The 119,390-nt window shown below is 55.6% G+C and overlaps 2 protein-coding genes across 3 annotated transcripts; both read right to left on the minus strand.

Moving 5' to 3' along the window:
- Positions 1 to 13,085: 13,085 nt before the first annotated feature.
- Positions 13,086 to 28,270, minus strand: MDFI (MyoD family inhibitor). The gene is made up of 4 exons (XM_071578564.1): positions 27,544 to 28,270; positions 18,448 to 18,630; positions 14,670 to 14,927; positions 13,086 to 14,278 (listed from the first exon to the last, which is right to left on the minus strand). Exons 1-4 carry the CDS (start codon positions 27,611 to 27,613, stop codon positions 14,022 to 14,024), a joined length of 768 nt encoding a protein of 255 aa, XP_071434665.1. The 5' UTR covers positions 27,614 to 28,270; the 3' UTR covers positions 13,086 to 14,021.
- A 7,587-nt stretch (positions 28,271 to 35,857) lies between these two features.
- FOXP4 (forkhead box P4) lies at positions 35,858 to 91,554 on the minus strand. Of its 2 annotated transcripts, none has more exons than XM_071578508.1 (17): positions 91,275 to 91,554; positions 70,811 to 71,027; positions 62,905 to 62,994; positions 55,092 to 55,214; positions 53,361 to 53,447; positions 49,093 to 49,240; positions 48,371 to 48,575; positions 47,967 to 48,071; positions 45,349 to 45,436; positions 43,384 to 43,467; positions 42,703 to 42,904; positions 42,525 to 42,601; positions 42,204 to 42,305; positions 38,673 to 38,794; positions 38,496 to 38,562; positions 37,952 to 38,118; positions 35,858 to 37,773 (listed from the first exon to the last, which is right to left on the minus strand). In XM_071578508.1, the coding sequence occupies exons 2-17, from the start codon at positions 71,009 to 71,011 to the stop codon at positions 37,629 to 37,631; spliced, it is 2,013 nt and encodes a 670-aa protein (XP_071434609.1). In that variant the 5' UTR covers positions 71,012 to 71,027; positions 91,275 to 91,554; the 3' UTR covers positions 35,858 to 37,628. The 2 variants fall into 2 exon arrangements, with proteins under 2 accessions (XP_071434609.1, XP_071434608.1); XM_071578507.1 differs by having other exon boundaries at positions 43,378 to 43,467.
- Between the last annotated feature and the right edge of the window lie 27,836 nt (positions 91,555 to 119,390).

The raw sequence follows: 119,390 nt of genomic DNA on the forward strand, positions 1-119,390 counted from the left end.
ACACTCTGTGCCCTGGCAGGATCCACACTGCCCGTTCCTGACTCCTGGGAAATGCTGATCCCTCAGCAGGCTCGCTCCTCCTCCTCCTCCATTGCCTCCAGTGAGACAGAGCACTTGCCAGGCCTTTGGGCACATTCTCTTCCCTCCTTCCCCATCTTTCCTGAAAACCCCACCATCTTTTATCAACCCAGCCCTTTCATTTCTCCTTCCTCCCCCTCCAACACCACCACCTCCCTCCCTCCCACCACCTCCACCTCCCTCAGCCAGCCAGCGACTGCCAGAGCCAGCTCTCTCCCATTGTGCTATCTTTGGGTCCTAAATTAAAATTTATGACATCTTGAAATGAGCAGTGAGGGTAATTTTGCTTCTGAGCGAAGATGCTAATGAGTCCCCTTAATGGCGTGAATAAGGAGTTGACGGGTCGTGTGTCACTTTGCGCAGCCCGTGCTGGTGGTGTAATGGCCGCAGTAAGTGTCTGTAATTATACCCTGTCTCGCTGTATTTTGGCAGCCGTTGTGGGAGAGCAGCGGCTCAGCCACGTACAAGGCAGGGGGAGGGAGAAGGGAAGGGGGGAAAAAAATCCTGGCACCTCCTGAGCATCCTCTGTGCTCCCTGAACTCCTCGTCCCTCTGTCCATGGGACTCTGGAGTGGGGATTGTGGGGCTCAGCTCCAGGTGGGGTGGCTGTGGCTGTGTGAGGATGAGCTGCTCCATCTCTCATCTCCTTCCTCCTCTTTAAAACCAGGTGATAACCCCCCTCGTCCTCCTCTGCCATGTTCCCTGGGTGGGACAACAGAGACCTGTGGGAGCTGAGCGAGTGGGACAGCCCTGCTCAAAGCCACACTTGGGGGTCTGTCCTCATCAGCCCCCAAAACACGAGTTCCCATCTCTGTTCATGGAGCAGATGTGGGTCCCCTCTCATGACTGGCACTGGGAGCTCTCCAGATATTCACTCTGATGCTGTCCTGATCTCTGCTTCCTACTCGCCTCATTTCCTTCATGGAGTTACTATGAGGGATTGTCCTCATCCTCTTTCAGGCCCTTGGAGGTTTCTCCACTATTCAACATCGTGCTGGAAGCTTCCCACTGAGAAACAACTAGTGTGGAGGCAAGAAACCCACCCCTGTTCCTCCCCGGGGTGTAGAACCCATTGCTGTCTCCTGGGCAGGAGCTGAACCCACTGGTGAGGCAGGAAAAAATCCATTGCCTGGGGATGCTCCATCACCAAGGGATGCTCCATCACCAAGGGATGCTCCATCACCTAGGGATGCTCTGCTGGGCTCCAGACTGGTCCCTTGGCCTGGCACAGAGCTGCTGCCTGGGGATAAAGCTCTGATTTGCTGCCATTGGCTTTGCAGGAGTGTGTGCTTGGGGCTGGATTTACACAGGGATAATTTCCTGGGGTGAGGGCAGGGCTGTGCTGGAGGAGACCACGACAAACAGCAGCTCCTGTGGCCACCACGGAGCAACTCCCAGGGCATGTGGAAGGGGGCTGTGGGCTCGGGAAGCTGTGCCCCCTCCCAGCTGCTCCCATGGCACATCCCAGCTCACTCCCTGTGATCAGCCCTGTGCCTTCCTGCTGAAAAATCGGGATGTCTGGCTCTGTTCCGCCGTCTCCGGGCGCGGGAGCCTCTGAGCCTCTCTCAGAGCAAGATTTACAAACTGCAGAGGGTTTCCTCGGCATGTTTGTGTAGGTGGGTTTTTGTTTATGTGTCTCTTGAAGCTTTGAGAGCCCTCAACATATTTCTTCCTTTCCTCCTCCAGCCTCAGCCCACGCCCTTCCTGACATGAGGAATTCCTGGACAACCCTGAGGACCACGGGCAGGAGCCGGAAGCACTGCTGGTGGCCATGGGATCCTCACCAGGCCAAACAGAGACCAGAAGAGGCTTCTCTCTGTGCTAATATGGGTGTTGGGATGGCTGTTACTCCCCCTGACTCTCCCCATCCTTCCTTCACGCCTCCTCCTTGCTCTCCCATCACTGCCTTTGGTTCCCAAGGCTTTTTGGGAAACTTTGCTGTCCCACCTTTGTGTCTGGAGCTTGGTGGAGCAGCTCTGGGCACATCCTCATGGAGCAGCACTGGTCCAAGGTGGCCCTTTGGGGGTGTGCAGTGGGTCCAGCTGCTCTGCTGGAAAGGCTCAGGTTTGTTGTTGTCATCTTTGGAGGAAGCAGGAATGACTATAAGGATCAGAGCACTTGGGCACACAAAATACCCACCCTCTGGGTGTTACATCTTGGCTTTATGAGCCTGGAAGCTCCAGGGAAGGGAGGAGGCTGCCAGTGGCCAATGCCAGCCCCGTCCTGGTGGGAAGCAAAGCTGTGCCATGCCAGCAGCTGCTGCAGAATCAATACAGGTGTCTGTTACAGGATCCACGTGGCAGGGTTGGAAAGGGCAGCATCAATAAAGGCGGGCTTGGCGTTCCCAGGCTCTGGTGAGGGCTGGCAGTGGGTGCTCCCTGCGCCGCCGAGATCGTGACCATTGAAACATTGAAGTACTTGCATATAAACTGCGCTTTCAAGTATTTTTGACAAGGGTACTAATTAAATCTTAATTGACACTGCACTAATTAGCTTCTTAATTACATGGAACCACATAATTAGCCGCACACTCTGTGCTAATTGTTAATTAGGAAAACCAGGCTTCCCCCTATGCCCCCCCATTCCTCCCCTCCTGTTGTCGCTTTTAACTAAAGAGCCTCTGGTGGGAAGAGGGGGAGGAAAATGAGGGGGGTGGTTTTGCTCCCAGCACATGGCACTGGGACTGTGTGTGGCTCCAGGTGGGATTTTGGACAGGGATGGGGTGCAGGAACACCTGTGGGGATGAGAGGGAACGTTCACTGGGGTTGTTAATGGTAATGTGTTGGTGATGAAGCACAAACCTCCTCTGGAGGTGTCCCCATGGAGCCCCACTCCAGACCCTTTCCTCCAGCTCCATCCAGAATGAGCCCCAAACCCCTCTGGGTTTCACTTGACAACTTGTTTGCACTGGTGACAGTCCATCCTTCTCAAAACTGGCACAGGGGGTGAGTGGGTGCTCTTACCTGTCTGGGGGCTCACAGGAACTACCATGGCTTTGCTCCCGGGGTGGATTTCACATCTCAGTGGGCACCACAAGACTCAGAATTCAGAGGGCAGCCTGGCACTCTGTTTAAACTCAGTACCTGGGTTTGGTAGAGGAATTGCTCTAGATCTGGCTGTGCCAGTGCCATGAGGGACCAGGGACATTACATCTCAGCCCCTGCTCCCCAAAACCTCTGATCCCACTGAAGATGGCAGCCCTGGGGTGATGCTCTGCACCACAGCACACCGTGCCCAGCATTCACCACCTATTTCAGATCTTCCACCCCAAAGGCTTCTCAAGCACCCACCTCATCACCACAGCCAGCCCAGGCTGCCCATTCTTGCAGGGGAGCAGTTTGGAAGGTCTCTCCCTCTCTTTCTCACTTATATACATTTTTATTAGTTTTTTAATAGTTCAGTTTTCCAGGAAATATAAAAAAGTGGCCCAACACCTGCTGCAGAGCTCATCTTTCCCAGGAGCCTGGAGGAGTGGGATGTGGAGTGAGGTGCAGCTGGGATTGCAGCCCTGTGTTTATGGGGAAAGAGGTGGAGGGGAAAAGAAAATATCTGTATTTTCACCAGGGGGAAAAGAAGAGGCAAAAAAAAGGGGGGGGGGGGGGGGGGAAATGAAGAGGTGAGAAAATTGTGCACATTTGACAAATCTTTCTAATTAGGGGCCAATTATGTCCTCAGATTCCTAATTGGGATTCCGGCAGGTTTTCAGGCTTGTAGGGTAATTACAGGCTCGTAATTCTATTAAGATGGAAATTTGGGAGAAATACCTTATCATAACATTTAGATTTTGCCATCTGTGTTGACGGGCTGCACTGGGGTGGGAAGGGGGAGCTTCACTCCCACACTGAGCTGATCCTCAGCCGGTGCCATTGGCATTGCCCCGCTCTGGAGGGGAAAGGAGGGCGGGGAGCTCTGAGCATTGTCTTGGTCCTTGGGGTGCTGGGAGGGTGGGTTTGGGTTGAGATCCCTGGGACTGTGCTGGGACAGGAGTGCTGGATGGCCTGAGGTCCATCCCTGTCCATTCCTTGCCATGTCTCTCATCCTGCTGCACCACCCTGATGTTTCCAACCAGAAATATCCATGGCAATCACTCATCATCTTCCTCCCAACTCGAAGGAAGAAAGAGCTCCCTCAGCTTCCAGAGAGCTTTGGATTTCTGCTGGCACCAACCTCCACCTGGCTGTGCTGGCTCTTGTCCCATCCCTGGGATGTCTGTTGGGACACTCCTGTCCCTGTCCCCCCACAGCCCCATCCCCACAGCAAAGGCCCCACGAGCAATGCTGTAATTTGGGGTTCCCCACATCACTAATGCTCCTATTTCTTTTCCTCTTGGCTAATGAAACCAGCTGTGGGTAATTATTTTAATCTGCATTACTGGGCGGGAATGCAGCTTCTTCTGGATCTGCAAATTTATAATAGTACCAAAAAAAAGAGAAAGAATAAAAAAAGCAGCAGCAAACCCTCCTCTCCATGAGAGTCTGGCTGCCTTTGATCTTTTGTGTGAGGCCTCTTATCGGGACCAGAGTAGGTTTACACGCTGGAAGATACGGGAATAATACCCCCGGAGATAAGCTGCAGCCCTGGCTCTCCTTTGTGTGGCAAATTCGATAGGACTGGGAAAATGTTTACTGGGAGACTTCGGGAGAGAATTAGTCCCCAGGACAGCTGAGAAAAATAATTGCTTTGCATGATAATTAAAGGCTGGTGGGCTCAGCCCCGGGATGGGGTGCGAGCAAAGGGTTGGTTTTCTGGGAAACCCCTTGGCTTTTCTGGACCAGACATGACTTGTTATTGCCATGATCACCCCAACCTCTCATGGGGACACGGAAAAATCCCTTCAGGAACATCCAGAGGTGTTAAATATCAAACCATTGGTTTATTTTACGGGGATGAGAAGGAAAAGGGCAACACTGGGGTTAAATTAATGTCCCTGGGAGGCTTTTGGTGTTTTGTGGTGGTCACAAAGTTGAGGTGTTGGGTGTTTCAGGAACCAGAGATCACAGTGGCTCAAAAGCATCATCCAGAGGGGAGGAAGGAGACCCAGATGCCATGGAAAAAAAACCTGCAGGATGTCTGCAGCCTCCTTCTGAAGGAGTTCCTGGACTCTTACAGGTGCCAGGAGGAATTTCCCAACTCTTTCAGCATCTCCAGACACTCCTCAGCTGCTGAGCAAGGACATTGTCCCCTCCTGGGGCCGTCAGGGCCTGGATGGCTCCAGGCCTGGGGGTCACCCAGGAACAGCCCCCGCCGCCGTGTAATCGCTTTCCTATTAATCTGGCTTTTTATTATTATTATTATTGTTATTATTATTAAACATCTCTCTTCTCCCAAATCATCTCAGAGCCGTGGCGAGGTCCCTGGTAATAGCTCCATAAATTTCAGCCATAAAAAGTAATGGAGGGAGACAAATGAGATAATTAGGAATAAATCTTGGCGAGGTCTCTATTCATCAACATCCCCCAGAACCGGCCAATATTCCAAATCATTAGCAAAGCCCGTAATTAACAAAGAGCCCAGGCTTCCAACGTTAATAAAGCTCACTCAACTCCAGATTATCAGGTAGCGGCTGACGAATCAGCCCTGTTAATATTATGGCCTTTGTTAAGGATCTTCTTTCTTTCTTTCTCTCTCTCTTTTTTAAAGCTAAAAACCCTGTGTAATTTTTTTCCCCTTCTTCTGCTAAATTTTAATTAGATTTTACATGTGCATCTGTAGAGGGCAAGTGAGGGGACAAAGGGACAGGGTTTTTTCTTTTATATTTGGAGGTAGTGGCAAAAGAAGAACTTGATAGATTTTTTCCCCCCATCTTTCTTACTACTTTGATTCATTCTCCCACACTCTTCTGCAGGGAGGAGGAGTCCTTGAGGCTGGTACCAACCAACACCCAACTTTTATTTATTCTTTCCCTAAAGTTTCAAGATTCCTGGAATTTGTGTGAGGACAGAAGGTGCCAGCTCAGCTCCACGATCCTGGCACTGCTTGGCTCATTTGGGCTAAAAGCAAAAGGAATTTGCTGAAGAGCAAGTGCAGTGATTGCCCATTTCCCTGCCATAGATTAGGAATTGCCTGTGGGGTTTTTTGAGTTTCTGAAGAGTTTTTCTGGTCCCTGTCCACCTGGGCAAGGTGGGGCACTCACCCAGCTGCCACCACAAGGTCAGCCATCACTGTCCTCTGTCCTGGCCCAGCAAGGGTGGCACGGGGTGTCCAGATAATGAAATTTTAACTTCAGTTAAAATAACTCAAAATAACTTCAAAATAACTTAAAAAACCTTCTCCAGATGGGACAACTCCAGAAGAGCTGCGTGTCTGCACAACCCACCCCAGAGCCCAGGGAACCCCCACTCTGGGGGCTCGGAGCCAACCAGCACCTTCTTGTGCCAGTGCTGCCTCTCTCGTTTCTTTAAACCTCTCTTACAATTATTCATATTTTTGTGTTTTAGAAAACTGCTTCAGATCGAGTCGTGTAAAATCTCTGCTCGTGCAATGGGGGTCTCTGCATGAGGTGCAGCCGCTGAGCATCAGTGCAATAAAAACACGATCCTTGTGCCTGGATTTTCCAGCCGAGGGCCAGAGCAGGGACTGGCAGTGCCTTCACTAGAGGGCACCATCCCCCAGCCCAGAAAATCGCCGTGAATCGCAGCAGCGATTCGGGCTGAGCCAGGTGGGAGCAGCCAAAGAACTTCCCACGCTGGGGAAGGAGGTGTTGAAGGGGCACGAGGAGGTGTGGAGGGACAAGGGCTGTGCTGCTGAGCCGGGCTGGGGGCGCGATGGGAACGCCTAAAGACACTTCATGGGTGTCCTCAGTGGTAAGGACTGAGAGGATTTATGGATTGAGGCACTTTAAAGAGCCCTGAATGAAAAAATCCTTCATTGCCCATTGCCAGGAACGGGCTCAGGCACTGCCGAGCTTGGAAACCAGCAGGGCTGGGGTGGGAGCGGAGCCGGGACCTGCTGGGAGCCACCGGGATAGCATATGGGTATAATAATATATAATATAAAAATTATATATATTAAACATCAGAATAGATATTGAATACATACAGTACACTGGGCCGAGTATAAAATAAAATATATTTGTGTGAAATACCATGCAATTGTTAGAATCACAGAATCATTAAGCAGAGCTGTAAGATTAAGTACAATCATACATATTTATATGCAAATCTAAATATAAGAAATACATATAAATACACACACATACACATAGATATATATACATATATATTGCCACAAGGACAAGTACCAAAACATAGATATTTGTACAATGTGTGTGTATATAGATTTAGATATAGACATGCAAATCTATGTGTATAAATATATATCCAGCACTGAAATACAGACAGCAGGACTGGCCAAGTACAAGCAAATCTCTGTATGCAAATCTATGTGTGTGTATTTATGTATGTGTGTATACATATATATGTGTAAATATATATATATGTAGGACCACTGGGGTGCATATAAAAATATATCTATAGTTGTGCAAAATATATATATATGAATAAATCTATATATAAATGTAAATATAGCACCACTTAGGCAAGTATTAAAAATATATATACAGAAGAATGAATGCACAAAAGTGCATGTATGTGTATATACGTGTATTTATATATTCACATGCATATATGGGTGTGTATTTTATATACATTTTAATATATATTATGTATATTTTGCACTTCATGTATAAAAATAAATATAACACATTGTATAGAATATATTAAATAATTTTATATATATCCGAACACAGAGAGTCAGTCAGACTATAGAGCAAAGTTGGGTCTGTCACACACACGGGAAATGGGAGTGCTCAGGTCACCTCCAGGGGTCACCTGCACGTGGCAGCTCAGGGAAATTGGGGTGACTGTGGTGAATCAGTGCCTGGGATGTGACTGTCCCCCTGCCCTGCCCCTCGTGTGCCCAGCGGGTGCCAACCCTCGCCCCTCAGCAGGGAAACTGGGCTTCGGGTCGTTCCTCGTGGAGAAATGGTGCCGCTTTTCTCACCCCATAACTCACTGGGGCTCTTGTGGGGGGGGTTAAAGGTAGGGCCCAGTTTTCCTCCCCAAACATCCCTGCTAATGGCTTGCAAATGTTGGCATCCCCCGCGGGTGTGTGTGTTGGCTGCGGGCGCGTCTCACACGCAGCAGCTCCCCAGCTCCCAGATACTTCAGCAAACTCCAACCCCTCTCCAGTTTCAGCTGCAGTTTTAAAGAAAACAACTCCCCCGACTGCAGCAGGAAATCACTATTTGGGTTTGGAGGCACCTCTTCCTGAGGAGCTGGGCAGAAAAGGCTCTGCTTGCTCTGCAGGCAGGTACTGCTGTGCCACGGAATGCTGTGCCAGCCCTTGGCACCTCGTGGCCAAGAGGGACACTCAAAAGCCACTCAAAAAGGCTGAAGGCTGTTCTAGCAGGAAAAAAGGAGATGCTTGAACTCTTGGGGTTCTTGTCAGCTCTACAGGTGAAATAGGGAGTGTGCAAGGCATAAGAAATGCCTTGATAAAACAATAAATGCTGTAATAAACAAAACAATTAAGTTAATCAATTTTATTAGTGATGGTTCTTGGTTCAGGGAGCTGCTCTGCAGGCACAGAGGGCCCAGCACCCTGCGTGGGGCTCATAATTAGGAGCCCAGGGGGTGTTGCTGGTCCTGGCCATGGTGACACACAGGAACATAGTGCTGCTTGGCCAGGACCTGGCACTGCTGTGCCCCAGCCCATGCCCATCCAAGCCTGGGGCTGCTGGACCTTGTCTGGGCAGCCAGACCACACACTGAGCCCACCACCAACCTCTCTATTGGGATTGTTTCTTCCTCCTGCTTTGCCAGCCTCTCTGATCCTGGAAAACTTGTCTGCTCCCTGACTGTTCCCTCTGGCCACTGGCTCTGCCCTGAGCCCCTTTGGCTGAGCCCAGGGTGGTGCTGAGCTCCAGGGTGGGCTCGGGTGAGGGAATTACCACTGGATCAGGATGGGCTCTGTGTGTCTGTCCAGCTCTCCTACACCTGAGATTCAACCTCCCTTTGGGCAGGGGACTGAAGGGGTGGCATTAAATGGAGTGGGGTCCCTGGATACCTGTGCCTATTCATATATTCGTGCCTATGGACATGGGTCCAGTTGTCCTGTGCATCCTGACTTTGTCCCCTGGGGCTGCCCTGGGGGCAAACCCCTCCCCTGCCCTCATTGCCCGGGTCTCTGGCAGTGTATGAGGGTGAAGGGCTTGCTGGGTTTGTCCCCACTCCCTCTCCAGGCACCAGGAGAGGGTTAACACAAGCTCTGCTGCTTTTCCCTCTCCGTCCTGGTAGCAAAGCAGAGTGTGGGGATCTCTGGGCTCTGTTGGGGTCCCAGCTCTAAGTTGGCTGCAGGAGCCGACACTTCCAGGCAAATTGCCCTTTGGAAGCCAAACCTGCCTCCATGTGCCAGCTCTGTGCTGCTCCAGCCGAGCCCAGGCTGCTCCTGCACCCCCTCCCCTCGAGACACCACAGCTCTGGGTAACCTCTGCTGGTGACAGCAGCCCAGAGCTGTCCCACCCACTGTCCCCACCACAAAGTGACAGCAAACGTGGGCCAATAAACCTTTTCCTGCCTCTTTGCTCCCCTGCCTCGGTATTTTCCCCTTCTCTGGTGGTGCTGCTCACATTCAGGAGCCCAAGAGGTGCCAGATGGCTCAAAGCCACCTTGCAGAGCTGTGGTGACACCACACCTTGGTCCCAGCCCTGCAGACACACGGGATCCAGACCAGGGGCTCGTGCCAGCAGAGGCGCTGGATTTTCATTCAGTGGATGCTCACGGTTCTGGCAGGTTCAGGATTAAAGAAATCAGCCCTGGCCAGAGACTGGGGGACACCAAGGAGTGGGAAAAAGTGATGCTGCTGGGCCTCTGGCCTCAAGCTGGTTTTTGGGGAAGGGTGAAAGCGAGGAGAGGAGCTGGTGGACCCGAAATGTTAATTCCTTCCAGCTGTTGTCAGTCTGGCAGGTTCTCAAAGGAAGTTTAATAGACTGCAGTCGTCTCCCTTCAGCCCGTCCCCCCTCCCAGCAGAACCTGGGATTACATGAGCTGCTCTGGCTTCCAAAGTCCTAGTTTCACTTTTTTCCCTTTGGCTCTGGAAGTGTTTTCTTTCGTGAGTGTGGCTGTGTGTGCACATGCACGTGTGTGATGCCTTCCCCTCATCTCCCAGCCAAACCTGCCCCTTGGACTGGGAGAATTAGAGGGGACTGTTGGGACTGCACAGGCTGGGGCAGGAGTGGGAGCAGAGGTGTGGGCTGCATTGGCAGGGAAGAGAAGGAGGAGGAGGAGGAGGAGGAGGAAGACGAGGAGGACGAGGAGAAGGAGGAGGAGGACGAGGAGGACGAGGAGAAGGAGGAGGAGGACGAGGAGGAAATGTCTTCGTGGGCCTCCTTGCTGGAGTGTACCCCAGCCTGCCGTGTGAACTGGGAGGAAACAGGATGGAGAAAGTATTTGGAGTGGAAAATAAAAATCCTCTCTTGCTTTATTGATTGTGATTGAGGACAGAAATAGCCCAGGCTGCTGAAAGTCGTCCCCACTGAAGGAGCAGCCAACTGCTGGATGTATGTGGGGCTCACCCCGTGCAGCACCTCCCAGCTCCTGCAGCACATGGAGAAATGCAGTGCCCAGAAACCTCCTGGCAGAGGGGAGAGCCAGCCCTGAAACCCAAGAGTCCCTCACCTGCCTGGCACAGCTCCTGCAGAGCTGCCAGGCCTCTTGTTGCACACCTTGCTCTGCACTGGCTGCACCTCCACACGCTCAGCACAGGAGCAGCCACACACCCCACTAGCAAAGGGACAATGAGCTGCCATCCTCAACACCCCCAGTGTGCCATCCACAATGAACCACCAGCAAGGGAACACAGGGAAAAGAAACAGTGATGGCCTGCTGGGACCAGGCTGTGCCCACCTGGGGGAGCAGCCCTGTGGCACCAGGGGGGATCCTGCACTGAGCACTTAAAACCAGAAAGGCTGATTGAGTGACTGGGTCTTTTAATGAATTTTAGCCCATTTCACTGAATTGTTTCACTTAAGACAGCAAAGATGGGGCTGGCTGAGCTGGGGAAGGCAGGCAAGGAACCCCAGGGTGCCCAGCAAAGCCCAAACTGCAGGGCCAGCATCCACATGGGCAGGGTGTTCCAGCAGAGAGAGCCATAAAAACCAAGTGCTGGCAGGAGAGTAATTAGTTAAAACCCAGCACATCTGTTGTTAATTAATTCCCAGGCAGGAGAGTTTAACTCTTGCCTTCCTGGTGGTTTGCAACCTGGATGGCCAATGTCAACCTGGATTCAAGGAAGGTTTCAATTTGGCTTTTCAAGCCCTTTCAAGGATTTGAGCTCCTCTGGTCCATCACTCCCTGCTCTGATTCATCATTCCCTGCTCTGATCCCTCCTTCCCACATCCCAGAAACATCTGTGTGATTGTCAGGAGCACCTGGAACATGAGCAGAGCACCCATCACTGTTCAGGGCAGTGAATGTGCCTCAGGCTTGGGGTCAGGGCTGAAATACATCTGTCTTTGCCCCTTCCAACATCCAGCCTGAGGAGCTGATGGAGAAGGTGGGACCCCTCAGGGGGTGGGTGTGCAGAGCAGCACTGCAGGGCTGAGCAGTGATTTTGGGTAGCCCTGCACTGGTTACTGCTCTTTTATTTGCATTTTTCAGAGGCAGCTCTCACTCAAGTACATTGGTAGGTGTGACCATCACATCCATTGAGCAGAACATCACTCTGAGGACCCCAGCTCTGCCCCCACCTCCTGCTTGGGACAGGGACCTGCTCCTTGGGAGCAGCATGAAAAGTGCTGGGGGAAGGGGGGGAGCAGGCGGGGGGCAGCTGAGCCCTTGGAGTACCTGGGGGGTGTGAGACCCCCACCCCATGCTGGACACAGGCACGCAGGGCACGGCCAATCCACAGGGCCCTCCTGCAAAGGGGAATCTGTTCCCCATTAGGAGGCTCCGGCAGTGCCATGCCTGGTGAGAGCAGCCCTGCCAGCTCCAACCTCCCTAATTACCAGCACAAGTGAGGCCAGGCTGGGGAGGGCCAGTGCCTCGTCCCTCCTTGCCAAGGATGCAAACAGTTTGGAGCAGAGCCTGTGGAAAAGCTCCCACCGACCCTGCGGAGTGCTGGATGGGGCCCCCATCCTGCCCAACCCGGGGTGGGCATCCCACACCCCAGGCCCCCACTCCTTTAGCGAGGGGTAAAGCCCCAATTCACCACCCCAAGCCCTCCCTGGAATGTGTGGGGTGGAGGAAGGCTGCCTTCACCATCCTCTTCCCCTCTGCACTTGTACCATGCCGGCTCTGACCGCCTTTGGCTCACCACTAAAAATAGGCTTCCCGGCTGAGCAGCAGCTCTGGAGGGCAGGAAGCCCAGATCCCAAACCAGCCCATGTCACCATGACCAACTGACCCATTTGGCCCCGCCTTTTAAGTAATTTTCCCTCCTCATTCAACTTCAGCCCAGGCAGCAGCTGGGCTGGGATGGCTGAGCCCCCTGAGGGGCAGTGAGACCCCAGTGTGGGGCTGTGGTCCCTGACCCACGTGGCCTGGCATGCCCTGGCATGGCATGGCATGGCATGGTTGGTGATCCCACACCGGGCTGGGAGGCAGTAGGTGGCAGCAGAAGTGGCCAACGCCTCCCAAATTCCAAAGGTTGCCATCTCCCACAGCCTCATGCCAACCCTGGGCAGCCTCAGTCCTTCCATCAGGAATTCACATTATTTATTTTCTCCTGTAGGGAATTTGTGCCCTGGGTCTGGAGAAGCAGCTCAGGAGCCTGAGAGGAGCAGGGAAGGAGCAGGAAACAGTGGGGCAACAGGGCCAGGGTTTGTCCCAGGGGAGCTGGGGCACTGCAGGACCTCAACCTGTTCCCTGGAGTCAATGAGGGAGAGTCCTCTCACATTTTCCCTCCAGGCACAAGAATCAAAGCAGGAACACGCCGGGGCTGTCACTGACCTGTCCCAAGTCCCCAAGGCCAAAGGTTTCCCTGCAGAGCACGAGGTGGGACAACAGTCGGTCAGAAATGAAGAAAGACCTTTATTTACAGTAACAAATGAAAAGGACAAAAATATAAAATACTGTGACAGTTCCTCCCTGTCTCCCCAGCCTTTCAGTGGGGTGTCTGCACCCCCACCCAGCCAAGATTCCCATCCCTGGGATGGTGGGATGGGGCCAACAACTGCTGGGGGTCATTGGACACCAACCAAGCCACCACCCCACATGGGAGTCAGGAACAGCCTGGCACAGCTCTGGGTCCCCCCAGCCCTGGCTCCTCTACCCCTGCAGGGACTGGTGAAGGAAAAGCTTCTTCCCAGGCAGGGGACAGGCTGTGTATTGCACTTGGCTGTGGTCTCAGCACTGAGGAGGGGGGACTGGCAGGATGTGTCCCCCAGCACGGGACTCCACAGCCTGGCTGGAGGCTCCAGCATCTCCCAGTGCCTGGGGGTGTGGGTGGGGAGCAGGGCTCTGTGCAGCACCCAGCCTTGCAGGTGTCCTGGGGGATGCCTGTGCCACCCCCATGTCAGCACCCCCTGCACTCAGAGCACTGTCCTGGGGCAGCCCTGGGTGGTGGCAGCAGGACAGGCTGTCCCCAGCTCCAGGCCCTGGGGTGGCACCTGCAGGCTCTGCAGGATGGGCACTCCTGCTCTCGGCTCAGGTGGCAGGAGGATCCCTCGATCCTCGGCAAACCAGCCCGGGGTGGGGGAGAGGTAGAGCGTGGCAGGATGTCACCACCCCTGGAGTCCCTGTGTCCCCACAGCTTCCCCCTTCCCCAGGCAGGGTGCAGGTCCAGCTCACCAGCTCCAGGGATGAGGTTTGCAAGGGGGAATGTGCTCTCCTCCTTCACCAGGCTCTGCCTCTCAGCATCCCCAGCAGCTCAGGGACCCGCTGGACCTTCGCCCGCTGCGGCACAGCCTGGGGGGCCCCACTGCAGGTGCCCCTGCTGAGCTGGCCCTCAGGAGGAGAAGCAGAGCCCGCAGCACTCCATGCAGATCTCCAGGCAGTCGGCAGACTCACAGCAGGCGTCGATGATGCCGCAGTCCATGTCGCAGGGCAGGTCGCAGTCTGCGCACTCGCCCGAGTTGCAGCAGCAGCAGCAGATGCAGGAATCCTCAGAGGTGCAGGAGCCGCAGGTGGCACAGTCCAGAACGATGTTGCAGAGGGTCAAGAACTCGCAGAAGAGGCAGGAGAGGATGCAGTGGACACAGCAATCTGGGGAGGAACAGCCCAGAGAGAGGATGAGGGGATGGGCATGGCTGGGAGAGACTGCACCTGGCATGGATGGATGCTTGGGGAGTACCATGAGGGTGGAAAACCTCCCTCAGGAATTAATGGAAGGGATGGGAAGTGGGTGTGGGGGCCAGACACTGCCCCAGGGTCCTCCCTCAACACCCAGGGATGTGACCAGAGACACCAATTTTGAAGGGCAGGAGATGGCCCTGCTCAGCACGCACCCTAGAGAGGCTGCCAGAAGGGGAGCTTGGCTGGTTGTCAACTTCAGGGGTCCCAGTGGGCTGGGAGAATGCTACATGAGAGACCCCAATGCATGTGGGGCTGGAAAACAGCTGGAAAGGGACCCCCACCCTCCCAGGAGAGCTGGTACCTTCTTGTGCCTCAATAGGGATGTGGGAAGAGGCCGACTTGGAGCTGCCCTTGCTCTTCTTGCTGCTCTGGCTGTTGATGGAGTGGTGGGGCTGCAGCTTTCGGTGAGGTTTCTGTGTGCTGGGCAGGGGCCGGAACACCCCATTGGCTGCAGCGTCCCCGTTGGCACCGCCCGGGTCCGGCCCCCGCCCGGCGCCGTTGGGCAGCAGGTGGGTGCAGGGCCCGGGGGGCTGCAGGGCTGGGCACACCTGGGGCTGGCCTGGAGGGGAGAGCAGCACGTTACCCACCCTGAGCTCTCCTGCAGTGCTCCAGGAAGGAGAAACACGTGCCTGGTCCCCCATCACTGCACAGGAATCTGGTCCCCGCTGGACACAGGGGGGCTGGGAAGTGATGCCAACAGGTGGATGGTCCAAGAGAATGGAGTTGGAAAAGGAGATGGAGAAGAAGAGATGGCTGGAGTGAAGGAGGCAAAGGCTCCAGAGAGAGGAAGGGATGAAAAAAGAGCAAGAAATAGAGGGTTTTTTTTGTGAAGGACATGCTGCAACTGCTGAAATTCAGCAGAGAACCCGGAGGAGGAGGAGAAGGTCCCCTGGGATCCCAGCACTGCCAGCACTGACAGGAGGGATGAAGCCACCGAGGCTGCCAGATGGAGCTCCTGGCTGTCCCCATCACCCTCTGCAAAGCCAGAGCAGATGAAGCACCACTGGAGAGACAGAGTGCTCATCTCTCTGGGGCTGCAGGACTGGCCACTTCATTAAAGGTCTCCCCAACCTCTGGCTGAACTTCTCAGCAGGAGGAGAAAAATAACTCCCTGCTCTGTCTGTGCCTCCCTCCAGTCTCACACGTGCAGCCCTGAGCAGCCAGCAGCCCTTTGCTCCTGTCCAGTGCCATGTCCTGTCCCCACAGGTCTGTGGGAGAGGACTGGGAACCAGCACAAGGGAGAGGGTTCCAGCATCCATCATCCCCCACAGCAATGCCAATGGAAGCCACAAATAAAGTTCTGTCTGATGCTACTTTGTCCAAACTTTGCTTTTCCTCTCCCGTGGCAGTAAACAAGGGATGATTCAGGCGAGAGGCTCGAGGGCAAAGGCACCTCTGGCACTGGGGAACAGGAGCTGCTTTCTGTGCAGGGCACAGGGGGATGCAGGGGTGGAGTGGGCACAGACGGTCCCTGTCCTGCACCCACAGAAATAAAACAGATGGAGGCAAAAAATACAAGGGGATGGTGCTGGTGCCTGGCTCTGGGAGGCTGAGCTGGACTTGGGCAGCAGAGAGAGGTTTAACCGGGGGCTTGGTCTTTGTCACACACTGGGAAAGGAACTTAAAATAACCAGGGCTGAGCGGGAAGAGTGGGCTGGAAGCAGGAGAGATGGAGAAGGGCAGACTGGGGAAATGGAAAACAGGACTTGGACAAAATGAGAATTGTGTCCTCTCCCTAAAAACCCTCAAGGAGTGTTGACTTCTCACACACCCTTCTCCAGTGCCCTCACCTGCCTGTGCCCTGGTGCATGCACTGAACTGGCACCAAGTGGCACCAAGGATGCCCACAGTGCCTGGGGCTGCCCAGAGCTGTGACAGGCAGGGTTCGAGCCAGCAGGGACCCAACAGCAGCAGCAGCAGCAGCCCAGCAGTGTCCCACAGCAGCTGAATTCCCTGGAATTGCAGCAGGATGCAGCGTGCCTGCCTTGGAGCTCCCCATTTCACTGCATTCCTCAGATTAAACTGTTTGTAAATGAAAATCACGCTCTGGCTCCGGAGAGTGGCAGCCAAAAGCAGCCAGGAATCCCCTCCTCTAAGTTAGGCAAAATAGCTTCCATTTCTTAGGAGAGCCTTCAACTCACAGGAGCCCAAAGCTCTTCTAAAAGAGGCCCTTTCAACCCCAGCTCAGCAGTGCAATGTTCCACAGTAACACGGGTGCCAGGGCAGGGGCTGGGGGGACCAGCCCACCTGGCAGTCCCCACTGCATCCACCCACCAGCACCAGGGTGGGAAACCAGGATTTGGAGGGAAAGAGCCTGCCTGCAGATCTTCAGTGACCAAACCCCTCCTGGATGCTCCTGGCTCAGCTCAGGCTCCCCCAGGGCAGCATCACGGGAGGGATGCCCAGCCCACAGTGGGTCATCCTGCTGGGACCCTCCCCAAGGCACTAACAGGGCTCAGACAAACTCAGAGTTGTGGCCACCTGGGTTTGCTGCTCCCACCTGAAACTCCAACACCCAGAGCTCCAAACCCACAATCCCACCATTCCCAACTGCCACAACAGGGGTGGATACAAGCACCAGTGCTGAGCCTTGGGGGGTCCAATCCTGGCACTGCTGGACAAGGACATGACCCCACTCCTGACAGCCCCTTCTGCCTTATCTCTCCTCACTGGCACAGAAATGCCACCATCACCTCCTTCACCTTCCCACGGAGGGGCCTGACTGTGCTCCTCAGGTACTGCCAGAGGGGGAATTGCCCACCCCCAGGTGAAGGTGCCCCATCCCCAGCAGCAGCACTGTGAGGAGTGGGCTGCAAAGTGAGGGATACCAGAGGGAATGCTCTGCAGGGAGCTGCACCTCATTTCCCAGGGAGGAGAGGGCAAGGAGGGGGGTCCCTGCTCCCAGCACCCAGGGTGAGTGTGGCCATGTCCCTCCCAGCCCATGGGGGTGTCGGGGGAGTGGGCTGGGGAGGGGGCTGTGTGGGCCTGCAGGGTGCAGTGGCTGTGGTGTGACTCAGACGTGCAGAATGTCTGTGGGCAGCCAGCCCAGCTCCCAGATGCTTCTCAAGGGCTCAAACTCTGCTGGAGAAAACGTGCGCTCTCCTCGCTCCACGTCGGGAGCGTCCAGATTCTGCTTCTGTCTGCCCTTCCCACCCCTCCTGCCCACCCTTTGGAGTGTGCAACCTCATTCCCAGCTTCCCTCATCCTGCTGGGAAGCATCCATCCACTTTACACACCTTGGAAGGGAAACCTTCACTCTTGCATCCAACAGAAGGGGGCTGGCTGTGTCCCCGGGGCACCCTGGCAGTGAAACCCTGGGATCCAGGCTGGGGGCCAGGGCAAGGATGGACAGTGGGACTCCAGAAGAGCCTGGCCCCCAGGCCCCCACTTCTGCCAGCTCTGCCCTCCCATTCCTGCAATGGGAAATGGCTCAAGGGCACGTCAGTGCCCACCTCTGGGTGGTGTTTCTCATGGCAGGGCTGTGGCAGCAGAGCTGGGGAGGTGCTTCACCAGCACCTCCAGCAAAACCAGCTCCTCTGCAGACAGCCCGGCTCAGCTGGGCCTTGCACCAGCCTCACCCTTGCCCTGGACTCGCCAAGGCAAGAGCCATCCCAGGGGAGGCATCTCCCTTTGCTCCAGCAAACGGCTGTGCCCTTGGAGCCGCTCTGTCCTGGGTCTGCTCCCTCCCTCTGTGGCTTTGGGGTATGGTGCATAGAGCAGTCAGCTCCTTCCTCTGGGCACTGATCTCTTTTCCCACCATCCAAAGGACCCTGAAATCACCGAGAGCTTCTCCAGCTGCCCACCCTCCTCCCCCTCTGCCTCCAGCTGGGCCCAAAGATGAGGAGATGCCAACGAGAGCCATCCTGGATGCCGCCCTTCACTTTCCCCACTCCAGGTGACTCAGGCTCAGTTTAAGCCTTTTGCTTTGATGTGGGGAAGAACAAAGTGAGGAGGAGACAGGTTCCCACCTCTGCCCTCGTTTTTAACGAGCCCTGCTCCTGATCAGGTGGCAGCAGCCCAAGGCTCGGGCACCCGGAGGTGGCCGGAGCTGCACGTGGAGCCACGGAGGGAACACTCACATGTCACAGCTTTGGGAGCACCTGTGGGCTTGGCCTGGGGGCCTTTTGTCAGGACTTTTGGGGACTCCTCAACTTGCAGGGGTTTCTCCTTCTTCGGCCCCACGGGGCGGGCGGGCGGACGGGGCTCTGCCGATGGAGTCGATGGAACCTGCCCCAGGGAGGGGCGTGGGGGCTCACCAGGCTCTGCAAGAGAAACAGGATGGAGCTGAGCCCCCCAGGCCACCCAAACCACAGTGACCCACAGCACGGCCCCACACACTGCAGGCAGCGCCACTCAGGGTGTTTGGGCTCTGATTCCCAAGCCAAATCCAACTGCCCCCATTGTACAGAGTGTGGGGGAAGAGCTGCAGAACCACAAGGGCAGCTCGGGATGGGCATCAGGGCTGCAGCACTGCACAGCTGCTCACCCCACTGCAGCGCCAGCAACTCGGCAGCACCGTCCCAAAAACCCTCCTGAGGTCCCACATTCCTTCTCCAAAAAGCCAAGGGATCTGGTTACACTCAGCGGTTCAAGCTGGATTTTTCATCCCCCTTCCCATGAAAGAGCCACTGTCTGCCCTGTGGGAGCCAGTTACCACCTCCCCTCACCCTCCTGCACTCTGGGACCGGAGCAGCCACCACAGGACGCCTCGATGGGGCGAGTGAAACACGAAAGGGGATGAGTTGTTCCCCATGGGATAAATTCTGATGCCACACACACCCTTGCAGAAACCCAGAAAGCACAACCACCCTCAGCTCCGCAGGCTGGGAGCTCAATGCACCCCCAGGGTGGGTTTCCATGGGGAATGTGGGGTGTCCACAGGGGCTCAGAGCAATCTTACACTCCCCCACCCAGCACTGCCCCAATCCCTGTCCCCATCCCCCAGAATAGCAACCACTTGCACAACAGGGGCTGGACCGCACTTTATATAAAACTAAATTATAGCCTGGGCAAAGGGAGGGAGAGAAGAGAGCCATAATTTCCCCGGCTATAACAAGAGGTCCCACACAGGCAGGCAAGGGCGGGGGGCAGGGGGAGAGAGATCTGGGACACTTCATTATCCTTGATATAACGAGGGTCCTGTGTGGGGAGGAAGGTGGGCAGAGCTCGCACGGGTAATGAGGAGTATAACAATGAAGGGGGGGCTTCCTCTGCACCCCGAGGTCAGCAGGACCCTGGACATGCTGCAGAGGGGCTGCAGCCGGTCTGGAGTGATGCTCCACAACACCCCACACACTCATCCAACTGCCTCAGTTTCCCCTGCTCACAGCTCTCATGGGTGAGGCAATTTTGGGGCTCAGTGAGGGAAATCCAGCAGCTCCAGCTGAATTTTGCACGGCACATGAATCCCAGACAGGAGGAAAAGTCATTCCCATGCCTCTGGAAAGCCCAGGGCAAAACAGAGAGCTGAAGAGGGAGCAGGCTCTCATCTACCCACAAGTGTATAGCACTGGCTCCTTCCTTCCCCTGCTGCCACCAGGAAAAAACCAGGTGTGATCTAAATCCATCAGGTTTAAAACCAACCCCAAGCCTGGGCACAGCCCTAAGGAGAGATGGCCCTTGGGATGGAACATCCATCCCTTTCCTCATCTGCACCCCCAAAGCAGCTGCACCCCCAGAACCTTCCTGGGTGTGGTAAATGCTCATCACAGCCCAGGATGAGAGTCTGGGCCTCCACTCCCCCATTCTGCACCACCTTTAGTACAAAACAAAGAGAGATGTGAAGGTTTCTTGTTCATGGGAACAGACGTAATAAAGCATTTAAAAATAATAAGCCCAGCTTCAATAAATCACAGCCCTGCCCTAAGGTGCAAAAGATTGGGAAAGTGATAGACATGGAACTGCTTTCTTTACCTCCTGGTTGCCAAGCCCAGGACACACACATGGATCTGGTTTTCTGAATATTCTCCCCATTTCCAAAGTCCAAATCCACCCACTGTGAAAGCCCCGAGACATCAGTGAGCTTCAAAGTCCATCAAGAGAGTGAGAAAAGAGGAGGGAGGAGAGGAAAGATGTAAAGGAAGATTTCATTGCTGTAACCCAGTGCCTTGGACCATTCCCGCAAAGTCCAAAGGACAAACCTCCCTCTGGGGGCCATGGCTGCAGGGGGGACCTGCTCCACATGACCACTGTTTGCAGGAGCTTCTGGGGCCACTCCTGTGGTTCTGAACAGGGGGAAAAGTGCTTTGTGCTTTGAGCAGGAAGCACACGGAATTCCTGATGAGCTTGCAGGACTGAGGTGACCATTCCCAAAGAGCTGGACAAACAAAAGACAAGAGCATTGTGTCAGCAGCTGGTGGGAGCCAGGATGGGGCAGAGCAAACAGGAGCCACACCACAGGCAGCACTGCCACAGCATCCTGCAGCTCCCAGAGACCTGTGGAGTCTGTGGATTCCCTTCTCCCAGCTGGTTGTGGGGCCCAGACCCCCAGCTGAGAAGGCTCAGAGGATGTGGGAAGACGCAAAGCCGGAGCTGCGGATTTGGGTCAAACCCACCCAGGTTGTCCCATGGCTCCTGACTGTGTTCCTGAGCTGTAGCTGATGGTTTTCCCACCTCCTCCAGTCTCATTTATCTGTCCCTCTTCCTCCCAAGTGCCTTTGGCTCCAAGGGAAGAAGTCTGGTGGCAGGAGATGGATGGGCACATCCCCAGGGTGGCACTTTCCCCATCCCCACTGGCCAGTGCCAGAGACACAGCACGGGAAGGAAAATGCCTCCAAAACACGGAGCTAAAAACAGGCTGGGGATCATGGATGCAAATCCCACCTCTTTGGCAAGGCAGATGTTTGTCTGGGGTGGTGTCAACCCAAAGGGAGGGAGAAGAGTCTCAGCACATCTGGATCCAGTGCCGTGGGATTCAACTCCTGCCAGCAGGAGATGCTCCGGAGAGCCTCCTGTCCCCCCTCTGTCCCCCTGTAATCCCTTGGGAATGGCTGGACAGGGACCAGGCAATGTTGGGCAGAGACACAGAGATGGTCTAGTGAGGCATTTGCCATGAACAACATGCAGCAGTATTTGGTTTGGGAGCTTTCTAATCTCTTTTATGCAGATAAAATGAGCGTGTAATCTCTCTTGGTTTTCCGGAGGCGCTGCCTGGCCCAATCAGGTGCCTGTCTGACCTATCCCAGGGATATTTTAGAGCCTGATTAAGTGGTTTCAAGTGCAGAAGAGACAGCACTGAAGCAAATCCTTCCAATCCCACGAGCCAGGCTGGAGGAGAGGAAAGCAAAATTCTGGTTTGAAAGTTTGCTCTGCTGGGAAAAATCCAAATGGCTTATTTACATTCAGTCTGAAATTAATGCACTGAAGCCTTCTCAGGTTCTGTGATATTCAGGGAAAGGAAAAGGAGGGTGGGAGGGGAAGGACAGAGATGCCCAGAGCCCTGGAGCACAGCCAGGGCAGACCCAGCACACCTTTGCTTCCTTCCCAGAAAGCCTTTGCCCCAGTGGTTCTCTGCTCACCTGGGCAATGCTGTGGATAAACAGTTCAGTTCTGGGACAATGAGGAATTTGGTCCAAAAAAAAAGTGGTTTCTATGAGAAGTTACTTCCTAAATGCAAAAAAGCAAAACAAAGCAGAAGAACCCACAAAACCCCAAATAGCTCAGCAGCCTGGCTGTTGTTGTTATTTGTTATTTATAGCCTTTGGGTGGGTAGGAAGGGAGGAATTTTGGGCCAGACAGGCCAAGACCAGTGTCCATCCAGTCCATCCATGCTCAGAGTTTGACCTCGGTGACAAAACCAAGTTTGGACCCAGACCCTGTGCCAAGATATCTCTACAAATTCCATCACCCAAAGGTCCTCATTGATCCAACCAGCTCCTGCCAATTAGGCTAAAACCAAATTCATGGAAGAATTGCTCCTACTCAAGAACTGGGTGGTGGGGATGACCCTCAAGAAGGGAATTCAGGGAAGATAAAAAGTAAAATCACAGCAAGGAGCACCTTTGTCACTGCAGGGATGGGGAGGAATATTCCTTATGCAGCAAGAATAGATTTAACATATATATTTTCTATCTATTAAGGCAGCATTTGGGACTGGAGCTGCAAGGGAAGAAGGAATCCCTGAGCCTGAACTGCAGAGCAGGGACAGCACAACTTCCCTGGACACAAACCAGACCAACAGGACCAGGTTTCTTTTTCCTTTTCCTCTCCCAGAATCAGGCCTGGGCTCTGCCTCATCCAAAGAGCAACACAAAACATCCCAAATTCACTGTGGGGTGAAGGAGTGATGGAAAATGATGGCAAAACAACTCCAACAGCCTGGGGCAGAGTCAACTTGTACTGAGTCTGAGGAGCTCTGTGCTGGCTCAGGGCTCCCTGGGGCAAGAGAACCCCTCAAAGGACGGGTACCCCCCATGCCATGGGAGCCTGGCATGGAGGAGGCAATCCTGCAAATTCCTGGGTGTCCTTAAGGAAAACCAATTATCCCTGAAGCCTGGAAAGCAGCTAAGGCAATGCCTGTCACATTCAAGGAGATTCTGGGAATTACAGAGCGAGGGAAAATTATGGAGAGAGTAATTAAGGACCAAGCCAGTCCAGTAATTGCATAACCTTACGGGGTTAAACCAGCTCAGGTCCTGCCAGGGAAAATTTGTGTCTTTCCAACCTGTTAAGGGTCCTTTAAAAAAGTTAATTGAGAAGCAGATCAATGGGAGCTGGTGGACATCATTATTAACAAGGATAATAATCTACATTTATGCAGCCCCTTTCATCCCTGGCTTTAATCCAGGACCCATCACACGTTACCTGAGCTCCAGGTATTTTCCAGGGGTGCAGCTGCAGCTGAGTGGCTGGGAAACAACCTTGGCACTGCCCAGCCTGGCAGGGAAACTGAGGCACATAAATGGGATTTGCCCAAAGAAGCATCCCATGGAGATGGAGCCCAAAACTTAACAGTCCTGGTGCTCAACTTCCCTCAGGTGTTCATTCTCCCTGTGCTGGGATTTCTCCAAGGCACAGACCCCAAAGCAGCTTCCAAAGATCAGGGTGAGGGGGAAACAAGCCCTTCTGCCAAGGTCAGGGCACAGTTTGGGGACAGCAGCAGCCCCGAGGATGGAGCCATCCGGGTGCAATTCCCCCTGGAATCCAACCAAGCAGCCAAAGGTGGCTGAAGATCAGAGGTGGGTGAAGGGGCACCTGCAGTGGGTTAAGCCTGAAGTCTGGGATTTTGGGGGAAAATCTCCCAACTACCCCATTGCTGCTGCGATGGAAGAGCTCATTGCCACTGGTACAATCCAGCACCCTGGACTTGAGAAGGGGCTGCCGGAGCCGGAGGGACGGGGGTGGCTCAGCCCAGGGCGCTGCTGGTGCCCATCCCACAGGAGGCTGTGCCGGGCACGGCCGGGCAAGGCCGAGTTCTGGGAAACATCCCCCGAACTCCAACAAACGCCCAGAGGAGAGTTTGGGTTTCTGCAACTCCTCGGCTTGAGCCGGCGCTTTCCAAGGAAATTCAATAAGGAGCTGGAGCAGGAGCAGGACACTGGGGCGGCACAGCCCGAGGCCCGGCTTTGTTTTGCTCCAACCCAGAAACACTGAAAAAAGCCAGGAATGTGCCTTTTTTGTTTGGTGTTTGGGGGTTTTGTTTGGTTGTATTTTGGGGTTTTTTTGCGGAGTTTCGCTGTTGTTGAATTAAAAACACAAACAAAACATTTCCATAAACTGACAAGAAACTTTGAAAGAAAAACAGAAACTGATCTTTGGGTGCAAAAGATCTGGGGTAAAAAAAAACCCACCAAAACCAAAACAATTTTGTTTGGGGGGGTTCTTTGCACCTTGAAGGTGTCTGTGCAACTCTGCAATCCTGCATTTAAATCAGTGCTAAGACAAGAAAAGATCCCTTTATTCCGATCTTGGAAGGGGTTCCCCTTACTCCTACCCCAGTCCCAGTGCAGGACAGTCCCAGTAACGGGCACCGGAGTGCTGGTGGCACCAGCTCCCACCCAGCACCCCCTGCTCGGGGCACCCGTGGGTGCTCAGCCCCCCGAGGCTGACACAGACCCTGTGCAGGCACCACACCCCGGTATTTTGGGTCTGAATGCAGCATTATTAGGGCTGAGCACTGAGCACGCAACAGCTTTCAGCCTCCTGTTACACCTCGGGGCAAAATCCTTGGGAACAGGCAGAAAGAATTAAAGGGAAAAAAGTGCGTGCGAGTGTCTCGTCCCTGCCTGGCTCTGAGCAAAGGCACAGAGAGCTGCCAACAGCCAAGCTGGGACACAGGCACGGACAGGGGACATGAAGGGGGGACATGGAGCGGGCAGGGGGTGGTCCCACACAGCAGATGTCCTGTTGGGAAGGGAAGGAAGGGAAGTGGGAATGGGCAGAGTCAAATCTATGGCACAGGTTTTGCTTCTGGAGATGAATTTGTCTTGACCATCTTTATATGGGTTTGCTCCCTATGAGAAAAGACCCTCTCCTGCTGTTCCTGCACTCCCTCCTCTTCCTCCTCATGAAGGAAGGATAAAGATGATCTCATAAGCCAAAAATCTTTCTGTTTTTCTCCTGTTTTCTGCTAATTCCTCTGAAAAATAGTTACCCTGCATCCCCTCCAGGCAGACAGTCGCCTCTTCTCTCACGGCTCCTCTGCAAACTACCTGTGGCTATTTTGAGGCTTTGGTTTGCCATGTCCCCATCCCTCCTGGGTGGGAGGAGGCTGGGATGGCACCCTGCCCATCTCCAGAGATGCCAAGGAACAAACTTCGGGAAATAAGTTTCTTCTCAGGCTGGGAAAGAGCACCAAGCCCAGCAAAACCAACCCGACCTGCCCATCAGGCACTAACCTGGGCCAAACTGCTCCAGGCACCTCAGGTTCCCTGTTTGCTCCAGAGCCCTGAGGTTGGGCTGGTCCAGTTTGCAAAGCTTCAGAAAACGAATGGAGAGAAAATTCCCAGGCCTGGTGGTGCATGACAGAGTTTCTGGCCACTGCCCAAGGGATCAGGGCTCTGCACCCAAATGTCACAGGGCTGAACAGCACAGGCAGCAAAAGTTGAGTGTCACGGGGCCACTCACCCTCCCAAAACAGAGAGAGAAAGAAAGGAGTGGCGTGAACAAGGATTCAGGATGTGCAACCACAGAGCTGCTCTCTGAGGCAGGACAGGGATGTTTTCTTGGGATGAAATTTAGCCCTTGGAGCCTGGGCAGATGGAAATCAAGGGCATCCTGGAGACCCCCTTTCCCTCCCCACTCTGCAAAAGCAGGATCTAAAAGAGGCAAAGTTGGTCCAACTCTGCTCAAGTTCACACACCATGTTCACACTCCCCTCCACAGGAGCTGAGGAAGAGGAGGGGAGGTTAAGGGCTGGCCTGGGATGAAGATGACATCCCTCCAACATGGGCACACCAAATCAGGCACTCAAGGATGCCCCAGGCACCTGATCTGGATTCCACTGCTCCTGCTCAGGACACCAATACACCTGGGAGCTGAACCACACTCTCCCTACACACACTCCTTGGCAGCCACAGGGAATGCAGAAAAGCTCCAAAGCCATTTTTCCAATACATTAAACAGATTCTTAAACCACTTTTTAAAATACCCCCAAGTTGATGGTATAGGAGGTGTGCACAGCACTCCTCCCTACCCAGGCTGAAGGCAAGTTCCCGTGCAAAGCCTTAACAGTTCACCATTTCCCACCTGGAAAGGAAAGTCAGTGAAAGGAAATCCAGGGAAATCAGTCCCACAGAGCCCCTGCAGCTGCCGGGGCCCGGGAGCTGCAGCTCAGAGCAGCAAAGAGCTCAGCCGGGAACGGAGCCTGCGGCATCCAGCTGGAAGAGCAGAGGGGAAGAGAACAAGAGGATGTATTCTCCAAAACTTGGGCCCAGCCACGCTCCGGGCCAAAGCCAACACGGGACCGATCCAGCTGTGCTGGATCCTGTGCATTGCCGTGGCCGGTGCTCCCTCGGCCCCGCTCAGCCCCGCAGCCGCAGCCGGAGCGCGACGGAGGCGCTCCCGGGACGGATTGGGCCCCTTTTGTGTCTGGCCGGACAGACACACCGCGGTGTGTCCCACCATCACCACCAGACTCCTGCTTTGGAGTTTTTCTGTCTCTCACTGGGACTTTTAATGCCGTTTCTGCACGTGAACCTTGGCAGGGACTGAGCAACGCTGGGCACTGACCCGGGCAGAGCCACCGCACCGCCCGGAGGGGCTCCGGGGCTCAGCTTTGCCCCATGGAAAAAGCGAGGAGGCTCCAAAATTTTCCATCCACTTCTCCACGGCCTGATCCTGCCTCCTGCATCCCACCGTGCAGAGCGGCCCCCGGCCCCTCCACCCATCCCTCGGGGGGGGTCTGACTCGCTCCGTGCGCTTGGCCCCGTTGCAGGAACTGCTGGAGAGTTTGCGCTGCGGTCCCCGCGGGGTCCCGGCAGCTGCTGCGCTCGCACAGACTCCACACGAGCGCATTGTGGGGGCACCAGCACAGGCTCAGCTGTGCACAGCCGTGCACACTCACACACACCCCCGACCATACCTTGTCCCGCCAGCAAACGCCCTTACACGCCCCCTCCCAGGCACGCACACACCCCCTCCCCTCTTCCATGCACACACCATCTCCAGCAATGCACCCACACCCCCAAACCTTGCACACCCCCATAAAGTCGCACACCTCCCCATACACCCAGCCCCACACCCCTGGTGCTGTGCAGACCCACCCCCAGCCCTGTACACAACACACACACAGACACACACGTATATATTTATACACTCCCCAGTCGTGCACCCTCGGAGCCCTGCACACCCCCACCCGCGCACACACCTCCACTCCGCGTGAACTCACCCCCCGCACTCGTGCACAATCACACACACACCCCGCGAACTCACACCCGCACTCGTGCACAATCACACACACACACTCCGCGTGAACTCACCCCCCGCACTCGTGCACAATCACACACACACCCCGTGAACTCACCCCCCGCACTCGTGCACAATCACACACACACCCCGTGAACTCACACCCGCACTCGTGCACAATCACACACACACACAGAGCCACTCTCCAGCCGCGCCCCCCACTTCCCCACCCGTGCCCCTCACGCCCCTCCCGTGTCCCCCCACGCGTGTCCCCCCAGCCCCGCATCCCCTCTCCCCGCTCCGTCCCTTCCCCCGGGCAGGACCGCCCGTACCTGGCTGCAGGAGCGGCTCGGCGCGGGGCGGCTCCGGGAGGCTCGGCCGGGGACTGCCGGGCCGGGACATCGGGGCGGGCGGCGCGGGCTCAGTTCGGGCTTGGTGTGGCCTCAGTTCGGGCTCGGTGCGGGCTCAGCACGGGGCTCGGAGCCGGCTCGGAGCGGGGCGGCCCCGCGCCCGTCCCGCCGCGCTCACCTGGGGCCCCGCGGGGCGCCGCGCCCGCCCCCGCCCCCGCCCCGCATCCCCCGGCCCCGGCGATGGGCTGGCCGGGGCGCGGGGCTGCCTCTGGGCTGGGCTTCTGCTCTTTTTTTCTTTCCCAATTCCTTAAAAAAATAAAATTAAACAAAAAAAGGAAAAATTATAAAGCTGGGAGCGCAAACACGCGGCCGCCCGCGCCCGCAGCGCTCCCGGGGCTTCTGCAGGAGGCTGGAGCGGAGCCGGGAGGGGAGAGGCGCGGGGCTGGCAGAGGTGGTGGCTCCCTGGGCCAGCCTTGGATTTGGGATTTCACAGCTGTGCTGCGTTCTCGGCTCGGGGCTGGCTCCCCCAAAGAAACTGCGGGGGCAGTAGTGGGGCTTAGCTGTGCTTGGGGCCCTCGGGTGGGTGCTCAGGTCTCTTGGATGTGCTCCAGCTCCTCCACTTTCCCCCAGACAGGGAAGCAAAGGGGGAGCTTTTGTCCCTGAGTCCACGTCGTGTCCAGGGAACGCCTCTGCCTCCCCCACCCCTCCCTGCCTCAGTTTCCCCAACTGGAAAATGAGGTTCAGCCCCTCGGGGCAATGCCTGGAGCTGCTGGGATTGGGGGTGACGGCATCGCTGCCCTGAGACTGGCGTGACACCCCGGTTCAAGCGGCAGCAGCACATCCCAGGAGGGCCAGCCCAGAGTTCACTGTTTGCTCCAGCACCGTGTCCCTGCAGGGCCCCACGAGGATTCGTCCCCGTGCTGAGCGTCATGTAGGACCCGGCGGGACGTTTGCAAAGTTGTTTTTTTATCCCACTGCTGTGTTTTCCTGTGTTTAACAGCCCAGCGTTACAAAGCACAACAGAGAGAGGCTGGATGGCCGCGGGTTGGGCTGGAGCCTGGAGCCTGGAGCGTGAGGGCTGGACCAGCCCACAGCACGGGGCGCTGCCCCCCTGCCCTCCCTGCAGGGGTCACTGCCAGCCCGGACACTCTGGAGTCTGGGCAGTAACTGGGTTTTGCAATGCAGAGCTTCGGCGCCGGTTCCCAGAGCAGGGCTGAACCCAGGGGACAGCCCTGGTGACATCCCTGTTCCCTCCTGCCCGGTGGTGCCACAACGCTGCTGCCATCGGAGCTGTCACCAGCGCTCTGGTGCAACATTTAGTGGGGTGAGGGACAAGGGGAAGGCGCTGAGACGTCACCGCTGCGGCCACAGGGAAAGGAAATGGGTCGGGAAGTGGGAATGAGGCAGCCTGGGGCACAAAGCAGGACTGCAGGGGATCCGACTCTCAGGACCTTTCCAAAAGTTCCATCCTGAAAGCAGAGAGCCTTCTCTGTGTGTTGTTGTCACTGAGGGTGAAGCATCCAGTGACACTGTGACTCCCCAGCCCTGGGAAAAACACCCCAGCACGGGCCATCCCACCGGAGCGGGAGCTGGGTCACTGCCCTCACCTGACACGGCTTTGCAGCAGGACCCTGCCAGCTTTCACAGCGTTCCTCAGAGCTGGGCATGCTGCGGGCGGGCAGGGCCCTGGGGTGTGCCCGCATCAGTGGCTGAGTCACGCCAGGCTCACACCGGCACCACACCAGCCCCACGCGCTGCCGCCGCACATTCCTCTCTGTTTACCTGCCCAGACACCCCGGGCCTGCCGGGCACACACGCCCTCGCTCCCCTGGGCAGCCCCGGGGGGCGCGGCCCCGCCGGACAAAGGAGTTCGGTGTGAGAAGGGCCCGGGGGCACTGGGGCTGCCGGAGCTTGGCGGGAGGTGGAGGATCCAGCCTGGGCAGGGGATGCTCTGCCTGGGGAAGGGTGGTGCTGGAAATGCAGCTGCCACGTGCTCAGCTCAGGCCGTGAGGCTGCACGGCTGGGTGGGAATTAGCATCCCTCTTCCTCTACGCTGACGGCTCGGCCTCATAACCCAGGAAAAAATCAGAGTAATTGGGAAACTGAGTCACAACTTTGGTGGTCCAGGAGCTCCCCCCTGTGCAGTGGGAGCTGTGCCATGCAGGAAAGTTATTTGTAGGGGTTTGGGGGGCAGAGAGCTGCAGGACTTTCCCCACAGCAACACAGGGGCCACGGTGCTGTGCTCCCCTTGGCCCTGCTGGTGCAGCACGACTTCCCCTCCCAGTGACAGGGATCACAGCGAAGCCAAGGGCAGGACCCAACCTTGCAAAACGAGTCTGCACCCTCCTTTCACTCACCACCCATCTGGCACAGCGTGATGGTGCCAGCAGCTTTCTGCTGCCATAACCCTGACGAGCATTTTCCTCAAAACCAAAAGTTTTTTGCCCCAAAGTATCACCCCCTGTAAAGACAATTCCCCTCGAGCAGCTTGAGCAGGGGGCTGGGATGGGTGGGAGAGGGGCTGGGGGCACCCTGTGGTGTCCACCTTAACCCCACAGTGATTACACCCAGACTGATCCTGTGCTGCACCCGGGCCGGCTGCGCTCTCAGGAACGCTGTGGGAGCTGGCTGGGTTTTGGAAAACAAGGCGATTTCTGTAGGTGTGTGACTGCACTGACCCACATTCACAAACTCTGGCGTCCAACTCCGCTCCCGGCGCTGCCGCTGCCAAAGTAAATCCACCCGAGCCCTCCCAGCTCTCGGCTGTGACTCGAGGTGGTGGTGGTGGGGGGGGGGGGGTAGAGACAGCACCCCATGGCCCCAGGTCTGCACCCATCACCCCCAGGTCTGCACCCATCACCCCCAGCTCTGCACCCCATGGCCCCAGCTCTGCACCCATCACCCCCAGCTCTGCACCCCATGGCCCCAGCTCTGCACCCCATGGCCCCTGGCTCCTCAGCACCCATCACCCCCAGGTTTGTGCCCCATCACCCCCAGGTTTGTGCCCCATCGCCCCCAGGTCTGTGCCCCATCGCCCCGGGCCTGAGGGTCCCCAGCACTCTGTACCTCCCCATCCCCCAGACTGGAGGGTGGTGGAGATTTGAACCTCTTTGACCTTCCCGTCTCCGGCGAGGATTTAGCACTAAAGCCTCGTAGTTCCAGTTCAAAGAGGGTTTTGCAACATTCCCGGCATCTATCCCTCGGCGAACCTTTGAAAATAAAATAAATAAATAAGAGAAAACGCGTGTGATGCGAACACAAGGAATGCAGCACCCCCGGAGCCGCAGCGAGCGCTGAACGCGCCGCGGCCGGGGCTGGTCCCGGCTCAGGGCTGGGCTGTGCAGCCCGGCCGTGTTTGCTCGGGGTCTGAGCCATCCCCCCGGTCTGTGCAGCAGAATTACCGTCCCTGTGCACACACAGAGTCTCTAAACAAAATAAGCTCCTCAAACCCTCGGGTGGGGGAGGAGGCTCTGCCTGCCTCGCTGGGTTCGCAGTGAATGACCCCACTGTTTTACAGTTACTGCTGAAAGATTTTGATGAGTCACGAGCTATTTCTGTAAATAATAAAAAAAGAAAAAAGAAAAAGAAGGAAATGGACATTTAATAAAAAAAAAGAGGGGCCCCATGAACATTCAGCTTTGGAAGATGGAAAAATTAAAGACTTCCTCCACTCCCTCTGTGCCACACTCTGTCCTAGGGGGCCGTGGGCAGGTGCTGGGACTGGGGGCAGAGGCACAGGGTGGATGATGTGCACTCTGGGGCAGCCCCTCACTGCCACTCACCCTGGGGACCACTGGGGACCACAGCTTGGGGTCTCAGTGTCCCAGGAGGTGTGGGGTGACAGGGCCACATCCCAGCCACGGACTGAGCATCGCTGTGGCCCTTTGCAGGGAAGGGGCTGAGGAGGGAAGAAGCGCCTTGAGGAGGGTTTGGTACAGCCAGGGATGGGGAGGTGCCCCTCAGGTGCCTGGGGACTCATGCTGAGTGTTCCTGGGCAGGGCCAGCAAAGCTCCCCTGGCTGGAGCTGCTCTGGGGCCCCCAACACCCCCAAGCACCGCAGGCTGCTGGATCTGCCTGTGGGCAGGACATGGTTCTCTCACACCCACTTCCCTCCTGTCCCCAATATTCGAATTACTTAATGCTCATTTAAAAACAAAATACCAGCAACCTGAAGCTCTCCCTCCTTTTTAATTTTTGGCTCTTTTGAGCTATTTGGAAGCTGTGATGGCTGTGTGAATTCAAGGCAGAGACTCCCTCCCAGTTGTGCTTCAGGGATGTGTGAAAATCCCATGGATTTGGAGCAAAGCATTGAGCTGGCTGGAGAGAAGGGTGGTATCCACGTGGATGCAGCTCTGGAGCACCAGGAGGGAAGAGGAGAAGGGTGGGTGCCTCCTGCCAGCATTTTCTGGGTGCAAGGAGTTACTCTGCACCAGGAGCTGAGGGGAGGGGTTGACTGGTCCCAGTTTCTCCCCCCCATCCACACACTGGTTTAGCAATCAAACCAGCAAAACTTTCACGTCAGGAAAAAAAAGGGAAAAAGTTTCTAGTTTAAAAGTTAAAAGCTCCAAGTGTTAAATCGATCAGAGCCAGATGCTCCCCCCAGAGATGCTCCCGTGCCCTCCCCAGGGAACTGCAGAGCTGGTGGGGACAAGGACCCTGTGGGGGGATAGGGACACCAGCCCCCTAATGCTGGGGCACCCATGGGCACTGGCACAGCCCCCCAGGTGGGTGGTGGGGCGCTGCAGAGGCATGTTCAGCACACCCCAGGAAGCCACCAGTGAGTTGGACCCAGCTCAGAGCCCTGGAAAAGGGCCACTGGAAAAAAGATTAAGTGAGTTTGGCGGGGAGGGAGCGGCGGAGGGAAAGGGGATGTAACAGTCTGTTAATATTGGCAGGGGCTGCACACAGATGGGAGCAGCCATTTCGGGGGGCTCTGAGCAGGCTGCAATCTGGAACCTCATTCCCATCCCCTCTTTGCTGCTGCAGCTCTGGCTGGGACTCAGACTGAGGGAAAAAATAAGGCAATGACCCGAAGTTCCTGATGGTGAAGCCTTGATGTCCTGGGAAGCTGATTCCCCAAGGGAAGTGCCAAAATGTCACTTTTTTTTGTTTGTTTTTAAGGGGCAGATATTGAGGCTGCAAACCTGGCCCTGCCTTTGGAGCCCCAACAAACACTGAGATTTCAAACGAACCTATCCCATCCCAACTGGGGGAGCCTGTCAGAGAAACGGGATTTCCACCAGTTCCCCCAGTTCATGTGGTGGTGCTCAAAGGAGCAAGTTGGGAGAGAGAGTTTAGGGATCCAAATACCCAGGGCTGTTGTAGCCACACGTTATCCAAGCACTGACAGAACAGAAGAGGTGACTTCTCTCCCCTCTGCCTCCCAGGCCATCACTCCCTCACTGCTGAAGAGCCTTCAGGGATTTGCAGGGAGAATTTCTACAGGCATTGGAAGGGGCTGGGCAGGAAGGTGGTGAAGTCACAATCCCTAGAGGTGTTAAGGGAATGACTGGACATGGCACCCAGTGCTCTGGTGATTGGTCACAGGTTGGACTCAATGATTTTGGGGGTCTTTTCCAACCTCAATGATCCTGTAAAAATGCCCATTTTTTAAACCAATAACCCCAAGAAAGCAGCCAGCACAGCAGCACGATAGGTAATTTATTTTATTGCATTTTATAATGCCATTGTCCATACAGATTACATGCAGCTAGACCTACTGTACAAGGGTTTACCGTCTGCCAACGCAGACACACCGAGCTCAGAGTACAAATACACAGCGAGGCGATTTCCTTTATACAGCGCGAGGAGGGAGGGAGGCAGCGAAGGGTCGCTTTGTACACACCCGCCCCCCGCCCACCCTCCGGCCCCTCGGACCTCGGCCCACCTCCCCAGCATCACCTTCCCACCCGGCGCCAGAGAGGATGGGAAAAATGGGGAAAAACAGGAAAAGGCTGTGGCAGGGCTGGCGCTTCCCGGAGCAGCCGGGGGTGGGATGTCCCCAAGCCACGCACTCCCCCGGGGCCACCACGGGCATTGCGAGGGGTGGAGGGTCCCCCAGCCCCTGGCTCTGGCCTGTCTCGACCTTCCCCAACACTTCCAGGACAAAAACCTAGACCCAGGGAGAGCCTCTGGGGCGTGAGGCTGGCCAGGGCTGTAAACAAAGCAAAGAAACCCTTTGGTTCAACGCAGGTTCAGCTGCTGCTCTCCCTCCGCCTCCACCAGCCTCCCCAGCAGCCCCCAGTGCCACCAGCACCCCCCCACTTTGAGCACTGGTTTCTGACCCCCTCCCCTGGGTACCTATTCGAGCTATTTGGGGAAGAAGTCATTGAAAAAAAAAAACACATGGAAAAATAAGTAATTCCTTCAGTGGGAGATACCAGAAAAATGCCTTTACATACAGAGAGGTGCCCACAGCCTCCCCTCATTGATGTGCCCTGGGCCGGGCAAAAACAGGAAATAAAACACAAAAATACAGAAAAATCCCAAAAGAGCCATTTCTGTTGGTAGGTTTAAACCCAGAATATATATATCTCAATATATACAGACATACAATTCTGCCACACGTTGTGTTTGGTCCTTGATCCTCCCTCCGGTTTGTGTTTGAGGTAAGACACACAGAAATCAGTAAAATTCAAACCAGCAAAAAATCAACCAGAGGGGTGAGAGGGGTGGGGGCAGCGAGGTGGGGGGGCACAGTACCTGGTTCAGGTGGGACCCTGCAGAGGAGGCCAGGCTGGGTGGGGGGTAAGAGGATGAATTAAATCTACCCCTGAGTATCAAACCGGGCACATCTCCCCTGAAATCACCCACCAGGATTCCCAGGAAAGAGGCATCAGCTGGAGCCACAGGACTGTCCAAATCTGTGCATGTGTTTAAAGAAAAAAACTCCTTTATATTTATATATTTATTTATATATATATAATATATAGAGGGAGTGCTCTTGGGAGCTGGGATGGCAGCTGAAAACCTCTGGGAATACTCAGCACAGAGGGGAAGGTGCCAGGTTTTCCTCACTGGGCCCGGGGGTGATGATGGCACACAGGGATTTTGGCTGAATCTGTGGGGATCTGGAGGCTCTGGGAGGCATCTCAGGGGTGTCTGTACCTCTGGAAAAGCTTAAAAAAATCCTCACGCTCCCAGGAAGCAGCCCAGGAGGGCTCAGCGATACCAGAGTGCCAGGGCCACCTTGGATTGATGCAGAATCCAGGGTGCAAAGCTGCCAAAAAACTAAAAAGCAGGAGGAAGGTGAGGGAAAAGGACCAGGAAGGGCAAAGAGGAGGATCAGCTCCTGCAACCTCCTTCAAACAGTGAGGGGGGGTCTGAACACTGAGTGCTGGCACAAGAACACCCACCAGGGAGATGCCAACCCCACATCCCCAACTCCTGGATGGAGGCAGGTCATTCCCTGCAGAGGGTGACCCTTGGCTGGGCAGCAGGGAGGGGGTCACTGCACCCCAATGTCCAGCCTGTCCATCCCTCCCGCTCCTTCGTACGACTAAAGCAGCAATGGGTGATGCCACCCCCAAAAACAACCCCCTGCCAGCTGTAAACTTGTTACTACAATAACTTAAAAGATATGGGGGGGGGGGAAAGGAAAAAATGGGGGGAAAAAATGGAGAGTCAAAAGAGGAAAAAGGAAAAAAGAGAAAAAATGGGGGAATAAAGAAAAAGGAAGGAAAAAATATAAAGGGGGAAGAAAAAAGAAAACAGGAAAAAAGAAAAACGAAAAGAAGGAGAAAAAAGGGGGAAAGAGGAAAAAAGGGAGTAAGAAAATAGAGGATGAAATAAAGTAGGTGGGGAGAATCCACGGTGCCTCCAGCCTCGCAGCTCCTTCGGCAGGAGGGGGGGCCAGGGCTCCGCACAGCAAGAGGGGGGGCGGGTGGTTCCCCCCGGCCCGGGCAGGGTCTTTGGTGTCCGGCGGAGCCCGGGGGGTGCCGGGGCCGGGAAGGGGCAGGGCAGGGAAGGGAAGCGACGGGGCCGTCCCGGCGCGGCCGCCGCGGAGCGGGAGAAGCAGCGCGGGTGACACCTACAGGGGTGTTGGGGACCCGCGGGACGAGAAGGGAAAACCCGGGATTTGGGAATGGGAAAGGGCCCCTCTGCACAGCCTCAGCCGGGGGGATTCGGTGACCACCATTAACAGCCCCACCGGGCTCTGTCACCTCCCCAGTGGCCGCTGCTCCCCGAGGGTGCCGGGGTGGCACAGGGGGTGGCACAGGGGGTGGCACAGGGATCCTCCTCTCTGCAGCCACCTGGGTACTGAGGATGTCACAGGCAGCAAAAAGGGTGAGTCGAGTATGGGCTCACCCTGGGGACATCCCACAGCACCAGGAGCCTCTCAGGGAGGTCACAGAGGTGACACGTGGGGACAGACACAGCTGTGTGTTGCATTTTCCACGCTGCTCCCAGGGTGCCAGCCCCATGTCCTGGTGCCACAGCCCCCCAGGAATGTCTCATCCCGGCATACCAAGGTCTAGGAGGGATGGAGCATCCCTTGGGATCACTTTGGGAGAGCCTGAAGCTGAGTTCAAACACGAAAGCAGCTTCACGACCATCACAGCAAGTCCCTCAAGATCCCACTGTGTGCCAGGACAGGCAGTGCCAGCCCGGCTGTGCCAGGGAAAGTGCTGCTCCCAAGGAAGGTGATGCTCCCCAAGGAAGGTGCTGCTCCTCAGGAGGGTGATGCTCCCTGAAGCCAGCACAGGGCACTGGGGATGCCACCCTGCCCGCCAGGAGGAGCCTGGCACTGGGTACCCCCATCACCACCCCAGAAAGAAAGAGCAGGGAAAAGAGGGGTGTTTGGTTGTGTTGTTCTCATTAATTTTTTTTTTTTGGCATTCATACCATCTGTTCACCTGAACTATGGACCTTCTGTCTCTAGAAATCTTTTGGTATCTTCCCATCTGGACACACACAAAAGGATAAGGAAAAGAAAAGAAAGCAGGAGCCTCCCTGCAACAGGCTCGGCTTGGGGGCCATGGCCAGGTGTGGCCACCACAGGGATCCACCAGGGGTGGCTTTGCTCCCAGCAGGATGCTGTGACCTCGGCTCCTCTGCAGGTGCCCCCAGGAGAAGGTGGCTCTCCTGCTCCACCGAGGCCCTGCTCCAGCTCTGGAGGTGGAATGGGGTGTGCAGGGGGCCGGGAGCCATTCTCTGAAGTCCAAGTCGGGCCACTGGCCATGCCGGTGTGGGCTGGGAGGTGTCACCGCTGCGGCTGATGCTGAGCAGGAAGGGGCGAGCCGTGTCCTCGCTGCTGGCGCTGGCAGTCGGCTGGGGATGGGCAGCACTGCTGGGGGCCAGGAGCCCCCCACCAGCCTGTGGGGCTGGGGGAGGGCAGGAACCTGGGGAGGCCGCTCTGCCAGCCAGGCAGTTTGGTAACTGGCCAGAGGTGACAAGGCAAAGGGAACACCGCCCCACCAATGGCTGATCCTTGTCCTTCCCCAGCTTCAAGACAACGGTGCAAGCCTGACATCCAGAGCACAGGCAGAGGACTCAGCCCTGTTTCTTCCCCCAAAGCTGGGTGGAGGCAGCACGTGGGCAGGGTCCACGGTCCCTCCTAGTGCAAAACCCACCGGGGGACGGAGAGACGACAGTGGGCTCCTGCCATCGACAGTGGGCTCCTGCCATTGCTCCCCCGGGGGCTCGAGCCTCGCCAGGCGGCCGAGCACCGCAGGGAAGAGGGGACGGAGGTGCCTTCCCTGTGCCCACCACTCGGGGAGGGAAGGAGGGACCATTTCGGACAGAAACAACCTACCATCCTCGTTCACCAGTCACTAACCAAGGGAGGAGGGGGGAAAAGTCCAGCTCTTGGGTTTCTGCTTCTCGTGCCGCGGGACATCCCTGCGGCGGGGTCGGTCAGTCACCGGCTGCAGCGCGGGCAGTGGGAGCGTGAGGGACACGCTGGCAGCAACAGGTTGGTGCCCCAAGAAAACCCTTTTGCTTTACGGAAGTGCCTTTAAAGAACAGGTTAACGCCGAAGGTCACCTTGGGGAGGTGGGAGCGTCGCTTGGTCTCCGGCCGGGAGGGTGGGAAGGGTTTGCCCCTCAGTGGGGAGGAGGAAGGAGTCCTTAGGACAAGTCTTCCACTGGCAGCTCCTCCTCCAGGTCCCTGTCATCGGGAATCGTCACATTCTGGTTGGTGGTGGCCATCAGCGACACAGGTCTGCTGTCATCCTCTGCCTCGGCTGGTTCCTCCTTCACGTGCACGGGGTGGCTGTGGGGGGGAAGCCTTCAGTCCCACCAGCCACAACCCTACAAAGATCTCAGTCCAAAACCCTCACCCAGGGCACAGGAGCCATGGGAGGCAATGAGCAACTAACTCCCAGTGCCCAAAATGTCACCGTCCAAACCCCCCAGCACCCCCTGCCAGCACCACCCTCCCCCAGGCTGACCTGTACTGCTGCGGGGACAGGCGTGGGCTGTTGCTGCCATTGCTGTTGACCTGCTCCACGGTGCTGCTGACGTCGTCGTGGCCCACGTGCAGCATGGCACTGGCTGAGCTGGTGTTGATCATGGTGGGGCTGTTGAGCAGGGGGAAGCTGCTCTCTGCCAGCGCAGCCTGCAACACAGAGCACGGAGGATCACAGAATCAGAATGGTTTGGGTTGGAAGGGACCTCAAAGATCATCTTGTTCCACTGTCTGCCATGGGCAGGGACAGCTCCCACTATGCCAGGTTGCTCCAAGCCCCGTCCAACCTGGCCTTGGACAATTTCAGGTATGGGGCAGACACAGCTTCTCTGGCCAACCTGTGCCAGAGCCTCACTGTCCTCACAGGGAAGGACTTCCTTATCTCTAACCTAAATTTCCCCTTTCAGATTGAAGCCATTCCCCTTGTCCATCACTACAATTCCTGATGAAATGTGAGACTGAAGAACGGGAGTGCAGAGGGGTTTGGTGCCCTTGTGACCCTGCCAGGGACAGGACGGGGTCCTTACCTGGTAACTTGCATTAAGTGCTCCATAACTGAGTCCTGAAATCATATTTTTGACTAAGGTCGGACTCCTGTAGAAAGAGAGAAAGCAGAAGGATGCAGGGCTGAGCTCTCCTGGCCTAGGGACAGGGCAGGTGTGAGCACAGCTCCTGGCTGTGTCCTGCAGCACAGGAGCACCCACCCTGTCATCTTTGGTGGCCTTCTCTTTTGGTACTCATGCTCATCCACAGTCCACACGGCTCCCTTGACGTTCTCCACACGCACAAAGCACTTGTGCAGGCTCAGGTTGTGGCGGACGGCGTTCTGTGGGCAGAGGGGGCAGCAGCTCAGCGGCATCAACCTTATCCCACTGCCCACACCCTCCTCTTCCCCACCATCCTCCTCTGTGCCCAGTTCCTGCAGGCCCACACTGGGCTGTCCTGGCCACCCTAACGCTCCCCAAAGCCACCCAAGGTTGCTGTGAGTGCTCCCTCACCCCATCAGCACCCAGGGTTGAGGTGTTGAGCCCCCAGACCACACATGGGACATGATCCCGTTTTGAGGACCTTGGCCAGATGCTGAGGAAGATGGGGACAGTATTGGACAAGTGGCAGAAGCAAGGACCATGAGCAGAGCCACCCTCTCTGCTGCAGCTCTCGTGATGCTTGGCAAAACCAGCTAATCTTTCCCTTTCTTTTGCTTTCTCCCACCCTCCCATTTTGGTCCTTTCCCTCCCTTTCTTCTTTACATCGACCATCTTTACATTTCTAAATGTAAAATAAAGAGACACACACGTAGGCAGACAGCACAGCCCCGAGAGATACCAGCTCCCTTTTCCCCTTCCAACTCCCTGCCATTTGCTACTGCCCCTATTTCATTACCAATTTTAATTTGCCTCTAATTAAATCCTGTGTATTTTTCCGACTCACTTGCTAATCCATGAGGGAGGCAGGAGGCTGGAGTGGAATCTCTCCGAGCTATAATTACAAAGGGCCTAATCACGCCGGGGCTCTGCCTTTGAATAAATTTCCTTGCATTAAGGTTCTCAGATTCTCTGCCTTGCAAATGAGAATGACCCCAATTTCAGGAAGTTGGCCTCGGAGGGTTTTTTTTTTCTCTCTTTTTTTTTTTATTTCGAGTCCTGATTCGTGATGAGAGACTAATTCGTTACGCTAAAACATTAACAGCAATTTAAAAGGTCGAACGGGGGCTGTATAAACAAAGGAGCTGGCCAGCACAACAAGGCAAAAGGAGACACAAGGACTGAGCCCCCCCGTGCTGGCAAGTGCCAGAGTGCCCAGAAACTCATCAGATGGCACCATCACCCCTTTTGCTTTTCATTTAAGAAGAAAAACAAACAAAGCTGGGCTCTTCCCTTGTCCTCCATCCACCCACCCACCCGTCCTCCAGCTGTGCCATGGTGCCTGGTGCTGGCACGATGGCTGGGTGACATGGTGACAGGCAGCAGGGACAGGCTCTGGCTCCTTGCACCCTTTGGCAGAGCCAGCCCAAAGGGGACACTTTATAAGCAGTTCCCAGGGTTCCTGGGGAAGGAGATTTGGGCTCAGTTGGTGCTGTTGATGTGATTTTTGGGGGAAAACTGCTGGCCCAGCCTCTCAACCAACACTTGGTGTGGCTGAAGTCAGGTCCTGGGGTCTCAGCTCAGTACCACTGTCACTGTCACCCAAAGGGACAAGCTCTGTTTGGGCCATGCCCTGCTGTGAGGCACCACTCAGCCTCAAACCTGTGCTGGCAGCATCCTGGGTTGGGCAGCACAGCACCACGCAGACATGAAGGAGGTGCCAGACAAGCCCCCACAACGTGGGATCCCCCTATGGTGCCTCAGTCCAATGTGGCTTTTGTATTTCAACAGAGTATTTGTTCAGAGCCAGACTCGGCTGCTTTGTTTGCTTCTCATCTCTCCTCTCTAATGATGTTTGCTTTACACCCTCCACCCAATCCCTCGGCTGTGCCAGGGTCTCCCTGTGGGTACCCCCCAGCTGTGGGGATGAGGCACCCACCTTGGTCCCCAGCACCCCTGTCCCATCCCCAGGGATGACGGAGAAGCCACAGCAGAAATGGTGGTTTTCAAAGAGAGGAATTACACATTTTTTTTCTGTGTATCCCACTCCAGAAGAAGCCTGATCTTGGACACTGAAGTTAGGAAGGGAAATATCCTCCACTCCAGTTCTTTCTAATCTCCTGCCATCCCTTTCGGTGATAGAACAGGAAAAAATGAAGGAAAAAAAAGGGAAGCAGAAGGGCTGGGGGATGCACTTCTCCAACTCTGCCCTTGGTAACATGGGGTATGGGGAAGCCGCAAATACCTCCCAAAATACTTATTCCTTTCAGCTAATAAAAAAAGGTGGGAAAAAGACATTTCACCTGCCATTATCTCCTTCCAGAGAGGGGGAAACTGAGGCTTGGGGCAGGTGAAGTGCTGCCCTGGGAATGGTGATGGCCACAGTGAGCTCTGCCCCAGTGCTTCCATTGCTGCCCACCCTGTCCCTGGTCCAGGGTTGTCCCCAAGCCAGGGTGGCAGCAGTGGTGGCAGTGGCCAGTGATGCTCATGGTGCACTTGCAGTGCTGTCCATGTGCAGCGAGGGGCACTCCAGACCGACACAGCCCATGGGCAGCCCCAGAGCTGCCCCAGCACCCAACAGCTCCTGCCCAGCTCCACAGCACTGCCCTCCTCCCAGCCAGAGTGCCAGGATGCTCTGGATGGGCTGTGCAGAACTCAGGGGCCACTCACAGTGTGGGGAGCCAAAATGCCTGTTATTCACCCTAAAGTCTCCTGCAGATCTCAGCTTGGATCTGCCACAGCGACACATCCCTGGGCTCCAGGAGAACCCATTCCTCCTCCTCAACCCTCCCAAAATGCTCCACCTTGCCTGCCCCTCGCTGATTCCAATTACTTTTATTTTAAACTAACACGTTTCCCTCTGCCACTTCACTCCTTGCTGCCCTGAGCAGGAGGGAGCTGAGCTGTCTCGGTAAGTCTATGCAGCAGGAAACAATAAATAAATCTTCCCTGGTCAAGGCAGTAACTGAATCACAGAATCATGAAACTGCTTGTTCCACAATCCCCTGCTCCTCTGAGATGTGTTTTCTCAGCTCTCAATTATCAAATAACCAAAGGGGAAGCAGCCTCAGCACCCATATGCTGCCCTAAAATTCACCTCCATTAGCCCAGGCTGGTGACAAAGGGCTCCTCAGTGACAGAAACTTTCAGTACCTGCCTGTACAACACCACGCACCAGCTGGGGGGACCTGATGGGCACAGGCACCTGCCTGGGGTCTGGCAGAGGAGTTCCCCTGCCACCCCCACTCTCTATCCATCTCTTTGGACCAGTACCTGCACTCCAGGCCACCACATCTCTCAGCCCAGCAGTGTCACCTGCCCCCAGGTTATCATTAACCTTATTTGCTGTTTCAAGTGTCTCTCTCATCTCTGCCTTTCTCCTCCACCCTCAGCTCACAGAAAAGCCCAGGATTTTACAGCACAGGGATGACGTGTCCCCACAGACCACGGAATGCATTTTGGGGAGGAAAAATGGGGATTTATCCACAAAATTGTTTCCTGCACCATCTCAGAGTTGGGCAATAAACTTGTCCTTTACCAGAAGTGCCCAAATAATCTGGAGCACCTTTTGCAGCGGGCAGTCCCAGGTGGGATGGGGAGAGCCTGGGTGGGATGGGGTGACTCCAGGGTGCCAGGCAGGGCTGCTCTCACCTTCCAGGTGGCCGTGTTCCTCCGGAAGTAGGCAAACATCCGCGTGAACCAGTTATAGATTTCATTCAACGTTAGCTGCCTGTCGGGGGTCTCCAGGATGGCCTGAGGGACCACAGGGAGGACAAGAGCATCACTCGCGATGCCCTGGTGGGGTTTGATGCCCATCCCACAGTGAGGCAGGAGGGGCACAACTGGGGGTTCAGCAGATGTGGGGGCTGCCCCAGGACTGAGAGAGTGGGGGAGAGCACAGTTCTGCCCGAGTGTCCCACAGGCAGGTCTCGGGGTGCAGGGCTGGACCCCTCAGCAGGCAGAGCCACTGACCTGCCGGATGAGCGACGCGTACGTGAAGGGCGGCCGCACGTCGGCGTTCTTGTAGAACTCGTGATTCTGTGCAAGTTCTGCAGGGCAACAAGAAAGGGGAGGGCAAGGGGTGAAGGGACCCACTTTGGGACCCAAGAACTGCAGGATGGAGGGGGCTGAGCCCCACTCCGGAGCTCACCTGAAGATATTGGGGTGCAGAACTTCTCCGAGTTCCTCCTGCGGATGGGCCCCACGTTGTGTAAAGTGGAAGAGCTGATGACGGAGGGGCCCTGCCGCAGGGGGGTGATGGGCGCCGTGGCAGAGGTGGGGGGATGAGGTAAACCATCGGGAAACGTGTCGGAAGTGCTCTTGGAGAGGGTGGCACTGGAGACCAGGTTCAGCTGCACGGACAGCGGGGAGGGAGGATGGGTGGTTGGGAAGGCAGGGGCTGGGAGAGCCACTGGCACACCAGGAGCTTGGGAGAGCTGAGCTGGCTCATGACACAAAGCAGGCAGGGAGGGGCTCTCAGGGGAACACTTGCTGGGCTTGGCAGGGATGGGATACAAGCAAGGGATGGGGATGCAACTGCAGGAGAGGATACAACAGGATGGGATGCACCTGAAGGACTGGGCGCATCCACTCCATGCCAGAGCTGGCAAAGCAGCACAACACACTGACACAGGCTGCATTTCCCTCCTGCTTGATGTGCACCAGCACAAGGGACCAGGCTGTGCATGATGGAGAATGTCCCTCCCAAAGAGCCCATGCAGTGGTGACCATGCTCAGGGCAGGGAGGGGACAACAGCCAGCGGTGAGGAGGAAAGGGAGGAGAGGGGGCAGCTGTGTGGAAATAGAGGGCAGGAAGGGGACTCACGCTTACAGGCTGGCTGAAAGGCTTTGGCTCTGAAGGTCTCATGTGCAGATGGGCCATCATTGCTTGGAGACGCTCGCTCTCCTTGGCCAGCTGTGGGAGGAAAGAAGCAGGAGGGAGATGGTGATGCAGTGCTGAACTCCCCATGGAGGTGCCCATAAATGGAGGAGCTGCCAATGAGCCCCCAGCCCTGGTCTGGGCATGTAGCCCTCTCTGTGTCTCCCATGTCCCACCTCCTGCCTCATGCTGGTTCCTGAGAGCCCCAGTGGGTCTGTGGCTCTGTGGGGGATGCAGCACCCACTGTGAGGCGCACGGAGGCCGTTCCAGCTCAGTGTGTGCAGTTAGATGGAAAATCTCTGGTGAAATGGAGCCACTTCCCATCCCTCCATGCTCCCACTCACCAGCACAGCCACTCACCATGGCCCCCATGGTCCCTCCCAGGCACTCTTGTCCCCATCCCCTTTGCCCTCCTCCTGCTCTCCAGCTGCCCCGTCCCCCCACCAACCCCTCCATCCATCCACCCGGACGCCCAACATCGCTTTAATTGCGCCCTCCCGCCTGTTTACTCCCCAGAGTGCGCAGAAGGGTGAAATATTCACTGTGGCACCAGGAGAGATTTTGAGCCCTGCGGAGGCGATGGGATCTGACACCTGCTCTCTTCCCGTCACCTTCCCTTTCCACCATGACCCCTCAAAGCTCGGGGCTCGGCCACTCCCCACGCACTGCCGGCTCCCACCAGCCAAGCCCTGTCCCCGGGCAGGCGCCGGGGCCGGGCGAGGAAGGAGTTAAAGGCAGGAGCCAGAGCGGAGTTTGCTGCAAGTTTGGAGCAGCTCAGATGCTTTCGTGCTGTCCTGGTGCTCATTAGAGCTGACAGGTCTCCCCTCGTGATGCAGACGCTCCGCGCCGGCACAGCGGGAGCTCCGCGCTCAAAACTTTATAATTGGTGGCTCCGTGGCAGGTTCCTCTCTGCACACACAGCTCTGCTCGCCCTTCAGCTTCCCCCCCCCCCTTCCTTTCCCTCTCCTCTTTAAGCCCCAGTAATTGCTTTCAACCTCTCGCTTTGGCAAGGGCTGGGCAGCAGGATGGATTGCAGGGATCACCCAGGGGGCTGCAGCCTCCCCACCCAGGAAGGTTTGGTTGTGTCCCCCTGTCCCTCAGCCCCCTGAGCTGCTGTAACTCAGGCTGGGGCCTCCAAAGGGAGCTCCACACCACATCCCACCATCCCCAGGGCCAGTATACCATGTGAAGTCACACATACACCACTCTGACCTCCTGCCAGCCCCTGCTGGGCACCCAGGCACTATCACACCATGAGGGTCTTGGTGACTGACCCCTTGACAGCCCCTACCCTGTCCTGCTTTCAAGTCCTGAGACAAAAACTCTCGATTTCCTCCCCTCTGCTCCCCTCCCTTCTCTATTAACCGAATTATGCACAACACATCGGGGAGCCAGAGTTGCTGTGAGAGGTTCTATTTAAAGAACTGCCTTTCCAAAAATAGCACCCCGAAGTTGGGCTCCACAGACCACTCTCAGCCACCAAAATAAGTGGCCTGATTTCCAAGGATCCCAGTGGCCCTGTGGCTCCCATGGAGGTGGCACAGCTCATGTCCCACCTGTGGGCATATGAACACTCCTGGCAGGATGTGCCTTCCTGATCTGTGGCATCTCCTTGTACCCACAGGGACACTTTGGGCAGGAGGGACGGCTTGTCCTTTCCTTCAGCCTCATCACAGTCATACAGGGATGCTGCTATGGGGGGAATCAGTTTGCAGTTTCCTGGGGGCTTGACTTGCACCCAAACATAGCCCAGGGCCAGCACTTCTGTTTGGGAAAGATGTTTAAAACAAGTCCCCAAGTGGTGGTTATGGTCCCCAACCTCACTACCCCCTCCTGAGCAGAGCAGCCAAGGCACAGAGTGGGAAGGAGATGGTTTTTGACACCTGTGTGCATGGAGGCAGCAGGGGCAGCACCCACCTGTATCTCCAGCTGCTGTACCACTTGCATCTGGACTCGACACTGGGCCGTGCTTCGGTCATCAAGTGCATGTTCTGTGTTGAGGTGTCTGGGGAAGAGAACATGGAAGGTTATGCCTGGACATGTCCAAAATGCTCCCCCTCCACTGGGGCCACACCTGGGATGAGCCCTGACTTGTAAACTGCTTAAGGATGCTCTGACACTGTTGTCCAAAGCGGGATGGGCAGAAAAGAAACTGAGGCACAAAGGTGGCCAAGCAAACCAGGTTGTGCCACCTCCCCAAACCTGGGCTGGAGGGCGGCCATACCCACCCAGCCCTGCCTGTGGCAGCACCACAGTGCTAAGGAGCAGCTGCTGGCTGATGGAAAGCCCACGGATTTTCCTGGAGAAGGCTGTTGGCAGGAGGTGGCAGGAGGACTTGAGGAGCAGGTTTCCAGGACAAAGGCGGCATTATGGAGTTTGACTTACACCCTCTAAGGAAACCCCCGAAGGCAGAGGGTGGCATTTCCAGGGTGTTCCCCATCCTACCACTTTTGTACCTCGTGTTTATGAGGTGCTTTATGTTTATGAAGCACAAGACCTTTGGTCCTCAACACTCTCCCTCCTCCTCGGGGAGGGGAAGGACTCCTGGCAGTAGATGATGGGGATGTCACTTGCTGTAGAGACAGGGACATCCCAGCCTCACCTCGTGGGGGTCCTCGCCCCCAAACCCAACAAAGAGCAGCCTGAGGATGGAACCAGCCCCAAGGTCGTCACATGGCCAGGCCATGTCCTTGCTGGGGTGAGTGCAGACCTGGGGGGTCCTCACTGGAGGGTGGGATGGGTTGGAGAGGGGATGCTGGGCAGATGCTACCCTTGGAACATGCTGAAAGGTGACATCTGATGCTGCAGTGTTCTGAGGGCCATGGGCCGAATGCTCTCCAGATCAAGACTGAGATACTTCTGCTGAGAGATCCCAGGGGACGGCGCCCCAGGAGCACCTCCCCACCCTCCGTCTGGATGCGGAAGAGGCGGGAGACTCACCCGACTGTTTGTGAGAGCCTTCCAGTCCCAACTTGCACAAACAAGTCAGATAACTGGGACCAGCTGCCAAGCCCCTACATGAGCAAACCCCCCCAGTGGCTCAGCCCAGGTCCTCTCCCTGCATGGCAGACCAAGGGCATGGCTGCTTCTCCAGGGCCTAGGCTGTGCCAAGCAGGAATGGAGACAACTCCCACTGACCCTCACCCTCACATCACTGCTCAAAGGCCAGGCTGCCCCTCTCCACTCCAATACTGAGGCTCTCTGAGCTGCTTCATGAACGTGATGCTCAGAGGAGCCTCAAAGCTGGTGCCCAGACTCAAGGCCACGTCCACTTCCAGCTGGGCTCAGCCTTGGGAGCTGGAGGTTTTCTATCTGCCTGTCTCAGACCCACACAGATCCCCATGTTGGTGGAGATGGGACAGAAACCCTTTACCAGTGTTTTTGGGAAGCTGCCCCTTGGCAAGTTTGTGTTCAGGGGACAGGCAGGTGGGATGCAGGGATCCCCCAGACTTGGCTGGCTCAGCACAGCTCTCCTGGCACTGTGACCCAGGCCTGGCCACCCCCTGCCAACTCCAGCTCCAGTTTCCAAACCGGAGCTTCCTCACCTACCCTGTGCCATTCAAACATGCCCTGCCAGGTGGGAGGAGATGCCTTATCTGGGTTCACCCTGTGAGTCAGAGGCAGAGGAAGGAGGACACAGGAGCCTCACTCACCACTCCAACCTCCCCTGGCTGCCTTTGCATCTCTTCATCCTCCCTTGTAAGGCCTCTGCCCAGCTCCTTCCATGGGAATGAGGAGGCTGGTGAGGTCGGAGGGGTGCTCCCACCAGAGCCAGCCCTGAGACCATGGCAGAGGGCAGGATCAGTGTGTGAAACCCCAAAATCTGGGTGAGGAGAGCGCGGCGCACACCGGGCGCCTCGGCTGAGCAGACAGCCGGGGAGGCGGGGGAAGGAGTGAGAAAGCCCGTCAGTTCCTTCTGATGTCTTTGCTAAAAATCCTGGCTACAAAGAGATCTAATTGCAAATGAACTAATTAAGTAAACCTCTGACGAAGCGTGAAAACAATTTGTTTGACCCTGACGCTGGCAGAGGGCTCTCCGACAGCAGAGTTAATCAGTCAGTGCCGGAGCCCACAAGCGCTGTCAGCGGGGCTGCCGCGCTGCCATCTGCTGCCCCTGTGCCCCCAGCAGGGAGCTGAGCCCCCCGCGCCGGCTGCCAGGGCCTGGCGCTCCTGCCTCCTGCATGGGGCCCTCCTGCTCTGCAATCATCCACTCAGCCAATGGTTTGCGTTGGAAGGGACCTCAGAGCTCACCCAGTTCCACCCCCTGCCATGGGAAGGGACATCTGACACTGCCCCAGGTTGCTCCAAGCCCTGTCCACCCTGGCCTTGGACACTTCCAGGGATGGGGCAATTCCAGCAGCAACGTCTGGTGTGTTTTCTTCTTCTGTGTGGAGTCTCCCAGCTTGGGGCAGACACTTTGGAGTGTCAGGACCTACTTCCAGGGTCTTCCCCTCTGGAGCTCCATTCCATCCCAGCCTCAGAATGTGAGCTGTCCCCTTCTTTAAAAAAAACCACCCCAAAAAGGGGACACTTACTTGACAAACTGTCCCAAGTCCTCACAGAGGGTTTCACAGCCAGGCCACTTGCACTCTCCATGGCCATAGAGTGGGTGGGAGCCGGGGGTCTCTTCGTGGGAAGAGCTGCAGAAGAGGGAAAGGGGCCATCAGACATGGCAGTCGTGATGCTCCAGAATTCCTGTGCATGGGGACAGCCCTCAGGCACCCACGGGAGATTCCAGTGATGGCTCACTGTCCTCCATGGACACATGGGCACAACAAAACAGCAACAAAACAGCACCAGGACTTGTTTATGGGGTGGGCAGAAATCCCTCCCACCCACCCCTCCCAGCCCTGCTGCCAACCCCACAGCCAACAGATCCCAGCTCCTTCCACCTCTCCAGGAATAAAAACACAAAGTGCCAGGCCCGACCCGGCTCTACCTGTCCCTTCTCGGCGTGTGCATGGTGCTCTGTCCATTGGGCAGAGGGTGATGGGAAATGGGAGGCGAGACCTTGGCGGCCGAAAACGAGGTAGAGTTGGAGGTGTTGGTGGTGAGGTCAAGACCTTCTTGCTTAATGCTGTCCTCGACAGGCTGGGCGGCCGTGACCTCCTTCCAGAGCTGCTGGAGGTCCGAGGGGCACACGGCTATGGGGTGGGAGAGAGCACCTGGTGTCAGAGGGGCAGAACCCATGGCACCCACAGGCTCCTTCCCTGCCCCCTGGTACAGCTCAGCTATCCAGACCCCAACCAGCACTGGGAAACCATTACCTAAAGCCGGGCACAGCCCATGACACTGGCAGTGGCAAGGGTTAGGGTTAGGGTGGCAGTGGCAAGGCAACACTGGCAGTGGCAAGGAGAGGCTGCACAGCTGCATCAGAGAGACCAAAACAGGGTGCTCTCAGCACCCAGGGAGCCACACAGAGCTGTTCCCAGAAGGGAGGAGATCCCTCTCCCCACCTCTTGGCACCCTATGTCAGTCATGCCAAAGGTACTCAGGAGCCCAACCCTGCACAGCTCTGGCCACTGATGCCATCAGACTGCAAACTTCAGGGGCATTAGGAAAAGCAACAGCACAGCCCCTCCCCAGCCCCTGTCACCACAGGAGGGGAATCTGCAGCCCTGGGCCCCACCCTGTGCTGGGCACCCCAGGCAGGGGTCTTACCTTGGGGCAGGGTCTGCAGGGGCACCGTGCCCTGCCCCGGTGGGAGGCTCACCAGCCCCTGGCGCTGCAGGTTTAACAGGTGCTGCTGCTGGAGCTGCTGCATCTGCAGGAGCTGCTGCTGGAAGGCCAGCTGCTTGTTCCCCAACGGCTGCCGAGACAAAAGGGACAAATCCAGGCTCCTTACAGCCAGCCTGGCGGGGCAGGCAGGGGCTGGAGGCCACGCTGGGGGGTGCTGGCAGCCAGGGGTGCCGCCTGTGCCCCCATCCTGCCGTGGGGCCTGCTCAGCTCGCGGCTGAGCCGGACGGAGGCTTTGATCTATCGGAAGAGGAGGGGAAGGAAAGGAAAAGGGGAAGGGAAAAATAAAGCACTGGAAAGAGAGGGAGTGAGCGGAGCTGGGAGCTGCTCAGAGCAAAGAAGCAGCTGTGCTGGGAGGGGGTGTGAAGCCCAGCCGTGGGGTTCCATGGGGGAGGCTCAGCTGCAACATCGCTGTAAAAAAGGGGGGTCCCAGCACCCAACAGGCAGTGTGGATGCACAGATCACTCTTTTAAGCCAGAAAATTATTCCTATTTGCCAAAAATGACCATTATGAGCCCCTTCTTGGTGAGGGGCTGAAACCAACTGACCGCAGGGGAGGGGGTGCCCAGCACCAGTACCGGTGCCCCCACTCCAGCCACAGGCAGCCCCCAGGCAGGGGACTCTTCCCTCCATCCCCAGCAGCCAGCCATGCCCTGACCAGCATCACTGGCCCTAAACTAGTTAGGCAGGACTGGTCCCTGGGGAGGCGCCGAGAAATCCATGAGAATTAAGTGAAGGGGAGAGAATTCAATTAGGGCTGGGGACAGGCAGCTGCTAATCCGAGCTGGGCAGGAGAGGGGAGCTGCCCCGGGGCTGCCCGGCCTCATTAGCAGGGCAGGCGGCTCCGTGACCCCCTGAACCCCCTGAGCTCCCCTGTTTGGGCAGACGGGGCTGGCAGGGAGTGGCACATCCCCTCATCTCTGCACTCGTGAGTGGGGGCACTTTGCAGCCCCCTAAAGAAGTATTTTCATGTCTATGTCCTTACTGATGAGCACAAGAGCTTTGCAATAGGAAATGTCCTTGTCTCTTCTGAGCGTTGTAGGAATTCATGCCCTGATGTACTGGGAATCCCAGGGACCTGGCACATCTCCCGATGATCCCCGAGGCTGCATCAACAAGGAACAGCAGACAGACTCTCCATGGCAATCCCAGTCCATGACTGAGTTTGGAAGCAGCACGTGCTGCTGTACCCACAGCAGCACTCCGGGCTCACGGGATCCAGGCGGATCCCTGTGGATGCTCAGCTGTGGCTCTGTGAATCAGAGGGAGAGGACAGGATCCAGACACTGCCCTGCAAACCCCTGCACTCTGCAAATTCACGCCCATCCATGGGTCCTGTTCAGGGCACAGAGACAGTTTAATTCCAGTTTCTCAGCCTCAGAGGGATGTGCAGACTCTCCCTGTCCTGTCCACCTCTTGGCCATGGCAGAATTGTCCTTCCAGAGTCACGTCTGGATCCTCCCTGACTCTGCCTCAACTCTGCACCTTGAAGGCTTAAAGATTAAGGCACAAATCAAAGCAATTTCTGCTCAGTGAAGAGAAATCCCTGCGCTGGCCCTCGCTCCTGAGCCAAGAGGGCTTCAGGCCATGGGATCAGCAAGATAGAGGAAAACAGGCAGGACCAGGCTGCAGCCAGAGGACTTTAACAGAGGCAGCTCTGTCCCCCACGGTGTACCCTCCCAGTGGAGGGGATGCTCTGCCACCACGTGGGATGGACACACATGTCCTCACCTTGGTTTGAAACAGCAGCTGGGATGGGATGGGACAGGATGGGATTCTCCTCCTCTTCCCAGTTCCTGCCACCTCCCTCCCCGGGGGCCTGGGGCAAGCCCGAGCTCTGCTCCAGCACAGCCTCATTCATGTCACTTCCAGGCTGTGCAGCAGGAGGAACTGGGAGTGGATGAAGTCATGAGGATCCCTGGACATGTTCCTGAGCCCCACAGGCTGGCTGGGCTCTCCCAGCCTGGCCTGACCAGAGCTGTGCCCAGTGGAGTTGGACCCTCCAAGCCCCAGGCAACTCTGATCCAAATGTGGTTCTGGCAGGTATGATGTTGTCCAAGCTGAACCTGGAACTTTACATGCTTCAAATCCATGTGTACATCCTTCCAGCTTCACCAGACCATGAACACAGGGACCAGCCCTGGGGATACGAATCCTGGTGCTGCTCTGAGCCAAACCAAGGACCACATCCACCTGAGGAAGCCAATCTGCCATCATCAGGGAATAACTGTGGCACCGCAGACCTCTAAATCCTCTGACAGGTGAAGAGGTGCACCCACCTGCAGAGCCATCCACCAGCCTGTGGCCTCCAAGCCAAGCCTTTGAAGAATGCAGGGTGGGGAGAGCCCCGATTACAGCGCCTGCCTTACAGAAAACCTGACGCCTCAATCATCACCCCACAAGCTCCACTCCCCCTGGAAAAGCCACCTGAACCCCTCCCAGAGGGGACTTTCAGCACCCAGCAGAGGAGCAGGCTCTGTGCAAGGGCCAAATCCTGCCCGTGGCCCCCCCAGCCGGGGGTCCTGAGCACCGCCCATGCTCGCTGTGCATTCTCCGCAGCCGAGCGGGTGCAGCCACCGGGGTAAGAGCCGCCGTCACTTTGATTTATGAGCACATCAGGAGGAGTTTCGCCGTGACACGCGGGACTGACAGGAGCAGTTCATTAAGCTGACACTGGGGTGAGGCGCCAGCAGCCACCCCCTCCCTGGCCCCGTCTGCCTCAGGAGAGGGACAACCCCCTGCCCCAGCAGCTTTGGGGGCACACAGAGACCCTCCAGGCTCACCCTCAGGGGATTTTGGGGTCTCTGCACCCCCTTGCAGCACTGGACTTGGAGAGGCCAAGTGTTCAGGGAAGAGCAGGATGGCTGACATGAGGGTGAGGGGCTGCCTGGAGTGTCCCAGCCCTGTGCTGCAGCTCCTTGTTCCCCCCACAGACAGGATGCTGGGGTTCACCATCACACCCTAGCACAGCAAAATGCTCCAGGACTGCTAAGTGCTGCAGCTCAGCCCCATCCTGCTGGGATGCACAGACTCATGGACCAGCTGCCTGGCTCATGCCCTTGCTCATGTCCCCACTGTGACACAGCTCCCCCACAGCCCACAGACACAGAGCACCCCCTGTACCCTCTGGGATGCTGCCGACAGCCACTTCCAACACATTTCCACCCTCTTTTCCTGTTCTCCCTTTCTCCTTCCCCGCTGGGGGACCCCCAGCTGTGCTGCTCCTGAGGAGCTCTGAGCTGCTCCTCCAGGAGATGCTGCTACCTGCTCCCAGCACTTTCCCAGTGCCATTCCCAGCTGCTGATCCTGCCACTGACTCACAGTTACACTGAGCCCCGGAATGAGGCAGAGGGGAAGCAGAAGGTGCTGGGTTTACAAACCTTGCAGCAGGGCTGTAACTAAACACGGCCCCAGGTTTCCATGAAGGAGCCATCGCTGGCCAAGAGCAGCTCTGGGTGGCATCCCAGACGTGCCAGATAGTCCCTGTGCCACTGGGGCAGCCATGGCAGAGCTGTTCCCAGCAGGCTTTATCAACAGCAGCTGCCCAAATTCTTGAGGTGAAACCAACCCCACAAAGCCCATCTGGGGGGGTTGGGGAGGGGAAACACTGACATCTGCTTGCTGGGACCCCCTCGGTGCTTTTCCCAGCCAGGAGCTGGACACACAACCCCCTTCCCTCCCATCAGCCCCTTTCTTAGTGGAGAAATTTCCCATTTCCTCTGCACCATTTAATTAAAAGTTAACACGCATTTTTCAAACCAGAGCCCGCTAAGCAAGTGCTTTGTTAGAGCTTAATTATATCCCTCCTCAGTGCTGCAACAGAACATTGCCACGGCCAAGAGGAAAGTCCTTGAGGAAGCTCAGATTTATGCCTCTCCTGTTCCTCGAGCACCAGCAGCTACTCCAGCTCCTGGAGATGGCTCTGATAAACCTGACCCTGTAAACACACCGACACCCCGCACTGACAGCCTGGGTCAGTCTGTCCAGACTGGAGTGGATGCCAACCTGTCCCTGAGCCACCACAGCCACCCCGGTCCCGATGCTTCTGCCACTGAGTCCCCTCTGTGCCTCACTAATGCATAGTCTGGGCTTAAAATCTTTCCTTCTCCCAAAAAAGCTGAATTTTAGTGGATGAGTGCTGGATTTATGGAGGGGTGATTGCCATCAACACCCAGCCCTCCACATGAGCTCACCTCTTTGGGTTGCTGCTTTCCAGCTTGCTGCTGTGTCAATAGCTGCAGGTGAAGCTGCTCCTGTTGCTTCTTGTAGTATTCCTGCAGCTGAGAGGGGAGAGAGCAACCAGATTAGCAGCAGAAACACCCCAAGCCCAGTACCAGGCTTTGCCACAGCCACGTCAGCTCCTGGCACTGTGTCATCAGGGCAGGCTCCTGGCTCCAGGGTGGGAGGGAAAGGACCCACCAGAGGAGTCAGGGCAGCAGCAAAACCCTGGGCACAGATTCCTAAAGGCTCTGGATCCCCACAGCAGGTGAAATCTCCAAACACTACCAGTGCCAAACCTGCTGCTTGTTTTAATGCCAACCAGCTGTCCCTTAGAAGCAGGCCTGGGTGCTCTGGCACATAACGGTGTTTCAGTAGTGGGGAAACCCCATTTTCAGCGTGGTGGGACCCCAAAACACCCTTGGCAAGTGCAGTGAGAGCCAGGGGGCTCCCAGCTGGGAAGGACCAAGGAGCAGCCACAGCCCCTGTGAGTGCTGGGGGCTCAGCCCTGCACCCCCTCCATGGGCACCCCAGCCCCTCACAGCCCTCTGGTCAAAGCAGAGGGGTTTGCTGTGCCAGTAGAACAGGGACAACCCCCTGGCCCCACGGTGAACCCCGGGAGAGGGTCCCAGTGTCCGCAGGCAGTGCTGGGACCCACCGGCATCGACAGCAGCTCCCCTGGCCCCTGAATAAACTGTGGTGATGGATCTGTGTGTGCAGGGGGAGGTCAGCGAGACCACGGAGCCCTCTCCCACCCGCGCGGGGGCTCAGGAATGTCCCTGTGGATGCCGAGAATCCTTTATCAGCCCGGGCTGACAGCAGCACCCTCTCCGTGCTGCCGGAGCGCAGGTTCGGAGGGGCTGCGTGTTCCCCGCAGAGCCGGCCGGGGCCGGGCAGGAGCGGGAACATTGGGTCAGGGGTGAGAGGTGTGATGTTTGGTTTTCTGCCGGTGGAGAATGCGAGCTATTCCGGCCTGGGTTGTTTAATTTGCAGTCAAACGTGTTTCTTTATCCGGCTCCAAAGAGGCTTGTGGAAGGACCCACCCAGGGTAGTGTTTACCCTTTGTTCTTTCCCTGGGGCCAACCTTGAATCCTTATCAGCCTGTTTGGAGTAAACAGGTACTGGAGGCAGGAGGAAGGGTGTGGAGGATGCTTGTGGGGTTTCTCCCTCTCTCCCTCCTGCTGGCAGGGAGGTGTTTACCCGAGCAGACCTGTTTTGTTTCGGAGTTGAGGTTTGTTATTTTTCTTCTCCTCCTTTTTCTTTCCTCCCTGTCCAACTGAACAGTCCGGAAAAGCCAAGCAGGCCATGGGAAACACACCCACGTGCTCAGGTCTGGAGCTGGACACAGGCACCTGCCCAAGAACCAGCAGTGGCCGCGGGGGCTCTGCTTGGGGTGTGTCAAGCCAAGAGCACCCAACCCAACCACAGCTGTCCCCGGGTGCTGGGCAGCCCCAAACCAGACCTTGTGCAAGAATTTTCCAGGCTTTGAGAGCCTGGCTCAGGGCAGCAACATCTGCCTTTGCCAGCACTGTCAGCACCTGCAGCTGTTTTCATCCCTGGGCATGCTGGGAATCCCCAAGGAAATACGTGGAGAACGCAGGAACCCAGGGAGAAAAGGACCCTTCTGGCCTGCCCACAACAAGCTCCAGCATTCCCAGAGCCCAGTGGGAACTGCTTGGCTGGATCCAGCCCAGGTGCAGCGTTACCTGTTGCAGCATTATCGCCTGCTGCTGCTGCAGGAGGGCCTGGAGCTGGGGCGGAGAGAGGATCTGCTGCATCTGCTGTGGCGTGATCATCTGTGGGGACATCATGGCCACGGACACTGGCACCTGGGAGAGGAAGGACATGTCACCACTCCCCATTCCAGCCCTGGAAAACGCTCCCCAGATGCCAACAGCCTGCAAGTGGCTTCCACCCTGCAGCCTCTCCTGGAACATCCTTCATGTCCCCCATCCCTGCGTCACCTTCAGGTGAAGCCCCTGGTCTGTCCTGGCACACTGAGGCCGCTGCTGGCACACAGCAATGGCAGGGAGATGTCCCGTGGTGGAGCTGGGAACTCCTGGGAGCGTGGGAAGGGTGCTGGGCACTGCTCCTTCCCTTGGGGTCCTCGAGAAAGCAGCGCAGAGGGAAACACAACGGAAGTGGGAAGATACTGATCACCCAAATAACTTTGCAAAGCAGAGCATAGAGGAAGAGGTTACCAGGTTCTCCACAGACACATCAAAGCTTTACCTGCAGCTGACACCAGTAACCCACGTAATTACCATGCCAAGAGGAGGGAGGGCCGAGAGAACCTGCCAGCCCCTGCCTTTGGTTATCAAAACACGGGTCCACACCCCTGACAAAGCTCTGAAGAAGGTGTCAGTGATGGATTCCAGCCCTGACAGATCCTGCCCAGGTGGAGCAATGCTGCCTTCCCAACCATGGCCACCATGGCCTTGTCCCAGTCCTCCACTGACCCCACCAGCCCAAAGCCCTTCCCAAGGCTCTGGACAAACTTATGGCTTCACTGTAATTTTATAACCCTTCCTGGGTGCCCCCTTTTCCCTGGAAAGCAGATGACAGCTGCTGGTCAGGAGCCACCAGCACCCTCCTGCCTGGTAGCCACGGGCTCCTCAAGAGGAACCCAGGAAAAGGCAACTCCTTGGCATGTGGGCTGCAGCAGAACCCAGGCCAGGTTCCTGCTGCAAGCCAAAGATCCAGTTTTGATCCAGACTAAACAACTCCTCATCCCCTCATTCCAAGGTCTCATGACCTCAAAGACCATGGGACAGAGAAACACATCAATTGGCTTCAGAACACCCAGCAAACTCCCACTGAAAGCCTGGATCCTGCCAGACCCTCCTGCCCAGCACTCCCAGTGATGCCCAGACTCCCAGTCTGGACCTGCTGCCTCCCCCTCCAGCCACCCCAGTGGGGATGTGACCACAGAGAGGCCCCATGCAGTCCCTCCCACCCCCAGTGATGGGTGTCTGGCCAGGCTGGAGCGCTCTGACCTTCAAGGGAGATTGCCAAGGCTTATCTATTTACTCAGGCATTCTGCTGGAGGGAGGTGTCAGACATGGATCGAGCTCCATTTGTGATCCCCCCTCCAGCCACCTTCGTGTCAGAGTTATTGATTAATTGCTGTGAGTTCCCACCCAAGGGCTGGGGCTCCTTCCACTGCTCTGGCCGTGGAGGGCTCAGGGGCTGGGGAGCATCCTCAGGAATGAGCCACAGTGCCCTTCGAGGGCTCTGGCACCCACCAGAGAGCCCCAAGCCACCCACAGCAGCAGCACCAGCACAGAGCTGCAGTTTGGGTGCTCAGGTGCTCCGAGCCAGCTGTGCAAAGCCCTTGGCGAACATCTGGGAAGGAGGGAACTGGCGAGGACGGCGAGACAAGCGCGAGCGGGTGCGTGCCCGCTGCCGGCAGCTAAGCATCCTGCTAATTTCCCTTTGCCAATTCATCAGCTGGCAACGTGCTAGGAATGAGAGCCCCTAATTAATTGCTCCTCCACATCCCCCAGCCCGGCGGCCTCCCCGCCCCCCGCGCACGGCCCCTCCAACACGTTTGCTGGCATTTTCAAATCGGAGGCATCCTAATTACCGGAGAGTTATAACACCTTCCATTTCTCGCCCAGCGGACTGACACCCTGTCAAGAGCAAAGAGAATTGCCAGAGGTTTTGACAACACTAATTGCCCCTATAATCTAAAAACACAAAGGAGAGGCGATTAGTCGAGAGGGCCCCAGCTCTCGATCCGACACGAGGTTTTCACAATGTTACAAGAAAACAAAAGTGATGCTTTTTAGAGTTTGATGGCTGCTAACAAAAGCAGAATTATATTTTCATACAACCTTTGTCTGCATTAAATGGCTTTTTCTTCCGCGCTCGGATGCGGAGCTGACACGGGGAAATGGTGGTGGCTTCATGTGGGGCTGAGGTGGGAATGGGGTGAACCAGCGCCCGGTGCTTGCGAGGGTCATCCATGCTCTGCTGCCTCCTCGAGCCCCAGGGGATGCCAAAGCCACATGAAGAATTTTGCCACAGCATGAAAAACATCCCTCTCCCAGTGAAGGTTTCCAGGGAGAGCAGGAACTTTCTTTAGTTAAAGGGGAAATTCCCACTTCCAGCCAGTTTTGCTCCCACTGCAGACACTCACCCCAGGCATCAGGGCTTGGAAGGTTCCGGTGCTGCCATCAGGTCTGGCTTGACCCCAGTGTGGGCCAGCAGAGCCCAGGGCTGGGTTCTCTGCCTCAGGGTCTGGTGACAGTCCCAGCTGCTTCTGTTGGGGACAGTGACAGCTGCTGCCCCAGCAAAACGAGAGTGGGATGGAAATGTCCACCCCAACCTGGCCAAAAGCCCCACAGGGGCACCCATTGGCCACTGATCTGCCAGTGGGGAGAGTGAGGGCACAGTGTGGCCTCTGGGACACTCCTTCACCTGCAGCCAGGGCACTCAGTGACCACTGGTGTGCAAGATACCCCATGGCAGGAAACGAGGCCAGTCTGGCATCCCTGGATAACAGGAGCTCTGGGCAACAATCACCTCAAAACCTGAAGCCAGGTGGACATGGCAGTCAACAAAGCCAGCAAGAGCCAAAGGGCACCAGAAGGGTGGCACGAGGGGTGAGTGTCACCCAGCTGCCTCCTCCACACCCCGTCCACCCCCAGGCGCTGGAGCAGCCGGGGAATGTCCTCACACCCACCCGGCACATCCCTCGGGAAGCAGGTCCCAGCAGTGCCTGGTCCTCGGCTGACGCGTCACGAGCTGGCATCTGCCAGACACCGAGTCAGGAAGGGTTTGACTCACGCCTTGGCCAGCTGCCACTCCACAGAACTGCTTACTAACAGCTCGGGCTGCTCCCAGAAACACCCGGCGCTGCTCGGGCTGCCCAGCGGCATCTCCAGGGGCTGATTTTCCAGGCAGAGCCGGCTGCAATCCCTGCGTGCCACAGGACGGGGCGGGCACGGAGCAGCAGGCAGTGGGTGGAAAACGAGGCAGGTATTCCAGGGAAGCTCGGTGTGAGTGCCAAAGCCGGCTGAGGGAACCAGGATTTGGTGGGTGGAATGCAGCAGGATGGGGAGCAAGGCTCTTAAGAGAAATTTTTCTTAGATTTTTTTCTTTTTTTATGGGAAGCAGATTGAACTGCCAGGCCTGAGGCAGAGCAGGGGAAGCCACGGCCCGACGGCTGCTCTTGGCTCTCAGCACTGTGGGGCTGCCAGAGGGACGGTGCCCTCCTGACCCCAGGGACAGCTGGCTTGGCACAGCCTGGGGACATCCTCTGTCAGCCCGTGGTTTGCTCAGCCTCAAAGCATCCCTGCTCCGACCGTCACCTCCCAGCTGTGCTGTCACCCACGCCAGGAGGTCACCACAAGAGCCACGATGTCCCCGGGGAGCGGGGGCAGCACGTCACCGCTGCTACGGGAAGGAGCATCTCTTGGTCCACACCTCAACCACACCTAAACCACATATCCCAGCTCCATCACCAGGGCAGGCACAGCCCAGGCCTTGTTCCCACCATCCCTGCTGACCAGGGGGGCTCTGGGACCACTGGGATGAACACACCTCTCCCTGTGCACAGCAGAAGTTTGGGATGATCGGAACTTCCCACAGATCCCAAGGCTGCACATCCTTGCTCTGATCTAATCTTGGAGTTCAATTCCCCATTAGAAACAATAGAAAAGATGTTTGCGTTGTTTTTTTCCTAATTTTAAACACCTTTTTCAAATCAAAACCCAACAGAAACAAATAGAGGAGGTCAGGAATAGAAGGGGGAAACAACGACCAGTAGCAGCTTCGAGTTCTGCTGGTTTAGGGGCAGGAGATGAGCAAATGCCCACCCCAGAGCATCCACTTCTCACAGAAGGGCAAACCAAATCCCTCAGGCACATCCAGGCGTCCTCTCCTCACTCAGCATCCCTGGGTGAGCACCAACACCCAGCTGGCTCCGACCGTCTGCAAGAGCTCTGAGTGCCTGGGGCCAGGCACTGATGCCACTGACACTGATGTGACCCCAGCCATGGTTTCTAAATCCTGAGGGTGGCACAGGGCCACCCAAACACTGCTCTGGCTTCCCTCCACTCACACCACGCTGCGTGTGAACCTCACCAAGATGGGACAGAGACCATGGACCAAAATCTACCCAGGGTCAGAGGACAAACTAAGCTCAACTCCATGTGGTTCTGAGGCTGTGGATTGTTCTACAAACCCTCTGAGCAGACTCAGCATCAAAGGACTGATTGCCCTGGGCGGGGGGGCTGGCAGGAGGAGGGCAAGGGGAGGCACAGGGCAAGCAGGCACCAAAGTGGAGGACACCAGGCTCTGATGTTCAGCTTCATGTAAAGAAAAGGAGGAATCAATCCCTAGAGTGTTCAGCCCAACGTGCATCCTCATTAGTGCATCCTTGTTAGCACGGTGTTCCCACCAGGGAGGCACTTATGGCACGTGGCTGGGCTCCAGGAAGCTGGAAGGAGTTGGCTGGGGACACTGGCAGCAGAGGTGACAGCACTGGAGTGCCCACAGCCCCCTCCTTGGTGAGCCCCTGACCCCGGCATCACCCAGGCAGGGTCCCTGGGGGACACGCCACCTCCATGGGGTGCTGGCCCAGCTCATCACACTGATCAGTCTACAGGGGCTGAAGTGACTCTGCTCCTCTGTTACTCCAAAATGCCAATCCCAGAGTGGGATGGCAGCAGTGGCTCTGGGCTGGCAGAGCCAGGGGCTCCAGGAAGCAGGAGTGGGAGTGAGGATGGACAGTGATGCTGCAAGTTCAAATGGAAAAATGTAGCGCGGCGCGAGCCGAGACGGACGGGCTGCTGCATTTGTTCCTGGAGAGGGAACGCAGAAGGGCTGGTATTGATCTGTCTTCATTACCCATTTCACTCAAGTTTCAAATCAACAAAATACACTTTTCCGCTCCGCTGCCCTCCCCGCGCAGCAGACAAAAGAAAAGCAATTTCCCGCAGTTTGCTCCAAACTCCTCTGCCTTCCCCTGGTGCCCTCCAGCCCCTCTCTCTCCCCTTTCAGCAAGTTGCTCCCACCGGGGCTGGGAGACCCCCAGCTCTGAGGGCTGAGCTGGGCAGGGACCACAAAGAAGGCACCCCATCATTCCATGGAGGCACCAAGCCAGACTGAGAGCACGGGGTGCCGCCTTTCCAAACATGCTCCAGCACCTCGTTCCATGGGGTTTATGAGATCCCAGCAGGAACCCCAGGGAGATCTGCTGCTCCCACCCCTCCCATGCAGGATGGGAACACCCTGCAGACCATCAGCACCAAAAGCCCCCAAATGCAATACTTTGTCAGCACCTGCCAAGTTTCCAAGAGTTTTAAAGTTGCAGAGAAATAAAACCATTTCTGTATGTTTTAAAACACCCAAAGGTGGGGGAGTTTGCCTTTTTTTAGCTGCAGCTGTAACTCCAAGTTCAGTGTGAGGCTCTCCACACACACCTCCAGGCATCTGGGGGGAGAGATGGTCCATACTGCAAACAAACCCAAACCCCAGGATGCTATGGAGCCCAGCAGCTCCCTGGTTGTTTTTAAGCACACGCTGTCAGGAATGTCATTAATATTCCTGCTGGCTTGGTGCCCTGAAAATGTCCTGTCCCCATCAGTGGAGTGACAGGGAGAGTGCACAGAGTGGGCCAAGCATGGGGGGTCTGTGGTGCTCCTGGGCATGGGGGCTCCTGCTCTCCCTGCCAGCACTGGGACCCTCCCACTCCCTCCCCCTGGGACCAGGGGCCAATTGCTGGCTGGCACAGAGATGAGGGGAGGCCATGGACACAACTTCTCCCCACTCCCCAAAATACCCAACCGGTGTGAAAATCCATTCCCCAATCTTGGGGGGCTGCTCATCCACAGGCAAAGTCTGCAGGACCCCAGGCTGGCACCCCAAGGACACTCCAGTTCTCAAACATTTCCATGGCCCTCCCATCCTGCTGCACTCCCTGCTCCCTCCCCAGCCAGGGGCTGCTGTGCTGGGACCCAGCCTTCCTCCTCCTGCTGTCCTGGCCAGTCTCATCCACACCACTCTCCCGTTAGATAAACTTCCTTTCAAAGGAGTCTGCTTAATCCTCTATCTCCCCTCGCTCGGATCCCGCTCCAGCGCCGGCAGCGGGGGGAGGAAGAGCCGCTCGCTGCTGAGTTATGAGCTATTTCTGACTCACGTCTACAACTTTCACAAGTCCTTTTGCAACACAGAAAGGGAGGAGGGGAGAGGAAGGATCCAGTTTGCTCCAGCAAAGCCGTTGGCCAGATGGGCAGGGAGGGGAGGCTGGAGAGCAGCAGGGGAGGGAGGACGGGATGTGCGGCGAGAGGCAGCGCGTGAATCCAGTCAGGAATACGGTGGGGAGAGGACAAGGGATGGGCAGAAGGAGTGCAGGGACACACACCCACGGAGGGGAGTGAGGCGCCGGTTACCGGAATCTGACTTCACCCTCGCTCGCCTTTGTCCTCTGCAGACATTTTCCATGCAGTGACTGCATTTCCTTCCTGCGAGCACCACTGGAAAAAGCCGCCTGTTTGTGCCGCAGGAGCCCTGACTAATTCCCACTGCTCGTACCCAGCTGCTGCTTCCCGACCTAGAGGGGCAGCCGAGGGGTCAGGGCTGCCCTGGCCCCCGTGAGCCCCAGCACTTGCTGCCCACTGGCTCAGACATTCCCTGGCTCCCCAAGCCAGGAGAGCAGCCCAGGATTGCCCAGGCCACCCCGGCTCTCGCTGCCTTCCCACTGCCACACATGGCTCAGCCTGGCACAGGCAGGACCTCCAGCTCCAAGAGCACTTGTGCTAATTACTTTCCTTTGTTAATTAAACCCACGTGGCTCTAATAAGGTAACCTGCTGTTCTTCGATAAATTTAATTAGCCTGAAGGGAGAACCCCTCCACACAGCTATTTAAATTGTCACTTTTCATCGCTTGGGCTTTGCTTCTTTCTGCCTCCCCTCTCTCCAGATTTCACCCCTCTTCTGCTCCGTCCCTTCCCATTTTCAGGCCCTTTCCTTTGGCAGAGCAGTGGAGGAAAGGGCTGGTCCGCCCACCCCCTCAGGAGCAGGATGCTGTGCCCACCCAAAGCCCTGTTTTCCTGGCAGTGCTACAAATCCCACCTCAACTGGGCCTCTGTCCATCCCCACAGCTGTCCCACGTGGGAGGACCTGCCCTGGCTCCTGCCCCTTATCCAGCCCCTGTGCCACACTTACAGCACCCAGCATTGATTCTGGGGCGCCCCAACCCTGGCAAACTCTGTGCCTCCCTGTCCAAAATGCTGTCCCAAGGTATGGTGACCTTCCCTCCCTGACCCTTTACCCTCTGGAGCCAGCCCAGCCCTTCCTTGGCATCGCCCTTTCCCAACACATCAGCACAAAATGGGGACCACACCTCCCAAAAGAAACCTCCCAAGAAATTTTGGAAGCTTTGCACAGGATTAACTCTGTGTGCTTCTGGAGTGCTCCAGCCACCCCAAGCACGGAGGTGACACATGGACTGTCCCACACCTGCAGCCCAGCCCTAAGAAGGGGTAACGGGGACACGTCTTGGGGCTCACCTGCACCGCTGGCTGCTTGCCCTCGTTGCTGCTGGGGGAGCTCAGCCCCGTGGCCTGCTGCAGCAGGAACTGGCGTGCCACCTGGAGAGCCTGCAAGAGAGACACAGCACAGTGGGCAGGAGGAAGGCTGCCCTCTTCCTCCTCCTCCTCTGGGCACACCCCGCCTCCAGCTCCCCGAGGGGCTGGACTGGTTCTCCATGGGTTTGGTTCATGGGGTGTGAGGATGCACGAGGAGGGCAGCGCTCCCTGACTCCCTCCTACCACACCAGTATGACCAGTACATCCCATTACAGGCCACCACTATTCCTGCCCCCAGAGCCATGGAAGGCCAGGGGAACCTGGGGGCAATTCCATCCTCCTGCAGAAATCCCCATCCCATCCTCAGCAGTCAGTGGGTCCAGGATCCCTGTGCCACTGGTGGATTGGTACAAGGGTCGTTTCCAGACTCCAGCCCTGGTACAGGCATCGTCTGGCCAGGCACAACCAGCACCTGACCAAAGCTCCAGCTCCTGACTGGTTTACTCCACCCCTGCATGGAGCCACCACCACAGTTCTGCTGCTGCTGATGTCCCTCAAGTCTAAAGCCATTGTGTGTATTTAATTTTACATCTGACTGTTACACTGGAGCAGCAGAAAGTTCCAGCCCCCACCCAGACTCAGGTGAGGCCAAGTGGAGGATCACACCCTGAATCAATCCCTGAACGTGTCTGCACAGAGTTGGTGACGAAGGAGTCCAGCAACTCACACAAGGAACCACCACAAACCCTGCTTATTTCTAGAGGTTTTTGCCTAGAAAAGCAACGGGTTTCCTTAAAGTGTTCACAGGGGTGAAGGCATTTCACTGGGAATCACATAACAGGCAAAAGAGGGAGAAACCAACATAAAACGCTAAAATATACTTGTGAAACACACACAGGCAAAAGCAAGCAGTGCACAACACTGTGGGCAGCTGGAGAAAGCAGGGGAAATGAAGGAAAATCCTGTGAAGAGACAGGGAGGAGAGAGGAGCAAGTGTGAGCTGAGAAAAGGAGCTGGGAGCCAGGGGAAGAAATAGAGCTCTAAGGAAAACAATCCACTGCTCCCAGACCCGCTTCCTCGTTCACTCCCTATTTCTGCTTTTAAAGAATTCTATTCCTTCCTTCTGGGTTTTTTGGGGGGGCACATTTATGAACAAGCAGGGTATTGTAGCCCTGCCTGCAGGGCAGGGCTGTGCCAGAGCCAGCACGGGGGCAGAGCCGGTGGGTCCCCACCTGTCACCCCCCATAAATCCCTGCCTGGCTTCCAGGAGGGGCTGCTTGGTAATTCCCTGTGTTTCCAGCTGTAAAGAAGAAAGCCCCAGCCTGTGCACTGCCTCTTCATCCCTCCCCAAATCCACCTGCACATGGAGCAGCACTGCCCGTGGCACCCGTGGATGCACTTCAATGTCCCAGTGACCTAAACCAAGGAGCACCCACAGCACGCCCAGACAGGGCCACTCCTCAAAGGGAGCACCCAAGAAAACTGATTCTCTGCCTTTTAGGTCCCATTTTAGGCCCCCTCCGTGCTCCTTTGCCCAGGGGCTTCTTGGGAAGAGCATATGAACAGTTCTAAAGCAAAGGATGCCCAAGTTGTACCATGTTATTTTTTGGTGGATAAATCCACCCAAACTGCTCTGAGCAGGTGGACAGGTACTGCAAGTGCACTTGCAAAAGGAGAGGGAATTTAAAGTTGCTGCTGAATCTTGAGGCTGAGCAAAGGGTTTAACAGATGCAGCTTTACTTCTGTCATTAAAAAATTATAATCTCACAGCAAGAGGCCCAAACCCAACAGCTGTGCCCCAAATGCAGCACTGGGCACCCTCTGTCCTGTCCAGCTGTGTTTGTCCCCTTTGTACAAACCAAACAGCCCCAAGAAAGTAAAAAAACCAAGGAGTTCAAAAGCAGCCAGATCCTAATCTTATATTCCTACAGCAAACTACCAGGGCTGAATCCCAGGATTGCTCCCAGGATTGCTCAGCACTGGCACATCCACAGCTGCCCCATGGCCACCAGAAGTCACTGAGGGGATACTCACTGACAGCCACTAACCTGCACACTCACTTTATCAAGACAATTAAAAACTAAAATCCCTGAGGACAACCATGGCAATTCACTGCTGGGAGTGGCTGCTGGAAGGAGCCCGTGGTGCAGACCCCGGAGCTGCCACAGCCCCAGCACAAGGAGTGTCTCTCCATGGGCATGTTATTTCCCTGTTATTACCAGGAATAGATGTGCATCAGTAATGCGAACACAAAAACCATGTGACAGTTATGACAGCTCAAGGTCTGATATTTTAATTACTTTTTGAAATGAAAACAGTAATTCCAGTTAAAAGCCACGGGTGGAGGAATTCAGTCGGCAGCTGCTCAGCGCCAGGTCCAAGGCACCCACCAGGATGGGTGCTGGACCATGGCTGCATCCTCTATCCATGCACCAACTGCCTGAGCTTTACCTGCCTTTCCATGTGTCCAGAGGTGTCCATGGATTTGTTTCTCCACGTGCACCATGTGAAACTCCTGAGCTGTTTGTAAGGACCTCACAGAGGTGACGCAGCGAGGCAGGTCCTGCCCCAGCCCAGCAAAAATCAGTGGACGAGGAATAGAAAATACAGCAAAGAGGGGAAAAACCAGAAGGGACATAATTCCAGCACAAAGTGCCACACGGGACTTCTCCCAGCATTTCTCTTTCCAAACCCAAACACTGGCTGGTGCCACCGAGCCCCCGACGCCCGCCCGGCTCGGCCCCACCGCGCCGCCTCTCAGGGGGGAATTTAATTCACTCCCCGCTGGCTCTCTCACTTTGTTGTGCTCTGAAGCACGAAATTACAAGATTTACAGGAAAAAAAATGACATGGCCTTACAATTGCACACAGGGGCCTCTCTGCCAGAGCCCTGGAGCTGCCCCCTCCTCCCCTCCCCACCGCCCGGCAGCGATTCCCACTCCAGCCCAAGCTGGGCTCAGCCTGCAAACGAGGGAGGAAAACCTGTTGCAGGGCTGCACAAAGCACGTGGAGCAGCAAGGATGGAATTTCGGGATGCAGAGCACTTGTTGCCCTCACAGGGCAGGAGGAGCAGCCCAGGGGCTGGGAGATAAAGTTTCCGTAGGGATGAGGAAGGAAAGTGTCACCCACAGGCCCTTCCTGGGGCTGAGATGGGAAAGCAGAAGGAAGAGCCTCCCCATGGGATGGGATTTCACCCCCTGGCCCTGTGAACCAGAGAAAAAATGATTTTTTAAAAAAAGCCCATCTCTTGCTGCATGGTGTTATTCAGGAGTCATTAGCGTGGTACCCGTAACTGGGAATGAATGGGTTGTGTCAGCTCCTGGATGGCTCACTTTGATCAGCAAATTATCCCATAAAAAGTTTGTCATGTCTCAGGCACATCCAGAGCTGATGTGGTTTGGCTTTGCCCTCCCCACGAGCAGCAGCACATTCCAGGGCTGAGGAAGAGGAAGGTGACCCAGGCTGGGGAAGGCCCTCGACTCCCTCCGGCTGTGTGGGGACAGAACACAGCACAGACTGCATGGAGAGATGGGAGATGCTGGAATGTGTGTGCTGGGATGCAGAGGGGCTCCATAAATAAACCATGCTGGGATTAACTCCAGGTGTGGGGAAGGTTCTGTCCCAGCACACACACCCTGCCAGGACCTGCTCAAAGCTGCTCTTGCAGCACCAGGATGCTCATCTCCCATCTCACCCTGCAAACACCAAATCCATCCAGTCCACTGGATCATCCCTGATGGGGAAGAAATAGGTCAAGAGGTTCAAAAAAGTTCGGAAAAGATGGAGACATCCACAGGTCTTCCTGAAAAGCATAAGCCTCAGCCTCCCAAAAAGAACCCCAAAACCAAGAGCAAGTAAACAAAAAAACCCCAAAACCCAAAAATCCCCCACCAAAAATGGAAAACCTTGCCCAGGGTACTTTAAACTCCTTTATTTACCAGTTATTTCACTTCAAGGGGACAGAGTTTTTAATTTCACCCAGCAGTGCTTGGACGCTCCAGCTGCTGGAGCCACGACCAGGGGCAGCACCACGGGAATTGCTGCCCAAAATTAGCTGAGGGATCTTCTACCTGGATCAGAGCTTTACATGGGATTTTAGCCTCCAATGAGTGAAAAACCACCTGAAAATGACATTAAATCAAGAATTTTCCAAGGAAAGCGAATCTGAGAGAGAGTTTGTATCTTCCCTTTTCCCTCCAATCCTTTTGGAGAGTGGAAAGAGGTTGGGAAGGGATGAAAAAGTGGCAAGAAAAGAAAAAGGAAGATTTTTTACACTAACCTCATAAAAATGACATCGTCACATTCCAGAATTAGAGCCATTAAAACAACACACACGGATATTTTTAGCTGGATATTAACAGTAAATGATGCCATATTGAGGAGCACTTCCACCAGCCCAGCCCCAGCCTCTCTTAACCAGAACCAAATGGCTCCAAGAGATCCAGATTAACGAAAATGACACAATTCTACACAAGGAAATAAAAAAAAGGAATAGTTTTTACACCCAGCTCCATGTCTGTGTCCCAGCCCCAGCTGTTCTCCCCTGCTCTAATGCTCCTGGACTTGATTTCTCTGCTCTTGCCTTCCCAATCCTCGCAGGCGAGGGGTTAAACCCACCCCACTAATGAGGAACACAAGAACACGCTCCTGACAATCCCACCCCAGGTGAAAAAAGGAGAAAAAACAGGAAAAAAAGGCTCCTGCATTTGTTCTCAGTAAAATATGAAATATGAATCATGGAAGCAAATAGAGAGATGAGTTTAAGTGCTCCAGCCTCGTTTTTATCTTAAATACCCTAATAATAGAGGATTACACAATATATTTGAGATGTGATCACATGTTTTATGGAATGGTATCTCTCTGAGGGCAGCAAAGTGCCTCCCCCATCCACACCCTTCCTCAACTCCCAAAAAAGTCCCATTTGGTTCTCCTCAAAAACAAGCCTTATTTTTGTTTATTATTCCCCATTTCTTTGACGTCTGTCTGCAATAAACTACAATTTTTATGTATTTTTGCATAATAAAATAACACCAAGCAATGCTAGAGCAGCTGGATTTTCCAGATGGCTCCTTTTCCGTGGATTGCAAGTTGGAAGAAGCCACTGTGCAGTGCTGGGCTGGGGGATTTTCCCCATGACCCCCCCAGGACATCCCTGCTCAAGCAACTCCCACTTTTCAGACCTGCACCCCAAAGCTGCAACAAGCCCCAAGCCCCAAGCCCCAGGCTCTCTGCAGCCCACGGACTTAAAACTCAGCCCCAGGAGAAGAGCTGGAAACCTGGGATTTATAGCAGGAGTTCAAGGAAACGTGGAGAAACCCAAATTAAGGGAGAGCAGCCCCCGCTGCCTGTGCAAAGCCCACCCGTGGGTCTCCCCTGTCCCTGTGCCACTCCTGCCACCCAAACCAGAGGATCCCACCACAGGGATGTGCCTCCCCCAGCACTCCCTGCCCCCGTTTCCTGCCCAGCCTTCCTCTGCCGGGAATGAGGTGTGGGCAGGAGGGGCCAGTGGGGCCGTTGGAGCCTGGCAGTGCCGGAGGTCCCAGCACGTTCCCACAGCAACGGCGGGGGGGTCCTGTGCCCTCCGTGCCCTCCGTGCCCCCGGCCGACCTCTCCCCTCCGCCAGCGCCGGCACAATGCGGGCGCCTATTCAGCCTTTGCAGCCCAATCCCACCATTGAAATCCAAGGATTTAACCCCATCCCAGCCCCTGTGCTGCGGGAGAGGGAGGCAGGGAGCGGGGTGCCCTTTCCCTACCCTGTCTCCTCCTCTCCTGCTCTCCCTTCAGGCACTCTGGACCACGGGATGCTCTGAAGTCACATGGATTGGGAAGGAAGGACGGATGAGGATGGTGGTGATGGAACACTGTGATCTGCAGTGGGGCAGAGCTGGCACTGAGCTGGCAGGCCCTGTCTCAGCAAAGCAGGCTGGTGCTGCCAAACATTCACGGCCTCTTGCTCTGGGGATGCCCCAGAGGTCACAAAACAGCCTTGGGGGAGGCCCTGAGCACTCAGTGACACCCTCACTATCCTCAGGCTCCCACCCAGGACACCCACCTCCAGCAGCACCCTCTGAGAGGAGTTTTGATCCAAAAAGTCCCTGCAAAGAACTGTCTGGGCTTACCCTTTCAAGGGGCTGCAGGCACTGGAGAAGGTCAAAACCAGCCAAAAATGGGGCAGAGCACAAGCCCTTGGAGCTGCATCGCCCAAACAAATCCCCACAGACACAGAGCTTGGTGGCCCTACAAGCCCAGGTGGAGTGGTGGCTTTCCACCCCTCCAGGCTCCTGAATGTTTCTTGGAGATTTCATAAAGTTCAATAAGAACAAGGATTGAGTACCAACATTTCAGGAGCTGGAATGGAGGAGTGATCAGTCAGGAATAGTCCAATGGTCTGAGAACCTGGGGCGAATGCTGGATGCTCCTGAGGATGGTGCAAAGCCTTCATAAGGCACCTAATTGCCCAAAACTCCTGATATGGGGACATTTATTCCTGACCCCAGCTGGTGCTCAGCCTGCTCCTTGAAGCAAGAAGATTTATGATCCTCAGGATTGGTCCTCCCCCTTCCCAAGGTGCTGTCACTACAGACACCATTTGGTTTTCGAAGTTCACCAAACCCTCTGCCTTAATAATTCCATGTGCCAACGAGTTTCTCAGGGTAATCACACCAGGAATTCCCCAGAAGTGCAAAAGGGTGAAATTAAACATCAGCCGTGCTTTGGGCAGGGCAGGATTCACTGGGTGAGCCCAGGGAGCATCCACAGGGACGAGCCAACAGCACAGCTCTCTGTGCATTGGAAAAGCCTTTTTTCCGCTGATTTTCTGGAGGAAATTCCCTGTTTCACACCCACCATTTGCATCATTTTGGCTGGGTGGGATCAGGGGGCTGCTGTTCCCCCCTGCCCGGCTCCCAGTGAGGTGAAATCGGGCTGGGGAGCGCGGCGGCTCCATGGCAGGAGCATTACACGCATGATTACCCCTCGGATCCGGGGAGCAGGGGCTTAACTGCGTGCGAAACGGCTGTTATCCAGGTAATGGATTTACAGCACTCACTACTAAAGTATCAGACACAGCAATTTTTTACAGCTTTCACGCTGGAATTTATGGCTCAGGGAGGCGATCTCCAAACGAGGCAGGGATCATTGCCTTATTTAGTAGCCGAGGAGGAAAATTTATGTTTTTGCCAAAGTTTGTTTTGAAAGGTAACCTGCAGGCAGGGCCCCCCTTCCCAAGGCTGCCTGAGGGGACACGTGTGCCAGGGGCTCCCCGAGGGGCACACGTGTGCCAGGGGCTCCCCGAGGGGCACACGTGTGCCAGGGGCTCCCCGAGGGGCACACGTGTGCCAGGGGCTCCCCGAGGGGCACACATGTCTGCTCAAGGACAGAGCTGCTGCACACACATGTCACAGTCACACGTGCTCTCAGCCAAGTGTGTGAGGTGAATTCTTCAGCTAAAGGCACCAGGAGCCCCAGGGAATGGCAGACCAGCTCTGCTCACTCACCTGGACAACCAAATACAGGCTCGGAGAACACCTGCTCTTATGTCTAGCCAAGGTCTTTGGTCTCACATTCCTCCTCTTCCTCAAACCAATGGGGCACAGAGCAGGCAGGACCATCCCCCTCAAAACAGAGCCATCTCTGGAGCACCAGGAACCAGCTCAGGAGCCACACAAATAAAAGGGCTCCATCTCCTGAGGGATGTGCACCCCAAGGGCAGGCAGCTGCTTCGTGGGGCGGCACCTGCACCCCGGCTGGAACGGGGATGACCAAGCCTGGTGGAACCCACCTGAGGGGATAAGGAGGGGTAAAACCAGGTGTTGCCCCCATGGCACATTCTTGAAAGACCCAGTTCTGTGTTGGATGGTGTATGAAGGAACAGGGGTGTTGGTCCTACCTGCTGCTGCTGGAAGTGCAGGAGCTCCACGGGGCTCATCTCGCCGTTGGCCTCCCCTGCGGCGGCTCCGTCGCGCCCACCGCCTGCGGTGCCACCGCCCCCGCCGCCCCCGCCGCCATCGGGCTGCTGGCTGAGGCTGCTCACCCCGTTCTGGGCGGAGGGAGTGGAACGTATCGTCTCCGAGGCAGATTCAACCATCATGACTCGCTAGCAGGACCTGAGGAGGAGGAGAAGGAGGAGAGAGCAGCGTCTGAGAGCAGAGTCCAGAATTCCCGGCTGGCACCGCCATTCTGCCTGCCCTGTCCCTGATCCCAGTGAAATCCTGCAGAGGTGGGATGTCAAATCCTGTCCAGTTTTAGCTGTGTTCAGTTTACCCCCCAAAAATAAACATGCAGCAGCATGAGCTGCCACGGACACGCTGCTGGCCCTGCACATCCCTGTGCAAGGCAAGTGTAACCTGCTCCTCAGGAAACCCCACAATTCCAGCTTTCTCTGAGCCTGATGCACGACATACAGCCTCAGGAATCCGGGTATTTTCACTGAATCCCAAAATATTTCACTTTATAATGCTGGAGACAGCACAGCTGGAGTCCCAGCAAGGCTGCACACGGAGCACGAGGAGCCTGAGCCACGGATCTCACTGTGAAAATCCCAACAAAGTTGAAACACTTCCTCAAAGTGCTTCAGCTCTCAGCAAACCAGCACTTCCCAGCAGGAGAAACCACCTGGCAGGAAAAACCACCTGGCAGGTTTGCAGGCAGGTTGAGGAAGGCCAAATGCTCGGCAGAGCTGGGATGTGCAACAAGAGCACGGCAGCAGATCAGCTGGAAAGTCCTCCCTTCCTCCCAGTCTCTGCTCAGTGGGTTTGGATTAGTGGGCAGGTTGTTGGCTGGGAACCTGAGGGTCCCCTTTTCTGGGAGAAACTCCTGGTTCTGGGCTGGCACTGGAGGAAACAGAACCACCACATCCAGCATCGGTTCCTGCCACTCCGGCAGCATCCGCCGAACTCCTGGGGCCACATCCAGCCCTGACACAGGCACGGACCAACCAGGGGCACAGGACCCCACCAGAGTGAGGGTCTCTCCCTCCTTCCAACACAGACTTTCCTCTGTGGAAAAGCAGAGGACAGAGTTTTATCTCATTCCATCCTTCTCCATCCCCACTGCAGGCGCCGGCACGAGATCGGTGCTCACCCAGCGCCGCTCACGGAGTTTGAAACAAGAGGGGAATAAAGACTGAGGATGAGGAGAAGAAATACTGTCTCTCCCTTTTCTTCCCCCTCTTTTTTTCCCCCATTTCCCCCCTCCCCACCCCAAAAGCCGAGAGACAAACCACGAACAACATAATTGCTGAAATGTGGCGTGTAATAATCGCTATTCAGGGCTGATCATTCATATTAAACAGGGTGCAGCGAGCTGCTCATTTGCATGTTTGAGATTATATGCATTTCAAAAGTCATTTCCGCAGGGTATATGACTGACATTAATTCCCATGGGGAGCTGCTGGTTCCCTCCCACTGTCCCAGTGCTCCCGGATCCACACAGGGTGACACACCAGTGGCTGTGGGACAGTTCAAGGTTAACAGCATTACTGGGATTTGGGTTTGGTTGGAGCACAGGAGAAGGGATGAGAGCCCGGCATGGTTGGAGCAGCTTCCCAAGGTTTGGGAAAGGATGAAATGCTCAGAGGATGCTGCGTTAGGAGCAAATATCTGGAAAAAATAAATCACTTTTTGCCTTTAACGCTATATTTGTTCCTTCCCCCTTTCAATTTCAAACAAATGCCTGCAGAAATATTACATTATTGCTGTTCCTATTCCCATCTTCCTTCTGAAATCCACTGCCTGCTCCGTGTTTTGACCAGGCACCACAGCAGTGCCGGGCTCTGCCCATGTCCAGCAGTCACACGGCCCAAAACTCCTCGGGATTCAAACAGGGATTTGACTTTTATACAGAGAACAAGAATATCCAGAGTTACAACAGGAAGTATTAAAAAAGGGGGGAAAAAAATGGTTTTGGAAAGGATGTAAAACTTTCCTGGCTTCGGGCATAAACTGAAGCTTAACTATTGGGAATTAGGAGGAAATCTCCTCTGGTGGAGGAGCTGTGGGCTCGCCCCGGCCCCTGCCAGGGGCGGGAGCTGGAGCAGATTCCCGCAGCCTGGGTGATTCCCGGAGCCGGGGACACAGGGCCAGTTGGGTTCCCTCTCCAAGTCTAGTAAAACTCGACTTCCCGTTCACAAACCCTACGGGATGCTGGAGTGTCTGGGATCCCAACGCTGCAAGGGAAGTCATAAAAGAAAGTCATAATAATAATAACGAAAATATTTCCATTCCTATAAAGTTTTACAAAACCTGAAAGAAAAAAAATTAAGCCAGTGTCTGCAATGTTATAAAGTGGATTTAAATTAGGAATGAGCACTTTTCCAGCCAGGACTGATCCCGGATGACTGAAGCTACACTGGGAAGAGCAAAGCTCGGCCGCGCGACCGGCAGTGATGCCGGAGCACACGTGCATCCCTGCACACAGCTGGGGGGATCCACGGCATCCCAGCTCCTGCCTCTCATCTGGTTTAGTTCAAACACAGACAGTATTCCAGGGATTCTCCATATGCTGGTATCCAGAGGGTCTAATCGGGATCAGACCTTCCCCCAGGCAGAAAGGCAGGGACCGTGTCCAGACAGTCAGTGCGAAGACCCAACACCCAGATAAAGTGGGAAAGGGTGGGTTTAGTTAAAAGGGGAGGGAAGGAGGAGCCCCCTCCAATGGCAACAGCAACAGAAGCTGCGCCAATGGATCATTAATTACCATTAATTACCATTTCAGACTCAAAATCTCCTCACTGAACCACCGCTCTGCCTTTTTTTTTTCCCTTTTACTCAACCACGCACCTTCTGTAGGACAAAGAAAAGGAAACGGAGAATTACAAACGGAGCAACGAATCCCCCTGCCTTTAGCAGGACCATATGGCTACGAGGGTGTATTAATTACCGTTGCTTTTAATTAACAATTGCTTCATCTGAGCAGGAGCATTTCCTTGACATCCCTCGACTTGCCGCTAACCTGCGTGGTGCACGTGCCACACCGAGTCATCAATCCCGGTTTATTGACATCCATCCCTCCCGCAAACAGGCACGATCCCAGGGTTTTCCAATTAACACCTCCGCACTCTCTAATTAGCGCGATTAACAGGCTGATGGATGCCCAGAGCTTCTCTGCAAGGGAAGAGCGGCTCAGCTGCCGGGATGTCGGACAAGGCTCCCACTTCATGCGATCGACACGCGTGTGCCACATGTCCCGTGGGAGCACCACATGTGTGCCACACCACGGAGCCCGGCACTGCCACGGAGTCCAGCATCGCCATGGAGCCTGGCATCGCCATGGAGCCCGGCATCGCCACGGAGCCCGGCATTGCCACGGAGCCCGGCATCGCCATGGAGCCTGGCACTGCCATGGAGCCTGGCATCGCCACAGAGCCTGGCATCGCCATGGAGCCTGACACTGCCACGGAGCCCGGCATCGCCACGGAGCCCGGCACTGCCACGGAGCCCGGCATTGCCATGGAGCCCGGCACTGCCACGGAGCCCGGCATCGCCACGGAGCCCGGCATCGCCACGGAGCCTGACACTGCCACGGAGCCCGGCATTGCCATGGAGCCTGGCATCGCCACGGAGCCCGGCATCGCCACGGAGCCTGACACTGCCACGGAGCCCGGCATTGCCATGGAGTCTGGCATCGCCACGGAGCCCGGCACTGCCACGGAGTCTGGCACTGCCACGAAGCCTGGCACTGCCACGAAGCCTGGCATCGCCACGGAGCCTGGCACTGCCACGGAGTCTGGCATTGCCACGGAGCCCGGCACTGCCACGGAGTCTGGCACTGCCACGAAGCCTGGCACTGCCACGAAGCCTGGCACTGCCACGAAGCCTGGCATCGCCACGAAGCCCGGCATCGCCACGGAGCCTTCTGGAGCACCAGGAGAACGGGAAGGATGGACACAGAGGCAAGAGGGACAACAGACTCAAAACAAGTATTTCCACCAAAGGATGTGGGACCTTTAGGAGCAGGAACAGCACATGAAGCATTTACAGCGATTCCTCTCAAAAGCTCCCAAGGAATTCTGGGGCATCCAGACCCACCCAAAACGATGCCACTTCTCCACCTGAATCTGCTCCACCCCATGAAAATTAAACAGCACTTCTTGGTCCCCGGAACCCGAAGGAACAGGTACAGCCCCACCACGAGTTCCTCAGAAACAATTGCCTGAACACCTATTTTAGCAGCATTCCCTATTTTTAATTATCCTCAATACCAAGATCCTCAGAGGCTCCATAACTTTGGGCTGCCCTTTACAGGTGGCCTGAGGGACCAGGGCCATGTGTGGTCCCAGTGTCACAGGCACTTCCTCCCCTCTGTCCCTCTCCACGACTGCTGTGGGTGCCCCTCAGCCTCAGTTTCCCCAGTTACAAACTCAAAGAGCTCAAAACCATCACCCAAGGAGGGATGGGGCAGAAGGGTGGGAAACACCACTGGGAAAATGCTCCCCCCACATCTCCATGACCTCAGCAAGGCCCTGGAAACAAACCAGCACAGGACAGCACAGGTGACACCACACACTGACACACAGCCTGGTACTGCAATGCTCCCAAGGGCACTTCTGCCCTTCCCACCACATCCCAGCAAAAGTGCATTTTCCAGACCCTTCCTCCCAGCTCCAGCCTGCCCAGGACACGAAGGGGAGGTGGGGGCTGCTCAGTGAGTGTTCTCCCTGCAGCTGCTCCCGCAGGTACCAGTGGATGCTGGAGGAGCCACAGCCCCAGGAAATCCCCCCAAAAGCTCTCGGAAGTCTGTGGGATGTTCCTCTGCACAGCTGGGAGAAGAGGACAGCGGGAGCTGGATCCCAGCACCGGATCTGCTCCGAGCTACGGGAAGCTGAGCAGCCTGCCCGTCCTGCTCCGGCAGCGCCGGCTTTGGGAAGCGGCTGATAATCTTAAAAGGCTTCGGCTGGAAGAGAAGCAGCAGCCGGGATTGCTCCGAGAGTGGCTTTTTACCCTTTAATTAACACATAAACACATGGAAATGTGGAAAGGGGATTAAAATAAAGTCTGGGGGAGCTGAAACGAATCTAGAGCATTACTGTAAATTAGAAGATATTTAAGGAACCAAGGACTGGCTAAGCCCAGACACTGCTTTAATGGGATCTCACCTCTGGGCACTTTCATCTCCCACTTTCATCTCCCTCCCAGCAACTTCTTTGGGAAGAGCCAACCTCGGGCACTCACCTTCACCCCCCAGCTCTCCTCACCTGCCTCGATGCCATCACACCCCGGCCACGCTCACAGGCACCAGCGACCATCAGGCAGCAGAGAGTGTTTGCTGCTCCACAGAAACCAAGCAAGAACAACCTCAGCGAGGTTCTCCTCAAAGGTTCTTCTCCCCAGAAAGAGGGGTAGGATCAGCACACTTGAAGGGCTGGAGCACACCTGAAAAGCACCTCCAATGGGGTAAGCCCCAGGTCTGTGTCTGTGAGTGGGGCATGGCACTGCCCCTCTGCCTCTCCAAAACACGTCACCTGTGGAGCATCCTCTGCTCTGCGGAGCTCACACCAGACACCTGAGCACAGCCAACCTCATGGGAGATCCTGGCACCCATCCCAGCAAGCCATCCCACGCAGGGCATTCCCAGGGACACCAGTGGCTAAGCAGGCACCTCTCCCAATCCCTGCCAAGCTTCGAGGAATGTAAAATCCCCTCCCAGAGCAGATGTGAGACTGGCTGGACACAGCTGGGCTGGTGTTGGGCACCAGAGCTGCTGCTCCATCCTGGCTCCCTGGGCACGTGCCAGGCACCGGGCGGCTGCTCCATCCTGCTCCATCCTGGGTTCTCTTGCTGTGCTCTTGAAAAGATTAAAAAAAAGAGCCCCACTCCATCTCATTAAGAAAGTAAACACAAGAGCCGTCTAAGTGTCTAATTAAGCTTCTAATTAGTCCCTGCTTGTTACTAATGCAAATTAGATTACTCCGCTTAACTACAGCATGTCCACAACACCCTTGTTAATTGCGGCCTTTTGAAATTAAATTACTCCCTAATTAGCATATCAAAGCCATTGATTCGGAGCCAGGAAAGATGAGGGCAGGAGGAAGCCGAACGCCAAGTTTTGTTAATCAGGGATGTCTAATTAAATAGTGACGTGGAGCACGGGGGGCTCCTGCCTCGCTGCTCTGGAGCCACACGTGGGGGCCCAGGGGATCCTGGGCGGGGCAGCCCCTCGGTGGGTGCCAGTGGTCTGCACCCACCATGGACCATGTCTGTGGCACTGGAGCATCCTGGTGGGTTGGGATGCAGGTCTGGCACCCGTGTCCCATCAGACTGGGATGCAGGTCTGGTACCCGTGTCCCATCAGACTGGGATGCAGGTCTGGTACCTGTGTCCCAGTGGATGCACACTGAGAGCAAGGCAAGGGGCAAGGCCCAAGCTCTGGGAAGTCCCCATGGAGCTACATCAGCCACCATAGTGCCAGGTCCAGCCTTGGAACGAGGGAAGGCACTTGAAGAAGCCTCCAAGTTCTCATCTACCATAAAACTTGCTTTGCTTCTGTCTAATGTGTTCCAAATGGGAATTCAAAGGCCAAACATCCTAAAATGCAGACGTGGCCCTCTGCACCCATGGAAGTAGGGTCACCCTGCTCCCAGCACTCATGGAGCACCTCCAAAATCCTTGGTGACCCTCACAGGAGCAGAAGAGGCACCTCAGTGAAGACAGAAGGGGCTGGAAGAGGCCACAGCATCTCTCACCTGTAGGATCGCAGATCCAGCTTGGCTCAAACCCCCTCATGGCACAGGGGAATGCTCACACAGGAGGGTCCTGACACCAAATCACCCCTTGCCCAGGGAACCAAACTGGGGGAACACATCTTCCTGCCAGTCATGAGGAGTCCATGGATGGGAGACCCCCACCCACATCCCCCATCCCAGCAGGAATCAACCAGTGTCTGGCTCAGGTCCGTCCTTCAGAGAACACCAAACCACCTCTTGGCTCTCACTCAAGTTATCCCCAAAATCCCCCAAAACCTTCAACCCCAAATTGCCAACGGGACATAAATAACGGAGCCACGAAGGAAGAGTCTGAATCCAAAGGTAACCAGGGATAATCACTCCAAGGAGAGTGAAAATGAACCAAATGCCTAATTTTTAAGTTACTTCAATAACTTCCTGAATGACCCAGTTCTTCACATGTTATAACTTTTCCTCTTTTTTTTTTTTTTTGTTTAAAGAGGTGGGAAGGGAAAAAAAATAAAGGGACGAAGATTGGAAAAGTTTAATAGAGGGAGAAAAAGTCTATTAAAAAAAAAAATAAGGCAGGCAGCTCGTCTCGGGGGAAGAGCTGAAATATTAAAGAAAGGAAAATCGCTTCTCCGGCTGCCGAGCCAGAGGAGGAGAATAGAGCAGCTGGAAGAGAAGGAGCCGGGCACTTTTAATTGAAAAAAAGGAGATTCAAATGAAATATCCAATATCCCCCGTTAAAGAAAGGAAGAAAGACGGACTCTGGCCGCTTTGCTTCGCTGAGAAATTGCTACAGCCCCAACTTTTCTTTTTCTCCCCCTTCCTCGAAGTTATAGGAAAGAGGGATGAGAGAAAAGAAGGGAAAAAAGGGTCTTTCATACGAGAGGAACTCAAGGGAAAGGGGGAGGAGGGCGGGGAGAGAGACCAAGTTTTATTCATTTATTTTATTTTATGAGATGAGTTAAAAATAATATGTTTAAAAAAAAAAAAGGCAGAGTTTTATAATGTCACAGTGTTTGGAAGCAGCAGAGGGAGCAGAGAGGGGGGAAAGCAACTAAGAACAGAAGGGCCAGCTCCAACCACCCGCCGCACGAGCCTCTCTCCCAACGAGATTCAATTAATTGATAACAAGAGGCATCAAATTAATTTTTCAAGGATGTTAGATTTTGATGAAGGAAAAAATCTCTCTGATTTTAATCGGGGCGGCGTTTAAAAGGCATAAATGAATATCCCTTTCTAATCATCTGAGGCGCCGAGGAAGCACCAAGCGGTTAACGTGAAAATTCAAATCGTTTAATTAGGGGGGGGCAAGGGGAGGTGGCCGTGGTGGGGGAAGGGGACCTGGGGTTTGCTTTTTAAAGAGCTTTATGAAGAAATTATTTTAAAAATTATTTCTTTCAAGCATCTTTGCTCTCCCCCTCTCCCACCCCGAAACGCAGACGCACTTGTAAAAACCCATCTCAGAGGTTTTTCTTTTGAATAGAGACCATTTCCCAGCACAATCTAATTAACAAAAATGATAATGAAGAGGGTGGGAAAAAAAAATCATAGGGAACAAAAAAAGCCCTCCAAACTCCCAGGGAAAAAGAACCCACGGGATGGAGAAGGTGATTCCCAACACGCAGAACTCACGGTCAAGAGCCGCTCTGCACTTCCACACGGGACGAGGTTTTAGGATATGGGACATGATTTTCAGCAAAATCTGCCACCAAATCCTATTAAAATAATGAACAGCAGCTCCCATCGCTGGTGTGGGATGGGATGCAGCTGCAATCAGTGCAGCCATCATCCCAAATCCATTTCCAAAGGTTTCCCTGGCATCTCCCCGTAAATCCCAACTCTTTTCAAGCCTCTTCCCACAAGCCCAGCTCACACTGGTTTTTACCCCGCTATCCACACTCACAGTGGGGACACACATCCCAGTGCACACCCCACCTGGCATTCCTGCTGCAGCATCCCACTGGCACCAGAGCCCTCAGCCCTCCCGAGCACACGGAACATCCACACGCCCAAAATCACCTCCTGTTTGCAGCCAGCCTGGATGGTCCCCACAGAGGCACCCGCCTGCCACAGCCTGGGGACCCCAAGGGACAGGAGGGACCTTCCCCTTGGAGAGAGGCACAAAGGACAGCGACCCGTGCGAGCTGAGGAAGAGGAGGGCCATGAGAAAACATCCCCATTTCCCTGCGAGAAAGGCTCCCAGCAAGGGGCAGTGATGGGGGAAGCTCTTAAATGAAAATAAACTCCAAACTGCAGGAGCTCCCCCAGTTCCATCCCCTTGGGAGAGGCTGCAAAGGGCAAGGATGGAGTCAGGGAGGAAGAAAGTCACCTGGAGCAGGTGAGGGACACATCGGAGCAGGACGAGGAGCGATGGCAGGGCCATCCCCAGGAGGGACCCGGCGCTGGGACTCGAGTTCCCGTGTCACACGCCAGCGAAACTTTCCAGCCGAGTGGTGTGAAGTCAGACTGGAGGTTGCTAAAAGTCTCTTCTGGCCTTTAAATAATCCAGGGGATGAAAAAACAGCCACGGTGCCTACGGAGCAGGAGGGAGGAACTCAGATGCCACAAGTTTTCCCAGACTCCGTCATGTTTGTGCAGAAATTCATCCAGAAAACGCTCTGGTTAATGCGCTCCCCGCTGCACGCCGATGCTTTCCACTGCAAATCCCATTTCTGTGCAGGAAGAGGCCTGGTTTCCATCCAGAAATTATGCTGCTCACGAGGAGGGAGAAGAAAAAGGCGGTGGGGGGGAGAACTATCCTTGGGCATTTTCAAACTCCTGGTCTGAAGTCCATTTTTTTTGCATCCCAATCGGCGGCATGACCCGGGGCCGGCTCCGTCTCGCAGCCCTGCCAGAGCCTGTCTCCACACTGCCAAACTTTCCTGATTTTATTTCCACACAGCTCGGCTCCTCCATGCACAGGCTCCACATGCCCTGTGTCTTTGGGCACCTGGCACCCTCCCAGAGCAAACCCAGCCCCGCAGACGAGCACAGCTCCCGACAGCTCCGCTCGGAGCTGCCACAGCAACATCACCAGAGATTTCTCCAGCCCTTTCTTAAAAGCTGGGAAGCAGCACACTCAGCAGAGGCTGTGCTGGGGTCCTGCACTGGGAATGGGGCCACACTGCCCACAGGGAGGGCTGGAAGGTGTGTTTAACATGTGGGGTGCTCGGGAACAGAGCAAGGCTCGGCGGACAGACACGGAGCATCCCTCCGGCTGCGGGAAGTGTTTCCCCACACAGACCTGTGCTGAAGCCAGAAGGTCTCAAGTCCCTTCTCTGTGTCACCTGGATGAGCCACATTCAGCTACAACATCCTCTTCCAAGGGAGAGCATTCCCCTTCATGACCCTTTGCTGGGCAGTCCAGGAGGCGACACTTCTCCCAGTGCACCCACAGCTGTGGCTCCATCCCAGAGGGATGGCAGCAACTCTCCATGGCTCCAGCATCCCTCTGGATCACTGCCAAGCTGACAACACAGGAAGGTGATCTGGCCCCATGGCATCACTCTGGTGTCACCCTGGCATTCCCAGCTCATGCCAATCCATCCAGACTCCTGAGCCCTGTGCATCCCCACAGCTCAGTCTGTACCACACAGCGCATCGGGACACAGCACCTTCCCAAATCCAGGCAGCAGATCCCTGCTTTGTGCACTGGGACAGAGCTGTGGATGAAATTAAGGCGCTGTGCACCTCCTGAATCCCTGCTCATCCCAGGCACTGGGTGACACTTCCCCAAGAACAGTGAGAATCCAAACAAGCTCAGCTTCAGGAACCAGCCATGGCCCCAGGAGCAGCATCCCGGTGGCTGCTGATGCTCCAGGCTCAGTAGCCACGGAAGCCGTGGGACAGACAGCACTGTGCAAATCCGGGGGTTATTACTATTAATTGTGCTCCCTCCACCCCTCCTAAAAATAACCCTCAGCCTTGAGAATGTTAGTTAATGATTCACCAACTGCTGTAACACCCTACACCTCATCCCAGCCTGCAGCTCCTGCCTGCCCAGTCCTGGGTCCTGTGAGCACCTCTGGATGCTGGAGCAGAAATGGGCTCGAGATACCCAGTGCCCACCTGGCTCCTAAAGTGTCCCCTGGCTGGGCAGGACTCAGCCCCAGACAATGGGAAGAACAGCAAGAAACAAACTGCTTTCTTTAGGGGGAAACCCAGAAATCCTCAGCCCAGGACTCTCACAGTCACAGGTGGGGGTGCCCACCCCGGGCTGGGTGCCCACGGGAAGCTTTGCCCCCTGGCAGCTGCACCACAGCTCCCAGCTCCCCACAGCCCTGCTCCTCCACAATCAGGTCACAACATCTTCCTGCATCTCCCACTGAGGACACACACAACCCTCTCCCTGTCCCCAGAGCACATGGCCCTGGGCAGGCAGTGAGCACTGGGAACACCCGCTGCAGGACACTGTGCCACAGGAGCTGTCACCACTCACCCTGGGCAGGGCACAAACCCAGGGGACATCCCTCATCCTCCCGAGACCAAAAATCATCACATCATGGTGAGGGAAGGCAACAACACTGGGAAACAGCATCAGGCAAGACATGAAGAGGCCACAGTTTGGATCACCAGGTCCCCCAGGGACACAACCCACCTCCCTGCCCACTCCAGCCTCAACACAACCCAGAGCTCCTGCCCACCGGCAGGAGCTTTAAAACACCAATTATTATTTAAAACCTCTGTCTAAAACCAGTGACTTTTGCTCGTTCCCAGAGTGATTCCCAGAGCATTTGTATCTCCAACAGGGAGGACCGGCAGAGACCTCCACTGCGGTCGGAAAACCAACTCTGCAATGGAAGGAGATGCACGTCCCCTCCGAGGGCAGGGGTCTGTCCTTCTGTCCCCCTCTCAGAGGAAGGGGCACAGTGTCCCCCTCTCAGAGGAAGGGGCACAGTGTCCCTCTGCAGCATCCCAAATCCACAGCTGGAAATTCAGCAGCACTGACACTCCCCACCGCGGCATCCACTGCTCCGGCACGGCAGGGACCAGATGGCACCAACCTTCCCCAAAGCCAGCACCGACCCCCCAACGACCCCCTCGGCTGTTAAACTCCATCCCATCACATTCCTAAGTGGAGCAGACACTTCATCAGGGAGTATTTTACACCCACCAGCTCCCTAAGCCGCGATGCCGCGTCGGCACCGCCGTAACTCCCACATGGAGCAGGAACGAGGTGGTGTTTGATCCGCGGACAGGGCTGCTCCAACAGCTCCAAAGTCTGACCCAGATTCAGAGCTGTGGCTTCACTCACAGAGGAAAAGACATTTGTTCAGGGCTTGAGCCCACCAGCATCAAGGGAAAGACTTCAAGGCATTTCGGAACAGGCCCTGCCACGCTGGGTAAAAATAAAACCTGGGTTAAAAGGAGAAGTGCGAATAACCCGAACAGAGCCGAGCTGACCCTGGTCTGGCAACACATCCAGAGGGTCCCGAGCATCCTTCAGGGCAGAGTCCAGTCCCAGGATCCATCCCATGGAAAGGAGCTGAGGTGGACCCTGCAGTCCCAGAGCAGCAGCCACTGAGCAGAGGAAATGGGAAACTCAGACTCAAATTTCAGCAAAAATCTTCCGCCTGTCACCACAGCAGAAGAGGGATGAAACGAACACCCTGTCACACCACGGGAGCACAGCTCGGCCAGGAATCCCTTCCCAGGGCTTCTCCAGCATGCTCACACCCCCATCCCTCACAGGATGGATTTTAGGACATTTTCCTTACCCTGTGTCTCTTGGGAGTGCAGTGACTGACATCTCCCCTCCCCAAAATGCACAACAAAGCCAAAACCAGGGACAGCTTCCCAAGACCGCACAGATCCCTCCATAGGCTTCATCCCCATCCATCAGGGTCTCCTGTGGAAACCAGGACAGCTCTGACCCAGTCAGGTTCAGGGCCCATGCAAAGCCTTTCCTTCACCTCTGCATGGGGCACAAGCAGCACCCCACAAACACGGCACCCCCAGCACTGGAGATGGAGTGCAGGGAGATGGGAACGGGACGGGCTGGAGGGGCAGGAAGAGGGACAAGTGCCCCAGACTGCAGGTGCTGAGAGGCTGAGACAAATTGGGAGCAATGGGATGTGCAGCAGAACCCTCCTCCTCCTTCCCCAGCCCCAGATTTACCCTCGCAGCAGGTGACAAGGGCCCTTTTTGCTTTCCAAAGGAGCAATCATGTCGATTTTGAGGGTTTAATTTATTAACAGTGAACACCTATGGCAGCCTGGATCCCCAAACCCTCCTCTGGCAGAGCTGGAGCAGAGCATGGGGCACAGCAGCAGGAGATGGGGACAGGGAGACCCTCCCCTGCCCACAAAACAAACCACAGCCCACCAGGACCCTGCTGCAGAAATGCAGAACAACAGCGGGGCTGCTCCATCCAGGGAGCGACTTCACAGCAGGGAAAGCAGGTTGGGGTGTAAAGGAGAAAGCATAAGATCTGGGGAAACAACCCCAGGGAGAGGCAAAGCTGGAGACAGTGCTTTGTAAATGCTCAGCTTCGCCCCCACCTGAATCCACCTTGGCAAAAACAAGGGGGTTTGCAGCTCTGTCTGGCACAGCACATTTCCAAAATCCACATTTCTTGCCACAAAAGTTACAGGACACTTCTCCCCACGCCTTGATTTTATCTTCTATTTCTTAATAGGCCTATATTTCTATTCCAGACATGAGTTACCCCACGCTCCAAGAACTTCCCTCCTGCTGTCAGGTCTGGCAGCATCCCAGAGGGATCAGCCAGGGCACCCTGGACTCTGGAGGAAGGACCAGCTCGCTGGGTGATGGCCACCCACTGGGAAACCCTCCTGGTGGCACAGAGCACCTCATCCTCCCTCTCTCACGGCTGGGACATGGTGGCTGCAGGGACACAGACTGAAAAGTGGCACCCAGAGGGGACACAGCACCCCAGGTCACAGGAAAACACTTCTCCCTGTCCAGCACAAAGTCTCTGCCCAATATCCCCACCCTGACCCTGGCTCAGTTCAGACAAAAACTCCCGATGCTCAGCAAGAAACTTCATCTCTGCCAGGTATTTCCTGCCACAAGTTGTCCCCTCACCCTGGGTGGCTCCTCCAATACACTCATGACATTCCAAGACATAGTGAGACATCCCCTGCTGTTCTCTGCCATCCCTGCCAGGCCTTTTCTTCCCCAGGAGCTGGAGGGGAAGCCATGCCAGAGCTGAGGGACCCCCAAAGCCCCATATCCCCGCAGGGTTTGGGGACAGTCCTGCACCAGGAGCATCCTCCCAGCAGACCCAGGACTGCATGGACAAAGCAGGATCCCTCATGCTGGCACTCCCCTCCCACAGTGAGCAAACCAATGGATGAGGGTGATCCAACTGAGCCCCAAACCCAGTGCCAGCTTCAGGACATGAGCGAGCTGTCCCTGGGCCACAGAGCACCAGCAGGAGGTCACTGGGCAAACACATCCCCACCAAGGGGCAGAGCAGACACCTGGGAAGCAGGAATCCAATTCCAAGGGGCCACCAGACGAAGCAGATGCTCCTGGAACACAAAATCTCAGTGCATTTTTGCTCACAAGTTCTGGCCTTGTATTCTGCATTAAGCCACCAACCTCGAGCGCTCCTCTGCTGTCCCTCTTTTCCAAGGATGGAGTCACCTTTTCCCAATCCATGACAGCTTCTCCCATGTGGTCCCAACCACATCTCACTACAGGCAAACAAATAAAGGTCAGTCCCCAGCTCACAGACTCACAACAAGCAGCAAAACGAAAATCACTCACCTAAAATCTACAGTTTGTGGAATAAACCCACACTTTGAAAAAGCAAGTGAAGAGTTCGGGATCAGAGCTGACAGATCCTGAGGAAGATGGGAGAGGGATGCTCTGCCAGCCCTGCCCAGGGAACTGCCTGCTGCCCCAGATGGCACCGTTGCTGCTTTATGCCTTTATCAGCCTCGGAGCAGTTAAATCCCGCTGGATAAACCCAGCTCTGCAGTAACCTGGCAAAGGTGTGTTGAAATAAGTTGTTTCATCACCACCTGCTGCAGGGGAGCGGCTCATCCCGGCCGATCCCAGCCACAGATCCATGTTTGTTTAAATGGGAGCAGCATCTCCCCGAGCCTCAGAGCTGCCGAGCACCCTGCACAGCACCAGAGCACAAACCCACCACAGTGGAGCTTCCCCCTCCTCCTCCTCCTCCTCCTCCTCCTCCTCCTCCTCCTGGGGGCTGCAGCTGCCCTGCTCCCACCAGGACCATCCTGGTGCTTCCCAGCCCTGTCCACCCAATTCCAGTTCCCACCAAAGCCGGTCACATGGAGAAGGTTTGCCAATGAGGCAGAATAAACAGCTTCCAAATCACCTCCATATCAGGGCCCCCCAAAGGAATTTTTTCCTTCTCTATCACCTTAATTTTTTTTTTATCTTTCCTGAAGAATCTTCCACAGAACAATTTTATTCCCCTAACTTTTGCTTCTGACAAACACAGCTGGGATCCCCCAGCAGAGCCAGGACCCGGTGAAATTTCCTCCACAGCCACCCTCCACTCCCTGTTTTACTACAAAAATCCTTGTTTTTGCTGCCAGCCTGGCTGCACGGGCCGGGAGGAGGGACAGCTTCCGCCGGAACACGCTGCCAAAGGCTGCTGCCAACTTGCCGGGGCACGAGAGCCAGAGGGAAGTGCCACCCCGGGCCGGGGAACGCCGGCACTCGCTCGCTCCACCCTGGGAACGCTCTGCAGAACACGCTGCAAACACACCACTGCTTTCCCCTTAAAAAAGAGAAAAACAGGAGAAAGGATCCCGACTCCCTGGGCCAAGCGCTCTGCTCGTGCCGGGCTCCTTCCCTGCGCATCCCAGACCGTTACAGGCAGCCCTGTGCCCACAGCACTGTAATCCCTTAATGACTTCCCTCCAGCTCAGTCCCAGATCTAATCTCTGCTCCAGCAGGATCTCTACCAAATAAACCGTGGGATGGACGGGTGCCTCTCCTCGCCTCTTCCTCACCGACCTCCGAAGGGAGCAGCTCTCCTCCTGCCTCTCCATTCTCCCTTCTCCCTGATGCCACTCCACTTGCAAACACATTTTTGTCACGGGCAGTCAGATCACCAGCAACGTTTTCTCGTGGAGACTCTGCGCGATGCCAAAAGCCGTTTAAATTAGGAAAAGTTTAAAAAAAACCCTCAAGCAGCGTCTTGGCTGGATTTTATACAACAAACACTCACAGAGAGGGGGGAGAAAAAAATTAGGAAGTTTTTCCAGCTGTGCCCAGCCCCATCTTGATCTACAAGTTCTATCTGACTTTAAAAGGTGCAGCACAGCGAGCAGGGGGAGGTTTTGCAAGGCAGTAAAATGGGTGCAAGTCCCAGAGCCAGCACTGGCCACGGCCCCACGGCGGCTCGAGGGGCCAGGGGCCACCCCAGGGTCACCAGCCAGCTGTGCAGGGACATGGCCCAGCTCCTGGGGTGATTTTTGAGCCCCCCAAGTTTCAATCAGGGGCACTGGCGGCTCCAGAAGTGGCTCACAGAGGATTTTTACACCTTCTGAGGCAAACACACAGAACTCCAAGCTCCCGTGCACTCCTGGTTTTATTCTCCTCCTTTTTCCTTCCCTCTCCCACGAGCTAAGCTCATCCTTCCCATGGCACATCCCTCTGGGGCAGCACTGAGTCCCCTGCCCCATGGAATCCCTGCATCTGTGCTGGAAGAGCTGGAAATCAAATAGGACGGGACAGGAAATTTCAAGTTTCCACTTGCAGAAGTGGCAGGTGACACCGAGGCGGCCACAGGGTCACTTCGGGAGCGGAGGATAAACCCAGGGTGGCCCCGAGGAGGAGATGGGAGACCCTCCTGCACCCAGGGAGAGCTGAGGTTCCAGGAGTGGGGAGCATCCCCTCGAGACCCCCACAAACCACCTGCCAGCCACAACCCAGGGCTCTCCCAGGCTTCAAACGCACCGTGAGGAACAGGGACCAAGAGGCAAACCCACCCCGGCTGTCCCTTCCAGAAATAGGAGCATTTTCCCAAGTCCTCCAGGCTCCCCAACACGCCCTGTGCAGTGGGAAAGGCAGCACAGAGAGCCATCGATGTGTGCTGGATCCAAAGCCGGGACCTCCGGGCTCTCCCGCCCTCCTGCGCTGGGAAGAATGAGCCGGTCCCCGCCGGGGGCACCGCTCGCCCCCCACCCCGCGGCCACAAAGGCACCTCTCCCCTCCGGCCCCGCTCCCCGCCGGACCCACAAGAAAGGAGAAAAGGGGGAAAAAATAAAATGAAAGGAGAGAAACCCCTGAAAGCCGGAGCCGCCCCCCCGCCCCTCCAGCCCCACAGCGAGACACAAACAGCAGCAGCCTCAAAGCATCCCCTCGCCAGCGGCGGCAAAGAAAAGCTCCTGAGCTCTCCGGGCTGCAACTTCACAACTGAGTGCACTCGCATTCCTGCCGGGTTATTAGGAGAGAAAGGCCGAGGGCCCGAGGAGATATTTTAGTGTCACTTGATTTTATACATTGCACAGATTTTTTTTTCCCCTTCTCTTCCACAAACCAACCCTACGGCCGCCCGGCTGGCAGGGAGGAGAGCGGGGCTGGGCACGGCATTTACAGATATTTGCAATATTATCTCTTTGCAGGGCTGGGAGCAGCCCCTTCCCTGCCTTCCCCAGCACCAACTTTAATCCGTTTTATTTCATTTCGCTGTGTTTGCTCAGCCGTCCCCCCTGCCCGCAGACCCCAGCCCTCCCCTCGCCTCCCCTGACCCTGCTGGGCGGCACAGCCCTGGCTCTCGGGCTAAGGGGGGCATTTTCCATGCTGATCCCCTTCTCCTGGACTTTTCCCCCCACCAAATCCAACTCCGTGCTGCGAGACGGGGCCGCCTTGGCTTTAATCAGCGGAGCGATGCAGGATCCGGCCGGGAGCGCGGCCACCCCAGCCCCTCGCCAGGCAACCCAGGAAAAGGCGCTTGGGACGGGGGACACACACAACAGAAAAACCCCACCGACTAATAAATTAAAATTAAAAATAAAAACGAACAGGAGCATATCTGATCAGGAGCTGCGGAGCGTCATTTGGGGCTGAGGCAGCGGGAAGGCTCCAGGCTGTTCCCCAGCCCCGGCCCCGCTCCACAAAGGGCAGGAACAGGAGCCTCGGGGGGCTCCACACCCTGACACAGCCCCAGGGCTTGGCACTGAGAACTCGGCCCCTTCTCCCCCACATTTCCCCTCTTCCCAGTTTGATTGAAATAAACTGAAGAGAAGAAAAAAAATAAATATAAAGGGGGAGAATGAGGTAATTTTTCCAACTCTGATTATTTTCCCCATCTCCGACTATTTTCTCCCTCCAACCACCCCCGGAGTTTGTTAATTTTTTTTTAATAGACTTTGAGGTGGGGTGGAAATTTAAAAAAAATTAATAATACTTTAAATTTAGAGTTAAATTCCACCAAACCCTGAGACTTTGCTATGTTTAATTGAGGATACAGGGAGGAGGCATGAAAGGGAACACGTCCCTGCCGACACCCGGACCGGGTCACGCCGCCCGCGCCAGACACATGTTGGGTTGATTTAACATCAAATCCCTGCTCTCCACAGAACGTATTTCTCGTGTAAATTTTTAACACACCAGAAGAAATTTGTAAAAGTAAATCCTCCTTCTGGTTTGGGTTAAAAACAACCCAACCTTTTAATACAGAAACTAATAACAATTTTATTGTCTGCCCCACAGCTTTACAATGCTCGCGGAAAAGTGAGGTCTCAATACGGTGGAAGTTGGTTTGGAGGGAAAGGCAAATCTTGGGGTATCAACCGATGGGGAGGGAAGAGCTGCCTGAAGCCAAGGAGCGACCCTGGGCAGGAATTCGGACACAAATTCCTCCAGGACTATATTAAGAGCAGCAGAAAAAAAAATAATCCCAGCACAAGTTTTCCAAGCGGGCACTTCCCGACCACGACTCCCAGCAAAGTGGAGTTTGCAGATGCCTTTGAAATATTCCTGCCTTCTCCACACATTTTTCATTTGTATTAAAAAGTGCACAGGAGGGAGAGAGGGAGAAACTCGGCCCTCGGCTTGTTTCTGTTTTAAAAGAGGAAAGAAAAGACCAGAATCACTCCCAAATGGAAAAAGAAAACCCAATTACGCTTCACTTATTCTCTCCCATCCACACCTCCGAACGCGCCTGCCAACTCAAACCAGATTTCCTACACCCAAAGAAATATCCAGAGTCATCCCCTGTGAGCACTGCACTTCCCCAAGTGCCTTTTCTCCTCGAGGGAGGGAGAGAGGAGAGGAGACAGAGGCGCGTTTGTTTATCCCGCGGAGCAGGGAGAGGGAGACGGGAAGAATAGAAATATCTGAACTTTGCCGGCGCTGGGAGAGCATCTCACAACGACGGCGGACCCCGGGGTGGGAAGGGGATGCAAGAGGCAGATCTGGGGCTCCAGGTGCCCCAGCACAGGCTCTGCCATATGCTATTTGCCCGGGAATTTCTGAACTCCCAGAAGACGACGCTCCGTAATAAAACTCCCTGCAAACCCATTATTGTTGCCGGTACAAGAGCAGCGTCCCAGCCCGCCCGGAGCTGCCGCGGCACCGGCATCGGGTCCGCTTAGAGGGACCCCCAAATCCTTGGAAACCCCCCCCAGCCTCGCTCCCTGTCCAAACAAAGACACCCCGAACCCTCGCAAACTTTGCAAGCGAGTGAAACACAGGCTCGGGCGAACCGCGGGGCAGCCGCCTGCCGTCACCCCCTCCGGAATCCAAACCTGCGGGGATTTCTCGGGAATATTCTCCAGCTCCATCCGAAGCCGCGCCTCGTCCTCCTCTCCCTCACCTTGCGGTCTGGGTTACGCTTTTGGCCGCGGCGGTGGATTTTCCCAGGGCTCTGCGGGAGCGGCGGCCGGGCTGGCTGCAGGTTGTCGGGCACGGCGGCGGCTCCTTCTCCCAGGAATTATTGCAAAACTTGGGGCAGACTTAGGGATTTCTCTCTAAGGAGGGAATCGCAGCCCCGGGCCCGAGGAGCGGCGGGTCTATGCCGAGTAAAAATGCGATGGGGGGCGAAAAGGAGGGAAAAAACCCACCCGTGCCCTCCAGCAGCCGGAATTAAACCAAAACTGCCTGAGAGAAAGGAAGGACGGGGGGAAATGGGAAGCACCAACAAAGGGAGCGCCGGGGCGGCTGCAGGGCAGGGGCGGCCGGGCCCCCTCGGGGGTGCGGGACCCCCAAAGCGCCGCAGCGGAGGAGGGTCTGGATCCGGCACCGGCAGCGCAAGTTTCCCGTGCCCGACCCCCCCTCGCCGAGGGGGCTGCGACCCCCCCCAACTCTCCGCCGAAACGCCTCGGGGGCGGCGGCGACCCCCGCGCCCGCCCCGCACCGGGGGCACGGCGGGGACCCCCGCGGGCACCGGGACCCGCCGAGCTGGGGGGACCCCCGCGGGCACCGGGACCCGCCGAGCCGGGGGGACCCCCGGGATCCCCCCCCGGGACCGCCCACCCGCCGGTGCGCACCGATTCCCGGCCCCTCCGAGCCGCGGCCCCCCCAGCGCCGGCCCCGCTCCTTTGTCCGGCGCCGCAACAAAGTTGGGAGCGCGGCGCGGCCGAACGCGGGACCGGCCCCGGCGGGGCGGGGGGGCCGCGGGGCACGGCCGGAGCTCCCGCACCTGCCGGGGGGGCCCGTCCCGCGCCCCCAGCGCGGGCAGCAGCGCGGGGACACGCGGGGAGCGAGGTGCGGGCGGCGACACGCGCGGACCCACCTGGGCGCTCCGGGGCGGGCATGAGCCGCGCTGCTCCTCCGCCTCCCCCCGCACCGGCGCCTTCCCCAAACTTCGACGGGGCGGGCGCGGCGGCGGCGGCGGGGCCGGAGCTCAGGAGCGGCGCGGCATGGCGGGGGGCTCCGGGCAGCGGCGGGGCCGTGCTGCCGAGCGGGGCCGTGCGGGCACCGGGGCCGCCGGGCCGTGGCCGCGCTCAGGTCCGGCTCGGCGCGGCGGCGGCGCGGGCGCGGCGGCGGCGCGGGGCGGGCGCCGGCCGCCCTACCATAGTTCCTCTAAAGCAGGTGCAGCCGCTTTCCCCGCCCGGCCCGAGCCTCCTCCCCTCCCCGGGAGGGGCGCCAGCACCCCCCGCTCGCTGGGGTTGTTTCTGGGGGGGAAGGAGGTGTCACCACCGCCGGGACACACCACTCCCCCCCCGCGCCGTTCTCCCCCCGCCCCGCTGCGTTTTGCTCATTAATGCCTGCGCTAATTGGTTTCTGAGGCGTTTGGTCCCCGGCGCGCAGCGAAGCGCTGGCCTGGGTGGGGGTTCGCCCGAGGGAAACTGAGGCACGGGGTTGGGATGCTGGGAATGCTCGGAGTGCTGGGGATGCTGAGGGTGCTGGGGATGCTGGGGGGGATGCTCAGGGTGCTGGGGATGCCGGGAGGGGGGTGTTGGGGGTGAGGGAGGGAGTGCTGGGAATGATGGGGGTGCTGGGGGAGATGCTGAGGGTGATGGAGATGCTGAGGGTGATGGGGGTGCTGGGAATGGTGGGGGTGCTGGGGTGGGGGGGTCACACCTCCACCCACAACGTGGAATCACAGAATCATTTGGCTGGGAAAACACCTCAGAGATCACCAAGTCCAACACACGGGGCAGAGCCAGGACAGAGTCACCCATCCCGTTTCACAGATGGAAACAAAGAGGCTGAGCTGGTGACCACAGTCATGGCTCTGTGGCAGCCCAACATCCCATCCCATGGCAGGGAGAGGCTCCCCAGAGGCCCTGGGGGCAGCAGGGTGGCCTCAGGGTGCTGGACCCAAACCAGGACCTGAATGCTGAGCCCAAACCATCCCCGAGGTGCTGGTCCCAAACCCTTGCCCAGTGCTGGGGCCACCTGGGTGTGGGTCAGGGTGACATTGTCCAGTGCCGAGGAGGGATCAGTGCTCTGGCTCTGAGCAACTTGGGAGCTGAATTCCCACCTGCCACAGGCACCTGCGTGGGCAGGGACAGATGGTCCCCCTCCCACATGGAAGGAGTGGAATGAAGTTTTCCAAAGCCAATTAGATTTTGATGGCACCAAAGTGTGGCCACTCTGTGTTCTCCTGTTTTTATTTCAAAAGTAACTCTTTTGAAATTTCCATTTTATGGACAGATAAAGTAGTTTTAAAAGGTCTGGGATTTTCTGGATGAGTCAGCTCACTTTGAGTCCCCTCTGGGACTCCCACTGGGGAGTCTGTGCTGCACCCACTTCTGCAGAAGCAGGTCCTGGTGGCAGGAGCTCGATCTTCTTGGAAGAGGGGCCCCAGGCGCAGTTTCCCGGAATTGCCGTGCCCCGGCCCCGGCGCTGAGGCTGCGCTTCCTGCCACCTCCTTCTCCCGGGCAGGGACAGCGTTCCCCTCTCCCTTGCCGTGAGAAACCAGGTGAGAACCTCTTTAGCCAGCCTTAGCCCTGATTCCAGGTGACCCCTCGGATCCATGGCCAGGATGGCAGAGCGAGGCTGGCTCTGCACCCCAGAGCATCTCCCCTGGGACACCTTCTGCTGGACCAGGTTACTCCAAGCCCTGTCCAACCTGCCTTAAACGCTTGCAGGGATGGAGCAGCCATTTCCTCTCACCCCAGGCCCTTGTCCAGCTCTCTTGGAGCCCCTTTAGGCACTGGAAGGGGCTCTAAGGTCTCTCTGGAGCCTTCTCTTCTCCAGGCTGGACACCCCCAGCCCTCCCAGTCTGTCACCAGAGCAGAGGGGCTCCAGCCCTCTGGTCAATCCTTCTTTGCTCAATCCTTTCTGTGCTCAGGATTCAGAGGTACAGGACACCCCAACTCATTTCAGGGGTTCCCACATGGGAAGCACAGCTGTTTTGATCCCCCCCAGTTCAGCCCACATCCCTTCTGGCACATTCCAAAACCAGGGAGCGCTGGAAGCTCCAAGACCTTTATAAGTTGTCCACCCACATATCTGTCTATGAAAAACAGAATATATGTATTTTTTTTAATTCCCAAACTGGCACTTTGCTGAGTGAAAAAATAGCTTTGAGTGCCGAGCCTCATCCAACCTGCGCTTGCCCTCCTTTCCCAACATGAGAAGAGCCCCTTTGAAGACATCAAATACCGTCTGAGCGGGAAGGATCCGCACAGAAAGACATGGGCAGCCTTCCACCGAGGGGAGTTTGTGAAACGAGCGTGGCCCAAAGATCCCTCTTTGTTCATCTGTGTCAGTCTGGAAATAAAACAGAGGAGGGAGAAAGAAATTGGGTGAGGAGACATGGACAGGTCAGGGTCTGTACAGCACCTCTCTCGGTCAGGTTTGGTCTCTGAGGCACCACCTCACTCCTGGAAAGCCCATGGGGACATCGGGGATGCTGCAGGGAGGAGGAGGAGGAGATTCCCAGGAGGGACCACTGGTTTCCTGCAGCAGTGCTGAGCTCTCAAAAGAGACAGTGGGGGGAAAGAGAAGGGAAAAAAACTTCCTTTTGTTCTGCACCAGGCAAAGCCTCGGGCATGGATCATTTCCAAAGGGTCCAATGGAAACAGGAGGATTTATAGCTCTGGGATTAAACACTTTGCATAGATATGAAGCCCTGGGCCACGTGGCCAGAGCAGCAGAGTCAGGGTGGGGTGAGGGACGAGTCCCAAACACGGTGTCCTTGAGCTCTCCTAGGAAAGCTCCACCTTCCACCTCCCACCTCTTCCCAGCTCGTTCTCACTCTGTGCCTCTGCGATCATCCCCAAACTCTGAGGGAAATAGTTTTTTTTAATAAAGTTGGGTTTTTTCCTCCTCCAGAAAGTGTCTGATCTTGTAAGCAGAATATTGAAAACCTTTAAAAAGTGAAATTTTCCACCAAAGGTTTGTGATCCCCTGTTTGCCTGGAACAGGAGCCATCCCAGTTTGCCATAAGGCTGACAGAAAGATGAAATCTTCCATGGAAAAGGTCACTTTGGGTTTATCCTGAATCCCATCCAAGGCAAAGCAGCTCTGAACCAGGCAGCCTCCTCATCCTTCCAGGAAAGTCCTCTCCAAGGTGAATCCAAAGCCCAGTACCACTGGTTATGTACTGGCATTTCTGGTGAGTGCACAGTGAGGAACATCTCCTTTGGTTTCTATTTTTTCATTATTAGGAATTATGAGCAACTTCAGAAACAAAATCTGACTTGTCTGAAGATGCTCGTTTGAAATATCTGTATTTGATGATGGGATCACATCCTCCAAATTCTTCTGCTTCCTCCTTGTCTCGGATTCTCTCTCTCCTTCTTTCAAGGCAAAATAAAGAAAAATGTGGAAAGATGAAATAGAAGGGAATTTGGGATTGAAAAATAGGGAGAATGAGGGAAGAAAGTTACCTTTTCCCTTTCAGAACAGTGCTTTGGACATGCAACTGTGCCTTGACACAGCTAAATCCCAGATTCCCACCCTTTCCAAGGCAGAAACTTCAACAGATGAGCAGCAAAGCTCATTTTCCACCCAAATTACTCCCGCCATTCTCATCCCTGTGGTGCTGCGGTGCCCAGCAGTGCCCACTGCAGCGCTTCGCCCGCTCGCTGTCCTGGCCGGGGGTCCGGGCTGACCCCGGGGCTGCTGCGGCACCGCCGGCTCCCAACCTGCCCCCGGGCATGGCCCACGGGGGGCGAGCGGAGCGGAGAGCGGGGCCAGCCCTTCCCCGGGCAGAGCCGCAGCCCCGGGCGCTGCAGCCCCGGCCGGAGCGGGGCTGGGGGCCCGGGGGTCCCACGCAGACCCCGCGGGAGGTGCCGGGCTCAGCCTGCCGAGCACAAGGAGCAATTCGGCTCTGTCCGGACGTGCCGGCGGGGCCGCGGCCGCTGCGGAGCTCTTGGACCCCGCTCGCCTCTTGCGCAAAGCCAAGCGATGATGCACCGAGTTCCTGTAAGTGATGAGCGGCTCCTGGCTCCCTGTGAAAGCCGCAGGCCGCTGCCTGCCCGCGGGCTGGCACCGCTCCCGCTGCCCCGGCCAGCGGGACCCCGGCAACCCGGCCAGAAATCCCGCAGAGATTCCCCGGGAGGGCGATCCCGACACTCCCGGAGCTGCACACGGAGGGGGACACGGGGAAAGTATTGGGAGGGGCAGCAACTTTTGCTCAGCCTCAGAGCCCAGGCAGGGGCTTTGCAGCCCCCCTGGCACGGGCTTTGCAGCCCCCCGGCTGGCAGCGCTGCCGTGCCTCGATCTCCCCTCATTGCCCGGGCTCAGCTGGGTTTTAGAGAGCCGGAGGTAAGTGATAAAGGATAAAGGTAAGTGACAGCGGTGAGAAAAAACCCCCAGTGCCTGGGAGTGCTGCTCCCACCCAGGGAGAGGAGGATGTGGGTTGGGGGGGGTCTCCAGACAGTGACCGATTTCCCTCTGCGCCTGCAAAGCCTCAACCAGGGAGAGGAAAAGTGTGAGCAGAGGGGCTGCAGATCTCCCAGCCCGACAGGACTGGACCCCCCTCAGAATCCTGAGAGCCGAGCCGAGCTGTGCCACCAGCACACAGACAAGGACACGGGACACCTGGCCCCCCTCTTCCCATCGGCATGTGCTGTGGTTTGTGTGGGGATTTTTCTCCTCTTTTTTTTTCTCATTTCTCTGCTTTTCCAATAATGTTACTCATCTGAAGCAGGACACGCACCCACCACTCCCGTCTGCACTCCCTGCTCCCCGTGTTTGTCTGCCTTGTTTCCTTCAGGAGATGCACGTGGTGACTGCTTGTCTGAGCCGTCACGGTGCCGAGTGGGAATTACTCATGGTGTAAAAGGTTTCAGGAGGGAGGGGGAGGCCAGATTCGGTGCTTTGTCTGCAGTTGTTCATTTCTCACTCTTTGATACATTTTTTTCCCCTTCTCTCTTTCTTCTGCCAATGTTCTCCATCCTGGCTCCCTGAGTTCCCTCCTTCTTGGTCTCACACCAGGGCTGGAGAATCCAGCTGAATTCCTGTGGGATGTAAAATGCCCTTTGCTCTGCTGTCCCATCAGTACAAGGTGGTCCCTGTTGCCTCATACCCAGCCAACAGAACCCATCCCTCCCCTTGGGACCCCCCTCTTCCCACTCTCCCCACTCCCACAGCTCTACCCACTCCACAGTTGCCCATTTCCACTCACTCTTGACCCAGCCTTCTCCTGTCTCTGCCATGACATCCACAACACCAACCACTCTGCCCAAGGGGGACCAGAGCCCACCCCAACATCCCTCTGAGGGCCTCAGACCCAGGGACCTCAGCCAACATTAGGCATAACAGCAGGATAGGGGTGGAGAAAACAGAGCTGGAAAGCCCCAGATCGTTGTTCCAGGCCAGGGGCTCGGCTGAGCTCCTGGGAGGGTCCCTGCCAAGGGTCGCTGTGGGAATTCCTGTGCTGGCAATGCTGGGACACAACCTGCTATTTCCAGTTCGTGCTTGGGAAGACTCAACAGAAAAGCATTTGGGACACAGGGTCCTTCCCCTTCCCTGTGCAAACCCGCGGCAGATCAATGAATATTTTAACAAAGAAATATTTCATTAAAAGAGTTGATTGCTTAATGAACTGTCCCTGTGAGCCATCAAAATGCAATGGGTTTTTTTTCCTCCCTTTAACGAAGGCGAAGATTCATATCACGAAGAACTGGCTTATCAAATTACCGTAATAGCCTGTGTAGACCCAGCCCGAGGAGCAGCGTGGGGAGCCCAGGGCTGCTCCCCCCAGCAGTGCAGCTCCACGGGGCCCACGGGTGTGTTTAGATGGCACCAAACAAGGTGGGACCAGAGCAGGGCCCCTGGGCACTACTGCACTGGGATCCCCAAACACCATGGTTGGGATGGCAGGAAGCAGGTCTGCCTTCCTTTGGGCTGCCAATATTTGAAGAGAAAGTAAATTATGATCATTATGATCTTTGGGGTTTTTTGCCCAGCTCAAGAACATTGTGATAAAGGGACATTCAGAGCCAGTTCTGATGTCTGAGGCCACAAATTGAACACAGCTCTGCCACGTTTGCACCACGGCTCCAACCTCCTCTGCCTGGCTCTTGTCTCAGAGTCATAGAGTTAGAGAATGATTTCGGTTGGAAAGGGCCTCAAAGATCATCCAGTTCCAACCCCCTTGGGTGATTAAAACAGAAAGGCATCCACGAGTGTAATCTCTCTCTCTTATCCACAGTGGGTGCTTGTTTGTGTGCCCTGATGAAACCACCGCTGCTGCTGCTGCTTTCCCAGAGCTGCCAGACAGGATATCAGCCCTTCATCCTTGCTCCTTTTGGACGTTCCCATTGCATTACCTTTTTAAAATTTATTAATAAAAATATCCCTCTTCATCCCAGGTTTCCCAACAGCTCCACTCAGGGCAGGAGTTGCCGGGCGCTCTGCGGGGCTCCGGGCTGGGCACGGCTGGCAGGATCGAGTCATTAACAGGCAGGAAATGAACAATAACCTGACAAGAAACGACCAATTTTCCATCAATTAGAGCGAAGCCTCTTTTTGTCTTTTAGTAAAATTAAGTTTTGCTGACTGGTGATTACTTTGGTCTGATGACAATTCATTAACATTTACACGGGTAGGATGCTAATGGTGCAGCGGGAGGAGGAGGAGAAGCAAAGGTGGTGAAGCAGCCGGTGCAGTTGGATAGAAATGTGGGGTTGGAGGAGGTCTGGAGGTCAGGGTCTGGCCTGGCTTCAGCAGCAGGACAGGACAGGGAGGGAGGGGGAAGCAGCCCCCAAAGTGGGGCAGCAGGAAGACACCCTGCTCACCACGGGAGCACAAAAGCGCTTTGTTTGGGGCTGGAGTTCAGCCCCTTGTGCCACTGCCCCCACCGAGGGCTCCTGGGCTTAAGGACACTGCAGCATCCCTGGGTCTCACTCCAGATCCAGGTCCTGGCCAGGGCCACAGAGATGCTCTCAATAGCATGGGGACAACAGGGACATGTGCAGTCCAGCCTGTGCCCACTGTGCCCTTGTGGCAGCTCCAGCCCCTGCAAAGGTGCCAAGGATGGGAACAGGGTGGCAGCAGGGCTCTGAACTCAGCATGAGCCACATCCTAACCCAGGCACAATGGAGCCCAAACTGCTGTTAGAAAGTGAGAGAAAATAGACACCAAGTTCTGTGCTGCAGTCACAAATGTGTGTGTATATATGAACCTCTGTGTGTGCACAGTCATGGGAACCTTCAAAAATCAAGTAATTCGATGGATAAGAGCTGTCTCTGTCCTGGATCAGGCCTCCTTATCCTATAACTCATCCCCAAAACCAAAGGCAGAAGTTTCTCAGGCTGCTGCTCCATTTGCACACACCTGCAGATCAGATGTGTCTGCACCTGAGCAGGTTTGGGGAGCTCTTCCCCAACAGGAACCCCCTCAACCATCCTCTGCACTTTGGAACTTTCTTGGCCAGACCTAACCCAAAACTTCCACTTTTATTTTTTTATTTGTACAAGTTGCCCAGTGATTCCAATCTGGCCCAGATCCTGCCAGGGTTCTGCAGAAAGGAACTGCCTCTGCAATCCCTTCCCAGGGAAACAGGCAGGGATTAGATCATCCGAGGGTGATTGTGAAAGTGGAGGGAGTATTTACTGTAAGAGGCCTTTGATTCAGCCAGGAGGGTGTTCGAGGGCTCCTCAATGGCATTGGGAATGTGTTGAATCAGAGGCACAGCAGAGCTCTCCCTGCCTGCGCTCCAGGCTCCAGCTCCTGGGATATTTCCCCAAATCCCCATCCTGCCAAAGGGCAGCAGTGGCTGGGCTTGAAGGATGCAAAGATTTAGTAGGGGAAAAGGTGAGGTTCTCACCAGGTTTTCTATTTCTTCCCCAAACTCACTGTAAGTTGAGGAAGGGTGAAATCTGCAGCTGGACTGTTTAAGAGGACCCCACAGGGCAGGATGGGTAACACAGGGATGGTTGGCTCCGTGTGCTATTTTGTCACTCTATTTATAATTTTATTTGGGAGGGGATTTCCACAAAACCCCATAAAAACTGGGGTTTCCCATCAAAAAGCTTTTCAAGTTCTTTCATGACCTTTGTTCAACAATGACCTAATTTCACTCAAACTCTGGCACAGCCTATTCCTGATGTGGGAGGAGAAGTGGCACTCAAAATTGGGTCAGTTTTCATTAAAAATGCTTCCGTTTACTAATAGTTTTTTGTGTGTTGGAAGGACTCGGATGGGCTGCAGACGCTGCACGGCACAGAGGGGACGACTGCCCTTCTTGGCTGGAGAAATGGGTTAATCTTCATGGGAAATCACTGCTCACCACTGGTGATGCTCAAGGACTTTCTGGCTCTCAGCTGAGACTTTTCTCCCCCAAAGCCTGGGATGGATGAGGTGCCTCAGAAGTGCTCACTCTTGCTGAGGGTGCTGGCAGGGTGCTGGGTGTGAGGAGCAGGGAGGGATGGGGCAGCTCAGAGCTGGGCTGGGGTGGTTGTGCCCATGTCATGTGTGTAACTCACCCTGTGGGTGTAACACGAGTTGTGTGCTGGCCAGGGATGCTCGAGTCCATCCGTGCCCCTGGAGAGAGGCAGGAGGGAAAGACGACAGCAACTGGGTGGCTGGAACATCCCATACCCTGACCTAATTCAGAGCCTAATCCAAAGCCTGCCCTAATCAGGGGGAATCTGAATCTTCAAGTCTGATCCCCCAGCCCCAGTAAAGCAAATGGGAAGATGCGGTGGGATTCGGGAGCTGGGGACCAGCTGCTGTGGAGCCTCAGGGGCTTCTTGGGGCTCCTGCCCACAGAACTGGGTGTGTGAGGGGCCCGTGGCCTCGGGTCTGCTCCCAGAGAGGTGAGAGATGCAAAATCACGCTCTGGAGCCGTTCAAGCTGCGACAGGAGGGTGGATGCAATCAGAGAAGCAGAGCCCACCGACCCTGTGAGTGAACCCTGCGAGAGCCACGGAATGGGTGAAACCCGGCAATAAAACCAGCAAAAAACCGGGTGAGGTGCAGAAGGAAGCAAAGCGAAGCAAAGAACCAGCTCTCGGCCCGTTCCTGCTTCTCAAATGTGCAAATTATGCAGCCATTTCACGGGACACTTAGGAGTCAATTTGCAACGCGGCTCAGGGGGGAAATTGGGCACATAATTCCCCTGAACAATAACCGGAGCAGCCGCTTAATTTAACTCCACGCCTGTACCTCGTTAGCGCGTGCCGAGGGAGGATGCTGCGGGTGCCGGGGCCGCGTGCCCGCATCCCACCGGGGGCTGGGGCTGGGGCGAGGCCCGGGGGCAGCGGGGCAGCGGCGCAGCGGCTCCGGCTCCCGGCGAGGCTCCCTCATCCCAGCCCATCGCATCCCAGGCCAGCCCATCGCATCCCAGGCCAGCCCGGCTCCAACGCGCGCCGCCGGGCCCCGGCAGCCCGGAGCACAGTGGCAGCAGGCTGTTCTCATTACAGCCCAATGAGGCTGTTTACTCACCCAGCTGGAGACAGTTAGAGAGTGATAAATAATGAAAGAGAAAACATGATTTTCCCCTCTGTGGTTTCTATTTGTGTAACCATATGTCACAGCTCAATACGACCGCTTTTTTTTTCTGCTTTATTCAGGAAAGAGTTGATTTTTTTCCATGGAGTGGCGATTTTTTTCCCAACTTCTTGGGGCTTTTTTCTAGTGCATCGATAGAAGTATTTCTGTTTGTTTTCTTGTGAAACTCGCTTGTACTCAGACTCCTTAAAGTCTGGCTTGTCCCAGGAACTGGGGAGGTTTGATAGGATTGTTCTCAGCTTCTTTTCAAATACCTGTCAGGGGCTGTGGGGAGAAGAAACAGCTGAGAGCGGTGGGGGAAAGTCTCAGCACACGGAGTGAGCAGAGCTGAGCCCACATCGCTCGGGCTGCAGAAACCTCAACCAGGGGGATAAAACACGCTGGAGCTTCTCCTGGCGAGGAAAGGGAGGGGCAGATGAGCGATAACGGGGCTGTTTCTGCAGCCAGGCTCTTTGGGTGCTTTGGGTGGGTAATGGAGCATCACTCGTGCTCTTTGCAGGAGGGAAACTGAGGCACGACGTGCTCCAGAGGGTCCATCCAGGGAGCCTGCAGCCTGTGCACCCCCAGGCATCTGCTCTGATCCAGCCCGGAGTGTGGGAAGCAGGGCTTTAACGGGGGGAGAAGGAGATGGTGGGAGATGGAAGCAACCTCAGATGGAGATGTTGGATGAGCCTGGCTCTTTCCCTGAGGAAAGGCCCTGGCAGTGCCTGGCACAGGCTGGATGGCAGCGGGGGGAGCTCAGGGTGCACATCCTGCTCTGCCCACCCGTGCCCTGGGGAGGGCAGGTCCCTGCATGGCCCCTCTCCCTCCCTGCCAGGTACTGCACACCTTCCTCCTGCAATTATCCCCTGGCTCCCTCTGTGCCCCATCCCGGCTCTGGCGTCTCTTCTCCTGCCATGCCCCCGGAGCTGCCGGCGCTGTTGGGAGCTCTTGGCACGTTCTGTGGATGAGTTTCCCCTCAGAGCACTCTGGGCCAGGGCCCTGCAATGTGTTTGTTTGCCCTAGCAAGTTCTCCGGCTCCATAACATCCTCTTCCCGCAAGATACATCGTTTTGGGAGAGCAATTATCCGAGTGACCTCATCCATGTCTGTGGCATGAGGTCACCAACGTTCGGGGAGGTGTGGACCAGCCCGGTCCAAACGGGGTGTGCCGGGAGCTCGGCTCATCCCCACCCGGCATCTGGGCTCGTTCCAGAGCCCCATCCCATCTCCAGGGAAACTGGGAATTAATTGTGGCACAATTCCCAGAGGCCAAACCAGGCACACGAGGGCTTGGATGGGTGTAAGAGCCTGAGTGGTGCCAAACCCCAACATCCCTGCCCAGCTCAGTGCTGTGGGTCTGGGGGAGTGGAATCATGGAATATACTGAGCTGGAATAGACACACAAAGATCATGGAGTCCAACCTCTGGGCCTGCAGAGACACCCCAGCAATCCTGCCCTGGAAGGGGGTAGATTATCCTCTGCTCCCCAGTCCTGCACACACCCCACAGGCATTTCCACCCCACTTTGCCTCACTGGTCCCCACATCTGCACTACTGATACTCAGCAGTGACTGGTTTGGGGTGAAACTGGTATTTCACTGCTGCACCAGCACCCTGCAGGTTTCAGAGGTGAGCCCACACCAGAGAGACTGTTGTCCAAAATGTGCCCCAATTCACCCAAGAACACTGGTCCCCAGCCTGGAGCCACCATGTCCCAGTAAAACCACCCCAGTTCCGAGTCTAAGCCATGTGCTGAGAGCCTGAACACTTTAGTGTTGATGGATTTGTCCTTTTTTAAAGCAATTAACTGAGTAAAATCAGTATCTTCTTGCTTCAGGTCACAACAAGCTCTCACTGCAAGGCTTGAGCTGTAGATTGGGGAAGATGGACCCTGCTGGTTCCCCAACCCCCTTCCTGCTCCAGCAATTTCACAGCCCAAACCTGCTCCTCAGCCCTCCCAGTCCTGCTCCTCTCCCTGCAAGCACCACAGAGTAAGGGCTGGGAATTCATTGCAGGTTAATTGGGGTTATTTCATATTAAAGCCCCTTTGCCTCTGTAACCAAACCTCTGCTACGTTTCTGACGTGCCTTCCTGCACCTCTCCCAGCACAGAGGGGGTTTGTGCTATGGAAAGGAGGTGGGTGCACTTCACCCTTCCACAGGTCCTGAGTTCAGGTGATGTCCTGGTCACATGGGAAGTGCCACCTCTTTATCTGTGTCCCCTCCTGCTGTGGGTCACACCAGCCAGGAGGTGACAAACCCCAGATCTTCTTCCCATGGATTGAACATCAATTCAGATGCAATCCTGGAGTCTATCTAGATGGCACCTGGAGGTGCCTCTGGAGGAGATGAATTCTTTGTTATTTATGAAAGGCCCCTTGAAAATGTCTTTCCATGGTTGTTCCTGTGTGTTGAGCAGTTCATTAATGTGCCCACCTTTTCTGTCATAAACCCATGGACGCAGGCTCATAAAATCCAAATATCTCATCAGCTGGGAACTGCGTCTGACACAACTGCACAGGAATATCAAACCAGCTCCCTCAGGGTAACATTTCTACCTGCAGATCCCTCATTCCCAGGCCTTCAGCCCCCACCTCCACAGCCATGCCAGGAAGCATCCAGGCTCTGCACTGCTTTTTCCACTGCTGGCTGTGCAGACACCCGGCCCCTGCTCCCTGTGGCTGCACTCGCCTCCAGCTCTGCTCCCACCCAGCACTGCCTGGGTTAATGGGAGGCACTTGGATGGAAAAGGCCCTTTTTTATTGTAGCAGCAGATAGGGAGAAGAAAAAGCGTTAGAATCATTTATCTGGCTCGGAGTGTCACTAATGCCCTCGGCTTTAGGCCAGCGTGAGATATTGGGAGGTAAATCGGCCAAGTCATGCTGTACAAACATTTCAGAAAAGAAAGATATTTCCAGGCTCTTGCAGGAATGCAGCCCTCCTCCCACTGGGTTACTGTGGGAACCTGCCTGGTTCAGAGCCCACCTCACCTTCCTCTGTGGGTGTTCACAAAGCAGGACTTCACCCCAAAGATGGGAGTCTCAGCTACGTGCCCACCCTGGCACCAGGACCCTGATGGAGAATCCCCAAGGATATTCTTGTCTGGGCAGGGCAAAGTTGGCTTTTTAGATTAATAATAACTTCCTGAAGACCATGTATTTTCAACAATATACACGTATTTTTTATTACTTACAACATTTCAATGCATGGAGGTTTTGTTATTTATTAGAGTCCCATTGAAAACATCTTCCTGCTCTTGTTCCTGTGTCTCAAGCAGTTCAGTAACAGTCCCACCTTTCCTGTCATAAACCCACAGACACAGGCTCATAAAATCCAAATATCTACTAGTAAAGTCCCCACACACAGAATAAAATCCCACTCACTGCCCATAATGCAAATGCCCACAGAAACCACAGGAGAAGGTTTGTGCCACTGCACTGTCACCCGAGATAGAAGTATGGAGAGAGGGTGGCAGTGTGGGGTGTCCCAGGTGTCCTGGGAGGGTTTAGGAGTGGAACAGCCCTCCCTGGACCCCATAACTGGGCTCTGCCTTTTGGCTGGCTTGAAGGTCCCAAAGACTCTCCTCCTTTCCTTACTGGGATGCACAAGTCATTGAAACGGGGGCATCTTGGGGGGCTACAACATCAGGAGCACCAGGAGCTGCCAGTCACAGTCCTGCTCCATCAGTTCTCCATCAGGAGCTGATGGGGAGCAGGGAAGGGGCCACAGAGCCTGAGGGTGGTGTGAGGAGTTGTCATGCCTCCCAAAGCTGAGGAAATGCTGCTGAGGATCTCGGCTGGTTTTTATTGAGGAAACCTCCTGAACAGGGAGCTTGTGACTCACACTCGTGGAACAACCTTGGCTTTCCACCCACTGCAGGCAGAGGTGTTTGGATCCCAGGTCTGGGGCCACCCCAGCCCCAGAGGTGCAGAAATCCCCAAGCCCTGGAGCAATCCAGGCCCTGTCCTGTTGCTGCAACAGGACATGAGCAAGGAGACTTCAGCCTATGGATTCTTTCCCTTTCCATCCCTATCTCAGAGAGCCAAAGCAGGATGGGCTCCTCCTGGGGCTCTGCACATCACCAGGAGCATCTGCTCCCACTGTCACCCAAACAGGAGTGAGCTTGTGGCACCTGCCCCTCTCAATGCAGGGCTGGGAGACCCCCAGAGATCTCCCTTTTCCTCCCTGTGGTTTATCCCCACCCTGGCTGGGCAGGGCACGTGGGTGGGCGAGGGGAAAGGCAGGAGGCTCCCCCAGAGCTGCTCTCCCCCCACAGCCCCCAGCCCAGTGATGTGTTCATCACAGAGTGTTCACAGCCTCGGATCGATAGTGGGTTGGGAAAACACTCCAGCACATCATTATCATAACGAGCTGACAGCAAATTTGGCATACAGGGTCCTGGGGTGGAGCTTTCCTGCCCCCCGGGCACTGGTGCCAGCAGCGCCCTTTCCTCTTTCCCTGCCCACCCCTTGTTTTTGGCTGACTCCCAGGGGATGTCCTGGTCCCACAGTGCCCAAACAGCAGTCCCGAGTCCTGTCTGAGCTCTGGAGCAGCCCCAGCCCCAGCCCCGTCCCCCCCTGCCTGCAGCCCCCCGGGACCCCCTCGCTTTGCTGCAGGGCACGCACTGAATCAGCCATAACACAGAAATCTCGGAGTCCTCTTTAGATGTCCCAGGAGGAGGCAGATCTGAGGGAAGGCAGCGGAGATGATGCCTGCAGCAATGTCAGTGCTAGAACAGCCGGGCTGACAGGATTCAGAGCAGGGATTAAGGTTGGGATCAGGGATGTGGGGGAAATGAAAAAAGGCTCTGGCTTTCAGGAGCGTCTCCGCTGTGTTTGTGCTCGTGTTTGCTGGGAGGAGGACGGGCCCCTGGCTTTAAAAGGCTCCCAAAGAGGCCGAGGTGCACCTCGGAGCTGCAGCTGGTGATGTTTGAGGGCAGTGAGGATGCAGTGGAGATGTTCTGCTGTCCCTGGAGCAGCTGGACCATAGTCACTGGGAGAGCTAAGGCAGAGCCAGCACTGCCCTGTGGGAGGGTGCACTGAACATCCCTGGATGCCTGAGGAACACCTGTCTTTGCACAGGAGCTCCCAAAATGTCACAGTTTCACTTCCTGACCAAACTATTCCCACTTCCACAGTGCTTCTGGGATGGGGCATCCCTGACTCCCTCCTAGGCTGGGGCAGCAAACACCAGGGTGGTGTCAACTCTCTTTGCAGCTGCAAATCCCTTTGCTCCAAGGTGGTTTTATTCTGCAAGAGAAAGCAGAGCAATTGCCTCTCCCCATGCTCCAGCCCCTGCTGAAAGCAGGGCAATGGGTCATGGGAACCTCAAGGAAAGCAAGAAAGGAGGAGGAAAAGCTGGGCCAGTGGTGCAGTTCATTTAGGTACAAGACATTGGGACCCCCAGCAGGCAGGGACCACCTCAGTCCCCATGGCTGCTGCCTCGACCCTGCTGCTTCCCACTGTGTCCTCAAGAGACCCAGCCCCTTGTCACCTGGTGTCACAGCTTTGTCCTGCATCCCCTATCCCCAGAAAGGGGCTGCTGGGCAGTTGCACCCCAGCAAGCAGAGCTGGGGGTCTCCCTTCCCCAAATGCTGCTCTGGGTCCTTCTGCCCCAGCTGCAGCCCCCAAAAGACCAGCACTGCTTCATTTCTCCCTGGTGAGCTGGGGAAGGGAGGAGGCAGCCCAAGTTCGATGCTAAGGAAAGCAAAATGTACTTAAAATTGCATTTCTACGAAGAAAAAAATCCCACCCAGTTCCGAGTAGGCTGAGGGTCCCCGGCTGGGCTCAGCCCTCCCACAGCTGAGCAATCCCAGGAGCTGCAGGGGGGCCCCCACACCCCCAGCCCTCTCCTCCTGCTCTTATCTCTGGGGAAGGGAAGGGGCTGGGGGTCCCTCCGTGTGGCAGGGGAGGTGTCCAGCTCCAAACACTCTCCAGAGCACCAACAGGGGCTCTGCAGCCTCCACTGTCCAGGCAACACTTCCAGTCAAAGCAAATCTGGATTCTCTTCCCTCCAGCCTATTTCTCTCCCTTTCTTGCCTTTTTTCCCGTTCTTGCTTATCTCTACACAGACCAGAACTTTCTCCCAGTGCTGCCCACCCTTCCTGGGGCTCCTCCACACTCTTTGCTCCTGGTTTGCTCCCACAGCCCCACATGTGCCCTTCGCTCACACGGTGAGTGGGGGAGGCAGAGCCCCTCAAGGTGCTTGAGACATCCTCATGGGGTCTACACTCCAACACCTTTCTCCTCTTCACCACTCCAACTCTTTCATTTCAAAGCTCCCTCTTTTTCTCCATCAAGGTACAAAAGCATCAAGTTTCCCTTCACATCCCTCTTTCCTCTTCTCCCCTCCCCTCGATTTGCAGCATCCAACCCTCTGTTTTCCATGTGGGGTTTTTTCCTTCCTTCCTACCCCTCTCCCTATTTTTTTTTTTTGTTTAAGTTTTTCTTTTAACTTTCAAGGTCACCACGGACAGACAATGCCACCAGTGCCTGTTTGATATGTGAGCGCTATTGGCGTCCATTGCCACGGTTTCCGTGGTAACACAGTAACCATTAATTTTCAATTAAAGTAGACAAAAAGCCCGATGACAGCTCCAGGTCTGCTGAAGATGTCAAGAATCCGTATTAATATACAGCAAGAGAGCATAATTGTGTGTCCATCTTCCCGAGCAACGAAAATGGAGGGATAATTACCAGCTAGAAAGCCACTCTGTAATTTTGTTCTTACTGTCACCACAACCCTACATATTAGCATAAATTAAAAGCAGAGTTTATTGTTATCAAAGTGCATTGATATTTCCAGCCTATTTTCTTCCTTTTAACTGTTTGTTGATGATGAGTGACTCCTGGACACATGGTGGGTGAGCCCCCAGGAGCAATGGAGATGCCAGGAAGTAATGGATGAGGCTTTGCGATGCCACCCAGGTGGAGGGAAGGGAAGAAGAGCAGGGAGAGGTGTGGAGGTGGGCAGAGAAATCCCATCCCTCCTCCATTCTCCACATCCACGACGAGCTCTGTCTCCAGCGTGGTCCATCCCAACCCAACTCCTCCGTGGGGGCTCTGCACGTGTCCCATCCCACCTCCTCGGGTTTCACCACGAGCTGGAAGGGCTGTGAGTCCCTGACTGCTCCACGCTTGGTGACAGCCCCTGAATTCATGAATTTAAGTGAATGGAAAAAAGCGGGTTCCCTGTATCATATCCAGAGAAAGCTGTCCTTCAAGTGGGAATTTAGTGTAATTACCCTTAAGGGAGCGATCCTCAGGCAGTCAGTCACAACACTGACCCGCTGCTTGCATCTGACAGCCAAATTACAGGCTGTGTACTCAACAAAAGGGGCTTCCTTCCTTCTGAGAGGGACATGAAATGCTGAGGTTTGAAAAGAAAAGCCTTGGCTTCTGGGTTTTAAATCAGTGCCTCGCACAGGACTTTCCTTTGCACAGAAGTGGGAAGGCGGTGGAGGAGAACCAAGCCAGGGAGGGGAACAGGCATTTCATGGCTGGAAAAACCCCAGAAGCTCCAAATTCCCACCGAGCAAAGCAAGTGGGTTCTCAGGATTTGTTTGATGACATGCAGCGAGGTGATGGGGATGGTGAAGAGCAGGAGGGAGCTGGCCTTGCACAGAGGTCTGGCACGTCCCTGTCCTGGAGGAGCAGGATCACCGGAGCCACAACAAGCCCCGGCCTCCCCAGCTGCCACCACCCCCACGGTCTGGGGGTCACAAAGCCCCTCTCAGATGCTGCCACCACTCCAAGTGGGGACAGGCTTGGAGAAACACCTGTCGGTGTGAACTGGCAACAACGTGCAGAGCAAGAGAGACCCCAGTGGGGTCAGGGGGTGCTGTGGGCTCTGCCAGGTACCCCCAGCTGGGTACCAGCCTTGCCCATCACCTCTCCGAGGGAGACCGGAGAGCTGAGGGAGTTCAAAGCTGAGCAGAGGAGCAAAGATAAGAGGTTTGGAAAACATGACCCACAGGAGAGACTGGAGGAGGTGTGTCTGTTTAGTCTGGCCCGGAGAAGGCCGAGGAGAGCAGGTGATAATGGCCTTGCTTTGTAAAAGTTGCTGTGCTGACGACAGGGATCAACAGCTCTCACATTCCCAGCGTGGGAGGAGCAGGAAGGGGCTTCGCTTGCAGTTTTGGGATAAGGAAAACTTTGTATGAAGGTTTTGCAACATGTGACCAAGAGAGATCACAATCTTTCACAAGAAGACTTAAAAGAAAAGATTAGAGGCCACTTGAGAGAGAGACGTGACCCCCTGAGCATCCCCCCAGGCAGCTCCACCGGGATGGCACAGCAGAGCTGGGGGCGCACCCTGAACCGGTCTGGAGTGTGAATGTTGCTGTGGCAGAGCTAAACGAGCATTTCCATAACAAACTTCAAGGTGCTCCAATAATCAGGTGGTGTGAAGTGGCAGCTCAATGAGTGCCGAGGGTAAACACAAACAAAATCCGTGGGTTTGACAAACTGAAACATTTCAAAAGCGGGTCAGGATTGGTAATATTTACGGTGGGAATAAGGAAACAGGAGCCGGCTGAGAGCATCTCACTTGTGCTGTTCAGAAGTGGGGGCAGTTCTGAACGGGTTTGTTTGGAGAACATGCAGTGCCTCTGACACTGCAAATATGACAACAGTGGGAAAGGCTCAAAACAGAATCATCAGATTATTTGCAAACAAACCCCTCCATCATTTGAAGGGCTTTTCTTCCAAACTTCAGTGCATTCTAATTTAAAAAGTTTCCTTCCTCTTTGTGGATAGATTTCCCTTTTTAAATGGTGGGATTTGCTTTGCTGATGAGTTTATTTGATGCCTGCAAGAGCTTGAAACTCAGAACCTAACAGGCCAGGAGAGCAGCCTGGCTAGTTCTGTGGCTGTAAAACAACACAGAATCATAGACTGGTTTGGGTTGGAAGGGACCTTGAAGCTCACCAAGTTCCAGTCCCCTGGCCATGGGCAGGGACACCTTCCAGGTGTAGATCAGGTTGCTCAGTCCCCAGGATCCACCTGTGACCCTTCTCAAGAATTTCCTGGAGTCAAAAGCTCTGATTTTTCTGGGGAAAACCAAGATGGAAGACCAAGCCCCTTTTATCCAGGTGCCCCCCCGGGCTGCCTGTGGTGGGGGCTGCAAGCATTGGCTGGATTCAAACCACTCTGGGCCCAATCAGCCACTACTGGTGCCACTCCACCAGCATCAGGGTCAAGATGCTGATTTAAACCAGCTGAGCTCAGCTCTCCATGTTTCCTTTTCACCTGGCAGATCCAGCTGTTTGCAGCCTTTCCCCCTTACTTCCCATGGCCAGCAGATGTGCAGGACACTCAGCCCAGGACCTGTCCTAGACATGGCAGGAGGAGGGAACACTGAGTGCACCTGAAAGATTTGTGTGTGCTATTGGGATCCCTCAGCTTGAGGGAAGATGCTCTCAGTGCTATTCAGATGCCCAGCTCAGCTGGTGGATGTTGCACACCCTCCAGGCCAGGAAACAGCCCAAATTCAGCTTCTTGTTCCACAAGGGTAAATGCAGAGCAAGTCCCCTGTGACTGCACCTCCCTCCCCAGACAGGCTGCTCAGCATCCTCCTTTGCTTTAGTTGAGGGAGGAAGGTGCCTTCCCAGCTGGAATTGCTGCTCCTCTGGGGCACTGCCAGACCCCTCCTCAGCTCTCCCAGGGCTGTCTGATCTCTGGGATCACTGTGGTGGGGACATGCCAGCACACTGCCCACCACTGCCAGCTCTGCCCGACAGACAATGTCACCTGAAACACAACACACCTTTATTGAACCTGCCTTTGCTGAGCTGCCCAAAGTGGCAGAGGAAGGTACCACACAGGTCTGGGGAGTGTGGGGCTCAGGGCTGTGGGGCTGAGGGGCTCAGGGCTGAGGGGCTCAGGGCTGTGGGGCTGAGGGGCTCAGGGCTGAGGGGCTCAGGGCTGTGGGGCTCAGGGGCTCAGGGCTGAGGGGCTCAGGGCTGAGGGACTCAGGGCTGTGGGGCTTAGGGCTGTGGGGCTCAGGGGTTCAGGGTTGTGGGGCTCAGGGCTGTGGGGCTCAGGGCTCAGGGCTCAGGGCTGTGGGGCTCAGGGGCTCAGGGCTGTGGGGCTCAGGTCACTCTGAGCTCCATGTCAGCCCCAGGCTGCTGCAGGGCCAAGGGCAGCTTGTGCTGAGCTTCCTGGGCTGTGCATCCTCCCTCCCTCCCATTCCCTCCCTGGGGCTCGTTTCACTCACAGCCTGTCCAAGGCAGGGGATCCCTCACAGACATTTATCTGCTCAGTGCCTGGCACTGCCACCTCGGCAGCACCTCCACACTGCCCATGCCACAGGAGACGCTGAGATTCACCCAAAGCCCTGCACCCCCTGCACCCCTCACAGCCACCCCGGGCTTTGTCCCCAGCTGTGCCCCAGGACCCGTGTGACACCCAGCCCAGCCCCTCTCAAAGCACCCCAGTCCACACAGGCAGAGCCAGCAAAGGGTCAAAAAGATCCCAGCCCTGCTTTCCCCCCCTCGATATAAATACCAGCCTACCAGTCGACACAGAGTACATACATCTTAAACAAACACTTGGCTGGGCTGTTTATCTCCACAGCCTTTAAACAAACTCTTTCAAAGGTTTCTGCTGATATGAGAGATTTACTGAAAACCATTCGCCCTTCTTAAAAGCCTCTCAGTTTATGCTGCTCTGGGTGAAACGAATAGTGTTTGAGCCTGGAGTTTTCTGTCTTCTGACCGCATGTTTATCCGAGGGGCCACTGCTGGCTTTGATACGAGAGCAGCACGGACACAAATCTTTACGAGGGAAATATAAAATAAACCCAGAAACGCCGTGTGTGCGTGTGGCACGAGTGGAGGGCACCAGGCAGGGGGGAGGAGGCAAGGAAAAGTTCTGTCCTTGTTTGGGTCACAGAGTCCCAGATTATTGAGGATGGAAAAGCCCTCCAAGACCATTGAGTCCAACCTGTGACCCATCACCAACCACCTTGTCACCAGACCAGAGCCCTGAGTGCCACATCCAGGCATTCCTTGGACACCTCCAGGGGTGGGGACTCCACCACCTCCCTTGGCAACTCCTTCCAACGACTGAGCACTCTTTCTGTGAAGAAATTCCTCCTGCAATGCCATGCTTAGTGTCTCCAGCCTGTGGCTCCAGCATCCCACTTTGCTATCCCATCCGGTACATTATTCCCATTAAATTTTTTATCCCAGTGATGGCTGTGGGGCTCCCTGAGTTCTATGTTTTTAGCAGCTCTCAGCAGGGCCCCTGACAGCCAACTCAGCACCTCCACCAGCGTGGAGTGTCCCCCTGCTTGGTTTGCAGAGCAGGTGCAATAAAACCACAGGGAGAACTGAGAGGCATTGGAGTTACTGGCAGAGCAGTGAGGATGAGGATGGGAATATCTACACAGCTGAGGAGCTTTAGGCTGTCTCTGCATTTTCAGCCCCATTTCACAAGTGGGGAACCTGAGGCAGAGGGAATGATGTGCTCAACGACACTTGGGAAGTAAATGGGAGGAGTTGGAGCTGAGTTTAAATGCTGGATGGTCCCATTTCGAGGAAGGCTGATCTGCTGCTTCTGACTCCAACATCAGCTGAAGAATGAGAGAACAGACTGAAAGTGCTTCTGGAGGAGCTGAACCATGCAGTGGGAAAAGCACTTGCCCTCAGTGTTTAGAAATTACACCTTGGTTTTTCCTGGGGCCATTTGCCCTGCCCCAGGTGCACGGTGCCCACAGGGAGCTGCCTTGGCAGCCCTGCCACAATGGCAGCGTGCCAGGAAATCTGGAATAAAGACGGTCCCCACCCCTCAGACCCTGAATCTATGACAGAGTCAAACACTCTCCTTTATTTCAAGCAGTTTACACCATTTCTCCAGTGTTTTCCAAGGCAGTGACCGAGCCCTTGATGTGCTCCTGCTGTGCCATGCAGAGCAGGAATCTGCTCCCTGGTTTCCAGCAGCCCAGGACTCTGCAGCGTTACGTGTCATTCCTTATTTACTGTCCTCCCTCGCTTATGACACACTCAGGCAGGGACCTGTTTGTTGTCAGTGTGACACCCACGTTGGTAAACAAGGAGAGTTTACCCAGCCCTCAATCAGGGAGCTGTCGATGGCTCTGCTTCCAACAGCACAGCAGGCTCGGGATGGCGAGAGCTGGAGCCCCCACCGGGATGCTCTGACATCCAGTACCCTTGGGGTCCCTCCCTCACACAGACGATGAGGGGCTGGTCTTGCCTCGCCAAAAATCACCAAACTACACCGCAGACTCTGCAGGAAAAGGTTGGAACCAAGTCTAGGCTCCTAAAGGTTTTATTTCCTTTTATTGCCATATGAATACTTTCCCCCTCTCTGGCTCCCCGGGCTCCCAGGCTTTAGCAAGCCGGAGGGAACAAAGCCACGGGACAGGTTTCAGAGTAAACACAGCTACCACGAGACTCGTGACACAATTGCAAAAGCTCTGGCCACCCAGCCACACTTGAAGAGATGACCTTGCTACCCTGGAAAGCGGAAGGCAAATAAAGAAAACCCCAACAAATTTCTCATGGAGAGCCATTGCAGCATCGTGGGGTGGGTTTCCAGCCCCGTTTGGAATAAGCTGGAGGCCCCACATGGGATTTGTGAATGCTGGCATTGATGGCACAGCTTTTCCATCCCTTTTCCGGCCCCTCTGCTCCAGGCAGGAGAAGCTCCAAAGCTTCTGGGTCTCTCATGAGCCCAAAGTTTGAGGCTGTGGGGAGGGAGGAGGATGGAGAGGAGAGTTCCCAGATGCCTCTGCACCACTGTGCACATGGAGACAGGGAAGTCCAGGCTCCTCTGGGGCTTTCTCTGGTGGTTTTGTGTGCTCTGCATTTAGGAGAAACCCGGCAAAAGAGCAAAGGTCAGGGCAGAAATGCTGGTATTTATTTATCCAGCAGAACTTTCCGAACAACACGTATTTGGGAGCCTTTCGAAACAACAGAACTCGCCCCACAGAGCTGCTAAACCAGTTTGGTGGCGACACTCCCGCATTTACAGGGCAGGACAGGGGACAGCAGGAGAGGCAGCTGGAACAGCCACTGTCCACCAGAGCACAATATCCCTCCTCCCATCCTGGGGGGCTCAGGGTGGTCAGTCATTCCCAGGGATCCCCTCAGTCCTGTCCCATTTCCTGGTGCTGGTTACCCTGGCCTGAGCAAAGACCAAGTAACATGGCCTGGCATGGGTAGGGGCAGGATAAGTTTAGTTCTAGGTGTAAACCAAGGGAAAAAAGCAAAATGTTGCTTTCCCAGAGGGAAAACCTTGCAGCATTGCCCCAGGCTTTTCAGCTCTTGGATTTATGGAATTTGCTTTAATGGGTTGTGTTGGTGTTTGCTGATGGGAACCCACGAGCTTGGGGTGCTTGGGATTTGTGGCCCAAACCCTGTCTGTGCTCAGCCCCCAGACCAGTGGCCACTTTTGAAAACTCATGGCCATAAAGTAGAGCAGGCTGTGGGTGGGTGATGTGGGTCTGAGGGCAGGCTGTGGGTGGGTGATGTGGGTCTGAGGGCAGGCTCTGGGTGGGTGATGTGGGTCTGAGGGCAGGCTCTGGGTGGGTGATGTGGGTCTGAGGGCAGGCTGTGGGTGGGTGATGTGGGTCTGAGGGCAGGCTCTGGGTGGCAGCAGGTCCCCCAGCCCATAACAACAACCTCCAGTGGAAACTGTGCCTCATTTTATCCCGTCTTAGAGCTCTGCCCCAGTTGCCAATGACTGTGGCAGCCTCTCACTGCTGTTTGGGTCCTGCAGGAGGAGGGGATGTGCGCCCACCCCAAAGGGTTTGCCTGGCAGTGTTTTGGTGAGCAGAGCTCACCACAGCAGCTGGACCACGTGGCTGCCTCGGTGCCACCTGGCACCAGCTCCTGGGTACTGTTTTCCCTGGCTCCTGGGACAGCAAAGCCCTCACAGTGGGGACTGGGGGTGTTTCTGGGCACTGTGTGACCAAAGACAAGCAGGTAATGGCAGTGGGGCCAATGGTCTACCCTGAGCTGTGCCTATAAAACCTCAGATTTGCTCTCCCCATCCCTTTTTCTGGGGTTCTCCCTGACAAATGAGTGGCCAACACGCCAACATCTCAGCACAGACAGGCCTTGGGAGGAGAAAAGAAATACAAGCAAAATCCTTGGCCCAAGCACGGCATGGCTGCCTTGGCTCCCACAGTGCCCGTGGCACCAAGAGCTCATTTTTCGGTCACCCCTGCCCTCCCCTTTGTGCTGCCCCCCAACAGGCAGCTCAACCCCAACCCACCCCACGCCTCTCACACCCCCAGGGCTGCGAGGAGTGAGCCCCATGGCAGCCTGTGCCCTGTCCCCTGTGCCCCGCAGTGTCCCTGTGCGGGGCAGCCCCAGTGCCAGCGAAACGGGGGCGGCGCAGACGGGCCCCTGAGCACACAGCGAAGAGAAGACTTTTTGTTCACATGTGTTGGCTCAGCTCAAATAACTCATCGGGGACCCGAGCTGCAGGCTGGAACGGGAAGAAACTCTCTCCAGATGAAAGGATGTCAGAAAATTGTATTTAGTCAACTGCGTGTGTGTGTTAGAAAGGGGCGGAGGGAGGAAGGGGCCGCGGAGGCTGTTACTGTGACTGACTTTCTGACTTCTTAACTTGTCAGCATATCCTAAAGTTAAAAATGCACATGCACACAGGCCTGCAGCCAAGGAGGCTGTCTAGCCACAGCTCCAGATGTGGGGGCCACGGCGCTCCCGCCAGCCCTGCTCTCCCTGAAACGACTTTCAGACTAAACAATTGTGACTTGGCTGTGAGAGCAGCGCAATTCCAGATGCTGCTTTCCTTGCACGTTGTTTTAATTGGGCTGGCAGGCGCAAGGGCTCTTTCAGTGAGAGCAAAGCTTCCCCACGGGACCGCAGTGTTTTGGCAAAGCTCCCACGCTGCTACCTTAAGAGGGAGAGGGGGGGAAGGAGAGGGAGAGGAGGGAGGCAGGAGGTGATGGTGGGGAGAAAAATTGCGAGCGACTTCCCGAGGTGTTTACTGCCGAGAACGGCTGCCGCGCTGCAGTTTTATCTGCTGAAATTCTCACCCTTTCTTTTTTATTTCTTTTAAGGTTCAGTTTGTTTAATGTCACCCTGGAAGAAACAAAACACGCAGGACACAGGGCCGTGCTGGGACTGGGACTTGTCCCATGGCAGCCTGGGCCAGCCTGTGCCAGCAGCAATGCCAGGACAGCCCAGTGTCCTGGGAAGGGTCTGTGCCCCAACCAGGGGCAGCATCCAGATGCCACGGTGGGTTTCCATGCTGGCCATCCCTGTGGCACTGCCATGGGCATGTTCCCAGTCTCAATTCACCCAGCACTGCTCAGGGAGCCAGCAGGTTCAGCCTTCGCTCGGCGCTGGCAGAGTGGGATGTTATCAGAGTTGTTAAAGTCACTGCAAATCTATTCCTGAGAACTGTCAGTGCTGACAATTCAGAGCATGATCCAAGAGGGAAAACCCTGTGTCTGGGTGGGAACTCCCTCCTTTTGTCCTGCCCCAACTGCTCCAGTGCCAAACCCACACCAGCTGCTGCAAATGGGTTAAAAATCCCCAATTCTGGGACCCCTCATTGCCATCCACGCTGCTCTCCTGCCTGTTCTCCCACAGCACACCCAAGGGGAGGGCTCTGCTCCTCTGCCCTCACAGGGTTAGCCCAGGGGGTCCCTGTGCCAGGGGGTGAGACCCCAAACGCTCCTCTCCCCGCCCTGCCATGGTGTGCCAGCCCCAGCGCTGCCAGTGCCTGAGTCAACAGCGCAGTGTCAGCCAGGGCTGGGCTGCTCTGCCGAGGGCAGCCTGAGCCAAGGGAGCTGCCACCGAGGTGGGGTTTTAAGGTAGACTCTGGAAAAAAGCCCCAGGATCCCTTGGGGAGCATGGGGGGCACGAGGGGAGGGCAGAGCTGATCCCACCCTGGAACCCACCGTGGTGGGGGCACAGCCGGTCCTGGCACCCCCCCCCGGGCACTCCCAAAACACGCCGTGATGGGGAGGCCAAACAAGGCTGTGCTATTTTTGGAGGGGATGATAAAATCCCAGGGAATGCTGCCCAGCCCTGGGGAAGGGGTTGGGCACCTTGTCCCCCACCAAGGGCTCAGCCCTGGCCCCTTCCCAGGCTTGTTGTGCCTCAAACTGGGAGCCTGAGCTCCTGCTGGGTGCTGGTTCAGGGAGGGCTGCTCATCCCCCTCCTCCATCCAGCACCTCCAGGGGCGACAGGTACTTCTGATCCACCAAACACAAGGCAAAAAATGTGCTTTTGGGGCTGAGGGCTCTGACATCACAAACAGAGCAAGGCACTGAAAGTGCTGCCCCAGCCCAGCCTGGCTCCTGGGCCAAGTGCACTGGGAATGGCAAAAAATAATCAGGAAGGTTTTCTAGACAGGGAAAAAAAAAGTCCCAAACACATCCTTTGCCTGCACCCTTACAAGTCCCTTAACTCTTTTTTCCCCCTAAATGGAGAGGGAAATAGTGTGTTTTTTTGCTTTTGGGGGGGTTGTTTGTTTTGTTTGTTTTAAAACTTTGGCCTCATTAATTTCCAACAAAAATTTCCCCCCAATAAAAGGAAAACATGGAAAGAAAAACAAACTATTAGAAAAGAGAGGAGGGAGGAAATGTTATTTAAAAGGTTACCAGACCACATCATTTTCCAATGATATTATATACTCCCTGCAGTATCCAAAATATATATGGGCCTTAGGCCAAGAATGTAAAAAAAAAAAAAAAAGAAGAAGAAGGAAAAAAAGAAGAAAAAACACCCAGTGTAGACACAACATCTGGACAGAGGCTGAACAAAACCTCCATTTATCACACTTAATCCTGCAATGAAGCAGTCAACAGTTTACTTCTGTTTTGCTAATTTAGCTGCTTTCATGCTTCTGAGGTGGAAAAGTCAAAATAAAAGCTTGGAATTAAGTGTCAGTTTGTGAAGCTACTTCTCCTTTTGCTCTTTTTTATGACACTTTATTCTCCTTTCTTTTTTTTTAATCTTTATCTTTTGTTAATTCCACCTTCCCTGCCCCCTCCTGATTTTTTTCTTTTTCTGTTTTTTTTATCATTTGAAAACCTGGTGGCACAGCAGCCACGGACAGATGCAGAGGGTGCTGGTGCCCACAGACAGGTGGGGAACCCCCTGAATCCTGTCCCTGTTTCCACCCAACATCCCCAAGCCCAGCAGGGCCCAGAATGGACCCAGTGCCAGTGGGATTTATGTCTCTTCCTCTCCACACAATTCTGTGCCTTTTTCTCCAGGAATAATTCAACTTTTGATTTGAAACCAAACCATACCAGGGTTAGGGATCCCTGTCCCTTCCAAAGAGTCAGTGGCCAAGCTGGGAAATCCAGGGATGGGTCAAGCACATCCCTGGGGTGCATCCTCCCCTCTCCTCCCTTCGGGCGAGCACCGAGACTGATTTGTCATCTCCCCTGGAGGAAAGGTCACGTTTTCAGCAGAGACAAGCCCATTTCCTGCCCTGTTGCAGTGCAAATGTGAGTACATCCATGTGTTTGCCTGTGCTCTTCTCCCACAATTAATTCCAGGGTAGATTTCGCTGTCCTCGACAGGAGGCTCTTCCTTCCGACGAGCTATAAAGTCCCCGCCGGGCTGTTCGGGGGCTGGCGATGATAACACCGACCACAGCATTAACCACAGCACAGCCCCAGCCCCAGGAGTTACAGGATCCAGAGGATTCTGATTTAGTCACTTAAATAAGGATTTATGGCCCAAACTGGAAAGATGTTGGCCACTGAAGCCGTGTTGCCTGAAGGAGGAGGAATTTGGGGCTCCCAGAGAGAAGGTCTGTTTGTCCCATCCCAATGTTTGTTTAAAAATAAGGTGGAAAAAACCCCTGTTTTCCATTGGAGTTTTATCTGTTCCCACCACTGTTATGGCATTTCCAGCCTGTGCAAGAGAGGAGGGCAAAACCTCCCTGAACACCCAGCTGGGCCAGGGTATTTGCACATATTTACTAAACAGTTATTTGCTGCTCTTGTAGCTTCTTCAGATCATTTTTGTTGTGTCAAGAGCAAAAGATACAACAAACATTCATCCTCAGAGGTTTAATTAATATTTGTTAAGACCAGACTAGCCAACATCTCAGGACAGCACTGATGTTGGAGGCAGCCCAGGGGATTGGGTTTGTTTGGGGGGCTGTCTGGTTCCCTGCTATTGTTCTATCTCTGCTTTTGCTGTCGTTTCCCTCCACTTGATGTGGTTCCATGTGTGTGTCAAAGGCTGGCTGGTCTGGACAGACACTGCTTCTAACTGGTTTATAAACTGGAAGATAATGAAGTAACTAATGAACTGAGAGCTTTAAGAACAGCAAAGGAAAAGTCCTGCGAGGTATGAAATGCAAAAAATATTCCTGGTTTCTCCAGAGCAGGGCTGGCCCTGAATGGGGGTGTTCAGGAGTCACACAGGCCACATTCCTTGTCTAACAGACACATCAATACGAGATTAGATAAGAAGCTGCACATTCAGGCTGTCTAGAGGAAAAAAAAATTGATCTAGTTTTGAAAAACAGGAGTGAAAAACTGCTGGGA

Source organism: Pithys albifrons, chromosome 28 (genome assembly GCF_047495875.1).
Source record: "Pithys albifrons albifrons isolate INPA30051 chromosome 28, PitAlb_v1, whole genome shotgun sequence".
Taxonomy (NCBI): domain Eukaryota; kingdom Metazoa; phylum Chordata; class Aves; order Passeriformes; family Thamnophilidae; genus Pithys; species Pithys albifrons.

Excerpts from the sequence above, each read along its gene's own strand:
- FOXP4 (XM_071578507.1), bottom strand. The coding sequence starts at position 71,011 with ATGATGGTTGAATCTGCCTCGGAGACGATACGTTCCACTCCCTCCGCC. Across the intron at positions 42,905-43,377 it reads CTTTCAGCCAGCCTGTAAGC|CTGAACCTGGTCTCCAGTGC; the intron begins GTGAGTCCCCTT and ends CTGTCCGTGCAG. Across the intron at positions 38,795-42,203 it reads GGAACACGGCCACCTGGAAG|AACGCCGTCCGCCACAACCT; the intron begins GTGAGAGCAGCC and ends CTCTGCCCACAG.
- MDFI (XM_071578564.1), bottom strand. The coding sequence starts at position 27,613 with ATGTCCCGGCCCGGCAGTCCCCGGCCGAGCCTCCCGGAGCCGCCCCGC. Across the intron at positions 18,631-27,543 it reads CGAGCCGCTCCTGCAGCCAG|AGCCTGGTGAGCCCCCACGC; the intron begins GTACGGGCGGTC and ends TTTCTCTTGCAG. Across the intron at positions 14,279-14,669 it reads CCCTATTGAGGCACAAGAAG|ATTGCTGTGTCCACTGCATC; the intron begins GTACCAGCTCTC and ends GTTCCTCCCCAG.